At 37.8% G+C, this 141,718-nt stretch overlaps 1 protein-coding gene across 2 annotated transcripts; it reads left to right on the top strand.

Moving 5' to 3' along the window:
• The first annotated feature begins 856 nt into the window (after window positions 1-856).
• On the top strand, window positions 857-94,232 carry LOC126961196 (A disintegrin and metallopeptidase domain 3-like). 2 transcript variants are annotated; one of them, XM_050801317.1, is made up of 21 exons: window positions 857-1,106; window positions 1,618-1,700; window positions 10,259-10,314; window positions 11,689-11,767; window positions 24,441-24,517; window positions 24,795-24,972; window positions 26,041-26,106; window positions 28,744-28,815; window positions 29,073-29,239; window positions 30,307-30,388; window positions 49,167-49,303; window positions 50,414-50,597; window positions 66,562-66,660; window positions 67,378-67,573; window positions 68,062-68,149; window positions 68,423-68,603; window positions 74,385-74,462; window positions 76,323-76,437; window positions 89,761-89,926; window positions 91,173-91,223; window positions 94,118-94,232. In XM_050801317.1, the coding sequence occupies exons 1-20, from the start codon at window positions 1,049-1,051 to the stop codon at window positions 91,219-91,221; spliced, it is 2,211 nt and encodes a 736-aa protein (XP_050657274.1). In that variant the 5' UTR covers window positions 857-1,048; the 3' UTR covers window positions 91,222-91,223; window positions 94,118-94,232. The 2 variants fall into 2 exon arrangements, with proteins under 2 accessions (XP_050657274.1, XP_050657275.1); XM_050801318.1 differs by lacking the exon at window positions 94,118-94,232 and having other exon boundaries at window positions 91,173-91,253.
• The last annotated feature ends 47,486 nt before the right edge of the window (window positions 94,233-141,718 follow it).

Consider the following 141,718-nt stretch of genomic DNA (forward strand, 5'->3'; position numbering starts at 1 on the left):
GGCGAAATCCAAAGTTTTGGATATGAATGATAGTGATGGCTGCCCAGCAATATGGATGTATTTAATTCCACTGAAAAGTAGGCTTAAAAAGCATTAAGATAGTAATTTTTATACTGTGTATTTTACTACAATACAAATGTTACAATAAATAATAAATTGTAAAAAAAAAAAAAAAAAAAAACCTGAAATTAGGCAAACCACCTACCTATGTAGTAAGAGATAAAATAAAATTATTTCCACTTAACTATATTATCATTCCTTGTGTGAACTCCATATTGATGGGGTAAAATATGTCTGGCTTTTCATTTAGTCTCCCTAAGCCATAAAGCTTTTCTAAGAAACAAAAGTGTGGAAAAGTCAATAAATAAATGGATTTTGATTGTTTTTATGAAGTAATTTTATAGGTGTGATTTTTTTTGCCTGATACTTATAAATCGTACTAAAATAATAAAATACATCCATATATTCATATTTCGCATTTTATTTAAACTCCTTAGACAGTTTTCTAAGAAACTGATTTTTTAGTTTTCAGTATGTGTTTGTGTTTTCACCTGAGTCTTAAGAGAAGAAAACTAGAACTAGATATTACTAAAATTGGCAATTGGCTGCTGCTAAACATACTGTGATTCCTTTTTTTTTTTTTTTTTTCCTGTTTTCCTTCACTACAATAATTCAACCGTCTTCCCAGAAGGCTATGATGTGGAACAGTCATCTTGCCAAGACTTCATCAGCAAAAGGTCTAGAGTACAAATGTGCTTTATAACCCTATATTACCCCTGAATGCATTGTAAATGTCAACTTTTTAGAAAAAAAAAAGAGCCCACGTGCCCAGAAATGCCGGCTCCCACGTGCCTCCTCCGATGCAGCCCACTGTGGGCGGGAGCGCGGGGCTGTAGGATCCACCCGCCTCGGGATCCACGGAGCTGGGTCCCGCAGCACTCGCAGACCCCACGGCCCTTCCGCTCCGCTCGGCCTCCACCACCCTGGCCTCGAGCTGCAGCCGTTCCAAGGGCAACGGCCGTCCTGTGGCTGGGCCGCTGGCTAGGCAATGCTGTCTCTCTTGCTGATCCTCTCAGGCCTGGGCCGGCTGACCTCCGCGGGCCCGCGTAAGTAAAGAGCCCTGCAGGAGAGGACGCCGCCTTTCCCCTTTCGCCTTTCGCAGGGCAGAGAAGCGCAGGCCAGGCTGGGGAGGGGGCCTCAGAACCGCTCACAAGTGTGGACCACAGGCTGCAGCGGGAAGCGGGGATGCCGGATGGGACCTGTAGCCCACACTTCTACCACGCAGGGCTGAGGTCACCAAGCCCTGAAGTGTCCTTGGGCAGAGCTAGGATAAACCTCCCATACCTGGAGGAGCCGTTTCCTGGAACTGGACAGTGTGTGTGTGTGTGTGCGTGCGTGTGTGTGTGTGTGTGCGTGCGTGTGTGTGTGTGTGTGTGCGTGCGTGCGTGTGTGTGTGTGTGCGCGCGCGCGTGTGTGTGTGTGTGCGCGCGTGTGCGTGCATGTGCGTGTGCGTGCGTGTGCGTGTGCGTGTATGCGATGGAAGTATAAAGAGTGATGAGAAAGGACGCTGTGACATGAATACACTGGGAATGTTCACATATGCTTTTCCTCATGCAGATTCTGAAACACCAGTTCTGCAAATTACAGTACCACGGAAGATCCAGACAAACACCAATGATGGCGATGTTTCAGAAACGCATGTAATTAAGAGATCACCTTTTAAAATTATGGTGTTTTGTTTTTTCTGGACTACATGGCCCCAATGAATTCATACATATCCCTTTGTGAAATTTTGTGTTCTAATTTACCGTGCTAAGGAGTCTTTTGGTCTGAATGACAGCAGGAGTTTGATATTTTTTCATTTCTCAAGTAATATATGAATGTTAGATAACTGTTTTAGGCCGGGCGCGGTGGCTCAAGCCTGTAATCCCAGCACTTTGGGAGGCCGAGACGGGCGGATCACGAGGTCAGGAGATCGAGACCATCCTGGCTAAGACAGTGAAACCCCGTCTGTACTAAAAATACAAAAAACTAGCCAGGCGTGGTGGCGGCGCCTGTAGTCCCAGCTACAAGGGAGGCTGAGGCAGGAGAATGGCGGGAACCCGGGAGGCGGAGCTTGCAGTGAGCCGAGATCGCGACACTGCACTCCAGCCTGGGCGACAGAGCGAGACTCCGCCTCAAAAAAAAAAAAAAAAAAAAAAAAGATAACTGTTTTAAAATAGAGATTCAGAAAAAGAATCCCCAGATTCCTATGACACAAAGGAACCATATTCAGTCTACTGGGTTCTTTTAGAAAATATGTACATTTAAATCTGTGTTATTATATAGTTGAGGTCATACTAATATTTACCAAGCAATATGTTTTTAACATGATAATATATAAAGACTATCTTCATGCCTATACATGTGTATATAAATCCTTTGTAAAAATGAAAGTAATGTCATCTTTCATCTGATTAGAGTAGGAAAGTAGGTATGTTGTAAAATTAAATTGAGGTAATACAGAGAATGCTGAATAAAATGAATGTCCACACCAGTCTCTAAAAATAATAAATTTGTACTAAATGAATATTTAGAAACACATGTAAACATTGAAAAATATCTTCCAGAAAAGTTACTTTACATTTGACTGTTATTAACAAACAATAATGATACATATATTTTTGAACTGTCACCAGGCTTTGTTCAATTTTCTCATCTCCACTAACTCACACAAACACACACATGTACACACCACTGTGAGAGATAAACATTATGTTTTAGTGATGAAATATTCAGCTCACTAGGAACATTTAACAATTCTGAAGTTGTATAAATTTAATAAAATGCATTCAGCACCTATAGAGTGAAAATTCATAGCTCTAGAGGAAGAAACTGTGAAAGCCATTTCCATAGTGAGATCTTAAAATGTTTTCCTCAAATGTTGGTTGACAAATCATAAGAAAATTCATAAAGGTAAAGAAAATTTGAACAACAAAAATATTTTTATCCAATGGACATATATAGAACATGAACCCAGTGAAGTGAATGTATTGTTTTCTCCAGTTCTGATATGTTTTAGGACTCACTAGACTCTACAGTTTATCACACAAGAATCCAAGAAACATTCACTGTGAGCTCCCTGTTTAGAAACACAGTCTCTGTGTTCCTGAAGCATACTGAGTCTACCAACAAAAGAACTACAGGAGAAATGTTGGCTTTCAGAGATCTCAGCTGAAATCTTTCAGTGACTCTTTAAATAGTCAAGCAGGGCTTGTCAAAATAATTAGGCAAACACTGAGGAGGCTCCCTTGGCCAGGGACGTTTTGAGCCATGAAAGCCCATTATAAATATCACTGCCTTTGTTTTGGACAAGAATCTGAAATATCCAGATGTGTAGGGATTCCCAGATCTAAAGATAGAGCTTTTCCAATCCAGCTGTAATTTAGCTCTATGCCACTGTAAGTAATGTACATTCTTCTGAAGAATATATAGGACGGTCAACAAAATTGATGATAGTAAAGAAAGAAAATTAAAAATCAAATACTGGTAGCATAAAACTAATTATATGGTAACAATCAATTAGGATAAAACTTAACAAGAAACTCAAAAATGCATTTAGCAATTTGTAGACGTACTTCTATATATTTCACAGGGTGAAGAAGAAATAAGTGATAATGGATATTACACAATGCATAATGGGCAAGAGTAAATAAATTACATACATAAATTTGATATACACTTGAAAATTGCATAGGAATATAACTAAAAATATATAAATAGCCAATATTTTACCTGACAACCCTGTCATTCAGAAATGAAGGATAAAAAATATCCTGTACAAACAAAGGCTGAGGAAGTTTATTACCACCAGGCTTGCCTAATAAATGCTAAAAGGAGTTATTTAAGCTAAAACGAAAGGAGGCTAAATTATAACAGGAGCACATATGAAAGTGTAATACCCACAGGCAAAGGTAAATATAAGTCAATTTCAGAATGCTATAATACTGTAATAGTGGTGTATGAATCACTTATAACTCTAACGTAAAGGTTAAAAGTCAAAAGTGTTAAAATAACTATCACTACCATAGTTAATGGATACAAAACATAAAAAGATGGAAAATTTGACATAGATAACATAAAATTATGCATATGTGTAGAAGTAATAATGCATAGTTTTTGTATGTGATTGAAGTTAAATTTCTAGTATCTTAAAATAACCTGATATAACTATATGTTTATGTAAGCCTCGTGGTAAACCATGAAACAAAAATCTGTAGTAAATACACAAAAATTAAAGAGAAAATAATCAATAGATACCACTGCAGGATAACATCAAATCACAGAGGAACACAGGAAGAGAAGAAAAATGCACAAAACAACATATAAAGCAGCCAGAAAACAATTATCAAAATGGCAATAGTAAGTCTTCATGTCAATAATTACTCTAAATTTAAACGGACTATAAACTCTCCAATCAAAAGACATAGAGTGGCTGAATGGGTTAAAAGTATCCAAAGATATGCTGCCTGAGAGAGACACATTTCAGCTTTAAGAACATGCAGGGGCTGAAAGTGAAGGGAAAGGAAAAGATATTGCATGGAAATCAAAATCCAAAGAGGAAAGGAGTCTCTGTGCTTTTATGAGACAAAAATAGACTTTAAGTCAAAAACTGTAGCAAAAGGCAAAAAAGTCATACTGTAATCATAAAGGGGCCAGTTAATCAAGAAGATACAACAATTTAAAGTGTATATGCACCCAACACAGAGCCCCCTAAATGTATAAAGCAAATTTAAACAGAACTGAAATGAGAAATAATATTGACAAAGGACTTCAATACCCCAATTTCAACCATGGATAGATTTATACAGCAGAAAATTAATGAGAAACATTTAGACTTAAACTGCACTTTAGACCAAATGGACCTAAAAGACCTCTATAGAACGTTCCATCAAATAGAAACAGGGAAAAATAGAAAACTCCTAAATAAGTGGAAATTAAACAGCACCTTCTTAAACAACCAATTGGTCAAAGAAGAAAACAAAGGGTGAAAAAGAAGAGAGTAGAATAACCATAGATAGAGGGACAAAACTAAGAGTTATATTTTTAAAAATATAAATAAAATTAATAAACCTTTAACAATATTAGGAAAAGCAGAGGACTCAAATATGCAATACCAGAAATAAAGGAGGAGACATTACAATTGACATCACCAAGTAAAAGCATCATGCTATGAACAATTTTATGCCGACCAACTGCATAACCTGGAAGAAATGGACAGCATCCTAGAAACAATCTATGAAGACTGAATAATGAAAAATAGAAAATCTGAGGAGATCTATAACAAGTAAGACTGAATCAACAATCAAAAATCTCCTATAAAGAAAAGTCCAAGACCAGATGACTTAACTGGTGATTTCTACCAAACATTTTTTTTATAAAAAAAAGAGTAAATAACAATTATTCTCAGAGTTTTCCAAAAAGTGGAAGAGGAAGGAGCACTTCCAAACTTATTTCATGAAGCCAGTATTACAATATTACTCTAATACCAAAGTTGGACTGAGATACTCCAAGATAAAAACATGAGCCAATATCCCTGGACAAAGATGAAAGTATCCTCAATAAAATATTACCAAATTCAACAGCACAATAAAAGGACTGTATATCATGATCAACTGGGATTTATTCCTGGGATTCAAGGATTGTTAAACATATGCAAATGAGTACATGTGTATGCCACATTAAGAGAATAAAGGATAACAAACATATCATCATCTCAATAGATAAAGTAAAGGCTTTGGACAAAATCCAGCATTCTTTTATGATAAAAATTCTCAACTAATTGGGTATAGAAAGAATTTACTACAAAATAATAAAGGCCATAAATGACAGGCCTACATCTGACATCATACTCAATATGGAAAAGATGAAATCTTTTCCTCTAATATCATGAAAACTACACTGGTGCCCAGTCTCACCACTACTGTTAAACATTGAACTCCATCTTAAAAAAAAAAAAAAAAAATTACCTGCTTGTAACAAAGGCCAAGCGGACCACTCCCAAAGACCACTTGGAAGTGCATCCCCAACAGCAGTCCTCACTTCAATTCAAGTTAAGTCTTTAAAATTGTATTTTGTGTCTCAGCTTCTTCCTGTAGGTCTTTTGACCCCTGCTGGCCAGGGGCACTCAGTGTAGGCCCAGTGGAAGCCAGAATTCACATCCTCACCCAGGGACCCAGGAAGCCCCCCTTGCAAGTCCCTCTCACGGCTGGGCTAGGCCACCTGTTTGTGCATTCCCGTAGTCCCCTGTGCATTTCCACCAGGAGACTGGGTTATTGTAATCTTCAATATCCTTGTCTGCCACCCACACTGCACCCAGCAGGGCTGAGCCTTGTTCTCTCTGCTATCTCCAGTACCCACTGCTTAGGGGGCCTTTGTGAGCATATTCTGAAGGAAGAAAGGGAAGGTGAGGGGAGAACAGCCTGGAAATGATAAAGAGATCAGGTTGGGCACAGTGGCCATGCCTGTAATCCCAGCAATTTGGGAGACCAAAGCGGGCAAATAACTTGAGGTCAGGAGTTTGAGACCAGCCTGGCCAACATGATGAAACCCCATCTCTACTTAAAAAAAAAAAAAAAATTCGCTGGGCGTGGTGGCAAGCACCTGTAGTGTCAGCTACTAGGGAGGCTGAGGCAGGAAAATCGCTTGAACCCCAGAAGCGGAGGTTGCAGTGAGGCGAGGTAGCACCCTTGCACTCCAGCCTGGGCAAAAGAGTGAGAGTTTGTCTCAAAAAAGTAAATAAATAAAATAAAATCGGTGTATATGTGGCTGCATTTCTTACATAACACCTCACATTTATTCAAAGAAATCTGAGACCTGCTGCTGCCTTGCTCTCAGGAAACAAGCACAGGAAAACTAAATTGTTGTATGCCATCAGTGGCAGAGTGTGCAAGTGACAGGAGATGTGGTGCTTCCAATGAAGAGACCAAAGGATGGGGACACTTGGAAAATCCCAAGCCAAGCTTGAGTTGCCAACTACAGCCAAATGGAGTACTGCCTTCTCCAAACACAGATAGGACTTAGATGGCGGCCACTGGTCTTAAGCAGGGAAGACCTAAGTCACCTCAAGTGTCCTGTGAGAGACCACAGTCTTTGCCAAGAGAGAGGAAGTGCCCATGCAGGCCCTGACATAAAGCCTCTTGGTCAGGAAGTCCTTCTGACCTTCTTTTCTTGGATAGCCCTTCCTTGACAATTAGATGAGAGAAACTTGCCTCTTTGCAAGATAAGACTAACATTATCTTTGGACTTCACCATAGGTGGAAGTTGCACCAGAAGGATTATTCAAGAAGAGAAAATAAAATGCCTCCAAGTCAAATTGTCTATTATCAGAAGACATGATCTTATACATAGAAAATCCTAAACATTCTATATGAAGAAAAGGTTAGAACAAAGACATGAATTCAGTCAAGTTGCAGTATGCAAAAACCAACATAAAACCGATCAGCTGTGTTTCCACACACTGATAGTAAACTAGCTGAGGAATAAATTTTTTAAAAAAATTACTTATAGTAGCATCAAAAAGAATAAAATATTTAGCAATATATTTACCTATGGTGGTGAGAGATCTGTACATTGAAAACTACAAGCTATAAATTGATAAGAAAAATTGAAGAAGACAGAAACAAATGGAAAGATATCCCTTACTCATGGATTAGAAGAATTAATATTGTTAAAATGTGCATATTACCCAAAGCAGCCTCCAGATTCAATGCAATGATGCAATGCCCATGAACATTCTGATGGCATTTTTCACCAAAACAGAAAAAAAACAAATCTAAAATTCTCATGGAACCACAAAAGACTCAAAATAGTTAAAACAATTCTGAGCAAAAACCCTGATGCACCATCACATTTCTTCATTTCCAATTATATTACAATGAAATCACTACCTCATAAAGATATTTGCACTCTCATGTTCATTGCAGCATTATTCCCAACAGTCAAGATATGAAAGTAACCAAAATGTCCATATACAGATGAACGGATAGAGAAATTGTGGTATGTATGTATTTATATATGAAATAGAATATTATTCTGTCTTTAAAAAGAAGTAGATTCTACCATTGTGATGACATGAAATAAGGGAAAGGACATTATGCTACGTGGCATAAGCTAGACACAGAATGAAAAATTCTGCCTGATCTTACCTATATGTGGAATTTCAAAAATTTTCATACATAGAATTGTGGAGAAAACAATGGTTACCAGGGACTCTGTGTGAGGAGGAGGGTGCAGGGGCAAATGTGAAAATGTAGGTAAAAAGGTACAGAGTCGTAGTTACATAGGATGAAACATCTAAGAAATCTAATGTACAAAAGAACTGTAGTTAACAATAAGATGTTTTATACCAGTAATTTGTCAATAAAGTAGATTTTAGGTACTCTTACCACCAAAACAACAACAAGGAAAATATAAAAGAAAGTAACTATATTGGAATGCTATATATTTTAATTTGCTTGACTGCCAGAATCACTTATCTATTTCTAAATCAAGATAAGACTATCAAAAACTTATGTTGTATACTTTAAATATATACAATATACTAAAAGTAAATTATATTATGTATCTATCATAATCAAAATAGTATGGCATTCATCTCTGGGTATATGGGTAAAGAAAATGTAGATTGATAGATGATCGATCAATTGATCAATAAATAGACAAACAATGGAAAGTATTCAGTTTTTAAAAAGAAGGAAATCCTGCCATCCATCATTTGTAACGACCTGGTTGTACTTGGAGGACATTATGCTAAGTGAAATAAGCCAGACACACAAAGACAAATGCTGCATTATCTCACTTATACATAGTATCTTAAAAATAAAGTCAAACACATAGTAACAGAAATTAGACGGTAGCACCAGAGGTTGGAGGCAAGGGTGAAAAGAGAAGACATTGGTCAAATATGTTAAAAATTTATTAATTTCGGCCGGGCGCGGTGGCTCAAGCCTGTAATCCCAGCACTTTGGGAGGCCGAGACGGGCGGATCACAAGGTCAGGAGATCGAGACCATCCTGGCTAACACGGCGAAACCCCGTCTCTACTAAAAACACAAAAAATTAGCCGGGCGAGGTGGCGGCGCCTGTGGTCCCAGCTACTCGGGAGGCTGAGGCAGGAGAATGGCGTAAACCCGGGAGGCGGAGCTTGCAGTGAGCTGAGATCCGGCCACTGCACTCCAGCCTGGGCGACAGAGCGAGACTCCGTCTCAAAAAAAAAAAAAAAAAAAAAAAAAAAAAAAAATTTATTAATTTCTTATATAATCTTATATAATGTTATAACTTTCAGTTATAAGATTAATAAATTCAGAAGATCTAATGCACATCATGGTCCCTATAGTTAATAATAATGTTTAGTTTACTTAAAATTTGCTAAGAATAGACCTCAAATGTTCTCACCACATATGATAAAATGGTAACTATGTGAGGTGATGGATATAGTAATTCGATTGTTTTAATCATTTCACAATGTATATGTATATTAAAACATCATATACATCTTTTACACACTTTAAATAAATACAAAACTTGTTTTTCAGTCGTAGCTCAATAAAGTTGAAAAAATAAAATTGCCTTAAAAGGTTGTGGAAACGAAAGGAATTTTTATTATTGATACAAATAACAATTTATCATGAAGATATCACCATATTTAATCTGTTTGGAACACCATACTAAATCTATCTGAACCAGAAACCTCCATTAAATGGAGGAGCTTCTAATGAGATGTGGGCTGTCCCAGAAAGCGTGACTTTGTGTAAGATGACTCTCTTGAGCTAAGGCAAGAGCCAAAGGGGGTAGGGAGATGAGGACTGCCTGTGGGTAGTACCTCTGGCAGCTGAGCAGTAAGTCTTTTATTCTTAACTGGGAACCTGTGCTGCATTATTTCATTTTCAATTTATTTGTGCTGAGAGCTGCAAAATGGAACAAAGATAACAAAATTCAAGTTTCTTCAACTGTTTCTCAGCATTTCTAAACATTATCCCCATTTTAAATTCAAATCTCATAATAATATATGCTAATGATTAATGATCTGAGTTTTGAAATTTAGACTCCTTGTGTTTATTTAAATTACAATTAATTCTGTTATACGTTCCAATTTTGATACGTGCAGGATATAATCTACATTTGTATGAATGAATATATGTTTCAAGGAACTGTGACGTTTAACTTTTGAGAAGTTAGAATCTCTACCAATTACTTTCTCTCTGAATATTTTGCTACAGGCCACTTATTCCATCAAAATTGAGGGGAAACCATATACTTTCCTGCTTGAAAAACAGTAAGTTACCACTTTTTTATTCATTATTTTTAGTGTCTCAAATTTTTACAATCACTACCTTAAATTGAGCTTAAATAAGAGACTGAATATTAGATTCATTTAACATTTTATATCTTCTCTGTGATTCATTTTAGTCATCAATTTCAGGTTGTCATTTTGAGACTGTTTCAGGGAGGCACTCTGCCTTTTCCTAGGTTCCAGAAGGAAGGCAGGATGGAGCTGAATTTTTAGTAAACTTGTGAAGGACACTCATTGCTGTTTTATGACACTAAGAATTTTGGGGTTGTTTTTACCAACATCATGAAAACATCATGTAAACTAACATCATCTAAAGTAACATCATGAAAACTAATGTAAATATATAAAATCTATTGTTACTTGTTAACAAATACTAACTAAGGTGTATGAGCCATAAAATTACAGTTGAATCTGAAAGAAAATCTCTTTTGAAATCTGGCAGACCTACCTATTACTGTACATACATCTGTGTGTCAGTTATTTTATTTATTTATTTATTTATTTTTATTTATTTATTTATTTTGAGACAGAGTCTCGTTCTGTCACCAGGCTGGAGCACAGTGGCATGATCTTGGCTCACTGCAACCTCTGCCTCCTGGGTTTAAGCGATTCTCCTGCCTCAGTCTCCCAAGTAACTGGGATTACAGGCACACGCCACCACACCCAGATAATTTTTGTATTTTTAATAGAGTCGGGATTTCACCAGGATGTTCTCGATTTCCAGACCTCATGATCTGCCTGCCTCGGCCTCCTAAAGTGCTGGGATTACAGGCATGAGCCACCGCACCTGGCCTATTTTATTTTATTTCATTTTATTTTATTTTTGAGACAGGGTCTCACTCAGTTGCCCAGGCTGGAGTGCAGTGGTGCAATCGTAACTCACTGCAGCCTAGATTTCTTTAGCTCAAGCCATCCTCTCGCCTTGGCCTCCCAAGTAGCTAAGATTACAGGCACACACCACCATGACCCACCAATTCATTTTTATTTTTATTTTTAGTAGAGATAAGTGGTCTCCATATGTTGCCCCAGCTGGTCTTGAACTCCTTAGCTCAAGCAATCCTCCAGGTTTGGCCTTCCAAAGTGCTGGTATAACAGGTGTGAGCCCCTACACCTGGCCCTAGCTGATTATTTTAAATTCATTAAAGCATCCACACATTTTTCTGATTATACTGGTTATTATTCTTTCTTATATTCACAATATGGTATCAAAAAGCAGCAAGTTAATATAGAGATAAGTCCATTTCATTTTTAGATGTTTGTATTGAAAGTAAATTTTGTTTAATTTTATTATTCTGGAAGTTATTTTTTAATCAATGATATAATTACAATGAAGTGTCATCATTTTTATTGAATTAGGTCATTTTTACACCCACATTTCCTGGTGTATTTATACAATGAATCAGGAACATTGTATGTAGATTCTTCATTTTCAAAGGTAAGTTTTGGTTTCTGCCAAGTAAATTTGCATTTTTGTATGTGGTTAAGGTGCCATTGTTGGGGAGGAAATGAATGCTTCATGGCCCATATAATTATTGAGAAAACAGATTACAAAATTAAATATAATGTGGCAATTATTATGAAAGCATATTGAATAGAACTACGTTTTTAAAAATCTGGAACTTAGGAATCATTTCTCCAAAAAGGACATTTAAAGTATGTCTGGAAGTATTAGTAGGAGTTTTAGGGGGGGAAAAAGTGTCTGAAGAAGCGAAGACACACTGAGAAGTTTCAATCGATATATGAGAGGGCCTGGGCAGTGGAGAAAATGGTAGACATTACCTTACAGAAAGACCCCAGGGAACTGATGAGAGTGAGGATGCGATAAAGTAGTGTACCGAACCTTAATAGGTCCAAATGTGAAACCGCGGGATTCGAGTTGTATCAGAAAAACTTTTTTCTTTTTGGTTTTGTTTTTTTGTTTTTTGAGACGAGGGCTCACTGTCACCCCAGTGCAATCTTGGCTCACTGCATCCTGTGCCTCCCAGGCTCAGGTGATCCCCCTCCCTTAGCCTCCCGAGTAGCTGGGACTATAGGTACGCGACACCATCACCCAGATAATTTTTGTATTTTTAGTAGAGTCGGGATTTCACTATGTTGCCCAGGCTGGTCTCAAGCTCCTGGGTTCAAGTAATCTGCCTACCTTGGCCTCCTAAAGTGCTGGGATTACAGGCTGAAAGACATTAAAGAGTCAAGAAAGTTTTGAAATTATGTGAGAAAGCTCATTTTACCCTGTAAGATATTTATTACACCCTGTAAGGTATTTATTACTCTGTAAGACATTTATTCACGCGACTGGGAGGAAATGAAAGGCAATGACTGGTCACACTCTATTGCTGAATTGGAACTGAGAGATGACGAAATCTACAATATGGTAACTGGTAAAGGATTTTCCCTCCCTACCAAATTACAATTCGAAGTCAGAAAAAAAAAAAAAAATACATGAGACACCTGTTTTGAGCCATGTGACAATAGGCCAATTAGGAATTTTGTACCTGAGAGAATGTAAGCACAGGAGATGAATTTCATGTTTAAGTTTGCCCCCTACTGTAGATAGTCTGAACCATAGCATCCAGACATGGAACCAAGCAAAAATCTGAGAGTTTGGAGTTTAAAGTTGCTGATTACTGTTGATTTTTAAGTTTTCTATATTTTGAATATGTCCTTTGTCAAACATGTGCTTTGCAAATATTTTGTCCCTGTTTGTGATTTGTCTTACTTTTCAAATGGTCTCCACTGATCAAAGAGTTTTATTTTTGATGAGGGCTAATTTATCAACAATTTCTTGTTATGATTGGCTGTTTTCATGTCATACCTACGGATTCTACGTAACAGTAGTTTCTGAAGACTTTCTGGGGTTTTTTTAAGTTTATACTTTACATTTAATTCTTTATCTATGTTGAGGTAATGTTGTATAAGGTGTGGAATTTGGATCAAAATTCAGTCTTGACTAGATGTATAATAGTTACAACACTATATTTTTAAAAGGCTATATTTCTGCTTTGAATTGCTCTTTTAACTACTTTGTCAAAAAAATCCGTGGATCTAGTGTGGATATATGTCTGGGTTGTTAACTAGAGTGGTTTTTCCCACTTTATTATTCTTTCTTATACTTTTTAAACTCTTCTATTCTAGATATTTTGCTTTTTTATGTAAGATTTAGATAAAGCTACTCCATGTGCAAAAAAAAAAAAAAAATTGCTAGGACTATGATAGAAATTGTGTTAAATCCATAGATCAATTTGGGGAGAACTGACATCTTTACTATGTTAAGTTTTCCAATTCAAAAACACAGTAAGTCTCTCAATTTATTTGGTCATTTACGTATGTCTTTCACTAGTGTTTTTGTTATTTCAGCTTTCAGATCCTATACATTTTTTAGGTTTATACCTAAGTATTTCATTTTATTGCAGCAATTGTAAATGATCTTGTGTTTTAATTTTAGTTTCCACGTGTATACTGTTCTAGTGATGCAATTCATTTTCTGGGTTTCATCTACTATTCTAGAATCTTGCTAAATTCACAAATTAGTTCTAAAAGGGCTTTTTAATAGATGCCTTGAGATTTCCTACATAGACACGTCTTTAACAAATATAGACAATTTTCTGTCTTCATTTTCAACCAATATGTCAGTCTGCTTTTCATTTCTTTGCCTTGCCTCACTGTAATTTGCTAAAATGTCCAGAACCATGCTGAATAACCATAGCGAGGGCATTCTTCGATTATTCTCAATTTCATGGAAAACATATTCAGTCTTTCATTGTGAAAAAATAATTTTAGCTTTAGGTTTTCTTATAGTCTCTGTATGAAGTTGAGAAAATTCTCCTCTATTTCTAGCCTGCTAAAAGTTTATTTTGTTCTTTTTGTTCATTAATGGCTATTTAGTTACAGAAAATGCTTTTTCTACATCAGTTGATAGGACTACAAGTTTTTCTTTTCTTTTTTGGTCTTTGGGCATGCTGGATCAAATTGATTTATTTTTAAATCTTGAAATAGTTTTGCATACCTAAAAAATTACAACCAAGTCCTGACATGATTAATTATAATTCTTTTTACACATGACTTATTATCTTGAGGTTTCTCTCATCAGTATTCATGAGAGATATTGATCTGCAAGTTTTGTTTTGTACTGACTTTGTTTGATTTTTGAATTAGGGTCATAATAATGTATGTATAAGGTCCTATAAAGGAAGCTGAGATTTGCTTTTTCTGCATCTATTAATTTCATCCTGTAAATTGTATTATTTATTATATAATATAGTGTATCACATTAATTGATTGTCTTATGTTGAACCACTATTACATTCCAGAGATAAATCCCACCTGGTCATAGTGTAGGACACTTTTAATATTCTGTTGCATTCAGATGTTTTTGAGACTTTTTCCATCTATGTGCATCAGGGATATTGGCTTGTAGTTTTCTTTTCCTGTAATGATTTATGTGGCTTTGATGTCTGGCCTCGTAGGGTAAATTTGGAAGTGTTTCCTTTTTCAGTTTTTTGCAAGAGTTTAAGAATGGTTGTTGTGGCATTAATTATTCTTTAAATGTTTGGTAGAGTTCAACAGTAAAGTTCTCTGATCCTGCTCTTTTGTTTGTTGGTAGGTTTTGATTACTGATCTAATCATTCTAGTTGTGAGTCCTTTTAAATTTTGTACTTCGTTATGATTCAATCTTGGCAGTTTCTATGTTTCTAGATATTTATCAGTTTCTTCTGGATTATCCAGTTTGCTAACAGAAAATTGTTCATACTAGTCTCTTATATGATCTTTTTCTGTTTCCGCGGGATTAGTTATAAAGTCTCTGTTTTATTTCTGATTTTATTTATTCGCATCCTTTCTATTTTCTTAGCATAGCTAAGTTTAGTTGTCAATTTTGTTTCTTTTCGAAACACGAACTTCTTTGTTTCTATATTGGTTTTCTATTTTTCTTTTATTTCTGTTCTAATCTTTGTTTTTTTAATTTTTTCTGCTAATTTGGGGCTTAGTTTTATCGTGTTTTTCTAGATCCTTCAGATAAACATATTTGAGATATGCCTTTTTTTAATGTAGGCATATATTGCTATGAACTTTTCTCATAGTATTGCTTTTCCTGCATCCATTTGTTTTAATATTTTTTGTTTACTTTTATTTTTTTTTTATTTTTTTTAAATTTATTTATTATTATTATACTTTAAGTTGTAGGGTACATGTGCATAACGTGCAGGTTTGTTACATATGTATACTTGTGCCATGTTGGTGTGCTGCACCCATCAAATCGTCATTTACATCAGGTATAACTCCCAATGCAATCCCTCCCCCCTCCCCCCTCCCCATGATAGGCCCCTGTGTGTGATGTTCCCCTTCCTGAGTCCAAATGATCTCGTTGTTCAGTTCCCACCTATGAGTGAGAACATGCGGTGTTTGCTTTTCTGTTCTTGTGATAGTTTGCTAAGAATGATGGTTTCCAGCTGCATCCATGTCCCTACAAAGGACACAAACTCACCCTTTTTGATGGCTGCATAGTATTCCATGGTGTATATGTGCCACGTTTTCTTAATCCAGTCTGTCACTGATGGACATTTGGGTTGATTCCAAGTCTTTGCTATTGTGAATAGTGCTGCAATAAACATACGTGTGCATGTGTCTTTATAGCAGCATAATTTATAATCCTTTGGGTATACACCCGTAATGGGATGGCTGGGTCGTATGGTACATCTAGTTCTAGATCCTTGAGGAATCGCCATACTGTTTTCCATAATGGTTGAACTAGTTTACAATCCCACCAACAGTGTAAAAGTGTTCCTATTTCTCCACATCCTCTCCAGCACCTGTTGTTTCCTGACTTTTTAATGATCGCCATTCTAACTGGTGTGAGATGGTATCTCATTGTGGTTTTGATTTGCATTTCTCTGATGGCCAGTGATGATGAGCATTTTTTCATGTGTCTGTTGGCTGTATGAATGTCTTCTTTTGAGAACTGTCTGTGCATATCCTTTGCCCACTTTTTGATGGGGTTGTTTTTTTCTTGTAAATTTGTTTGAGTTCTTTGTAGGTTCTGGATATTAGCCCTTTGTCAGATGAGTAGATTGCAAAAATTTTCTCCCATTCTGTAGGTTGCCTGTTCACTCTGATGGTAGTTTCTTTTGCTGTGCAGAAGCTCTTTAGTTTAATGAGATCCCATTTCAATTTTGGCTTTTGCTGCCGTTGCTTTTGGTGTTTTAGACATGAAGTCTTTGCCCAAGCCTATGTCCTGAATGGTACTGCCTAGGTTTTCCTCTAGGATTTTTATGGTATTAGGTCTAACATTTAAGTCTCTAATCCATCTTGAATTAATTTTCGTATAAGCAGTAAGGAAAGGATCGAGTTTCAGCTTTCTACTTATGGCTAGCCAATTTTCCCAGCACCATTTATTAAATAGGGAATCCTTTCCCCATTTCTTGTTTCTCTCAGGTTTGTCAAAGATCAGATGGCTGTAGATGTGTGGTATTATTTCTGAGGACTCTGTTCTGTTCCATTGGTCTATATCTCTGTTTTGGTACCAGTACCATGCTGTTTTGGTTACTGTAGCCTTGTAGTATAGTTTGAAGTCAGGTAGTGTGATGCCTCTAGCTTTGTCCTTTTGACTTAGGATTGTCTTGGAGATGTGGGCTCTTTTTTGGTTCCATATGAACTTTAAAGCAGTTTTTTCCAATTCTGTGAAGAAAGTCATTGGTAGCTTGATGGGGATGGCATTGAATCTATAAATTACCTTGGGCAGTATGGCCATTTTCACGATATTGATTCTTCCTATCCATGAGCATGGTATGTTCTTCCATTTGTTTGTGTCCTCTTTGATTTCACTGAGCAGTGGTTTGTAGTTCTCCTTGAAGAGGTCCTTTACATCCCTTGTAAGTTGGATTCCTAGGTATTTTATTCTCTTTGAAGCAATTGTGAATGGAAGTTCATTCCTGATTTGGCTCTCTGTTTGTCTGTTACTGATGTATAAGAATGCTTGTGATTTTTGCACATAATTTTGTATCCTGAGACTTTGCTGAAGTTGCTTATCAGCTTAAGGAGATTTTGGGCTGAGACAATGGGTTTTTCTAAATATACAATCATGTCATCTGCAAACAGGGACAGTTTGACTTCTTCTTTTCCTAACTGAATACCCTTGATTTCTTTCTCTTGCCTAATTGCCCTAGCCAGAACTTCCAGCACTATGTTGAATAGGAGTGGTGAGAGAGGGCATCCCTGTCTTGTGCCAGTTTTCAAAGGGAATTTTTCCAGTTTTTGCCCATTCAATACGATATTGGCTGTGGGTTTGTCATAAATAGCTCTTATTATTTTGAGGTACGTTCCATCAATACCGAATTTATTGAGCGTTTTTAGCATGAAGGGCTGTTGAATTTTGTCAAAAGCCTTTTCTGCATCTATTGAGATAATCATGTGGTTCTTGTCTTTGGTTCTGTTTATATGCTGGATTATGTTTATTGATTTGCGAATGTTGAACCAGCCTTGCATCCCAGGGATGAAGCCCACTTGATCATGGTGGATAAGCTTTTTGATGTGTTGCTGAATCCGGTTTGCCAGTATTTTACTGAGGATTTTTGCATCGATGTTCATCAGGGATATTGGTCTAAAATTCTCTTTTTTTGTTGTGTCTCTGCCAGGTTTTGGTATCAGGATGATGTGGGCCTCATAAAATGAGTTAGGGATTCCTGAGATCATTTGGACTCAGGAAGGGGAACATCACACACAGGGGCCTATCATGGGGAGGGGGGAGGGGGGAGGGATTGCATTGGGAGTTATACCTGATGTAAATGACGATTTGATGGGTGCAGCACACCAACATGGCACAAGTATACATATGTAACAAACCTGCACGTTATGCACATGTACCCTACAACTTAAAGTATAATAATAATAAATAAATTTAAAATTCCCTCTTTTTCTATTGATTGGAATAGTTTCAGAAGGAATGGTACCAACTCCTCCTTGTACCTCTGGTAGAATTCAGCTGAGAATCCATCTGGTCCTGGACTTTTTTTGGTTGGTAGGCTATTAATTATTGCCTCAATTTCAGAGCCTACTATTGGTCTATTCAGGGATTCAACTTCTTCCTGGTTTAGTCTTGGAAGAGTGTAAGTGTCCAGGAAATTATCCATTTCTTCTAGATTTTCTAGTTTATTTGCGTAGAGGTGTTTATAGTATTCTCTGATGCTAGTTTGTATTTCTGTGGGGTCGGTGGTGATATCCCCTTTATCATTTTTAATTGCGTCAATTTGATTCTTCTCTCTTTTCTTCTTTATTAGTCTTGCTAGTGGTCTGTCAATTTTGTTGATCTTTTCAAAAAACCAATTCCTGGATTCATTGATTTTTTGGAGAGTTTTTTGTGTCTCTATCTCCTTCAGTTCTGCTCTGATCTTAGTTATTTCTTGCCTTCTGCTAGCTTTCGAATGTGTTTGCTCTTGCTTCTCTAGTTCTTTTAATTGCGATGTTAGAGTGTCAATTTTAGATCTTTCCTGCTTTCTCTTGTGGGCATTTAGTGCTATAAATTTCCCTCTACACACTGCTTTAAATGTGTCCCAGAGATTCTGGTATGTTTTATCTTTGTTCTCATTGGTTTCAAAGAACATCTTTATTTCTGCCTTCATTTCGTTATGTACCCAGTAGTCATTCAGGAGCACGTTGTTCAGTTTCCATGTAGTTGAGCGGTTTTGATTGAGTTTCTTAGTCCTGAGTTCTAGTTTGATTGCACTGTGGTCTGAGAGACAGTTTGTTATAATTTCTGTTCTTGTACATTTGCTGAGGAGTGCTTTACTTCCAATTACGTGGTCGATTTTGGAGTAAGTACGATGTGGTGCTGAGAAGAATGTGTATTCTGTTGATTTGTGGTGGAGAGTTCTATAGATGTCTATTAGGTCTGCTTGCTGCAGAGATGAGTTCAATTCCTGGATATCCTTGTTAACTTTCTGTCTCGTTGATCTGTCTAATGTTGACAGTGGAGTGTTGAAGTCTCCCATTATTATTGTATGGGAGTCTAAGTCTCTTTGTAAGTCTCTAAGGACTTGCTTTATGAATCTGGGTGCTCCTGTATTGGGTGCATATATATTTAGGATAGTTAGCTCTTCCTGTTGAATTGATCCCTTTACCATCATGTAATGGCCTTCTTTGTCTCTTTTGATCTTTGATGGTTTAAAGTCTGTTTTATCAGAGACTAGTATTGCAACCCCCGCTTTTTTTTGTTCTCCATTTGCTTGGTAAATCTTCCTCCATCCCTTTATTTTGAGCCTATGTATGTCTCTGCGTGTGAGATGGGTCTCCTGAATACAGCAGACTGATGGGTCTTGAGTCTTTATCCAGTTTGCCAGTCTGTGTCTTTTAATTGGAGCATTTAGTCCATTTACATTTAAGGTTAAGATTGTTATGTGTGAACTTGATCCTGCCATTATGATGTTAACTGGTTATTTTGCTCGTTAGTTGATGCAGTTTCTTCCTAGCCTCGATGATCTTTACATTTTGGCATGTTTTTGCAATGGCTGGTACTGGTTGTTCCTTTCCATGTTTAGTGCTTCCTTCAGGGTCTCTTGTAAGGCAGGCCTACTGGTGACAAAATCTCTAAGCATTTGCTTATCTGTAAAGGATTTTATTTCTCCTTCACTTATGAAACTTAGTTTGGCTGGATATGAAATTCTGGGTTTAAAATTCTTTTCTTTAAGAATGTTGAATATTGGCCCCCACTGTCTTCTGGCTTGGAGAGTTTCTGCCGAGAGATCTGCTGTTAGTCTGATGGGCTTCCCTTTGTGGGTAACCCGACCTTTCTCTCTGGCTGCCCTTAAGATTTTTTCCTTCATTTCAACTTTGGTGAATCTGGCAATTATGTGTCTTGGAGTTGCTCTTCTCGAGGAGTATCTTTGTGGCATTCTCTTTATTTCCTGGATTTGAATGTTGGCCTGCCCTACTAAGTTGGGGAAGTTCTCCTGGATGATATCCTGAAGAGTGTTTTCCAACTTGGTTCCATTTTCCCCCTCAGTTTCAGGCACCCCAATCAGACGTAGATTTGGTCTTTCTACATAATCCCATACTTCTTGCAGGCTTTGTTCATTTCTTTTTCTTCTTTGTTCTTTTGGTTTCTCTTCTCGCTTCATTTCATTCATTTGATCCTCAATCGCTGATACTCTTTCTTCCAGTTGATCGAGTCGGTTACTGAAGCTTGTGCATTTGTCACGTATTTCTCGTGTCATGGTTTTCATCTCTTTCATTTCGTTTATGACCTTCTCTGCATTAATTACTCTAGCCATCAATTCTTCCACTTTTTTTTCAAGATTTTTAGTTTCTTTGCGCTGGGTACGTAATTCCTCCTTTAGCTCTGAGAAATTTGATGGACTGAAGCCTTCTTCTCTCATCTCGTCAAAGTCATTCTCTGTCCAGCTTTGATCCGTTGCTGGCGATGAGCTGCGCTCCTTTGCCGGGGGAGATGCACTCTTATTTTTTGAATTTCCAGCTTTTCTGCCCTGCTTTTTCCCCATCTTTGTGGTTTTATCTGTCTCTGGTCTTGATGATGGTGATGTACTGATGGGGTTTTGGTGTAGGTGTCCTTCCTGTTTGATAGTTTTCCTTCTAACAGTCAGGACCCTCAGCTGTAGGTCTGTTGGAGATTGCTTGAGGTCCACTCCAGACCCTGTTTGCCTGGGTATCAGCAGCAGAGGCTGCAGAAGATAGAATATTTCTGAACAGCGAGTGTACCTGTCTGATTCTTGCTTTGGAAGCTTCCTCTCAGGGGTGTACTCCACCCTGTGAGGTGTGGGGTGTCAGACTGCCCCTAGTGGGGGATGTCTCCCAGTTAGGCTACTCAGGGGTCAGGGACCCACTTGAGCAGGGAGTCTGTCTGTTCTCAGATCTCAACCTCCGTGTTGGGAGATCCACTGCTCTCTTCAAAGCTGTCAGACAGAGTCGTTTGCGTCTGCAGAGGTTTCGGCTGTGTTTGTTATTGCCCTGTCCCCAGAGGTGGAGTCTACAGAGACAGGCAGGTTTCCTTGAGCTGCTGTGAGCTCCACCCAGTTCGAGCTTCCCAGCAGCTTTGTTTACCTACTTAAGCCTCAGCAATGGCGGGGGCCCCTCCCCCAGCCTCGCTGCTGCCTTGCCGGTAGATCACAGACTGCTGTGCTAGCAATGAGGGAGGCTCCGTGGGTGTGGGACCCTTCCGGCCAGGTGTGGGAAATGATCTCCTGGTGTGCCTGTTTGCTTAAAGCACAGTATTGGGGTGGGAGTTACCCGATTTTCCAGGTGTTGTGTGTCTCAGTTCCCCTGGCTAGGAAAAGGGATTCCCTTCCCCCTTGCGCTTCCCAGGTGAGGCAATGCCTCGCCCTGCTTCAGCTCTCGCTGGTCGGGCTGCAGCAGCTGACCAGCACCGATCGTCCGGCACTCCCCAGTGAGATGAACCCAGTACCTCAGTTGAAAATGCAGAAATCACCGGTCTTCTGTGTCTCTCGCGCTGGGAGTTGGAGACTGGAGCTGTTCCTATTCGGCCATCTTGCTCCGCCCCTCGTTTACTTTTATTTTTATGTTTTCACTTATTTCAAGGTATTTTCTAATTTCTGTTTTGATGTTATTCTTTCAGTCAATAGTTATTCAATAGTGTGCCAATTTCAACATATATGTTAATATTTTAGTTTGCCTTATACTATTTATGTTTAGCTTCTTTCTATTGGGTTCAGAAAAGTCACTTGTTATGATTTCAATCTTTTTAAAATTTTTAGATTTGTTTTTTAGCCTAATATGTGATCTGTCTGGAAAAGATCCAAGTGTACTTCAGAAGAAAGTGTATTTCTGCTGTTCAATGAATTTCCTTACATGTTTTTTAGAACTATTTGATTTATAGTAATATTCAAATCTTCTGTTTTCTTATTAATCTTCTCTTTGGATGTTCTATTCATTATTTAAAATAAGGCATTAAGTCTCTTATTATTATAGTATTGGTGTCTCTTTCTTCCTTCAGATTTATTTATTTATATGTTCTAATATTGAGTGTGTACATATTTATAAGTAATATATCTTCTTCAGATATTGACCCTGAAAAAATGTCATTTTTTTCTCTTATGATGGTTTATGTGTTAAAATCTATTTTCTTTGATATAAGCATACAAATCTCTGCCCCCTTTTGCTTACCATTTGCATGGAATTCATTTTTCCATCTCTTTACCTTCATCCTATATGTGTACTTAAGTCTCAAGTGAGTTTCTTATAGATTTTGTAAGAAATCTGTAATGCTTTGTATAGCATTTTTTTTGGCTTAATTTTTCTTTCAGCACTTTTAAAAAATGTCTCATCCCACTCTCCTCTGGCCAGCATGGTTTCTCCTGAAAAAAAACAAAACAAAACAGTCTGTTCACAGTCCTATGGAGTTTCCTTTGTATGCGACAAGTTGCTATTCTTTTGTAGTTTACAAAATTTTCTTTGTTTTTGATCTTTTAATGTTTGATTAAAATAGATCTAGGTGCGGATATCTTTGGGTTTCCTGCGAAGAGAGTGACCCAAGTCTCTCTACCAGCTTTAGGGAGTCTAGTTTTGCATCCTCCCAGCGTGTCTGTCTCTGTATTAGTTTCTGATTACTCACAAACGTAATTTTCCCATATAATGTTGCTGAATTGGTATGCTTGTGGGGAGAAGAAGTGTCCTGGGATTCCTATTTCACAATCTGGCTGACCAAAATTTCAGTAATAATATTTTAAATATTATTTAAACCCCATTTTTTTCTTTTTAAAGTATAAATTATAGATCTTCTGCTATTGTTTTACAAGTTGTTGAGACATCATACATTTTTCAGCCACTTGTCCTCTATTTTGTAGGTTAGGTATATGCAATTGGATTCTCCTTAACCCTGGTGATCCTATCCACTGTCATCTGTACTCCAGACTATAGAGCTTATGCAGTGATTCACTTGTTTGTTTATTATATATTTCAGTTCTAATATTTTCATTTGTTCCCTTTTTGGCTTCTATTTATTTCCTAAGATTTTCTGTTATTTCACTTATTTCAAGAGAATTTGTCATTATTCATTAGTGCAATTTTTATTACTTCTTTCAAATATTTTTTAATATCCTATGACTCATCTCAACGATGTCATCAGTTGTTTTTCTTTTCTCATTCTTGTTGGGATATCCCTGGTCTTTGTTATAATGAATTATTTTGATTGTATCCTTGACATTTAGTCAAGGCTCTTGACCTTCTTTTAATATTCTATTTTAGAAGACAGTCATTCAGTTTGAGCTTTGTTTTACTGGAGTCCACTGTTCCAATAACAGTTTTTCTTTACAATATTATTGTATTGTGTTTCATTGTTCTGGCTGCATTGGATCTTCTGCTGCCTCTTAAGCAGTTAAGCTAGAGGTATAAATCGTACTTCCGTGGGCCAGGTAGTGTTTCTGTTTGAGGTGGGTAAGGAAAGATCCATAGGATGGAGAACATTCATCCTGCCTTTTCTCCACTACTAGATTTCAGTGTGCTTGATTCTATCTCTGCCAGTGACCCTGGTTGAAGATAGCTCCTATCTGAATGATCTTTTTCTACTTATAGTAGGGAGAAATGGGAAGTAACTCATGAGGATCGTTTTCTCCTGCTGGGTGCACAGCCGGAAGCTATTGAGTCTGGATTACTCTCTACTGCTGGAGAGAGGTTGGGACCTGGTTTGCCTTCTACCTCTTTGTGAGGGGCTTATAGATTCAGATCCTGCTGGCACCACTGCAAGTGCAGGTGACTGCTGCTGTTGCTTGACATGGAGCAGGGTATGGATTTCCCTGCCTGAGTTTGTTAGTCTTGATGGTGTGAGTGTAATAGGCACATTGCTGTAAATGTGTGTTTGGGTAGGATTGATTGGTCCACTTGGGCTCTGATAACTGCTACTAGGGGTAAATTTGGCCTACCAGTGTCAGCAATTGGGAATAGAAATTATGAAAATGTTTAGGAGCTAATAACATAGCAGAAAAGAACTTAGAGAAAGAGATTGTAGATTGATATGGAGATTCAATACCTGATAAATAATATTATGATAATGGTAAAATATGAATGCTTGACAATATATAGGAAGTAAAGATGAAAGCTAGGACTTTGTTTCCAAATCATTTATGAATATATCTTTCTGTATTCCTTTTTAGGGTCATTGTTTTTACCAAGGATATGTTGCAGACATTCCAAAATCAGCTGTGACACTACGCACGTGTTCTGGACTCAGGTAATGGCATATTCCAGATATGTACATTGAGATTTTATGTGAGCCTTTAATTTCCAGAAACTTCCTGAAGGGCAGAATAAACACAGAGAAATATAAACTTTATCTTCTTAAATACTTTTCTTTTTTACATATTCTTTTGATCTTTTTTTCTATTCTCTTTTTCTCTATCCCAGGCTGGCAAGCATAAAATGTATTCAGAAAAAAACTCTCACTAGCATAAAGTGTATTCAAATATATCAATAACATTTTTATTCCTTTTTTGTATTTGAATATCCAGAGGATTATTGCAGTTAGATAATATTAGTTATGGTATTGAACCATTGGAATCTTCACCTACATATGAGCATGTAGTTTATCGAATAAAAAATGATGCTATTGGTCATTTCTCCTTTCAAGAAAATTACCCTGTGGCTCAATATATAGATCAGTCCTACAGGATTCTTGTCAAATCAGATGTGAGTATTCTCATTTATGAGTTCTTCATTGGTCTTACTGTTGATAAGATTATTCACAGTGAAATTCTGAAATTTGACACATTTGGAGAAAAAATTTAAACAGATATTTATTATATTAAAAAGTTCAGTTGTAGGATATTTGTTTAAAACATGTATTTGTTTATTCAGATATTTAGAAAATGTAATCGTTATAAACACACATAATTCTAAAGCATCATAACCTGTTTCCTTAATTGCGGGGATTTTTATTGACATACAGCTATTTTTATATTGATTTTGTATCTTACTAAGAAAATTATTACCAATTTGATCAAATTGCTTTATAAGTTTTTTGGCACATGCATTTTTTTTTATTTAAAAGTGTTATTTTGATAGAAAATGTAAAAGTGAAAAGGAGGCAAGATAATACACTAGAAATTGTAGAAATTGTGTGAAACCTCATTGTTTAAAGATAGTGCTCTTAATATTTTGATGTAATTCTTCCAATTGTTCTAAATACCAATTTATAAATTGTGATGGTGTATCGTTACTCACTAATAATATAAGTTTATACTTAAAATGGACATATTTTATTGAATGTAAACCCCAATAAAGTTAACATAAAGAAGTAAAAGTACAAAAATAGTAAGAAAATAAAGGCAACGTTTGGGGAAATGTTTACGGATGTTAGTTTACTTTGAAGATTGGTGAGGGAGTGATGTGCTACAGAGTACATAGTAATGTTAAAAGGGGAAGGAAGTATGGGATTTTTTCCTCATTTCAGTGACTTTTTGACAATTCTCATTATCAATAACATAAAGTAAAATGCTTCTGATTTTCTTGTAAAATTTGTAGTTGGAATCCCACCTGCTAAGTGTGTACCCATCCTCTTGTGTTATTACTTATATCTATATTCGTGTATCTATGTCTGTATACCTATCATCCATCTGCATATAGATAGATGGGTAGCTAAACGGATGGATATTCTATATCTCACTTATGAGTGTGTGTGTATATGTATTGTGCATGACAACTGCAATGTAAAAATTTTGAAAATGTGTTATTTAATTCATGTCCTCTATTTCACAGATAAATTCAGGTGCCATGCTATCGAAAAGAACTCTGAAAATACAAATCATTATGGATAAAGCCATGGTATGCAATATCAGTATGTTTATTATATCTTTGCTTTTGTTGAAATTTAGAGAGAATATGAATAAAAAACTCTCAACGTTTTCAATTGCAGATATATTTTAATCTGTTTGAATGTGTGTCTCAGTCTAACAGGAGATAAAGAAATGTTTTCACTTGTCTTTACAGAGACATGGGGGATCAATATTTATATATTGATTTCTAAATCGATATCAATTTTCCCAGTAATGTATAAACTTCATGTGGAAGGGTTCCACTACACTCTAATCTATTGTAGCATATCTAGCTGCAGATACTTTTAGATCCACTCCAATTGTTGATTGAAATTCTTCAATCTATTTCTATTTTTAAGTGAGTTATTTTATTACTCAATTGGAAATCTTTGTTATTAAATATTATCCCTCAGAAGATTACTTTATGTTTTATAGTCGCTTACCATCTCTGATAGAAGTTCTGTATCTTAAAAATGGGAAGAATCATAGAATGTTGATTTTTTTCTCAAAAGAATTGATAACTATGGATGTAGGTTAAATAATACTTTACTATTAGTGTTCTTACATCGCATCAATTATTTGCTTATTTGTTTCTTCCTTCCTACACTTGGATCAATGGGTTATATTTAACCTTTATTTTTTTTATTTTTATTTTTATTTTTTGCTATGCTTCTCTTTCCAGTCTCCAACCTTAGTGGTTTCCCTAGGGATTCTGATTAGTATTCTTTACTTATCATGATCTAGAATTAATGTTATACCACTTCATTAATAATGTAAGAGCCTCAGAGCAGTAAAATTTCATTTAACCCTAGTAAGTCATTATGATTCTGTTTTTAAATATTTTACCTCTCTATGTGTTATAAACTGAAAAATAGATTTTTAAAAATTAAATATTCAATGATTTTAAAAAGAAATTAAGGAAATAAAAAGTATTATATATATGAATATGTATTCATAAATATTCATACATATGTATTTCATATATATTTCAAAAGTATTTCATATATATGAATATATATGAAAATATATATATATACACACACACACACACACATTTTTCACTTGCAGAGCTTTTCATATCTTCTAGTAGGTCTTAATGTATGATATTCCTCTTTAGCCTGCTGGATTCTCCTCAGTTTCTTTTCATCTGAAATTGTCTTTATTTCATCTTCACTTTTTAAACATTTCTTTTGGAAATAATTTGAAACTTTCAGAAAAGTTACAAGAATAAAATAATACAAAAAGGACCCTTATTCTCTTTTCTCACTTTATTAATATTGTATCCCATTATCACTTGTGCACTCTATGTTTACATTTGAAAGTAACTTGTAAAGCTCATCATGAAGCTTTACTCTTACATTCTTTAGTGTGTATTTAACTAGAATAAGCCTATTATCTCATATAACCACAACAGAGGTATTCATTTCATTAAAAATAGCATTTTTAAAATATTTTTATCAAGTCCACTATAACTTAGTTGCATTGTATTCAGATAATGTGATTTAAGTGACACTCTGTTTCTTATTCAAAGATGTGTTCTATGGCCTGATATTGGTTAATATGAATCAATGTGCATAAAACTTTTACTTGTATTTGAAAAAAAATACATATTCTCATTGTGGTATATAAGCTTCTATGTATGTATATTTTATCCAACATTCCTTTGGGTTTTTAAAGTCTTGGGTATCTTTCCTATTAATTTGTCCTCTTAATCTATTTGTTATTAAGAGACCTATGTAAAATATCTCAGTATGGTAGTCAACTTCTATTTTTAATTGTGTTAAATCTTGTTTTATATATTTTGCAGCCACGTTTTTAGTTATAAGCAAATTTTAAAAGTCTCCATCTCCCTGATGAATTATTTTGTTAATACGTTGCAATAAGCATGTCCATTTTTTGCCCTTAAGTTTTGTTCTTATCAATGTATTGTTAGTTAATATAATTATCACATAACATATTTTTTCTTTTGTAGTATTTTCCTGATGTTAGATGATGTGTTTTTATCCTTTGATTTTTAATATTTCTATGTACTTATATTTTATGGGTCCTTTAAATTTTTAATTTGTATATAGTTGTTTTTTCATTGTCTTTGTCATCTAGTGTTTGGTCTGTTGATATCTTGTGATTATTGATATATAAACACAACTGATATACTGATATGTAATTGATATATAGTCACAAAATTGATATTTTGATATACAATTGATTGATATATAATCACAAAATATCAACAGACTAAACAGTAAATAAATGACAAAGACAATAAAAAACAACAATATACAAATTGAAATTTTAAATTAATTAATTAATTAAATTTTTTAAAAGCTAGCTACTTGGATTACAGGCGCCGGCCACCACACCGGGCTAACCAGTAGGTTATTCACTCTTCATACCTTAATACTTTGACTTTGAATTTCTTTATCTGTAAAGAGGAAGATAATCACAATTACCTCATTTTAATATCATTGATTAATTTATAAAATACTAGGCCGATGTTTAAAACCTGGTAAGCTGTGATATATTTTAATTCTATTTAGGGCCTCTTCAATTGACCACTGAGTTACCTTTACGTTTATATTTAAATCCACTTAAAATGTGATAGTTAGTTGTTTTTACTAATGATTAAGAAACAAAATTTGTCTTTCAGTATGATTATATGGGCTCTGCAGTGGCAGTTGCAGTTGAGAAAGTTTTCCAAATCTTTGGTCTTATCAATACTGTAAGTATTTATATTTTATATTTAAGTAAGTAATATAGCAATTAATGAAGTAAAATTGTTTGTGTTTGTGTACATATATATAGCATTTACGTTTTAACAAAAAGTAAAAATGTAAATGTAGCCCAACCACTAGTTTTATCCACCAATGATTTTATCTTCAAAAAATAGTAAATTAAATATATTAGCATTAGATATTGAGAAGTAATGTCATATTTATGGTTACCCAAAATTGTAAAACACATAATTTCTGTTCTCAGATGTTTTCCCAGCTTAATATAACAGTTATGCTGTCTTCCTTGGAGATCTGGTCAGATCAAAATAAGATTTCAACAAGTGGTCATGCTGATGAAATACTGCAGCGATTTTTGCTTTGGAAACAAAAACTTTTGTTTCAAAGGTCTCATGATATGACATACTTATTAATGTAAGTACTTTATTCATATTTAGAAAGGTTTGATCAAATTATCTTAGCTATCATAATTATATATAAATTTTATATAACAAAAATTATTAAAAAGCTATCTCAAGACTGTGTTGGCAAACTGTAAAATATTAAGATTCTAATAACCATGTAAGACACTAATTAAATCATAGTAGCTCATAGTAGACTGTTTACTTATAGAAATGTAATAAGCTGAAAAATGGAAAGTCTTGTGATAAAAACATGATACCTCTCTGTAAAGACCTTCTCACTGGTAAATAATTGAAACGATCACTTTAACATTACATAAATATAAGTTAATTCATTGAATGCAATAATTGCATAAAATGCTTCTTACAATATGAAATATTAATAAAAAACTAAAACAGACTACTTTATTCTCCCTGTGGTTTCATTCTGGTATTTCTATACTGACCTAAGATATAGCTATTTACCTACTTGGTCTGTATCTTTCAAAAGTCTTTACATATTTTTATTTTACTAACTTGATTATTTCAAGTGCAAAAATCAAAAACCCAATTTAAAGACCTTAAGCAATATGTGTAATATATTTATCAATGTATTGGAATAAAGAGTCTCTAGGATTGCAGAGAAATATTACAATATAAATATGTAAGGATAGTTTCTACACCCTACTTCTCTTTCTCTTCGTACATCTGATGCATATTTTATCTCTATCGCTTACAGTCCTACCTTACTTCACACTTTTGGAGTTAGTTTACTATATACAAATTACAGCAATAAACACTTTTGACTTTTATATCATGGAATTAATTATATCCTTCCAGTGATGATTAATTTTTTGAAAGAATCAGGCACTGCTAGGTTTTGGGCTGTGTATTAGATAATGTTAAACAACTTTTAGGACTTAACTTTGTATGAACTATAGGGGATACCCAAATCTTAATGACTGAAAGCATAAGACATTATATGTAATTTCTGTGTTTTGGAGAAAGCATACCTTTATATAGAAATCCAACTCATAAAATGTGAGTAAGTTACTGCTATTTTGAAATACACATATCCACAAGAAAAATTTCATTATTCAGTTATAGGAACCATTCTACTTATGTGGGAGCAACATATCATGGAATGGCATGCGATCCAAAGTTTGCAACAGGAATTGCTCTGGTAATCTCTCACACTGTTTTGATAAATCTTTGAAAACTGTATTTTTAGATTTGGGAAATCAAATGTAATTTTTCAAGAGGTTTCTTGCTGGGAGTGAAAACAGGTAACATAAAACGTATAACTCTAGCCATTTTCAAAAGTACAGTTTAGTAGTGTTAAGTATATTCCCACTGTTGTGAAACAAATCTCTGGAACATTTTTTTTAAAAAAAAACTGAAACTCTATACCCATTAACCACCTGGAAACCACCATTTAACTTTCTGTTTCCATCAATTCGACAACTTCATATTCCTCATATAAGTGCAGTCATACAGTATGTTCTTTCTGTGACTGGTTTATTTCACTTAACATAATCTCTTCAATGTTAATCTATGTTGTAGCACGTGACAGAATTTCCATTGTTTTGATGACTGAAATGTATTTAATTGTAAGTATATACCACATTTTCTTTATCCTGTCATCTGACAATGGATGTCTAGGTTATTTCCATATCTTGGGTACTGTATATAATGCTGCAATAAACACGGAAGCACATATATCTCCTGGATATTCTGATTCTATTACTTTTGGATAAATACTGTCTTAATCAATTTTCTATCGCTTATTACAGAATACCTTAAACTGTGTAATTTTAGAGAAATTTATTCCTTATAGTTGTGGAAGTTGCAAAGTCTAAGGTAAAGGGGCCACATCTGGTGAGTGCTTGTGGCTGATGAAAATGCTGCAAGGTGACACAGGGCATCACGTGGCAAGGGACCTGAGCATGCCAGCTCAGGTCTCTCTTCCTCTTCTTATAAAGCCACCAGTCTCATTCTTAGGATAGCCTGTTTATACTTTAATCCATGAACGGATTCATCCTTTCATGAATTTCTCTAATTTCTCTAAATTTTTTAGTAGTTAAATAGTTTGAGGTTTTAGATTTAAGACTTTAATTCATTTTTATTTGAATTTTGTGTATGGTGGGAGATAGGAGTCTAGTTTAATTTTTCTGCCCATGGATATCCAGTTTTCCTAGCACCATTTATTGAAGAGACTGTTTTCTCCCCAGTGTATGTTCTTGGCACCTTTGTCAAAAATGAGTTCACTGTAGCTGTGTGGATTTGTTTCTGGGTCCTCTATTCTGTTCGATTGATCTAAATATCTGCTTTTATGCCAGTACCATGCTATTTTGGTTACTGTAGCTATGTAGCATAATTTGTAGTCAGGTAATGTAATTCCCCCAACTTTGTTATTTTGGCTTTGCCTATTCTGGGACTTCTGTGGTTCCATATATATTGTCGGATTTTTTTTTCTATTTCTGTGAATCATGTCATCGGTATTTTGAGAGGGTTTGCATTGAATCTGGAGATTGTTTTGGGTAGTATGGGCATTTTAGCAATATGGATTATTCCAAGCCATAAACATGGAATACCTTTTCATTTTTTTGTTTCCACTTCAATTTCTTTTCTTTTTTCTTTTTTTTTTTTTTTTTGAGACTGAGTCTCGCTTTGTAGTCCAGGCTGGAGTGCATTGGCCTGATCTCAGCTCACTGCAAGCTCCACCTCCCAGGTTCACGCCATTCTCCTGCCTCAGCCTCCCGAGTAGCTGGGACTACAGGCGCTCCCACCTCACCCGGCTAGTTTTTTGTATTTTTTAGTAGAGACGGGGTTTCACCGTGTTAGGCAGGATGGTCTCGATCTCCTGACCTCGTGATCCACCTGCCTCGGCCTCCCAAAGTGCTGGCGTGAGCCACTGCGCCTGGCCCATTATAAATGACTATTGGCTTTTGTGGCATGGCTGCCTGAGACCTCCTTGTCTTTTTTATTTTTATTTTTTTATTTTTTTTGAGACGGAGTCTCGCTTTGTCGCCCAGGCTGGAGTGTGGTGGCGCGATCTCGGCTCACTGCAAGCTCCGCCTCCCGGGTTCACGCCATTCTCCTGCCTCAGCCTCCCAGTATGTGGGACTACAGGCGCCCGCCACCCCGCCCGGCTAATTTTTTTGTATTTTTAGTAGAGATGGGGTTTCACGTGTTAGCCAGGATGGTCTTGATCTCCTGACCTCGTAATCCGCCGGCCTCAGCCTCCCGAAGTGCTGGGATTACAGGTGTGAGCCACCGCGCCCAACCTTCAATTGCTTACATCAGCGTTTTATACTTTGTAGTTTCCGTTACTGAGATCTTTCACTTCTTTGGTTAATTTCTAGGTATTTAATTTTATTGGTGGCTATTGAAAATGTTATCACATTTAAAATGTTCTTTTCCAGATTATTTTCTGTTGGTACATAGAAATGCTACTGATTTTTGTTTGTCGATTTTGTATCCTACAAATTTACTGAATTTGTTTATCAATTCTAATAGTTTTTTCATGGAATCTTTAGGTTTTCTCAAATATAAGATTATATCATCTTCAAACATGGATAATTTGACTTTTCATTTTTCAATTTGGATGCCCTTTATTTCTTGTCTGATTGCTTTAGCCAGGACTTTCAGTACTATGTTGAATAATTGTGGAGAAAGTGAGTGTCCTTTTCATATTCCAGATCACAGAGGAAAGGCTTTCAGTTTTTCCTCAGTGAGCATGGTACTAACTGTGGGTCTGTCATATATGGCTTTTATCATTTTGAGGCCTGCTTCTTCTATACCAGCTTTTGAGTATTTTTTTATTATTATTATACTTTAAGTTCTAGGGTACATGTGCACAACGTGCAGGTATGTTACATATGTATACATGTGCCATGTTGGTGTGCTGCACCCGTTAATTCATCATTTACATTAGGTTTATCTCCTAATGCTCCCCCCGACCCACTCCCCACAATAGGACTCAGTGTGTGATGCTTCCCTTCCTGTGTCCAAGTGTTCTCATTGCTCAATTCCCACCTATGAGTGAGAACATGCGGTATTTGGTTTTCTGTTCTTGGCATAGCTTGCTGAGAATGATGGTTTCCAGCTGCATCCATATCCCTACAAGGGACACGAACTCATCCTTTTTAATGGCTGCATAGTATTTCATGGTGTATATGTGCCCCATTTTCTTAATCCAGTCTGTTACTGATGGACATTTGGGTTGACTCAAAGTCCTTGCTGTTGTGAATAGTGCCACAATAAACATACATGTGCATGTGTCTTTATAGCAGCATGACTTATAATCCTTTGAGTATATACCCAGTAACGGGATGGATGGGTCAAATGGTATTTCTAGTTCTAGATCCTTGAGGAATCACCACACTGTTTTCCACAATGGTTGAACTAGTTTACAGTCCCACCAGCAGTGTAAAAGTGTTCCTATTTCTCCACATCCTCTCCAGCACCTGTTGTTTCCTGACTTTTTAATGATTGCCATTCTAACTGGTGTGAGATGGTATCTCATTGTGGTTTTGATTTGCATTTCTCTGATGGCCAGTGATGATGAGCATTTTTTCATGTGTCTGTTGGCTGTATGAATGTCTTCTTTTGGGAAATGTCTGTTCATATCCTTTGCCCACTTTTTGATGGGGTTGTTTGTTTTTTTCTTGTAAATTTGTTTGAGTTCTTTGTAGGTTCTGGATATTAGTCCTTTGTCAGATGAGTAGATTGCAAAAATTTTCTCCCATTCTGTAGGTTGCCTGTTCACTCTGATGGTAGTTTCTTTTGCTGTGCAGAAGCTCTTTAGTTTAATGAGATCCCATTTGTCAATTTTGGCTTTTGTTGCCATTGCTTTTGGTGTTTTAGACATGAAGTCCTTGCCCATGCCTATGTCCTGAATGATATTACCTAGGTTTTCTTCTAGGGTTTTTATGGTTTTAGGTCTAACATTTAAGTCTCTAGTCAATCTTGAATTAATTTTCATATAACAAGTAAGGAAAGGATCCAATTTCAACTTTCTACTTATGGCTAGCCACTTTTCCCAGCATCATTTATTAAATAGGGAATCCTTTCCCCATTTCTTGTTTTTGTCAGGATTATCAAAGATCAGATGGCTGTAGATGTGTGGTATTATTTCTGAGGACTCTGTTCTGTTCCATTGGTCTATATCTCTGTTTTGGTACCAGTACCATGCTGTTGTGGTTACTGTAACCTTGTAGTATAGTTTGAAGTCAGGTAGCGTGATGCCTCTAGCTTTGTTCTTTTGGTTTAGGATAGTCTTGGCAATGCGGGGTCTTTTCTGGTTCCATATGAACTTTATTTTTTTTTTTTTTTTTTTTAATTTATTTATTATTATTATACTTTAAGTTGTAGGGTACATGTGCATAACGTGCAGGTTTGTTACATATGTATACTTGTGCCATGTTGGTGTGCTGCACCCATCAACTCGTCATTTACATCAGGTATAACTCCCAATGCAATCCCTCCCCCCTCCCCCCCCCCCCATGATAGCCCCAGTGTGTGATGTTCCCCTTCCTGAGTCCGAGTGATCTCATTGTTCAGTTCCCACCTATGAGTGAGAACATGCGGTGTTTGGTTTTCTGTTCTTGTGATAGTTTGCTAAGAATGATGGATTCCAGCTGCATCCAAGTCCCTACAAAGGACTCAAACTCATCCTTTTTTATGGCTGCATAGTATTCCATGGTGTATATGTGCCACATTTTCTTAATCCAATCTGTCACTGATGGACATTTGGGTTGATTCCAAGTCTTTGCTATTGTGAATAGTGCTGCAATAAACATACGTGTGCATGTGTCTTTATAGCAGCATAATTTATAATCCTTTGGGTATATACCCAGTAATGGGATGGCTGGGTCATATGGTACATCTAGTTCTAGATCCTTGAGGAATCGCCATACTGTTTTCCATAATGGTTGAACTAGTTTACAATCCCACCAACAGTGTAAAAGTGTTCCTATTTCTCCACATCCTCTCCAGCACCTGTTGTTTCCTGACTTTTTAATGATTGCCATTCTAACTGGTGTGAGATGGTATCTCATTGTGGTTTTGATTTGCATTTCTCTGATGGCCAGTGATGATGAGCATTTTTTCATGTGTCTGTTGGCTGTATGAATGTCTTCTTTTGAGAAATGTCTGTTCATGTCCTTTGCCCACTTTTTGATGGGGTTGTTTGTTTTTTTCTTGTAAATTTGTTTGAGTTCTTTGTAGGTTCTGGATATTAGCCCTTTGTCAGATGAGTAGATTGCAAAAATTTTCTCCCATTCTGTAGGTTGCCTGTTCACTCTGATGGTAGTGTCTTTTGCTGTGCAGAAGCTCTTTAGTTTAATGAGATCCCATTTGTCAATTTTGGCTTTTGCTGCCGTTGCTTTTGGTGTTTTAGACATGAAATCTTTGCCCATGCCTATGTCCTGAATGGTACTACCTAGGTTTTCCTCTAGGATTTTTATGGTATTAGGTCTAACATTTAAGTCTCTGATCCATCTTGAATTAATTTTCGTATAAGGAGTAAGGAAAGGATCCAGTTTCAGCTTTCTACTTATGGCTAGCCAATTTTCCCAGCACCATTTATTAAATAGGGAATCCTTTCCCCATTTCTTGTTTCTCTCAGGTTTGTCAAAGATCAGATGGCTGTAGATGTGTGGTATTATTTCTGAGGACTCTGTTCTGTTCCATTGGTCTATATCTCTGTTTTGGTACCAGTACCATGCTGTTTTGGTTACTGTAGCCTTGTAGTATAGTTTGAAGTCAGGTAGCGTGATGCCTCCAGCTTTGTTCTTTTGACTTAGGATTGTCTTGGAGATGCGGGCTCTTTTTTGGTTCCATATGAACTTTAAAGCAGTTTTTTTTTCCAATTCTGTGAAGAAAGTCATTGGTAGCTTGATGGGGATGGCATTGAATCTATAAATTACCTTGGGCAGTATGGCCATTTTCACAATATTGATTCTTCCTATCCATGAGCATGGTATGTTCTTCCATTTGTTTGTGTCCTCTTTGATTTCACTGAGCAGTGGTTTGTAGTTCTCCTTGAAGAGGTCCTTTACATCCCTTGTAAGTTGGATTCCTAGGTATTTTATTCTCTTTGAAGCAATTGTGAATGGAAGTTCATTCCTGATTTGGCTCTCTGTTTGTCTGTTACTGGTGTATAAGAATGCTTGTGATTTTTGCACATTAATTTTGTATCCTGAGACTTTGCTGAAGTTGCTTATCAGCTTAAGGAGATTTTGGGCTGAGACAATGGGGTTTTCTAAATATACAATCATGTCATCTGCAAACAGGGACAATTTGACTTCTTCTTTTCCTAACTGAATACCCTTGATTTCTTTCTCTTGCCTGATTGCCCTAGCCAGAACTTCCAACACTATGTTGAATAGGAGTGGTGAGAGAGGGCATCCCTGTCTTGTGCCAGTTTTCAAAGGGAATTTTTCCAGTTTTTGCCCATTCAGTATGATATTGGCTGTGGGTTTGTCATAAATAGCTCTTATTATTTTGAGGTACGTTCCATCAATACCGAATTTATTGAGCGTTTTTAGCATGAAGGGCTGTTGAATTTTGTCAAAAGCCTTTTCTGCATCAATTGAGATAATCATGTGGTTCTTGTCTTTGGTTCTGTTTATATGCTGGATTATGTTTATTGATTTGCGAATGTTGAACCAGCCTTGCATCCCAGGGATGAAGCCCACTTGATCATGGTGGATAAGCTTTTTGATGTGTTGCTGAATCCGGTTTGCCAGTATTTTATTGAGGATTTTTGCATCGATGTTCATCAGGGATATTGGTCTAAAATTCTCTTTTTTTGTTGTGTCTCTGCCAGGCTTTGGTATCAGGATGATGTTGGCCTCATAAAATGAGTTAGGGAGGATTCCCTCTTTTTCTATTGATTGGAATAGTTTCAGAAGGAATGGTACCAACTCCTCTTTGTATCTCTGGTAGAATTCACTGTGAATCCATCTGGTCCTGGACTTTTTTTGGTTGGTAGGCTATTAATTGTTGCCTCAATTTCAGAGCCTGCTATTGGTCTATTCAGGGATTCAACTTCTTCCTGGTTTAGTCTTGGAAGAGTGTAAGTGTCCAGGAAATTATCCATTTCTTCTAGATTTTCCAGTTTATTTGCGTAGAGGTGTTTATAGTATTCTCTGATGGTAGTTTGTATTTCTGTGGGGTCGGTGGTGATATCCCCTTGATCATTTTTAATTGCGTCGATTTGATTCTTCTCTCTTTTCTTCTTTATTAGTCTGGCTAGTGGTCTGTCAATTTTGTTGATCTTTTCAAAAAAACAACTCCTGGATTCATTGATTTTTTGGAGGGTTTTTTGTGTCTCTATCTCCTTCAGTTCTGCTCTGATCTTAGTTATTTCTTGCCTTCTGCTAGCTTTCGAATGTGTTTGCTCTTGCTTCTCTAGTTCTTTTAATTGCGATGTTAGAGTGTCAATTTTAGATCTTTCCTGCTTTCTCTTGTGGGCATTTAGTGCTATAAATTTCCCTCTACACACTGCTTTAAATGTGTCCCAGAGATTCTGGTATGTTGTATCTTTGTTCTCATTGGTTTCAAAGAACATCTTTATTTCTGCCTTCATTTCGTTATGTACCCAGTAGTCATTCAGGAGCAGGTTGTTCAGTTTCCATGTAGTTGAGCGGTTTTGATTGAGTTTCTTAGTCCTGAGTTCTAGTTTGATTGCACTGTGGTCTGAGAGACAGTTTGTTATCATTTCTGTTCTTTTACATTTGCTGAGGAGTGCTTTACTTCCAATTACGTGGTCAATTTTGGAGTAAGTATGATGTGGTGCTGAGAAGAATGTATATTCTGTTGATTTGGGGTGGAGAGTTCTATAGATGTCTATTAGGTCTGCTTGCTGCAGAGATGAGTTCAATTCCTGGATATCCTTGTTAACTTTCTGTCTCGTTGATCTGTCTAATGTTGACAGTGGAGTGTTGAAGTCTCTCCCATTATTATTGTATGGGAGTCTAAGTCTCTTTGTAAGTCTCTAAGGACTTGCTTTATGAATCTGGGTGCTCCTGTATTGGGTGCATATATATTTAGGATAGTTAGCTCTTCCTGTTGAATTGATCCCTTTACCATTATGTAATGGCCTTCTTTGTCTCTTTTCATCTTTGATGGTTTAAAGTCTGTTTTATCAGAGACTAGTATTGCAACCCCCGCTTTTTTTTGTTCTCCATTTGCTTGGTAAATCTTCCTCCATCCCTTTATTTTGAGCCTATGTATGTCTCTGCGTGTGAGATGGGTCTCCTGAATACAGCAGACTGATGGGTCTTGACTCTTTATCCAGTTTGCCAGTCTGTGTCTTTTAATTGGAGCATTTAGTCCATTTACATTTAAGGTTAATATTGTTATGTGTGAACTTGATCCTGCCATTATGATATTAACTGGTTATTTTGCTCATTAGTTGATGCAGTTTCTTCCTAGCCTCAATGGTCTTTACATTTTGGCATGTTTTTGCAATGGCTGGTACCGGTTGTTCCTTTCCATGTTTAGTGCTTCCTTCAGGATCTCTTGTAAGGCAGGCCTAGTGGTGACAAAATCTCTAAGCATTTGCTTATCTGTAAAGGATTTTATTTCTCCTTCACTTATGAAACTTAGTTTGGCTGGATATGAAATTCTGGGTTTAAAATTCTTTTCTTTAAGAACGTTGAATATTGGCCCCCAGTCTCTTCTGGCTTGTAGAGTTTCTGCTGAGAGATCTGCTGTTAGTCTGATGGGCTTCCCTTTGTGGGTAACCCGACCTTTCTCTCTGGCTGCCCTTAAGATTTTTTTCCTTCATTTCAACTTTGGTGAATCTGGCAATTATGTGTCTTGGAGTTGCTCTTCTCGAGGAGTATCTTTGTGGCGTTCTCTGTATTTCCTGGATTTGAATGTTGGCCTGCCCTACTAGGTTGGGGAAGTTCTCCTGGATGATATCCTGAAGAGTGTTTTCCAACCATTTTCCCCCTCACTTTCAGGCACCCCAATCAGACGTAGATTTGGTCTTTTTACATAATCCCATACTTCTTGCAGGCTTTGTTCATTTCTTTTTCTTCTTTTTCTTTTGGTTTCTCTTCTCGCTTCATTTCATTCATTTGATCCTCAATCGCTGATACTCTTTCTTCCAGTTGATCGAGTCGGTTACTGAAGCTTGTGCATTTGTCACGTATTTCTCGTGTCATGGTTTTCATCTCTTTCATTTCGTTTAGGACCTTCTCTGCATTAATTACTCTAGCCATCAATTCTTCCACTTTTTTTTCAAGATTTTTAGTTTCTTTGCGCTGGGTACGTAATTCCTCCTTTAGCTCTGAGAAATTTGATGGACTGAAGCCTTCTTCTCTCATCTCGTCAAAGTCATTCTCCGTCCAGCTTTGATCCGTTGCTGGCGATGAGCTGCGCTCCTTTGCCGGGGGAGATGCGCTCTTATTTTTTGAATTTCCAGCTTTTCTGCCCTGCTTTTTCCCCATCTTTGTGGTTTTATCTGCCTCTGGTCTTTGATGATGGTGATGTACTGATGGGGTTTTGGTGTAGGTGTCCTTCCTGTTTGATAGTTTTCCTTCTAACAGTCAGGACCCTCAGCTGTAGGTCTGTTGGAGATTGCTTGAGGTCCACTCCAGACCCTGTTTGCCTGGGTATCAGCAGCAGAGGCTGCAGAAGATAGAATATTTCTGAACAGCGAGTGTACCTGTCTGATTCTTGCTTTGGAAGCTTCCTCTCAGGGGTGTACTCCTCCCTGTGAGGTGTGGGGTGTCAGACTGCCCCTAGTGGGGGATGTCTCCCAGTTAGGCTACTCAGGGGTCAGGGACCCGCTTGAGCAGGGAGTCTGTCCCTTCTCAGATCTCAACCTCCATGTTGGGAGATCCACTGCTCTCTTCAAAGCTGTCAGACAGAGTCGTTTGCGTCTGTGCAGAGGTGTCTGTGTGTCTTAGTTTACTGTGCCCTGTCCCCAGAGGTGGAGTCTACAGAGACAGGCAGGTTTCCTTGAGCTGCTGTGAGCTCCACCCAGTTCGAGCTTCCCAGCAGCTTTGTTTACCTACTTAAGCCTCAGCAATGGCGGGCGCCCCTCCCCCAGCCTCGCTGCTGCCTTGCCGGTAGATCACAGACTGCTGCGCTAGCAACGAGGGAGGCTCCGTGGGTGTGGGACCCTCCCGGCCAGGTGTGGGATATGATCTCCTGGTGTGCCTGTTTCCTAAAGCGCAGTATTGGGGTGGGAGTTACCCGATTTTCCAGGTGTTGTGTGTCTCAGTTCCCCTGGCTAGGAAAAGGGACTCCCTTCCCCTTTGCGCTTCCCAGGTGAGGCAGTGCCTCGCCCTGCTTCAGCTCTCGCTGGTCGGGCTGCAGCAGCTGACCAGCACCGATCGTCCGGCACTCCCCAGTGAGATGAACCCAGAACCTCAGTTGAAAATGCAGAAATCACCGGTCTTCTGTGTCGCTGGCGCTGGGAGTTGGAGACTGGAGCTGCTCCTATTCGGCCATCTTGCTCCGCCCCCTCCATATGAACTTTAAAGCAGTTTTCTCCAATTCTGTGAAGAAAGTCATTGGTAGCTTAATGGGGATGGCGTTGAATCTATAAATTGCCTTGGGTGGTATGGCCATTTTCACGATATTGATTCTTCCTATCCATGAGCACGGTATGTTCTTCCATTTATTTGTGTCCTCTTTCCTTTCACTGAGCAGTGGTTTGTAGTTCTCCTTGAAGAGGTCCTTCACATCCCTTGTAAATTGGATTCCTAGGTATTTTATTCTCTTTGAAGCTATTGGGAATGGAAGTTCATTCATGATTTGGCTCTCTGTTTTCTGTTACTGGTATGTAAGATGCTTATGATTTTTGCACATTGATTTTGTATCCTGAGAGTTTGCTGAAGTTTCTTATCAACTTAAGGAGATTTTGGACCGAGATGATGGGGTTTTCTAAATATACAATCATGTCATCTGCAAACAGGGACAATTTGACTTCTTTTCCTAAGTGAATACCCTTTATTTCTTTCTCTTGCCTGATTGCCCTAGCCAGAACTTCCAACACTATGTCGAATAGGAGTGGTGAGAGAGGGCATCCCTGTCTTGTGCCAGTTTTCAAAGGGAATGCTTCCAGTTTTTGCTCCTTCAGTATGATATTGGCTGTGGGTTTGTCATAAATAGCTCTTATTATTTTGAGATACATTCTATCAATACCAAATTTATTGAGAGTTTTTAGCATGAAGGGCATCTATTGAGATAATCATGTGGTTTTTGTCTTTGGTTCTGTTTATATGCTGGATGACGTTTATTGATTTGCGTATGTTGAACCAGCCTTGCATCCCAGGGATGAAGCCCACTTGATCATGGTGGATAAGCTTTTTGATGTGCTGCTGGATTCTGTTTGCCAGTATTTTATTGAGGATTTTTGCAGTGACATTCATCAGGGATATTGGTCTAAAAATCTCTTTTTTGTGTTGTATCTCTGTCAGGCTTTGGTATCAGGATGATGTTGGCCTCGTAAAATGAGTTAAGGAGGATTCCCTCTTTTTCTATTGATTGGAATAGTTTCAGAAGGAATGGTACCAACTCTTCCTTGTACCTCTGTAGAATTCGGCTGTGAATCCATCTGGTCCTCGACTTTTTTTGGTTGGTAGGCTATTGATTATTGCCTCAATTTCAGAGCCTGCTATTGGTCTATTCAGGGATTCAACTTCTTCCTGGTTTAGTCTTGGGAGAGTGTAAGCGTCCAGGAAATTACCCATTTCTTCTAGGTTTTCTAGTTTATTTGCATAGATGTGTTTATAGTATTCTCTGATGGTAGTTTGTATTTCTGTGGGGTCGGTGGTGATATCCCCTTTATCATTTTTTATTGCGTCTATTTGATTCTCTTCTCTTTTCTTCTTCATTAGTCTTGCTAATGGTCTATCAATTTTGTTGATCTTTTCAAAAAACCAACTCCTGGATTCATTGATTTTTTTGAGGGTTTTTTGGGTCTCTATCTCCTTCAGTTCTGCTCTGATCATAGTTATTTCTCACCTTCTGCTAGCTTGTGAATGTGTTTGCTCTTGCTTCTCTAGTTCTTTTAATTGCGATGCTAGGGTGTCAATTTTAGATCTTTCCTGCTTTCTCTGGTGGGCACTTAGTGCTATAAATTTCTCTCTGCACACTGCTTTAAATGTGTCCCAGAGATTCTGGTATGTTGTATCTTTGTTCTCATTGGTTTCAAAGAACATCTTTATTTCTGCCTTCATTTCGTTATGTACCCAGTAGTCATTCAGGAGCAGGTTATTCAGTTTCCATGTAGTTGAGCGGTTTTGATTGAGTTTCTTAGTCCTGAGTTCTAGTTTTATTGTACTGTGGTCTGAGGGACAGTTTGTTATCATTTCTGTTCTTTTACATTTGCTGAGGAGTGCTTTACTTCCAACGATGTGGTCAATTTTGGAATAAGTGTGATGTGGTGCTGAGAAGAATGTATATTCTGTTGATTTGGGGTGGAGAGTTCTGTAGATGTCTATTAGGTCCGCTTGGTGCAGAGTTGAGTTCAATTCCTGGATATCCTTGTTAACTTTCTGTCTCATTGATCTGTCTAATGTTGACAGTGGGGTGTTAAAGTCTCCCGTTATTATTGTATGGGAGTCTAAGTCTCTTTGTAAGTCTCTAAGGACTTGCTTTATGAATCTGGGTGCTCCTGTATTGGATGCATATATATTTAGGATAGTTAGCTCTTCATGTTGAATTGATCCCTTTACCATTATGTAATGGCCTTCTTTGTCTCTTTTGATCTTTGATGGTTTAAAGTCTGTTTTATCAGAGACTAGGAATGCAACCCTGCTATTTTTGTTTTCCATTTGCTTGGTAGATCTTCCTGCATCCCTTTATTCTGAGCCTATGTGTGTCTCTGCATGTGAGATGGGTCTCCTGAATACAGCAAACTGATGGGTCTTGACTCTTTATCCACTTTGCTAGTCTGTGTCTTTTAATTGGAGCATTTAGTCCATTTACATTTACAGTTAATATTGTTATGTGTGAACTTGATCCTGTCATTATGATATTAGCTAGTTATTTTGCTTGCTAGTTGATGCAGTTTTTTCCTAGCATTGATGGACTTTACATTTTGACATGTTTTTGCAATGGTTAGTACCTGTTGTTCCTTTCCATGCTTAGTGCTTCCTTCAGGATCTCTTGTAGGGCAGGCCTGGTGGTGACAAAATCTCTAAGCATTTGCTGGTCTGTGAAGGATGTTATTTCTCCTTCACTTATGAAACTTAGTTTGGCTGGATATGAAATTCTGGGTTGAAAATTCTTTTTTTTAAGAATGTTGAATATTGGCCCCCACTCTCTTCTGGCTTAGAGAGTTTCTGCCGAGAAATATGCTGTTAGTCTGATGGGCTTCCCTTTGTGGGTAACCCGACCTTTCTCTCTGGCTGCCCTTAACATTTTTTCCTTCATTTCAACTTTGGTGAATCTGACAGTTATGTGTCTTGGAGTTGCTCTTCTCGAGGAGTATCTTTGTGGCATTGTCTGTATTTCGTGAATTTGGATGTTGGCCTGCCTTACTAGGTTGGGGAAGTTCTCCTGGATGATATCCTGAAGAGTGTTTTCCAACTTGGTTCCATTTTCCCCCTCACTTTCAGGCACACCAATCAGACATAGATTTGGTCTTTTCACATAATCCCATACTTCTTGGAGGCTTTATTCATTTCTTTTTACTCTTTTTTCTCCACACTTCTCTTCTCGCTTCATTTCATTCATTTGATCTTCAATCGTTGATACTCTTTCTTTCAGTTGATCGAGTCGGTTACTGAAGCTTGTGCATTTGTCACGTACTTCTCCTGTTATGGTTTTCATCTCTATCAGTTCTTTTAAGGTCTTCTCTGCATTGATTATTCTAGTTATCTGTTCATCCATTCTTTTTTCAAGGTTTTTAGTTTCTTTGTGCTGGTTATGTAGTTCCTCCTTTAGCTCTGAGAAGTTTGATCGACTGAAGCCTTCTTCTCTCAGCTCGTCAAAGTCATTCTCTGTCCAGCTTTGTTCCATTGCTGGCGATGAGCTGCGTTCCTTTGAGGGGGAGATGCGCTCTGAGTTTTTGAATTTCCAGCTTTTCTGCCCTGCTTTTTCCCCATCTTTGTGGTTTTATCTGCCTCTAGTCTTTGATGATGATGATGTACTGATGGGGTTTTGGTGTGGGTGTCCTTTCTGTTTGTTAGTTTTCCTTCTAACAGTCAGGACCCTCAGCTGTAGGTCTGTTGGAATTTGCCTGTTGTCCACTCTAGACCCTGTTTGCCTGGGAATCAGCAGCAGAGGCTGCAGAAGATAGAATATTACTGAACAGTGAGTGTTGCTGTCTGATTTTTGCTCTGGAAGTTTTTTCTCAGGGGTGTACCCCACTGTGTGAGGTGTGAGGTGTCAGTCTGCACCTAGTGGGGGATGTCTCCCAGTTAGGCTACTCAGGAGTCAGGGACCCACTTTAGCAGACAGTCTGTCTGTTCTCAGATCTCAACCTCCATGCTGGGAGATCCAAAGTGTCAGACAGGGGCATTTACCTCTTCCGAGGTTTCTGCTGCTTTTTGTTTAGCTATGCCCTGTCCCCAGAGGACGAGTCTACAGAGGCAGGCCGGCCTCCTTGAGCTGCAGTGGGCTCCACCCAATTCAAACTTCCCAGTGGCTTTGTTTACCCACTTAAACCTCAGCAATGGCTGCCACCCCTTCCCCAGCCTCACTGCCGCCTTGCAGTTAAATCTCAGACTGCTGTGCTAGCAATGAGGGAGGCTCTGTTGTTGTGGGACCCTCCGGGCCAGCTGTGGGATATTATATCCTGGTGTGCCATTTGCTAAGACCCTTGGTAAAGCGCAGTATCAGGGTGGGAGTTACCCGATTTTCCAGGTGTTGTGTGTCTCAGTTTCCCTTGGCTAGGAAAACGGATTCTCTTCCCCCTTGCACTTCCCAGGTGAGGCAATGCCTCGCCCTGCTTCAGCTCTCACTGTTCGGGCTGCACCAGCTGACCAGCACCGATTGTCTGGCACTCCCCAGTGAGATGATCCCGGTACCTCAGTTGAAAATGCAGAAATCACCTGTCTTCTGTGTCACTAACTCTGGGAGCTGGAGGCTGGAGCTGTTCCTATTTAGCCATCTTGGGTGCACCCCCGCTTTTGAGTATTTTTATCACGAAGAGATTTTGAAGTTGATCAAAGGCTTTTTCAACATCAGTTGAAATAATCACATGGTTTTTGTCCTTGATTTCCATTGATAAGATGTAGCACATTGATTGATTTGCATCTGTTCAACCATCCTTGCATCCCAGGGATAAACCACACTTGGACAGGAAGAATTATCTTTTTAATGCACTGTTTAATCTGGTTTGCTAGTATTTTGTTGAGAAATTTTGGGTTAATATTCATCAGAGATATTGGCCTGTAGGTTTCTTTTTTCAATGTGTCTTTGGTTTTGGTATCAAGGTAGTACTAGCCTTATAGAATGAGTTTGGTAGTATTCCTTTCTACTCTGGTTTTCAGAATTGTTTGAGTAAGATTGGTATTAGTTCTACGTAAATGTTTTGTAGAATTCAGCAGTGCAGCGATCAAGTCCTGGCCTTTTCTCTCCAGGAAGGCATTTTATTATCACTTCGATCTGTTACTTGTTATTGGTCTGTTCAGGATTTGGATTTCTTCATGGTCCAATCTTGGTAGGTTGTATGTTTCTAGGAATATGTCCATTTCTTCTAGATTTTCATTTTATTGGCATATAGTTGCTCATAGTAGCCACTAATGATCCTTTGAATTTCTGTGGTATCAGTGGTAATGTCTCCTTTTTCATCTCTGATTTTATTTATTTGGATCTTCTCTCTCTTTTTTTTTTTCTTAGTCTGGCTAAAGGTCTGTCAATTTAGTTTAACTTTTCAAAAGACCACTTTTTGTTTCTTTGATCTTTTATATTATTTTCTTCATTTCAATTTCATTTGTTTCTGCTCTGATCTTTAGTATTTCTTTTCTTCTACTAATTATGGATTTGGTTTGCTCTTGCTTTTCTGGTTCTTTAAGACACAAATTAGGTTGTTTACTTGAAGTTTTACTTCTTTTTTGGTGTGCATACTTATAAATTTCCCTCTTCATACTGCTTTTACTATATCCCACAGGTTTTGGTATGTCATTTTTCCATTATTATTTGTTTAAAGAAATTTTTCAATATCCATCTTAATTTCTTCATTGACCCACTGGTTATTCAGGAGCATATTGTTTGTCATGTATGGACAAACTGGGTGAGGAGCCTCACCCCATTGCTGTCACCAACACAGGCCCATGGAGAGCACTGCCAGACTACTGCTAATGTTCCCTTAATGCCCAAAGGCTCTTCAGTCAGCTGGTGGTGAATGCTGCCTGACCTGGGACTCATCCTTCAGGGCACTCGGCTTTCCTCTGGCCTTGGGCAGGTCCAGAAATGAATCAGGGACCCGGAGAGCCTGCTTGGTGGTCTGCTGCCCTGTGGCTGAGGTGCTACATAACGTGCAAGACAAAGTTCCCTTTACTTTTCCCTCCACTTTTCTCAAGCAAAGGAGTCTTGCCCTGTTGCCACCACAGCTGAGAATGTAGAGTCTCACCCAAAGCCAGCAAGTCTCACAGGCTCACCCAACACCCATGGCACACTCCCTGGGTATCACTGCTGGTTATTCAGGTCTCAAAGACTCTTCAGTTAGCAGGTGATGATGTTTTTCAGGACTGGGTCCATCCCTTCAAGGCAGTGGTTCCTTCTGGAAATGATATCCAGGAACTAAGGCCTAAAAAGTGGTCCTCAGGACTCTGACTGGTGCCCTATCCTGCTGTGGCTGAGCTGGCATCCAAAATGCAAGACAAAGCCTTCCCTACTCTTTCCGTTCCCCTCCTCAAGCAGAGGGAAGGGGTCTCTTTTGGAGCTGTGAGCTCTGCAGCCTGGGGTTAGGGATGAGGTGATGCCAGCACTCCCTTAGTCACACCAGCTGGTATCTCAATAGGCCATGTGCCCCCAGTCTACTGGCTCTGGACCCAGTTCAGCACTAGGATTCACCTAGAATTGCAGTCCTTGTGGCCTAGACTGCCTTTCAAGTTTATTTAGGGCCCTAGAGCACTTTAGCCCATGGTGGTGAGTCTTGTAGGAACTCAAGTTCCAACCACTGAGATCAGCGATTCCTCTCTGGCTAGGGCTGGTTTGAATACTCCTTCCATAGGTGGGCATCAGCTGAGTTTGGCCCAGTTTTGTTTTCTGCTATAACAGTGCAGCACTGAGTTCAATGCCTCACAATTGCTGCACTCTCCTCTCACCAGCACAAAGAAATGCTCTTTGCACCATGCCACTGCTGCCACAGGATTGACGAGGAATTGTGTCAGTGGTTTTTCTACTTCAGTACCTCTTTCAGCTATGTGAAATTAAAACCAGAGCCGGGTGCAGTGGCTCACGTCTGTAATCCAAGCCCTTTGGGAGGCCGAGGTGGGTGGATCACCTGAGGTCAGGAGTTCAAAACCAGCCTGGCCAACATGATGAAACCTCATCTCTACTAAAATTTAAAAAAGTTAGCCGGGCATAGTGGCATAGTGGTGCATGCCTATAATCCCAGCTACTCGGGAGGCTGAGGCAGGAGAATCGCTTAAATCCAGAAGGCAGAGGCTATGGTGAGCCGAGATCGCGCCATTGCACTTCAGCCCTGGGCGACAAAAGTGTGTGTATAATGTATGTAACATACATATATATAATAATAATGTACATATATATGTGATTTATCCCAGATATGCATGGTTGGTTTATCATATGAATATAAAATAATGTCCTCCATTATATTAATAGACTAAAAAAGAAAAATTATATGATTCTAGTAGTAGATTCAGAAAAAACAAATCTGAGACTATTTATAATAAACACTCAGCAAACTAAAAATACAGGGGAACTTATTTAACTTAAAGAGAGCATCCAAAAAAAAAAAAAACCAGGAAACAACCTATTTTGAGTAAATAACACGTTACTACTTAGATCAGGAAAAAGACAAGAAAGTAGCTTACCAGTCACAGTCAACATTAAAAATGGGAAGCACCAAATTCTGTGAGACCAACAGGAACTGTCATTTATTGTTGACAGAAATGTGAATGATATCCACTGTGGATAACAGTTTCACAGTTTCTTACAATACTCAACTTACCCTTGCTATATGATCCAGCAATCATCCTCCTTAGTATTTACCTAAATGAGTTAAAAACTTTTATCCACCAAAAAAAATTCACATATGTGTTTTTAGCTTTATTTATAATTGTCACAGATTGGAAGTAGCTTAGATATCCTTTAACAGGTGAATGGATGAGCAAACTTTAGAACATCCATACAACGGAATACTACCCAGTGATTTAAATAATAAACCACAGTAAGATGTGGAAAATCCTTAAATTTGTGGTGAGAGAAACCCTTACTAGAAGACTATATGTGGTATTATTTTCACTATATGATGTTCAGAAATAGGAAAAAATATAGAGGTAATGACAAAGTTTCTGGAAGTTTGTAGAAATGCTACTTGTAAGATATTATATTATTCTACTTTAAAAAATTAATTGACTCTTCGCAAATTGTTTCTGAGGTCAAAACTGATTGCCAGTTCAACTCTCCAAAATCTGTATATCTTTTCCAAGTGTTCTCTTAAGAAATATTGTAGTTGCTAAAATAATCTTCCTACTTCTCAGAATGTTTTCTGAAATTTGCTGAAATTAAATTGAATAGTACGTCATAAAAATATATGATTGAATTATTCTTATTTTAGGTCAATGCCATTTTGATTAAACATATTGTCACTCAAAAGGAATAAAAAATTGTACGTATTTTTATTTCTAAGTAAATAGTTAGAAATAATTTATTTCTAAGTAAATAAATAGCAGTGTTTAAAATTTGCACTTGCATTTATGCAGTGTGGCCAGAAACATTTGACAAGATCAAAGGAATGAACAAAAAAATCTTAGGCAATAAATCTGAGTTTTTGTTTGTTTGTTTCTATTTAGTATCCAAAGAAAATCACTGTAGAGGCCTTTTCAGTTGTTATGGCACAGTTGCTTGGAATTAATCTGGGATTGACATATGATGATATCTACAATTGTTACTGTCCAGGACCTACATGCATAATGAATCCTGATGCGATGTAAGGAGTTGTTTTTATCAACTCTATGTTTTCTCTTAAGAAATATTTCTAGTATTCCTTGATGTAGAACCCCTTGCAATATAATTTAAGAAATTTTTTTAGATACAAATATGCTTATTTAAGACATTAAAGAAAGTATAGAATGTTGTAGAAAATGTGCTTAATAGTTCTACATTCAATGATATTATTTAGAGAAAAAGTGGATGCTAATGATTACCTTACAACAGTCTACTTGCATTAATTGAAAAACTGTTCAGCGTCATCAGATGAAATAGTACCTAGGTAGTAAGCAGTTTGAAAAGTAACTAAACTAAGGAGATGTGAGAACTAAGAAGACATGAGAATTTTGCAATGCTTGATTCTGAACTGGATTCTTTTGCTATAAAATGCTAGGACTGTGATGTTTGGGAAAATCTGAATGGAGTTCAAGGATTAGATATTAATAATACATCTTTATTTTATGATTTTGAAGGGTCTAGAGTGCTGAGGTAGAATAACCCATTTCTATGTAAGAACTATATAGATGTATCTAGTGTTCTCAGAACACATTGTTGGCCTCTTATCTGTTTCAGAAAACAAAATTTATTTTGGGGGCTATATTTGCATTATTTCTTTTAAGTTTGAGATTATTACAAAATTACACAAAATTACACATTAAGCAGTATACTTAAATGTGTAGAAATACAAAAATTAAAACAAAGTAAAAGGAATCTAGAATTTGTACAATTTACATACCTAAGTATTGGAATAACTTTTTTGATTAATTTTAACAAAGAACAAGTAACTATGATTTTTCATTAGTGCAATCAACCAAATTTTGTTTCTTAATGTTGACAATAATAGGATATACCCAAATGGAGCTTATTGTGTACCAAATATTATTAAGTGCATTACCATTTTAACTTTCTTTACTCTCTCAGTGTCTATCATATCAAATTACAATACAAAATAATTTATTTTTTGCTTATCACCTACATTAAAAATAAAAGCACCCTCTTCTCCTTTTGGCTCTTCTCTAATTGAAGTAGTTCAGAATTCGTAGTACTTTGTTGAGGAGTATTACTTTGATTCTTTTAGTACATTTATCTAAGAAGTACAATTTAATTTTAGACGATCCCATGGTATGAAGTTTTTTAGCAGTTGCAGCATGGATGAATTTAAACAGATAGTTCTGCAGCCTGAACTTAAATGTTTTCAGGATAAAACAATTTCAGAAATGACTTACCAAAAATCTGCAACTTGTGGCAATGGAATTTTGGAACCTACAGAGCAGTGTGATTGTGGCTATAGAAAGGTTAGTGGCAAAGCTTACAGGTTATCCAAAGATTTGTTCTTTCATTATGTTTTGTGTTTATTTTTTATGGAGTCTATAGATATAGATATATATAAGGAGGAAATTTTTAAAAAATATTTACTATTTTTTCAAATATAAGATAGAGAGATATGGGGCATGCAATAACTGACTCATCCTAAATTTGAAATGTTTAGAGTCTAAGCCCCGGGTAAGTGTGACATCAATTTAAAAAACAGATTTTTATCATTTTAGAAGCAATGGTAGCAATATCGCTTTTTAGTACCTCACACATCAGTAGCATCGATAATATCATCATCTAATCATCCCTTACATTCCACCAAAGTGACTACATTGGTGGCTAAGTTGTTACATGTGTGTTTTCATTTATTTTCTTACCTCCTAATTTTAGTACTTGCATCTGTAGCAACTTCATTTATGTTAACTTGCTTCCAAAGAATTAAACTAATTATAGTCTTTGGTTCATTGTCATTTATGATAATATACATGATATAATAATGATACATCCATGGCCCAACTATCCCTAATTTTTCACCCTTTTCTCTATCCAAAAAGTAAATTCTATCCATATTTTTAATTTAACAATATCATTTTATAATTTGAGCATAGTTTTTATTAGCTTTGAATTTTAGACCATTTAAAAAATGTAGCCTAATATTCTGGGACTGTTTTCTTCATCCCCTATATTACTAACAATATCCATGTAATTTTGTGTGACACAACTAATTTATTCACTTTTTGTGTAATAATCCAGTATGTATGGAAATATACAATTACTGATTTTTTCTATTTATGAGCAGTTGGAGTGCTCATAGGTTTTTTTCCCCCTCGCATTCTGAAGAGTTTTATTATGTCTTGTATTTAACTCTTGATGTACATAAGCATCTTCTGGCTACACACTTAGATGTAGAATTTCTGGGTGATCAAGTGGGTGGATGATCCCTTGGCAATGGGAAATTTATTTCAAAAATAAATGTGCTAATTAACACATCCAATGGCTGTTTACTGTATAACAGGTTGTTTATTTTATACCCTATTTAGCACATAATATTGCCAGACTTTGTCATTTTTGCCAGTGTATTTGTGTAAAATATTATCTCTTTGTGGTTTCAATTAGACTTTCCTTAATTGCTAGTAACATTGATTATATCTTCAAAGTTTTACTAACCCTGTAAGTTTTCTTTGCTGTGAAATGTCTGTCCTTTCCTGTGAAAGGTTTATTTTATTTGTATTTTCTCCTTTTTTTTTTTTTTTTTTTTTTGGAGTCGGAGTTTCGCTCTTGTCGCCCAGGCTTGAGTGCAGTGGTGTGATCTCAGCTCACTATAACCTCCGGCTCCTGGGTTCAAGCGATTCTCCTGCCTCAGCCTCTGGAGTAGCTGGGATTACAGGTACCTGCCACCACACCAGCTAATTTTGTATTTTTAGTAGAGACAGGATTTCACCATGTTCGCCAGGCTAGTCTCAAACTTCTGACCTCAGGTTATCCACCTGCCTCGGCCTCTCAAAGTGCTGGGATTACAAACATGAGCCACCATGCCCCACCTTTTTCCTTTCTATTTATTTATATATTCTCATGCTGATTGATATATGTTAAATGTCTTTCATATTCTTACACTTTCTTCAATATAATTTTTATGTAAACAATTTACTTAAAACATTAATGTGTTTCCATTGAAAACTGCATTATTTCAGCTTCGTAATATGTTTTTGTTTGACTAGTGAAAGTTTTGCACTTTCTTCATGGAAGCTCTTTTTTTTTTCTCTTCAGTTTTCACTCCATGCTTTGATATGGATATATTTGACTATTATATTTCAAGACCACTAATATTTCCTTTTATTAAGAGATCCAGTTAATTTTTCATTGCAATATTTGATATCTTTAAAATTTCCATTTGGTTCTTTTTTTAGAGATATCTTCCATTTGTGAAAAGAAAAACTTTAGAGAAATATAGCAGTTTATTGAAGCACAGTATAATTCATGAATTAAACAGCACTCAGAACCAGGAGAGCTTCATCTTAACAATACTGTGTGGGAGATCTTAAGCCATAATTGGCCATGTAAGCCACACCTGCATTCCTGACCCAAAGAAAACATAAAATAATAAATGACCCATTGTTTTAAGCCTCTAAGTATTTGCCATGCAGCAAATACTTACAGATAACACATAGGACTTAATGTGTGTTGCTCTGTTTTTCTCAAGATATTTGGCATACCTTTTATCATTTTCATTTAGATATGCAATCAGTTTGTAGTTTATGTGTGTGTGTGTATACACACATATATACACATACAGTTATTAAATTAAATATTCACAATTTATTTGAAGACTGTCCTTTCTTTATTACACTGAATCATACCCTTGATCATCAATCAAGTGAACATATGTGCATGTTTCTGCTTTTGCTCCTCTTGTACCAATAGTACACTATCTTGATAAATACACATTTCTTTTTTTTATTATTATACTTTAAGTTCTAGGGTACATGTTCACAATGTGCAGATTTGTTACATATGTATACATGTGCCATGTTGCTGTGCTGCACCCATTAACTCGGCATTTACATTAGGTGTATCTCCTAATGCTGTCCCTCCCCCACCCCCACCCCACAACAAGCCCCAGTGTGTGATGTTCACCATCATTCTGAGCAAACTATCTCAAGGACAGAAAACCAAACACCGCATGTTCTCACTCACAGGTGGGAATTGAACAATGAGAACACTTGGACACAGGACAAATACACATTTCTTATTAACTTTTAGATATTTTATTGTATATTCTTCACACTGTTTTTCTGGTTCATAGTTGTCTTGAGTATTTTGGGCCCTTTGAATTTTATTGTAAATTTCTGACTTTTTTTCAATTGGTACCAAAAACAAAGTAGACTGATCTCCTGAAAGATATTGCATCGAATCTTTAGATATGTTTGAGGTGTACACCTTCATTTATTTATGTCTGATTTTTTTTTCTCAGCAGCATTTTGTAGTGGGGGGAAATTATTATTTCCTGTGAGAGGAAATCTATTTCTAAAGTGTTCAGAGTAATAACTAATGGTTTTTGCCAGGACGATTACTGAGTTGACAGGTCCAGCAAGCCATATAATTCAGAGGCGTAGCTATGGGCTTGAGCAAAATACACAAGAGAGTCTTTCTTTTCCTTGACAGTAATGGAGACATTCATATTTAACAAGATGTGGCTAAAGGAAACTATATTAGTGTGCAGGACTTTATCTTGGGTAGCAGCTGCCTACCTGGGCATGGAGAGTGGAACAGTAGGCACTGGAGACTTGGAAAGGTGGGAAGGTGGGAGGAGCATAAGGGACAAGAAAACACCTTTTGGGTACAATGTACTCTATTTGGGTCATGGGTAAACTAAAAGCCCAGAAGTGACCAAAACTGCACTTGTACCCCCTAAATCTATAGAAATAAAAAATAAGATCCTTAAATTAAAAAAGAGAAAGGTCTCAGGTTAAGGTTTTCTTAAGAAAAGTTTCCTTAATAGGGGTGGGTATCCAGTACTAGGTTAAGAACAGTGGTGATAGCCCGGAACAAGATGATCACCAACGTATGGTGAGTCGACAGGGTCAGCCCAACTGTCCCACAAATGAGAGCTGAGACTTTAATTTTTGCTCCTTCTACTCTTGACTCCCCAGGGTCTAAGGTGTTCGTTATCCACCTGCCATAGCTGCTCTTGTTTCATGGCCACATGATCAGATAACCAGTGTCTGTAGCAACCACTTTACCCTTTCTCCTTGCTCATCACACAAAACCAAACCAAATAGCTGGATTCATTCCTAGGTGGTTTGGCAGTTTGTTGCTTGTATACCTTATGCCATCTTAAAACATCTCCTATCCACTGATGTGTGGGCCGAAGTCTCATCTATGATCTATGAACAAAAGACTGTGAGGTCCACAGAGGAAAGAAAGGATACTTTACTTTAGAGAGAGAAGCAATCCACAGCTTGGGAAATGCCCTTTCAGGGAAAATCAAAAGTGCATGTTCCGCAGAAGGAAGGGGGAGCTGATACATATCTTACAGAGTCAGCCTTACCTGCATATTAAGCAGGGTTGGGGAAAATCTGTGAATATTTGTGAAGGAAGTCAAGTGCCTGCACAGTGTGCGAAAATATATGTAACATGCACTCAATGTTCACTTTGGTGTAGGGTTTTAGTATTAAAATGAGGCAGAATTTGGCTTTTTACATCAAAAAGAACCAATAGGACACAAAGATAGTCTGTGCATAGTCTCTGTAAACTGCTTAAAACTGACTTGAGATTTGTGGCTGTTTATCAATAAATGACCAGTCGTCTGTTCAACTGGAGGTATGGCAGGACTGCAAGGCGCAGGCATCGGGGGTGTTGGGGGTGTTGACTAGCATTAGCAGCCTGTCAGGGTCAGCTGGGAAATTTCCCAGCTGCAGTTGTTTCAGGAATGCTTTTCAGGGGTTTATTTCTGCTTAATTACCAGAGAGAAATCTTATGGCAATTAATGACACTGGGATATGTGACTGATCCTCCATCCTGCTACGGATGAGATTCTATTTTTTGCTAAATCTCATTTTAGCCACAGGGAGTCCATTTTGGCTGCCTGTTGGAATATTTATATTCATTGTTTTCCCTGTTAGTTGAAACCTGCTGTAGGCAGCCTTGATGACCAATTTACACTGTGTCCCATATTGGTGCCAGGGTGGCATGGCTACCTGTTCTGAGTATATCAAGTCCCTTGAAGAGACTCATGTGGCAGAGAGACTTAGAGCTAACTGTATAACTTAGGCCAGGCAGGGGAAAAGGGTAGACAGGTTAAAAATATTTTGTTGGAGATGGGAGAAAACTGCAGTCTGGCAGGAAGATTATTAAAATGTTTTACGGAGACTAAGTAAACAAGCTTGTGGCTGGTACCTGTCAGTGAAATACTTCACAGACTCCAGTGACACAGGGAAGTCATAGGCATCAGGGTTACAGTGGGAGATTGTAACACTTGTTTTTAACTAGCACAGCTGTCTTCATACATATACACATTCCTGCACCAGAACAGCACTGTAGGGATGAGACTGTAGCTAGGTTTGTAGGTTTATTTTATCTATCAGTTGAATACCTTATGCTGCCATAATTCTGATTTTAACAGTAGATTTACAGCAGTTGCTTAAGTAATTTAACTATTAGGAAGAAAAATATGATGAAGACTGTGATTATAACAAGCACTTGAATGTCAGCGTGAAAAGAATGTTCCAGTCTGACAGGAAGCCTACTAAATAGATGGAGAGGATCAGTAGTTTGTATATCTCATAACGATTTCGCTTGTTTGGAAATTCTTTTTATAGGAACCTCTACTTTATCTGAGGTGTTGATGTAAGTGTAACCAGTTACATGGGCCACTGTGCAGACTCTTCTCTGTTTGGTTAGGAGAAAATTTAAGGCAATCGTATTATTTAGTATTACTTGAGCAAGGGAGTTCAGAAACTTTTTGTTGCGCTCTAAGGCTTTCTACAGTGTCATTAGCTATCTAACCAATGGTAGTGGATAGGTTTTTGAATTATATCTCTAGTAACATAAACCCAAGCACTTAGAAGTAATAGTTCTAGGATGTTTTTACCTATATTATCTTTACATCCTGTTAGCATAGACCTTTTAGTTTTATAATAAAGAGAGAGCAGGGGTCTTTTCATAAGCAAGTCTGAACCTTTTATGTGTAACCTGTTGAGGCAATGGTGTGCCCATCCCTATCCAGGCAGATCAGACCCTATGTCCCATATAAACACAAAGCCTGGTGAAGGCACAAGCGATGCCCTCAAGGGTGTGTTCACTAATTAATTTATTCCTGGTAAATGTTGACAGTATTGAATTGAATCATGAATCATTTGAATAGTAGGGACATACCTTTCTTTATTCAATCTAGACTATATTTATCTATCCAGTAGTTTAAAGATCGAGGAGGTCTACTGGTATAGAATGGATTTCTAACATTAATAACATGGGACAAATTAAACCAAGAAGTGGTAATATTTGAGTCTTGAGGCGATTGGACTCAGAGTCAACAGGGAAAGCAGTTGGTCCAGATAAGTGGTGATGTTAAGGATACATGAGAAGTCAGTGACAAGTATTGTCAATGTCACATGTTTACCATGAATGAATGTGGGAAGTTATTGGTGAATCTAACCATCTGATAGGTTTCTTTTTGTAACAACACTTTAGGGCAGCTTAGCCAAAGTGTTACCGTGTCAGTCTGTGCAGTGAGACCAAGGCGCAGTTATAAAGAAGAGAGTAAAATGTATTTTGAACTGGACTAATCAACATAACCATTCACAAAGCTCTGGAACAAAGAGTTTAGCCAGGCAAAAAGTCTTCTAGTTTTGCAAAGGCTTATGGGTGTCTAAGTATTGGAATACACAGAACTATCCCAGCATGGTGTAAGATATCCAGGATAGATAAGATTGCTAATGTTATAATAATGGAAACAGTTATAAAGTAATCATAAAGACTGGGCACGTTAGTTTAGAATAAGTAAAGCAAAGATAAGTGTTCTATTTTACAGTGGATAGTAACAATCATGAAAACTCCTAAAGTGATAAGAACAATGAATATTATAAGGTAAATATAAACATTGATTCATCCAGACCATATAGGCCTGGAGTTTTGTAAGAGGGCAGTCTACCTCAGTTGTCATCCTTTTCTTGTCTTGGCATTGAAGCTTTAGTCAACCTGAGCTTAGTGTCAGATATTGATGCTGAAGTCCAGTTCTCAGCAGAGTCTGGTGTTGTTTTTAGGTGAGATATATGTACTCAGGAGTTAATGACCTGTATCTTAGCAGCACAATGGGTTAATTAAGTGTACTTGAAATGCACCTTTCTAGTGGGATTGGAGGGAGTCATTCAGCAATATCTCTTCTAATACATAAAGTCTTTAGGCTGGACATTATGATATTGGGGTTCATCTCCTGGTTGATGACTGTAAAGGGACTCACAACCAGCTGTTAGTCTTTAGAGCCTTAACAAGTCCTCCAGGACTTGGCAGCAGGTCAGGAGATCTCCTTGTATCTGAGTAGGGGAAAATATTTCTTCGGTTAAATATATGGATTGACCTGTGACCACCTCAAAAGGGGAAAAGCAACTCTGGTGGGGATAGACTTCACAATTACCAAAACCAGAGGAAGAGCTTCGGGCCCGGGCAGATTGAAGCTGGTTGTAATTTTAGCCAATTGAGTTTAATATTCTCTTGGTTCATTTTACACGCCCAAAAGATTGGGTGTGGTAAGCACCACTGAAATGTCATAGAATAGGCCAAACATTAGCAACTCATTTTAATGCTTGGCCAGTAAAATGAGTTCCCTGATCACTATGGAACTTGGTGGAACTCCATAGGTAATTTTCTCATGAAGTACTTTGGCTACTGGCAGCACTGTGGCTTGTCTGCAGGAGAAAGCTTTCCCGCTGTAAAACTACATATCTATCATGACAAGTACATATTTGTATCACTGAGAAAGGGAATATTGGATAAAGTCAGTAGTCAGTTTTAGAAAGGCCCTTTTCGCAATGGGAATTTGCCTGAGGTAGCCCTTAAGGACTTCCCTGCATTGTATAAGAGTGAATTTTGCCTAATATATTAACTTGAGAAGCAATCACCAGGGAGAATCCCCAACAGCACTGTTTACACCATTGGATCCTTTGGTCAGAACTCTAATGGTGGGGTTATATACAAAAGTAAGAGTGACCCTTGGTAAATTTTCTAGAAGGACTGAATGTCTGTTAGGGTTAGCCCATAGTTGGGATCTGGGATTATAGATACAGCCTCGTTTTGTCTAATTTTCCTTTTCAAGTTCTGAGCACTTTTTTGAGATGTTGTTTCAAGAGGTTTTTAGAACAGGATGTAAGGATGGAGTCTGGATTAAGACAGTCATAACAGAAGAGGTGTGGTTTAAGGCTGCAGACTTAGCTGCACTCTCAGCTAGATGTTTGTCTTTGCTGTTTTCGGTATGTCAAAAGGAATTGCCTTGAATTTTAATATGACCAGAGCCCTAGGAACTTGAATGGCATCAAGAAATAACAAAATGTGGTCTCTATTTCTGATGAGCAGTCCAGAAGAGGTTAGAAATCCTCTGTTTCCAGAGAATTCCAAAATCATGAGCAACCCAAAAAGCATACCTGCTATCTGTGTAAATGTTTGCAGTTTTATCTTTGGCCAACAGGTAAACTCGGGTAAGAGCATTGAATTCTGCCTGTTGGGCAGAAGGCCTGATTCAATAGTTTGCAGGGAAACAACTGCAAACCTAGCTTAATAGAAGCCAGTAGGGTCTCTGAAAAAAGGCCCATCAATCTACCAGACAAAATCAGAATTGGGTAAGGGCATTTCCTTTAAATTCATATGGGGTGAAAGAAGAGTGTAAAGGTAATGCAGTCATAGAGAATCTTCTGGTGAAGGTAAAAGAGGAACAGAGTTGAGGAGATTAAAACAGAAAATAGGTTGGGAAAGAGAAGTATTTCATAGGCAGTCAGTAGCCTGGCTGAAAGATACTGGATTTGGCGAGAAGTGAGAAGGGCTTTAATTGAGTGAGCATAAACAGTGAGAGGAAATCCCACTACTATTTTCTCGGTGGCTTTTATAAGGATGGTGGTTGTGACAACTGCCTTGAAACATGGTGGTAGCCCCGGATAAACACAATCTAGTTTGGCATTCTAGTAACCAGTTGGGTAAATTATTACCTCCATGTGGTTGAGTTCAAACTCCCTCTTGCTCATGAACAAAAAGGGGGAAAAGGGAGGTCATAAATAGGGAGTCCCAAATTGGGGGGCGGAGGATGTTGGGCAGAGGACAGCTTATCTTTCAGAGACTTAAAGTCCTGTTCACCATCGGTAGTCCAGGTAAGGAGGTCAGGAGAAGAGGCCTTAATCAGGATATATAAAGGTTGTGCCAGTAAAGCAAAATTAGTGTTCTAAGCTCTGCAATAGTTCATGTTTCCTAGAAAGTAGCCCTAAGTTTTGTCTTTTCATAGTGGGAATGGGGAAGTAAAATATGCCTTGAAGACAGAAAGGGTTGACGTTGAGTCCCAAGGGGTCAGCAAATGTCCAAGAGATTTAATTGTCATCAAAACTGTAGTTTATCTTTAGAATCTTTATGGCCCTTAAGACATAGCTGGTGAAGTAAATGGAGAGTGTGTCAGTGAGACAGGTATTTCATAAGGGAGAACACAAAAGCAAATCACCAATGTATTGCAATAGAGTTGGGCTATGTGAGAAGGTTATGCCTTTTTTTTTTTTTTTAATTATACTTTAAGTTCTGGGATACATTTGCAGAACATGCAGATTTGTTACATAGGTATATATATGCCATGGTGGTTTGCTGCACTCATCAACCCATCATCTACATTAGGTATGGCTCCTAATGCTATCCCTCCCCTAGCCCCCCATCTCCCCAACAGGCCCTGGTGTATAATATTCCCCTTCCTGTGTCCGTATGTTCTCATTGTTAAACTCCCCCTTATGAGTGAGAATATGCAGTGTTTGGTTTTCTGTTCCTGTGTTAGTTTGCTGAGAATGATGGTTTCCAGCTTCATCCATTTCCCTGCAAAGGACATGAACTCATCCTTTTTTTATGGCTGCTTAGTATTCCATGGGATATATGTGCCACATTTTCTCTATCCAGTCTATCCAGTCTATCTATTGGTGGGCATTTGGGTTGGTTCCAAGTCTTTGCTATTGTGAACAATGCTGTAATAAATATACATGTGCATGTGTCTTTATAGTAGAATGATTTATAATCCTTTGGGTATATACTCAGTAATGGGATTGCTGGGTCAAATGGTATTTCTAGTTCTAGATCCTTGAGGAATAGCCACACTGTCTTCCACAATGGTTAAACTAATTTACACTCCCATCAACAGTGTAAAAGCATTCTTATTTCTCCACATCCTCTCCAGCATCTGTTGTTTCTTGACTTTCTAATGATCACCATTCTAACTGGTGTGAGATGGTATCTTAATGTGGTTTTGATTTGCATTTCTCTAATGACCAGTGATGATGAGCTTTTTTTTCATGTTTGGTGGCCGCATAAATGTCTTCTTTTGAGAAGTGTCTGTTCATGTCGAGAAGGTTATGTCTTTTAAGTCAGCCTGTAAGATCTGGGAAAAGTAGGTAAGGCTTTCAGTGCATCCTGGAGGGTGCACTGTTCAGGTGAACTGATGGCCCTTCCATGTGAAGGCAAAAAGAAACGGACTTTCGGGGTCGACAGGGATGGTGAAAAAAAGTACTACAGAGATCAACAGCAGAAAAATATTGGGTGTTAGAAGGTATATTGGTTAAGAGGGTATGTGGAACAAGCACAACAGGATGCAAGGGAATAAAATGTTATGAATGGCTCTAAGATCCTGGGCAAGTCTCCATTCCTTTCTATTAGCTTAGAAACAGGTAGAAGGGGTATGTTACAGGGACTGGTATAAGGGACTATAAGTTCCTTGAAAATGAAATTATTGACAATGGGTTCTATACCAGCTAAAGCCTCATGGTGGAGGGGATATTATTTTATGTTCAGTAGAGGTTTGTTAGGATCTATTTGTGTAGAAATGGGTGGTGCTGACTGGATCAGGCTGACATTGGTATTGATTTATTCCCAAAGGATTTCAAACAGTTTCTTTAGAGCTGGATGCCCAGGATCAACTGGATGACTGGAGACTACTAAGGGGAATACATGGCTGAGGTCAGAGGCTGAAGTCTCAGGCAAGGAGACCTTTAAAACAATGTCTCCCTTATAGGTGAAAAAAAACAAGCTTGGTATTTTTCAAGAAAGTCCCTTCCTATTAGGTGTATTGGGGCAAAAGGAAGAAGTAAAAAGCTGCAATGCCAGTAAGAGGCCCTAGTTGGTAAGCAACTAGTTCAGACTTGAAGATAGTCTTAGATTGGTTAGTGACTCAGCCATATGAATAGCTTGGTCACTCTGGGTGGTTGGATTTTAAAAGGAGTCAAGGTTAAGCATAGATGCAGTGTCTGTTACAACTTGGACTATTCTGTTGTTAATTTTTAAGATAAACCTCTCCCAACCGATTGACTGAAAGGAGAGGAAAAATCTCCCATGTCTCCCTGGAGTACCCCTAGTTCTGATCAATAAATATTTCTCTTACTGTTTCCAAGAAGGGAGCTTCTTTATCTTATTGGTGTCCTTCTGAAGCCCTCATTTATATTTTTTACAGTCTCATTTCAAATGCCAGAAAAAGCAAATTATACCTCTTGCAGCAGATGAAACTAATTTCTAACTATTAAATGGAGTTTGCTGATATGGGAGAGACTTTACGAGTTGTTGAATATGCAAGGCCATGAGTTTATCTGTCTTTCTTGCCATTCTAGTGCCTTGGTGGCTTTAGCCTCTTTTTTCTTTTCTCGGATTTTAGAGAGGTGATTGGCCAAAGAAGCTATATCATAGGGTCTCTTAGAAGGCCAGTTGGGATCATATTGCTTAGCCAGGGTGCTAAGGGCTTTAACTTACTTGAGGGAAAGTGAGTTTAAAAAGATTTATAATATCATCAGTTAGATCTTTGATACCAGAATTTTGTAGAAAGCCTTTTGAATCGGCCAGGCACAGTCGCTCACGCCTATAATCCCAGCACTTTGGGAGGCCGAGGTAGGTGGATCACCTGAGGTCAGGAGTTTGAGAGCAGCCAGACCAACATGGTGAAACCCCTTCTCTACTAAATACAAAAAATTTACAAAAAAATAGCCAGTTGTGGTGGTATGCGCCTGTAATCCCAGCTATCCAGGAGGCTGAGGCTGGAGAATCACTTGAATCCAGGAGGTGGAGGTTGCAGTGAGCCGAGATCGTGCCACTCCACTCCAGCCTTGGCAACAGAGTGAGACTCTGTCTCAAAAAAAAAAAAAAGAGAAAGAAAGAAAAAAGAAAGTGTTTTGAATCAGTCAAAGGAATCAATGACAGATTTGTCTTTTTTCTGAGTCAATGGCGTTCCAATTAGTTTGTCAAGAAAGAGTGCCGAGATGGCTTTAATCAATTCAACAATTGTTTTTCTCACCACTTCAAAGGCTATTTCCTTAGTAGGCTGAAAATCATCTTGGGGCTTAGTCCAGTCATCTAAACACATCCATCCTTGGGTTAAGACATTTTCCACTAACATTTGAATCAACTAGTGAACATCAAGAGGTCCTGGCTGGTAAACATTTATAATCAAACTAAAAGCAGCATTCAAACTCAAGCAAGTCTATTTTAGGATTAGAAAAATCTTTGACTAATGCTGGAAAGCTCAGACTTTGTCCCAGGACAGTAAGAGGTAATCTGCAAGCCTGGTTAGCAATCCTTTTAAAAGGTGTGATCAGAGGGGTTGCAGAATTAGCAGCTGGAGGGGGTTGCTCATGAGTAGAAGGTGAAGGAAAGAAAGGCAGCTCAGAGAGAAGTGATTGGCAGCAAGGGGCTAATGCATATGGGGGTGACATTGGTGGAGTTCAAGGAGAAAGGCAAGAATGCACAGTGTCCTTTTTAGTTTTGGATTTAGGGTCCGATTTAAAAGGATTTTCAATTTTTTTAAGATCTTGATTAAGTTTTGATTTAGTCTCATTTAAAGGGGCAACTAGAGATCCTTGATTTCACTTAGAGCTTTCCTTTTAGCAAATGAAAAAGACCTCACATTGCTTTTGAGAGGTGTGGAATCTTCTGTTCTTTATTGCGCATGTAGATAAACTGATTGAGACATGTTAAAAGTTCCCCATTGTGGCCAAGAAAGCTTTAAGTTATATCGACTTATTTTTATCCAGGATACCAAATATTAACAAGAATTTTTCCTATAGTTTTTAAACATGTGTAAACCCGAGAGTCTCTGATAGTAGTTGGTCCAAAACCATTTCCATACTGGGTAAGTTACACACAGCACTCACCTAAAGAAGGTGGCCTTCCCAGTGCAACCTTGGTGCAGGCATCCCTGCTAGACTGCAGGTGGACTGCAGGCCACAGCTGAATGGGCAGACTTTTCTTAAAGAAAACAGTTCCCTAGATTTCAATCTAAAAGCATGAACTCTTAGATTCAATAGCGCTTACCCAGTTCTTGCCCAGTGTAACCAGGAAGCAATTGAACTTAGGAATTTTTCAAGGCAGTGCCAAGAAAGAAATCAGGGGCCACTGTGGATCCCATCCCATGTTGCCAGAATTGTTAAAAAAAGACTTTGATATCCATGAAGGAAGAAAAGGAAAAGACTATTTTCAGAGGGAGAAGCAATCTGTAGACTGGGGAACATAGCTTCCAGTGAAAGCTAGAAGTTCATTCTCTGCAGAAGGGAAGAGGGAGGTGGTATATATGTCTTACAGAGTCAGCTTTACACACATACTGCGCAAGATTGGGAGAAATCTATGAATATTCATAAAGGAAGTCAGGCGCATGTACAGTGAGTAAACATTCATGTAACATATGTTCTACATTCATTTCACTTTTAACTAGCACTAAAATGAGGTGGAATTTGGCTCTTTATGTCAAAAGGGGACTGTAGGGCACAAAGACAGTTTGTGTGCAATCTCTATAAGTTGCCTGAAACTGGCTTGAAGTTCATGAGTGTTTATCAATAAAGAATGTTTATAAGACCAATCTTCTGTCCAGTTGGAGTTGTGGCAGGACCACAAGGTACGGGAGAGGGTTATCAGCTGGCACAGAATTAACTATACCAGAATACATGACTACCCCTTCATTTTGCTAGCCATGATATTCTGGTTTCTGGTGTGTCTCATTTTAGCCACAAGGAGTCCACTGGGGAGAACTGCCAATATGTCTGTTAGAGATACTTTAAGAACCTGTAAAATCAACACAAGTTATTTACTTACAAGCACAGCACACACAACCCCATTTTGAAAAGGAGAAATAGACAAGAAGAAATGGGTAACAGGCCTCAAGCAAGTCTGAAACCCAAGAGAGCCAATGATGGGCTTTCAGACTCCAGAATAATTTCCTTTGACGACATGTCCTGCATCTTCTATAAACAGGTACAGGGGGCTCCAGGCATTGGGTCGCCCCATCCCTATGGTTTGGCTGGGCTCAATCAACCCAACACCACCAGGCTGGCATTGCATGCTGGTTGCTGTATAGTTCTGGGGTCTCTGTGTTAGTTCCACTCTCACAGTTCCACTAGGCAGTGCTCTGGGGAGACTCTGTGGTGGCTTTGCCCTTGCAACAAGTCTCTGCCGGGCCTCCAGGCTTTCAAGGACATCCTTTGAAATCTGAGTGGGAGCTGCCATGCTTCCACAGTTCTTACTTTCTGCAAGCCTGCAAAATTAGCACCATGTGGATTCCACCAAGGTTAATGACTTGTACCATCTGGAGCTGTGATAGGAGCTATACCTATGGCTGTTGCAACTGAGGCCATGGTAGCTGCAGGGCATTGTGCAGCAGGGCCGGGAGCAGTATCCTGAGGTGGAATTGGTCAGTGAGCTCATGGAGAGTGCCCTGGACTTGTCCTCTGAAGCCATTCAGCCCTCCTAGGCATCTGTGCCTCAAAGGTATCTGAAATGCCTTTGGGGACTTTCTTTCATTGCTTGAGGAATAGCAATTGGCTTTTGTATTAGTTCATTTTCTCAATGCTATAAGGAAATACTTGGTACTGGGTAGCTTATAAAGAAAGAAAAAAGTTTGATTGGTTTATCGTTCTGCTGGCTCTACAGGAAGCACAGCTGGGGGAGGCCTCAGGAAACTTACAATCATGTCAGAAGATGAAGGGGAAGTAGGCGTATTTCACATGGCCTGAGGAGGAGGAAGAGAGAGAGAAGGAAGAGGTGCTACACACTTTTAAACAACCAAATCTTGTGAGAACTCTGTCACGAGAACAGTTCCACAGTGGGGTGGTGTTAAACCATGAGAAACTACCCCTATGATTCAGCCACCTCCCACTAGACCCCACCTCCAACACTGGGGGTTACAATTGACATTGTAGGGAGAATTGGGTAGGAACACCAATCCTAACCGTATCAGCCTTCTTCTATCTTTGTTAATCTCTTAAGCAAAGGTGTCCCTGTGCTACATCCTTGGTTTTCTCTCCTGTAAATGTGCTTTCTTTCCTCACTATACTGCCAAACTATGAATTTTTCAAGTTTTTCTGCTCTATCCCCCTTTTCTCTAGCAGTTTACAATAAGAAATTAGAAGCAACCACACAACATTCTGAGAACTTTGCTACATAAAATTTCTTCTGCCAATTATCCTAGTTCATCACTCTTACGTTTGGTCTTCTGCAAACCCCTCAGGCATGGTCATAGTTCAGCCAAGTTCTTGACCAGTTTATAGCAAGGATGGCCCTTGCTTCCAAAACCTTGTTCTTCAGTTTCATCTTAACCTGATGAGAATGATCTTTGCTATCCATATTTCTATCAACATTCTGGTCATGAGCATTTATCTAATCTCTAAGAAGTTTAAAACTCCCTCATCTTCTTGTCCTTTAATTCTTAACAAGAATCTGTGCTTTTTATTCGTATTTATTTATTGATATACAATCTTGCTCTGTCACCCAAGCTAAAGTGCAGCGGCCCGATCTCGGCTCATTGCAACCTCTACCCTGACTGGGTGATCACAGGTGAGCCACTGCACCTGGCCAAATGTAGGCTTTTTCTATCCTGCTCCTCCAAACTCTTCCAGCGACTCCCCTTGAGAGGATTTGATAATACGGAAAAGTACTTATGGCAGAGTAAGTAAAAAAATATAAAAACTTGCATGCATGCTTTCATAAACAAAAATAATTTTTTTTAAAGTTGCACTAAATTTTTAATAGATCAATTTCTTCAGAATGAAATTGTATTTTCATTGTCATCTCTTTTTTTTCTTATAAGGAAAGTATATTAAGTTTAAGTGAAGTGGTGTAAAAATACAGAATCCAAAAGTCATGGTATGATTAGAATCAAGTTGGAGAGATACTTTATTTTGAAAATAAAACTATTTATTTGACTAAAATTTGATGTAAAACATTTAAATTTATTGTATTTGCTTTTAGGCATGCACTTTTAAAAAATGCTGTAATCCTGCAGATTGTACTCTAATTGGATTTGCAGAATGTGGCAGTGGACCATGCTGTAACAATAAAACTTGTACGGTAAGTTTTATTACCTATTTCTTTTTCTTTCTTCCCCTCCCCGCCCCCACCAAGATGGAGTTTTACTCTTGTTGCCCAGGCTGGAGTGCAATGATGCAGTCTCAGCTCACTGCAACCTCCACCTCCCAGGTTCAAGTGATTCTTTTACCTCAGCCTTCAAGTAGCTGGGACTACAGAGCATGCCACCACACCCAGCACATTTTTGTATTTTTAGTATAGACAGAGTTTCACCATGTTGGCCAGGCTGATCTTGAACACCTAACCTCAGGTGATCTGCCTGCCTCGGCCTCCCAAAGTGCTGGGATTACAGGCGTGAGCCACCACACCTGGCCTTTATTACCTGTTTCTAATGAGTGCTTAGATATTCCTACAGGTAATTTTTAAATAAAAACATTAATATTGATTATGTATTGGTCAGTTGTAACTGGATGATGAATGTCCAAGCAAAGAAAAATAAACACAAACTTAGGTTAAAATTGAAGATAGGTCTGGCTTCATGCTCTAGTGAGTGTTTGTTTCAAACAGGAATTTGATTCGATGCATCTCTTGGATATCCTTGCTTTTAAGCTGACAATTCTCAAGCAAGCATTCTCAATATATAGTATAGATAGGTCATTGGAGCCCCTTGTTTGATTTAGTCCATTTCAATTCTTGGTAGTGGAGGTAAACCGGATTGAGCCTGAAAAATAAATGTATTTGTTTTTCTTTCTCTCACAGATCTATGCAAGAGGCCATGTCTGCAGAAAAAGCATAGATATGTGTGATTTTCCAGAATATTGCAATGGAACATCTGAGTTTTGTGTACCTGATGTGAAAGCTGCTGATTTAGAATACTGCAGTAATAAGACTAGCTATTGCTTTAAAGGAATATGCAGAGACAGGGATAGACAGTGTTCACAGTTATTTGGAAAATGTAATTGTTTTACCTTTTTTTTGAGGTTTATATTTAAACTGTAGCTATTCTAAAGTCAGTAACCCACCCAAGAGCCATCCCTGAAAGTGTTGTTTTACATTCAAATTTGGAAATAAAATTGCAAATCAAAGCAACTTTGAATGATGTCAAGAGTTAAAATAGACCTGATAGCTACAGGACGCAATAGTAGGACATTAGTCCAGCTGAAAGTGATTGTTGCAAAGGGAGTAGACTATTAGAATAGTAGATAAGAGAGCAGGTGACTGATTTCTTAATTATCTCTACATTATAACATGAATTTTTCTCTTCTCATGTGTGTAGTTTTCAGTAAGTGCTTCTCCTTGTAAAGCCAGTAGAGGACATCAAAAATTTATAGCAGATTACACTGACTGGACATTGTTGTGATCTAGATAGCTCTCTATTGACTTGCCACACTTTTACCTTTTAATATTTTTAATATAAGTAACTATAACTTCGTATTTTTTCAGTTTCTAAGTCTGCTAATCTTCTGTGTACAGAAGAAGTGAATTTTCAAAATGACAAATTTGGAAACTGTGGTCAACGCTGTCCTTTTTTGTACGTATTTAGAAAAGTATACATCTTCCAAGTGCATATGTTGTGTTTTGTGTATGTACTGCAAAGAGTGACTTGAAATAAATAAGAGACAGTATCTAGTATATGCAGATAGATTTATTTGTTGCATTTAATAGGGCATTGTGTACTGTGAAAAGCTTCGCTGTTATGATCTGAGTAATATTTTGAATTATCCTCACTTCTGAATTGTTATTAACCTAATAATTGTGTACCTGGGTGACAAATTGGTAACGTTTTTCTGTCTTATGTTGCTAGTGATATCCTTTGTGGAAAGATTGTTTGTCACTGGATACATTCAGAACTAGTACCAATGACAGACTTAGATATACAATATACTTACCTTGGAGGTCATGTATGTTTGTCGGCACATGCAAGAAATGCTTCAAAACAATTGGGGACCTATACAGAAGATATAACTGCGTGTGGTCAGCAAAAGGTAAATAAAATTTTTATTGATACTATATATGGTGGATTTGTCTGTGAGTGTCTGAAGTGTGTGTATGAGAGAGAGAAAGAAAGAGAGATTGAGAGGATGCTTAAATTTTCATTTATAATTAATGCTACAAATTTCGGTTACCATATCAGGATCTTAAGATACACTGATCAGAATTTCAGCTGTTTAAAGAAATTCTTGCTTTACTATCCGTTATTTTTATTAAATTTTTACTACCGATATTTAAACTTGTTTCCTCTTGCTTGAGAATCTAAGACTCCTTATTAGGCCAGGATCTGATCTGTGATGATTTGTGTAAACCAAGAACAAAAAAGAATAAAATAATGTAAAAAATGTCACGACAACCTGAATAACAAGAACTTTAAAGAAAACAAAACCCAAAAAGCCAAGTATTTTGTCTTGTAGTGATTGACAAAAAATTAATTTGGTTACAATTGAAGTAAAGCAATTATTTTCTTATTAACTTGCTCTCCTATTACTTCTTCCATAAGCATATTTTGTCTAAAATGTGGCCTTCACATAAAACAGGACAATAAAACATAGCATTTAAGCTTTTTAAATTTTTGTTCTTCTTAAGCATTTTGAGATACCTAATAAAGTCTTTTCAAACTAGTAGCACTGAAAAATAAGTTGACTAATTTAAAAAGTATACAATTATCACACATTTTTATAAAAATAATTTACATATAAAATATACTTTTAAAATAAAAGACAAATTTAAGTGAAAAGTATACTTATCTCAGAATGGGAAAAGATAGTCACACATAAAAGTAATGAATGAATCAAAGGAACATACTGATGCTGACTATATCATAAAGTAATATGTCATCCCTTCAAAGACCATATAAAACAAACTGAAAAAAATATTTACTATAAATACAGAAGCATAAATACTTAAATATATTAACTAATTGCATCTTTTATATATAAAAAGTATACTAATTTTATCTTTTTTATATATATAATATATATAGCATAACGCAGAACATGTTTGGTTTCTGTCTCTGACTCTTGACACACAGCTTCTAATAACACCCTTGGAATTTCCTAAGCGATGGGAGTGTTTTTTGTTCTTGAGAATGAATAAACACATTTCAGTCACACCTGAAATTGTACTTATTTCCATCAGGTGATTTAGGGTGGGACCCCCAGCTGGCCCTAGAACAGGGCTGGTTATCAGGATGACCAAGTGATTAGAGGGTTGGGGCTTTCAGCTTGACTCACTGGACTTTTGGAAGAAGAGAGGCAGGGCTGGAAATTGATCTCTATTAAAACCCTTGAAAAAAGAGATTCAGTGATCTTCTGGGTTTATTACATGTCAATTTGCTGGGAGTGTGGTGCAGCTGGAGAAAGCATGGAAATTCTTCTCGTCTCCTCCAATACCTTGCCCTAAATATATCATCCATGTAGCTGTTCTTGAGTTGTATCTTATATAATAAACCATTAAATATAAGTAAAGTATTTTCCTGAGTTCTGTGAGCCATTCTAACATTGTTACACTGTGGAGGGTATCATGAGAACCCCCAATGTATATCTGGTCTGTCAGAAGTATGGCTTACCTAATACTTGCACCTGATATGGGGCCAGTCTTGAGGGACGAAGCCCCTTAGCTTGTGAGATTAATTAATGCGTCTTAGTCAGTTGTTGTGTTGCTATGAAGGAATACTAACACTAGGTAACTTATAAAAGAAATAGGTTTATTTGGCTCACAGTTCTGCAGACTGAACAAGAAGCACAGTGCCAGCATCTGCTTCTGGTGAGGGCTTCAGGCTGCTTCCTCTTGGTGGAAAGAGAAGGGGAACTGGAATGTGCAGAGATCACATGGTGAGATAAGAAGCAAGAGAGAGAGGAGGGAAGTTCTAGACTCCTCTGGAAAAAAAAAAAAAAAAACCAGCTCTCATGAGAACTAACAGAGTGAGATGAGAGGTCCATCATTACTAAACAGATAGCAAACAAAACAAACCCAATGGATCAACAGGACAAAAAGTTTGTTCTTCAAAAAGATAAAATTGATACACTACTGAAGCAGGATATTTCCCCAACCCTTTCGCGGGATTCACGACAGGGGTGCCCTGTTTACTCAGCCTGTTGCTCTCAGCTCCTCGCGGGAGGGAGCACAGGAGCAAAGGAGGCGGGAACTGGAGTACAGGAGCCCAGAAACCAGCCAGCCACTGCGGTGCTGGCAGGAGTGAACTCCACTCGCTGGGACCTGCTGCATTCCACCCCTCGCAGGAGGGAGCGTACAGGTGAGCGGGTAAAGGAGCCGGAGCAAGTGCTTTTGGGTGTGGCAGAAACAAACTCCTTGAGGGCCCCACAGCAGTATCTAAGGGGGGTGCCTGCGACCCTTGAAGCTCCAGAGGACATGTTTCAGTGCTCTTTTAGCTCTGCAGTCTGCAGATGGCTTAAGTGTTAACAGCTCAATGGGCCGGCAGATGTCGTCTGCCAGCGAGGGCAAAGGGCCAGTGTGGCAGCCTTTTGTATCCACACTCGTGGCTCCTGAGCTCTTGCCTGGCATTCAGAAAAAAATGAGGTCGCTCAAGCGAATTGAAGGTTGGTAAATGCGAGAGATTTTATTGCCAGGGAAAATGGCTCTCAGTGGAAAGGGCAGCTGGAAAGGGGACGGGCAGGTAATCATCCCCTCAAGTCAGGCCATCTCCAGCTGGACTCTTCTCCAAAGTTACACCGTCAAGCTGCCCCTCTGAAGTCAAACCACTTATCTCCAATGTCCGGCTGTAGTCCCCAGTGTCCAGCTGCTTCTCTCTGCTGGCTGAGTCTGGGGGTCTTTATAGGCACAGGGTGAGGGAGTGGGGTGGGCCTTGGATGTTTAGGAAAAGGCAGCATTTGAGCGGGAAAACAGGGTTATGAGTTCTCACTTTGGGCTGCGGTCTCAGGCTTTTCGGCTTGAGGGTGGGGCTTTGCCAGGGACCCACCCTCTTCTGCCTATGATTTCTCTGCCCCCCGTCCCTATCACTATCAGCTAGACTAAAGAAGAAGAAAAGATAGAAGATCTAAACAAACAAAATGAGGAATAAAAAAGCAGGCATTGTAACTCACCACAGAAATACAAAAGATTATTAGCAACTATTATGAACAACTTTATGCTCGCAAGCTAGAAAAGCTAGAGGAAATAGATAAATTCCTGAAAACATAAAACCTACCAAGATTGAACCAGGAAGAAATACAACTCCCAAAGAGACCAATAATGACTAGTGAGAATTGAATCAGTAATTAAAAATTATCCCAAGAACAAGAAAAAGGTTAGGACCATATGGATTCACTGCCCAATTCTACCTCCAGAATAGAATAACTAATAATTAGACTAATATAATAATAATTAGAATAATACCAATCTTTTTGAAACAATTTTTAAAAATCAAGGAAGAGGAAAGTCTCTCTAACTCATACTACAAGGCCAGTATCATCTGATACCAAAACCAAACAAAGGCATAAAAAAAAGTAAAGACCAATATCTCTGGAAAACATCAATGCAAAAGTCCTCAAAAAATACTAGCAAATCAAATCCAACAGCACATCAAAAACATAATACATCGTGATTATGTGGGATGCATCCCAGGGATCCAAAGATGGTTCAACACATGCAAATCAAAAATTCAATCCATCACATCAATAGAATGAAAGAAAAAAAAACATATGATAATCTCAATTGATGCAGAGAAATCACTGTATAAATTTCAGCATCTCTTCGGATAAAAATTTGCAATAAACTCAGCATACAAGGAACATTCTTCAACATCATAAAGGCAATCTACAACAAACATACAGCCAACTTACAACCAACATTATACTTAACAAGGAAAAATTGAAAGCATTTCCTGTAAGAACTAAAGCAAGGTAAAGATGCCCACTTTTATCACTCTTACTTAACTGGAAGTCCTCACCAAAACAATAAGGCAAGAGAAAATAATAAAGTCATCCAGACTGGAAAAGAGAAAGTAAAATTATTCCTGATGATTGAGCTTTTGTCTAGAAAACCCTAATGACTCCACCAAAAAAAAACTTTTAGATTTGATAAATGAGTTTAATAAAGTTTCATGATACAAAATTAATGGACACGTTAGTAGTGTTTCTATATACCAATAATGATCTGGCCAAGGACAAAATCAAGAAGACAGTCTCATTTACAATAGCTACCAAAAAATAAAATTAAATACCTAGGAATATATTTAACCAAGGAGGAGAAGGATCTCTACAAGAACTACAAAACACTGAATTAAATAAATAAAATAAATTACAGATGATGCAGACAAGTGGGAAAACATCCTGTGCTCATGGCTCATGGATTGGGAGAATCAATATCATCAAAATGACCATACTTGTCAAAACAATCTACAGGATAAGGATTCAATGCAATCCTTATCAAAATAAAAATGTCATTTTTCACAGAAATAAAAAATGTGAAATTTATATGACACAAAAACAGCTTGATTAGTCAAAGTAATCCTAACCAAAAAGAACAATGCTGGAAGCATCACATTACTTAGCTTTAAGTTACACTACAATCCAATGGTGACCAAAACAGCAAGATATAATTATAAAAATAGACACATAGATCAATGGAACAGAAAAGAGATCCCAGAAATCCACATATTTACATCAAGTTGATCTTCAATAAAGCCAGCAAGAACATACATTGGGGAAAGGACTATCTTCAAAAAGGTGCTGGGAAAACTGAATAGCATATGCAGAAGAATGACATTGGACCCGTTCCTCTCAGCATATACATGAACTAACTCAAGGTGGATTAAAGACCTAAACGTAAGATCTGAAACCATAAACATCCTAGAAGAAAACCTACAAAAAACTCTTGGACATTGGCCCAGGCAAAGAATACATGACCAAGTCCTCAAAAGCAAACACAATGAAAACAAAAGCAGACAAATGGGACTTAATTAGACTAAAAAGCTTCTACACAGCAAAGGAAACAACAGAGTAAACAGATAACCTACAGAATGGGAAAAAATATTTGCAAATTATAAATCCAACAAAGGACTAATATCCAGAATCTGCAAGGAACTCAAACAACGCAACAGCAACAAAATAACCAAGTAACCCCATCAACAAGTGGGCAAAGGACATGAATAGACACTTCTGAAACTAAGACAAACAAGTGGCCAAAAAACATGGGAAAAAATGCCCAACATCACCAACTATCAGAGTAAAACCTTAATGAGATACCGTCTTACACAAGTCAGAATGTCTGTTATTAAAAAGTCAAAAAACAATAGATGTCAAGAATGTGGAGAAAAAGGAAAGTTTATACACTGATGTTGGGAATGTAAATTAGTACAACCTCTTTGAGAAACAGTATGGAGATTTCTCAAAGTACTAAATATAGACCCACCATTTGACACAGCCACCGTACTACTCAAATACAAAATGAGCATAAAAATATCTCCTTCTAAGGGTCTATATGAGTAAATAAAAGAAAGGTGCATAAAAAGTGTTAAAAGAGGTCCTATAAATTAAAAATTGCTAGTACAAGCTGGCTACTTTTTTCTTGTACCAGTTTGCAATAAAAATGTATATTTCTGCTTTCTGAAAATATCTCATTTGTAATATTTCTTATTAAGTAATAACATACCATTTAGGAATTGTTCCTATGGTTTTTATTAAAATGTTATGAAATTCAGATTCATCTGTTCTGTATATCTCCTGTGCATATAATATTTGTACGAATATGATTCCTTATCTCTTGACTTTACATTTAGTATTTTTGTTGTTGTTTGCTTTGTAACATTTTAGGTATGTCGTTCTCGTGGATGCAGATATCTTAGTGAACTAAATATAACAAAATGTACTACAAATTGTGGAGAGAATGGGGTATGTAACAGTTACTATTTTTCTCAGTATAATTATTTTAATCTATGTCAATAACATGTTCTATGATAATAACAAAGTTCACAAGTATTAGATGTGAAAATTTCTTTTTGAAAATTGTCATTAAATAAGGAAAGTAGATCCACTATTTTATATATGCATATTATTTATGCATATAATCAGATTTTTATAGGCCTCATGAGCAAATAAGTTTACACTTTGTAAAAAATGCACCATGAAACAGAATCCATTATTATGATATTAGATTAAGATTATTATATTTTGGAAATGGATTTATTAAGGACTATACTTATACTTTTATGCATATATATACATATTGTTTATAATTGAGTGTATGTGTACTTATATAATATTTATGAACATCCACACACTGTTATGCACATTGATTTATGATATCAGAGTTTTCAATCCATTAAGATATGTTTCATTACCCAACAGCTTCAACTTATTTCACTATATGGCTCATCCATACTATATTTGAAATGCCATTCACTGATGGCCTTTCAATTAATGTTAAATTTTAGCTTAATTATTACAAATAGTGGTACAACAGATATGATTGTAAATTTACCTTTGCACATTGATATGCTTTCTTAAATTATTAGCAAATAAAATTTGTTTGGGCTGAACATATGCACAATTTGAATTTTTCTAATTAATATACTGTCATCAAGAAACATTATACCAGTTTTTTCTCCCACCTATCAAGTATGAAAATGTGCATTTCCTCATATTCTGGCCAGATTAGTTGTATTAATATTTTTAGTCTCTTTTAACATGCTAAGTCCATTGTTAATTTGCGTTTATTTGATAATTAATAACACAGTTCCTAAGTATGTATGGTCATATCTGCCACTCACATTTCTGTCTGCTCATCTGTTGTAAACTTATCTACTGGCTTATAGAAATGTTGTAAACTTTATAAGTCATTCTGAGCATGCCTTTGTCTCCTTGCGGTCAGTGTCTTCTGCCATATTGATGATTCTTTTTTTTATAGTAATTCAGGAAAAAAGTGGCCTGCCTGTGTGGTTTACATCAATTTTTCCCCAAAATTACTTACACATCTATTATTTACAGTTTCTTTTCTTTCTTACATAGTTTTAATTGACTTTCATAATGAATTTTGCATGCATTTATTTCTGAATTCTCTACTGGCCCTTTTTCCATTTGTCTGCCAGATCACATTTTGACATTTTTTTCTAGCTTTCTATATAAATTTTTTGTGTCTGTATCTGATTGAGCAAGCATCTTAAGATTTTGGCTTTCCCACCTATTTTTTTAAATAAAATTTGGTTCTCATCACAACTATTTTTTTAAGTCCAACACAATTTATAATAAATTTTTACTCACACCATTCTATGGTTTCTAGCATTTGCAAATTATAAATCCAACAAAGGACTAATACCCAGAATCTGCAAGGAACTCAAACAACGCAACAGCAACAAAATAACCAAGTAACCCCATTAACAAGTGGGCAAAGGACTTGAATAGACACTTCTGAAACTAAGACATACAAGTGGCCAAAAAACATGGGAAAATAATAATTTTCTGTGTAATCTGTATGCCCTTCCAATAAAAAGCATTTAAATTGTATCAAGAATGGTATTCACTTTATTAGAAATGTAAGAGACAAACAAGAAGATACTTCTATGATGTTTGAAAATATATTGCATGAACATTTATTATACTACCTCTTATTTTTAAAATTATTTTTCATATTAAATTTAAAACTCCTTATATTAAATGGTAGTATTTTTAAAATTTACATTGACTAACAATCACATATAAGGCAGTTAATTTTTGGTTGTATATAAATGCTTTTTTTGTTTGTTTTGGTTTTAGATTTGCAATGACCGTTTCCATTGTCAATGTGATCCTGGTTATGCTCCTCCAGATTGTGATCCATCAATGTCATCACCAGGAGGAAGTATTGATGATGGATTTTGGCTTTCAGTAGGTTAGTCTCTAGATCTGTGTTTCAATACAGCTTTCTGCTCTCATAGAAATGATCTACATCTTTGCTGTCCTGTATAACTATCAAACACCCAACATGTGGATAATGCAACTAAGGAACTGAAATTTCAACTGTATTTTACCTTATTTAATTTAAATTTAAATGACCACTGTGACTAGTGGCTACTAAATTGGATCTAGAGCCAGACAGCTCAAAAATCTTTCTGCCAAAAAAATTTCTGCCAACAAATTTCTATACAAAATTTTCTGTATAGTTTTAATTCTCACCTAGAAACAAACATTTTAAAAGCCCTCCCCTTCACTTTAAGCAGGGTTCCCAGAATATTTCTATTCATACACAGAGTTTTCTATGTAAGTGTAGTTAAATTATAGAAAACATTGTAGTTTTATTATATAGTCTGTGTATTCCAAGGACGTCACCTACTGTGATATCCCAATTCACAATCAAATTCAATCTTTAAAGTTAACTGTAATATCGAAAGAGAAAAATCATTAAGTTGTTCATGCCTACAGCATATGAATAGTCTGTAGCAATGAATATTTTTAAATTGATTTGATGAAAGTCATGAATAAATATATTTGTTTTTACTAAACCTTTCTTTTACTATTAGAATTTTATACCTGAATAAATACTTGAGGAATGGATTCATATGTCAAATATGCTGAAGTGGCATATAACTAGATGTATGAATATCTTAATATGGCAACTTAAGAGCATAGGAGTTAAAGACAATAGGAGTTAAAGATCAAGAAAAAATATATGCCAAGAGGTTGTTAAGAATGAGTTTCCTTGTTCCCACAACTTAGAATTTGGGGTACTTTATTGATAGATGATACTGAAGAAAGTAGTTTCAGTTAATTTAGGAAGAAAAAAGTAGTTGAAATAAATATATACATAAGTAAATTAAAAGAAGAATAAATTAACCTATGCTCATCTTTCACCAATGTTAAAATGTTACAAATCTGTCCTACAATGTCAAAACTGGGAAATGAACATTGGTAAAATACAGAGACCTTAATCAGATTTCTCCAGTATATTTACACTAATTTGTGTGTCTGTGTGTGTGTGTGTGTGTGTGTGTGTTCTATGCAATTTTATCACAGTTTAGATTTATGTACAACTATCACAATGACAGTGCATAGCTGTATCATCACTACATGGTTGTCTAACATGACCCCGTGGTAGCTACATTTTTTTCTTTTCCCTCATCTCTAACTCTCCTTCCAACCACTAAATGGTTCTCCATCTCTCTAATTATGTAGTTTTATGAATGTTATATAAACAAAATCATATGGTTTTTATATTTGTGCAATTGAATTTTTTTCTTTAGCATAGGATCCAAGTTCTTGCATGTACCAATACTTAATTCCTTTTTATTGATGACTAGTTTTCATTTGTATGGATATGCCATAATTTTTTAACCTTTGATCCACTGAAGGACATTTGGGTGGTTTCCAGTTTTAGTTATTATGAATAACTCTGAGGTGAACATTCATGTGGAAGATTCTATGTGAAAATAATATTATAGTTGTCTTGGATACATGCACAAGACTGAAATAGCTGAGACATGTTGTAAACTACTTATAGTTTTAAAAGCCATTGCTAAATAATTTTTCAGAATAGCTGTACTGTTTGACAATCCCACCAACAATGTATGAATTACCCACGTTTTTGCACCCTCACCAACATTGGATTGTACCACTGTTTTTTCTTTAATTTTAATCATTCTATTAGCTGTTTATTAATATCTCATTTGCACCTCCCCATGGATAATGATTTTGAATATCTTTAATATGCTTATCTGGTTGTATATTCTATTTAGTGAAAAGTCTGTTCATACATTTTACCATTTACTAATTGGATTGTTTGTGTTTTTTAAATGTTCAGTGTTGAGAGATTTTATGTTTTTTAATTTTTATTTTTCATTATTATGGGTACATAATAGTTGTATATGTTCATGGGGTACATGTGCTGTTTGTTAGACATACAGTGTGTAATGATCAAATCATAGTAATGGGGTATCCATCATCTCAAGCCTTTATTATTTATTGGTATTAGGAACATTCTAATCACACTCTTTCAGTTATTTTAAAATATACAATAAATCATTGTTAACTATAGTCTCTCTATTGTGCTACTGAACACCAGACCTTATTACTTCTGACTGTATTTTTGTAACTGTTAACCATTCCCTTTTTATCTCCCCATCCCCACTACCCTTCCCAGGCTCTGGCAACTATGACTCCACTCTCTATGAGTTCAATTGTTTTGTTGTTTTTAGTTCCCACATATGAATGAAAACAGACAGGCACCATCTGTCTTTCTGTGCCTGGCTTATTTCACTTAACATAATAGCCTCCAATTCCATTCATGTTGTTGCAAATGACAGGATTTTATCCTTTTTGTGGCTGAATAGCACTCGGTTGTGTATATGTACCACATTTTTAATCCATTCATCCACTGATGGACACTTAGGTTGATTCCATATCTTGGCTATTGTGAATAGTGCTGCTTTAAATAAACACAGGAGAGTAGGTATCTCTTCGATATACTGATTTCCTTTCTTTTAGATATATACTCAACAATGGGATTGCTGGATCCCGTGGTAATTCTATTTTAGTTTTTTTGAGGAATCTCCATACTGTTCTCTGTAGTGGCTATACTAATTTACATTCCCACCAACAGTATGTACCAAGTGCTCCCCTTTCTCCACATTCTCACATTATTGCCTTTGTTTTGGATAAAAACCATTTTAACAGGGATAAGATGGTATTTCACTGTGGTTTTTAGTGGCATTTCTTTGATGATCAGTGATGTTGAACCCCTTTACATATAGCTGCTTGCCATTTGTATGCCTTCTTTTGAGAAATGTCTATTCAGATCTTTTGCCCATTTTAAAATTAATATTTTATTGAGTTGTTTGGGCTCCTTACATATTCTGGTTATTAATCCCTTGTCAGATGGGTAGTTTGCAAATATTTTTTTCTGTTCTGTAGGTTGTCCCTTCACTTGGTTGATTGTTTCCTTTTCTATGTAGAAGCTTCTTAGCTTGATGTGAGTGGATTTGTCAATTTTTGCTGTGATTGCCTGAGCTTCTGAGGTCTTACTCAAGAAATCTGTGCCCAAATCAATGTTCTGGAGAGGTTTCCCCATATTTTGTTCTAGTTGTTTTACAGTTTAGGGTCTTAGATTGAAGTCTTTAATCCATTTTTATTTGATTTTTGTATATGGCAAGAGATAGGGATTTAGTGTCATTCTTCTGCTTATGGCTATCTAGTTTTCCCAGCACTATTTATTGAAGAGACTGTTCTTTCCCCAATATATGTTCTTGACACCTTTATTGAAAATAAATTGACTTTAAGTGGATTAATTTGTGCATTCTTTATTCTGTTCCATTTTTCTGTGTATCCGTTTTATTCCAACATCAGGCTATTTTGGTTACTATAGCTTTGTATAGTGTAAGGTCAGGTAACATGATTCCTCCAGTTTTGTTCTTTTTGCTCAGGATTACTTTGACTACTCTGTGTCTTTTGTCATTCTATATGCATTTTAGGATTATTTTTTCTATTTCTGTGAACAATTGCATTGAATCTGTAGATTGCTTTGTGTGGTAAAGGCATTTTAACATTGTAGAGCTGTTAAATTCAGTAAAGGTGCAGAATACAAAATGCCAACAGCCAACAATCTGAAAAACAAATGAAGAAAGAAAGTCCATTTACAATAGCTACAAATAAGATGAACTACCTAGGAATAAACTAAAAGAAGTGAAAGATCTCTACAATAAAAATTATAAAACATTGATGAAAGAAATTGAGGAAAAAAGAAAAAAATGCCATGTTTATGAAAGATTTTATGTTTTACAGATACATGTATTTTGTTGGATGTGTGATTTGTGTATATTTTCTCCAAGTCTATAATTTGTTTTTTCTCAGAACAAAATTTCTCTTTATATGACTTTTACTTGATAAGGTCCACTTTTTTAGTTACTGGATTGTGATTCTGGTGTCAAGTATATGACCTCTCTATGAGTATTAGGACCTGAAGATTTAAAAGTATAGCCTTATGGTTTCCATTGAAGCCCATAATATATTTTAAAGTAATTTTATATAGGATGAGAGGTATAAGTCAAGATTAAATTTTTGATAAATGGGTGTTCAGTTACTCTAGATTATTTTTTAATTTTTTATTTCCATAGCTTTTTGGGGAAACAGGTGGTATTTGGTTACATGAATAAGTTTTTCAGTGGTTATTTGTGAGATTTTGGTGCACCCATCACCTGAGCAGTATACACTGAACCCAATTTGTAGTCTCTTATTCCTCACCCCCTTCCCATCCTTTTCCCCTGAGTCCCCAAAGTCCGTTGCATCTTTCTGATGCCTTCGCATCCTCATAGTTTAGCTCCCATTTATGAGTGAGAACATGTGATGTTTGGTTTTCCATCCTGGAGTTACTTCACTTAGAATAATAGTCTTCGATCCCATCCAGGTTGCTGCAAATGCCATTAATTCATTCCTTTTAATGGCTGAGTAGTGTTTCATCATAAATGTATGTATCATCACACAGTTTCTTTATCTTACAGTTTCTTTATCCACTTATTGATTGATGTGCATTTGGATTGGTTCCACATTTTTGCAATTCCAAATTGTGCTGTTATAAACATGTGTGTGCAAGTATCTTTTTCATATAATGAGTTCTTTTTAATGTACACAAATCAGTAGCTCTCCTATATGCCAACAGTGACCAAGATGAAAATAAAATCAAGAATTCAACTCCTTTACAATAGCTGCAAAAAATAAAATAAAATATTAGGAATATACCTAACCAAGGAGTTGAAAGACCTGTACAAGGAAAACTATAAAACACTGCTGAAAGAAATCCTAGAGGATACAAATAAATGGAAACAGATCCCATGCTCATGAATGGGTAGAATCAATATTGTCAAAATGACCATACTGCCAAAAGCAATCTACAAATTCAACACAATTTCCATCAAAATACCACCATCATTCTTCACAGAAAATAATCCTAAAGTTCATATGGAACCAAAAGAGAGCCCGCATAGCCAAAGCAAGACTAAGCAAAAAGAACAAATCTGGAGGCATCACATTACCTGATTTCAAATTATACTATAAGGCCATAGTCACTGACACAGCATGGTACTGGTATAAAAATAGACATATAGACCAGTGAAATAGAATAGAGAAACCAAAAATAAACCCAAATACCTACAGCCAACTGGTCTTTGACAAAGCAAACAAAAACATAAAGTGGGGAAAGGACACCCTGTTCAACAAATGGTGCTGAGAAAATTGGCAAGCCACACGTAGAAGAATAAAACTGGGTCCTCATCTCTCACCTTATACAAAAATCAACTCAAGATGGATTAAGGCCTTAAATCCAAGACCTGAAACTACAAAAATTCTAGCATAATTTTTTAGAAACATTATCTTTCATCTATTGAATTGTTTTGCACCTTTGTCAAAAATTAAATAAACATATTTTCATTGGTATTTTACTAGATCTCTGTTTGGTTCCATTGATTTGTCTTATTCCATACACTAGTACCACATTCTTTAACATCAGGGAAAAAAGGAATTTCTGTCACTTTATTCTTTTTTTTTCAAAATTGCTGCAGCTGTTCTCAGAGCTCTTCTTTGTCTATATGCATACATAGTAGCATAAGTTCATCTATCTTTTTTTTTATTATTATTATACTTTAAGTTCTAGGGTACATGTGCATACCTGATGTAAATGACGAGTTCATCTATGTTTATTTAAAAATCTTGCTGTGATTTTTACAAATCAATTTAGGAAGAATTTACATCTTCATTATTATTGGATCTTTCAGTCTATGAACACAGTATATCTCTCCATTTGAAAGGAATCAAAGAAATCTGCTTTCATGAGGCTATTGTAATTTTTACCATGTCCTGTGCATTTATTATTTCATTTTTATTTCGTTATCTTCAGAGCAATTTTAGGTGATGTTGGATGTTTTTTATATTTTGATTTCCCCTTGTTCCTTGTTAATATGCAAATACACCATTGATTTTTGCACATCAATTCTGTATTTCCCAATATAATTGAATTCGGTTTTCTGAGATTTTTTTTTTGTTTTTGCAAGTTCTTTGGGATTTCTACATAGGTGATTATGCCATCTTCAAATAGGTTTGAAGATAACAGCTTTCTTTCTTCCTTTCCAGTATGTATAACTTTTATTATTTTATTGCACTTCCTAGACTTTCTAGGCCTATGTTGAATAAGAGTTGTAAACAACTCACCTTAATAATTATTTTAGCAGAAAAGAATTCATTATTTCACCATTAAGTATGATGGTAGCTGTAGGGCTTTTGTAGATATTATTTATTAGTTTGAGGAACTTCCTTTAATATGTATTCATTGAGATGTTTTGTATTAATTTTTCAAATGCTTTTTAGTATCAGATGATAGGAACGTATGAACTTTGTACTTCACTGATATGATCAATTACATTGATTTTTAATTTTGAATCAATTTTGAAAATATAGAATAAATTCTTCATCATGATTTATTAATTTGTGTACTTTACTAAATTTGATTTGTTAATATTCTGTTGAGGATTTTTGTGTCTAGGTTGGTGAGAGATATTGCCTGTCTCTCTCTCTCTCTCTGTCTCTCTCTCTCTCTTTCTTTCTCTGTCTCTCTCTTCCTTGTATTTGTTTTATCTTGTTTTGTTGTCGGCTAAAACTGACATCATAAAATGAATTGGGAAGTGTTTACTCCTTTTGTGTATTCTAGAAGTGATTGCTTAAAATTAGCATTAAAAAAAATTTAGTAATAATGTCCAGTGAACTCATATGGGTCTGAAGATTTATTCTGTGGGAAGCTTTTAAAATTAAGATATTTCTTAAATAAATATTTTCTTAATAAATATGTAGACAATAATATTATCTGTTTTATATTAGATGAGTTAAGTAGGTTACACTTTCTCATGGAACTGACCAACTGATTTCTTTTTACTTCTATCAATTACTAAGAGAGGGTTTTTTCAAAATTCTAATCATAATTATGTATTTATTTTTTTCATTTTATCAGTTAGTTTGTATTTCATTTTATTTTGATTTTTCTTCATTATTGCATGTGTAGTTTAGATTTATTTCTGGTGCATTGTTGCTTTTACTATTTCTGTAATGTTTATCTTTGTCTTGAATTCTATTTTGCCTGAAATTAACCCTTATTAGTTACCTATAACTTGTAGGCCCAAAACTGTTTTTTTAATTTAAAAAACATATTACAAGAAATATATAAAAGTAGAAATAAAAATAGTGAAATCAGCTTTATGAAAAATTTCAACAAAAAATTTTATGTGTAGAAAACTCAATATTTTACTCTAGTCTTTGAAGGGTATATAACTAAAGTGCTCTATGTGTTTTGAATACAGTTCCTGCTGTCAAACATGGATCTAGATCATATCCTTTCTATGACTGTGAGGAACATTTGAAGTATATCTCTAGTAGGTTAGAGGTGACTATGCTTTGTGATTCTTTTTTTGTGTGTGCATTTATATCTTCAAAAGACAACTTTGATGGTCACAGTTTTCCTGATGTTATCCTCTTTGTACTATAATCAAAATATTTTCAGTTCATTTTAATAAACATCTAAAATAATTACTAAGTTTTTAAACTCCTACATTGACTCCATTCAATCAACTCTGCATAAATATTCAACTTCACTATGTGTCCACTTGTGAACAATATCCAATAAATGTTCATGTACATCTTCCATAGAAGCTGGAATACTATTTATTCTAAATCTTATTTACAGTGCAAGAAATCTCAGGTATTTATGAAAAATATTGCTTGCTGAAGTCCTTCCTATTACATGAGTACTGGATGAGAATTCTATGTATCCATTTTGTCTTTTGAAATATATCATTGACTCACTGATTCTTCACTTGAAAAAAATTAGGATATCATCATCTAAAGACTTGTAGTCTGACATTTCATTTATATGGTCAATTGCAACATTTTTGTAGACTAAATGTTTGCATTCCTCAACATTTTTATTATGTAACCTAGTTCATAATGTGATGGTACTTGGAGGTGGAGTTTTTGGTATCTAATTAGGTCATGAAGGCAGAGCCCTCTTGAATGGGATTAGTGTTCTAATAAAAGAAAGCAAGAGAGATCCTTCATCCCTTCCACTATGTAAGGTTAGAATGAGAAGATGGTTATGAACCAGAAAATAGGCCCAGAGAATAAATCTGCCAGTGCCTCTATTTTGGAATTCCCTGCCTCCAGAATGATGAAAGATATATTTCTGTTGTTTGTAAGCCGCCCAGTTTATGATATTTTTGTTACAACAGCCTGAACAGACTGTTAATAACAGATTATTAATAAGATAATCATTACAAGCTAAACTGTTGCTTTATGTTTCTTTACGTCTGTCAGATTAATAATTGTATAATATTTTCCTTCATCAGTAGTCTTCCTCATATTATTACAAGCAGTAAAAAAAGGCTGAATTCTCAAATGTGTTCAACAAAAGCTATGACAGAAAGACAGAAGTCTCCAGGACTTTGTTGTACTTTCTTGATAGTTGATATATCACATTGGACAAAAATACAAGAAAGCTGAAGTTTTCCAGAGGAATAAAAAATGGATCCCAGAAATAAATCTTCACATGTATGGTCTAATGATTTTCAAGAATGCCTAGACCATTTATTGAGAGAAATTTCAGTCTTTTCAATGCACCATGTTGAGATACCTAGGTATTTGCATGCAAGAGAATGAGGTAGGGCCCTTAGTGATACCATATACAAAAATTAACTCAAAATGGATCAACAATCTAAATGTAAGAACTAATATTATAAACCCTTAAAACAGAAGACATAACAGGAAATTGTAATAGCATGGAATTGGGCAATGATTTCTCTGATATGACTCCAAAAGCACCGTCAGTAAATGAAAAAACAGATAAATTAGGATCCATCATGATTACAAACTGTTGTGCATCAAAGGATATTATCAAGAGTGAAAAGATAATCCTTAGAATGGCCAAAAATATTTAAAATAATCTATCTAATGAGGGATTAATATTAGGAATATATAAAGAACTCTTACAAGTCAGTAACAACAACAAAACAAATAATTTCATTTAAAAATGGGCAAAGTAGTTGAATATTTTTAATACATCTTTGAGGAAATGTAAAGCTGGGGAGCAGGCTAGTAAGCACAAGAAAATGTGTGTTTTTCACATATTAACGTTACTATATCCTTGGGGAAATACAAGTAAAAACCATAATGAAATACCAATTTGTACCTATTAGGATGGCTATTACAAAGAAAATTCAAAGCATATCGAGTGTTGACCAGGATATGAAAAAACTGGAACTCTTTGCATTACTGGTGAAAATGTAAAATAATGTGGTCTTTGTGGAAAACATCATGCTGGTTCTAAAAATATTAAACACAGAATTAGCATATCATCCAGGAATTCCACATCTACGTATATGCCCAAAAATAGTAAAAGCAGAGACTCAAGCAGATATTTCTTTTTTTATATATATATATATATACTTTAAGTTCTAGGGCACAACGTGCAGGTTTGTTACATATGTATACATGTGCCATGTTGCTGTGCTGCACCCATTAACTGGTCATTTACATTAGGTATATCTTCTAATGCTATCCCTACCCCCTACCCCCACCCCACAATAGGCCCTAGTGTGTGATGTTCCACTTCCTGTGTCCAAGTGTTGTCATTGTTCAATTCCCACCTATGAGTGAAAACATGTGGTGTTTGGTTTTCTGTTCTTGTGATAGCTTGCTGAGAATGATGGTTTCCAGCTGCATCCATGTCCCTACAAAGGACACGAACTCATCCTTTTTTATGGCTGTATAGTATTCCATGATGTATATGTGCCACATTTTCTTTTTTTTTTTTTTGAGACGGAGTCTTGCTCAGTCGCCCAGGATGGAGTGCAGTGACGCGATCTCAGCTCACTGCAAGCTCCGATGCCCGGGTTCACGCCATTCTCCTGCCTCAGCCCCCTAAGCAGCTGGGGCTGCAGGCACCCGCCACTATGCCCAGCTAATTTTTTTTTTTTTTTTGTATTTTTAGTAGAGACGGGATTTCACCATGTTAGCCAAGATGGTCTCGATCTCCTGACTTCATGATCCACCTGTATCGGCCTTCCAAATTGCTGGGATTACAGGCATGAGCCACTGTGACTGACCGTGCCACATTTTCTTAATCCAGTCTGTCACTGATGGACATTTGGGTTGATTCCAAGTCTTTGCTATTGTGAATAGTACTGCAATAAACATCCGTGTGCATGTGTCTTTATAGCAGCATGATTTATAATCCTTTGGGTATATACCCAGTGATGGGATGACCAGGTCAAATGATATTTCTAGTTCTAGATCCTTGAGGAATCGCCACACTGTTTTCCACAATGGTTGAACTAGTTTACAGTCCCACCAGCAGTATAAAAGTGTTCCTATTTCTCCACATCCTCTCCAGCACCTGTTGTTTCCTGACTTTTTAATGATCGCCATTCTAACTGGTGTGAGATGGTATCTCATTGTGGTTTTGATTTGCATTTCTCTGATGGCCAGTGATGATGAGCATTTTTTCATGTGTCTGTTGGCTGTATGAATGTCTTCTTTTGAGAAATGTCTGTTCATATCCTTTGCCCACTTTTTGATGGGGTTGTTTGTTTTTTTCTTGTAAATTTGTTTGGGTTCTTTGTAGGTTCTGGATATTAGCCCTTTGTCTGATGAGTAGATTGCAAAAATTTTCTCCCATTCTGTAGGTTGCCTGTTCACTCAGATGGTAGTTTCTTTTGCTGTGCAGAAGCTCTTTAGTTTAATTAGATCCCATTTGTCAATTTTGGCTTTTGCTGCCGTTGTTTTAGGTGTTTTAGACATGAAGTTCTTGCCCATGCCTATGTCCTGAATGGTATGACCTAGGTTTTTTTCTAGGGTTTTTATGGTTTTAGGTCTAACATTTAAGTCTCTAATCCATTTTGATTTAATTTTTGTATAAGGAGTAAGGAAAGGATCCAATTTCAGCTTTCTACTTATGGCTAGCCAATTTCCTGGCACCATTTATTAAATAGGGAATCCTTTCCCCATTTCTTGTTTTTGTCAGGTTTATCAAAGATCAGATGGCTGTAGATGTGTGGTATTATTTCTGAGGACTCTGTTCTGTTCCATTGGTCTATATCTCTGTTTTGGTACCAGTACCATGCTGTTTTGGTTACTGTAGCCTTGTAATATAGTTTGAAGTCAGGTAGCATGATGCCTCCAGCTTTGTTCTTTTGGCTTAGGATTGTCTTGGCAATGCAGGCTCTCTTTTGGTTCCATATGAACTCTAAAGCAGTTTTTTCCAATTCTGTGAAAAAGCCATTGGTAGCTCAATGGAGATGGCATTGAATCTATAAATTACCTTGGGCAGTATGGCCATTTTCACAATATTGATTCTTCTTATCCATGAGCATGGTATGTTCTTCCATTTGTTTGTGTCCTCTTTCATTTCACTGAGCAGTGGTTTGTAGTTCTCCTTGAAGAGGGCCTTTACATCCCTTGTAAATTGGATTCCTAGGTATTTTATTCTCTTTGAAGCAATTGTGAATGGGAGTTCATTCATGATTTGGCTCTCTGTTTGTTACTGGTGTATAAGAATGCTTGTGATTTTTGCACACTGATTTTGTATCCTGAGACTTTGCTGAAGTTTCTTACCAGCTTAAGGAGATTTTGGGCTGAGACAATGGGGTTTTCTAAATAGACAATCATGTCATCTGCAAACAGGGACAATTTGACTTCTTTTCCTAACTGAATACCCTTGATTTCTTTCTCTTGCCTGATTGCCCTAGCCAGAACTTCCAACACTATGTTGAATAGGAGTGGTGAGAGAGGGCATCCCTGTCTTGTGCCAGTTTTCAAAGGGAATGCTTCCAGTTTTTGCCCATTCAGTATGATATTGGCTCCGAGTTTGTCATAAATAGCTCTTATTATTTTGAGATACGTTCCATCAATACCGAATTTATTTAGAGTTTTTAGCATGAAGCACTGTGGAATTTTGTCAAAGGCCTTTTCTGTATCTATTGAGATAATCATGTGGTTTTTGTCTTTGTTTCTGTTTATATGCTGGATTATGTTTATTGATTTGCATATGTTGAACCAGCCTTGCATCCCAGGGATGAAGCCCACTTGATCATGGTGGATAAGCTTTTTGATGTGCTGCTGCATTCTGTTTGCTAGTATTTTATTGAGGATTTTTGCATCTATGTTCATCAGGGATATTGGTCTAAAATTCCCTTTTTTTTGTTGTGTCTCTGCCAGGCTTTGGTATCAGGATGATGGTGGCCTCATAAAATGAGTTAGGGAGGATTCTCTCTTTTTCTATTGATTGGAGTAGTTTCAGAAGGAATGGTAGCAGCTCCTCCTTGTACTCAAGCAGATGTTTCTATACCCATGCTTATAGCAGCATTATTCACAATAGCCAAAACATGGAAAACCCAAAAGTTTATTGACAAGTAAATGGATAACCATAATAAGGTGTAGAGATACAATGGAAGATTATTCACCCTTGAAATGAACAATCCTGTCGCACCCTATAATGTAGATATAAACTGAAGACCTTATGATCAGTGAAATAAGCCTGTCACAACATGACAAATATTATACGATTCTGCTTCTATCATGTACCTAGAGTAGTCAAACTCAGAGTCAAAGTAGAATGGTGGTTACCAGGGGCTGAGTTCTGCTTCCATTAGTACCTAGGTTAGTTAGATTCATGGAGTCAAAGCAGAATAATGGTGGTTCCCCTGGGGAGAGGGAAAAATGGTGGATTAATATTGAGTGGGTAAAAAATTTCAGTTTTGCAGAATGAGAAAGTTCTGAAGCAGGGTGGTGGTGATGGTTGCACATCAATGTGTATGTACTTAATGCAGTTCACAAAAAGAAATATGATACACTAAAATAGATTATGTTATATAAGTAAATATTAAGTATACCTGAAGGGATTATAAGTAAATTTATGTCAATAAATATGTATTTTTATGTCAATAAAATAAGTACATTTATGACAATATTACATATTGTCAATGATAGTGTATTGTCAATTATATGTATAAGTGTATTGACTTGACATACAAAATGTGTAATGCACTTTGGGGCCCAGTCAGAGAAGGCTAAAAACACTTTTAAATTCAAATATAGTCATTCTTTAACTGTGTTGAGTTCTAAATTTCTATAATTCAAATTCTGGTATGATTTGATCATTTTTCAAATAGTTAAAAAGGTACTCTCATGTTTTCAGATAAAAGTGTACCCTTGTTTCCAAAACAACGTGCTGCTCCTAAAAACAATGGTCTTTTGATCAGTTTCTACATTTTTTCACCTTTGCTCATTTTAATTGCTATTGTTAGTCTTAAATGGAATAAAATGAAGAGATTTTGGAGCAAAGTGGGAACAGTAAGCAGCAGGTAAGTAAATGTATTATTTTTAATTTGATATTAAAATTGATTATGGGAAGAATTCAGTGCAATTCAGAATCCAAGAAGGGACTCTGGGGTGGATTGGATTAATGTTTCGAAATATTGAGTAAGCTCGCCTGTAATCCTAGCACTTTGGGAGGCCGAGGCAGGCAGATTGCCTGAGCTCAGGAATGTGAGACCAGCCTGGGCAACACGGTGAAACCCCATCTCTACTAAAATACACAAAATTAGCCGGGCGTGCTGGCATGCACCTGTAGTCCCAGCTGTCCCAGGTACTTGGGAGGCTGAGGCAGGAGAATTGCTTGAACCCAGAAACCGGAGGTTGCAGTGAGCCAAGATCATGCCACTGCACTCCAGCCGGGGCAACAGAGTAAGACAAGAAATATTGAGTAAGTTCTCAGCATATAACAGTTTTTTGTTTGTTTTTTGTTTTGTTGTGTTGTGTTTTTATTTCAGTCATCTGAGTATCCTGCATGTTCTTACAGGGCCAAGAACAATTAAAGCTATTCAGTAAAGCCTCATTGCCTTTCACATAGAAATTCAAGTTCTCTGCAATTGTTTAGGAAGTTCTGTTGACTTCCCAAGGAACCCCATTTCTCTTGCATTGACAACCAGTTGTGCCAAAAGGTCCACAGAAATAGTCAGGGAAGAAAATTTTGTGAATAGAATATGTAGAAGGTAAGAAAAATAGGATATGGTACAGAATGAGGGAGAGAACTCAGATAGGATACTTTGTATTTTGTGCATAATTAATATGGCTCATGTTTTTCGGAAATTATAGGTAAGGTAACTTGTACAGCTTTTTTTTTTTTTTACTCTAACACCACATCAAACCATAATTTGCTTTATGAATATGTAGGGATTTGAGAATTCAAAAGGAAGAACAAGTGGGATCATTGATTAAAACTGACAAAATCTGATCACAACAGCCTAAGTTTTACAACAGTAAGTGGTTTCAGGGCCGCCAGGGTAAGAAATGAAGTAGGGCTGAAGCAAAAAAGGATAACAATGAACCAGATGATCAGGTACTAGGTCATTCTCTTTAGCAGTTGAAGGCTTTATAATTGACGTCACCCCTTCTTGTCTATGTCCGTTGTTTCCAAATCGACTCCTCTGCTTGCACTTGGCCACTTGATACATATTAATTGATTAATTAGTGCCAATCTAGCTTTTTAAACTTTTCTTGATTTCGCTCAAGATTACAGTGTTTCCTAATGTTATCTCTTTTATACAGATCTATCTCAGAAGACAGCAGTAGTAACAACAGCCAGTCACAGAGTTAAAGGTGATGTGAAATAATCAAATTGTTAAGAAAATAACTCATGGAGTATTTTTTTACTTTTAGCAATACCTCAGTATGAAAAAACTATTATTCCCATATTTCATCATCTCGACTCCCATTTATTAATACCATATAGTAAAACAAAGATAAGAGAATATATTTGATGTTAATCATGTTTTATACTTATTTAGAAATATTTAATGTTAACTAATATTAGCCAGAGATGTATTGAACAACATTTTTGTAATAAGGAATGATGTTACAGAGATTATAAATATTTTTGTAAAATATTCATAAACAATCATACCTCCTCTGGCCTTATTTAAGGTTATCATTGGGCGATTTACACAGATTGTCTCTCCACATTTACGATGATTGATCCTTACTAAAATGCCATAGATATTGTTACCGGTATTTTAGAGATGAGGAAATGGATAAAAGGAAATAAATTGATTCCCCAGGAAAATAGAGTTTTAGTGAGTATTGTAGTGGAGTTTAACTTAAGACAATCGGACTTCAGAATTTAAACTCTTAAGATTGCCACAATCTTGAACAAATATAGCCTGATATATGACTGGGGATTGCGAATGGAATTTACATCGATTGAGACACATGAGATGCCAGGCAAAATGTTAAATGCACCTTTCTTCAAAGGCAGAAAGATACTTTTTAAAAAATTTTTAACATGGGATAAAATAGGCATTCATATATATTGTTCAAAGTTCTAATTCATATGTGTAAAGAAATAATTATATTTGATGTGTTAGGCCTATCACTGGGAGTAAATGGAAAATTCAGAACTTCAACCATGAGTGAGATCAAGAGTTCATCTAATTACTTAGCTGCCATTCCCTCATATCTGACTTTGTTGACAGTTAAGTCAATGGATCTCTGTTTCCTTATCTGCCACTAAGCATTGGGAATTAGAGAGACACTAGGGCCCAAGCTTTCTTATTTTAAATTGTAAGTGGATCATCATAAATACTACTCCCCTTATCCTAGGAAAAAGTCAAAACCAGACATCCAGGCTTTCCCAGAGGTAAAGATAGAGCTTTTCCATTCCAGCTGCACATCAAATCTACCCCACACAGGCATACATTGGCATTATCCATGCAAATATCTTCACAGCAGCTTTCAAAACATATATATGTTATACGATGCTAAAATAAGTCAGGAATGTTGGAGAAATATCAGGGATGTCATTCTATCTGGAGAAGAGTTATCAAGAGGGTTGCAGTTGTGATGAGGTCAGAGAAGTAACACCCATGGAGGGTCTTGGCGCTCTTGGAGGCCATCTGTCTTACTTTGAGTGAAAAGGAGGAATCACTGGATGGTGCATGTGACTTACACTTTAAAAAGCTGCTTTGTTGAAAACAAACAGCTATATGATGGCAAGAGTAGATGTGGAGAAACTACTGCAGTAATCCAGGAGAGAAAAGATGGCACTTCAGACCGGGGTGGTAAGGATGGTCTTATGGATACATTTTGAAGGTAATGCAACAGAATGTACTGACAGTTTGGATGCAGAATGTAAGAAAAAAAGTGCTTAAATAATATGGCTATTGATATACAGCAGGAAAATAGCAAGGCTAAAAAGTAAAACCACCCCTCTTTATTTACAAAATTTTGGCTTTTTTGTTTTTGTTTTTGTTTTTGTTTTGAGATGGAGTCTCACTCTGTTGCCCAGGCTGGAGTGCAATGGCGCAATATTGACTCACTGCAACCTCTGCCACCTGGGTTCCGGTGATTCTCCTGCCTCAGCCTCCTGAGTAGCTGAGAGTACAGGCACACACCACCACACTCAGCTAATTTTTGTATTTTTAGTACAGACAGGGTTTCACCATGTTGGCCAGGATGGTCCCGATATCCTGACCTCGTGATCTGCCCGCCTCGGCCTCCCAAAGTGCTGGGAATTTGCAAGTTTATGAATGCTGAGATGTAAAATCCATGTAGGTAACCATGAGCCAAAATAAGTATCTTGTATGTCACAATGAGGAGTTTAAATATTCTTCTATATGACCAAGAACATAGGTAAAGTACTTTTCAAGATGGTAAGAAACGGATTTGGTACTATATGTCTTGCAGTTTACAAATTTCACTGGGATAAAATAGGGAAAGTAGATTCAGTCACAAATGGAAAGTAGTGAAGCTGTTAAGAGACTGTTGAATGCACAGGAAAGGTGTGATGAGGACAGGATTGGAGAGGAGGAAAAGCACAAAAATGTTTTCAGAGGTATGACAGAGGCCCGATCTGTTAGAGTAGTGACTGGATGGATGTTTTTGGGTTAGAATAAAAGAGAGAACTAAAAAAACCTCCACTCTTCTGACAGAATGGATAGTGACACCTTTTACCAGTGACACATTTTATAGTAGAGAAATAACTGGTTTTGTTTGGGGTGAGGAAGTGGAGAGGATTGAAGAGTTAGTTTGTCTTTGAACAAGTGTATGTTAGAACCCACTGGAAATGCACAGAGGGTTTTTGAAAGTTCTTTTCCTCTTCAGATACATAGAGAAAAATTTATAGTAATTCTTTCCTATTTTTTTCACATATTTCTATTGCTGTTTTTTCTGTTTCCTTTTTGTGGTTTTCCTTTATAATTTTCTTCTGTTTCTTTGTTGATGATTTTCATTTATCCATGTAAAGTTTAGAGACTGTGTAAATTTAAAATATAAATATCAATTTATAATATTCCCTTTTAATGTAGCTATTATAATCCATTTATGAAACATAAATTTAGATTTATAAATTTCCTGAATCACAGACATAGACTGCACCAGTGTAATCAGTGTCTCTTTATACTAATTAAGTGCTCTACCAATAGCTGAATAGTAAATAACAGCTTTTATTAACAATGGAGATTTAACATTTTTATTTTTTTGTATTTTCTCTGCAACAGTAACCAAGTGATAAAATCAAAGCCATCAGATGAAGAAAGGATATTACCAAGAAACTCACCATTAACTTAAAACTTTCAATTTCACAAAACAAAATAAATCATATGACTAAAAGCATACAAGCTTGTGTCTATTGATTCTTCTACCCTCCATGATCCTTTAGCAGGAGATGAGCAGCTTTGTCTCTTTGTAACTTAGGAAGTTGTTACATCATAAGCTTTAAAGCCTTCTGAAACAGGAGAGTTCAGTGATCTCCTTCACAGGACATGTGGCAGGGGAGTGGCTCACCTGTTCGGATGCCCCTGCTCAAAGCCCTCGTTTGCTCATCTGCTTGTCTTGCCACATCTGTAGCAGTTAACAGGTACACCCTAGGAATTCTGGGGTTTGTGGGCTTGCTTGGTAGACATTAAAGCCCTGTCTCTTTCCTGTATTTCCTCTCTCTTTCCTGGACCTCCCTGTCTCTATTACAAAAGACTGAAGTGGCCACTTTCAGGAAGTTCTATAAAGTACTATCTGGTCCCAGGACCTGTTTTTTGCAGCTTCCTCCTGATATCAGGGGCTGCCTGAATAATAAACTTGTCCTTTAGGATTAGTTGTTCCTCAACTGAATCAGGAGATAGACAGGGACTTTACCAAGGCCTCACTAAGTCCTTCCAAGAAGGCAGTGGAATTTTCATCAACTCCCTGGTCAATCATGGATAACTTAGTATAATTGAGAGGCTTGGTCCTGGTCCTACACAAGTCCTCCATTATGCACACCTGAAAGTGTCTCCTCTTCCAGTCTCCCATCTCACCATTGGGATCCCATCCAGGGTTATTCTTTAGTACTGTCTCTCTTCCAGTTGGATAATGTTCACCTTCTTCCCTGATGCCATACGTGCTACAAAGCTCATCCCCAAATCTCTCTGCTGCTTGAAGAGCAACCTGCTTCTCTGTGTCTGTCAGGGTCTGATTCAAAAGTAACACCATGTCTCTCCAGGAGAGTTCAAATACTTGGATGAAATTCTGGAAAGCCTCTATATATTGGACAGGGCCATCTGAAAACTTGCCAAGAGCCCCCTTAATTTGCTTTAACTCCTGTAGTGAGAAGGGGATCTGGACTTTACAGGGGTCAAACTCACCAGGCATCTGAAGCATCTGTTGAAAGGGCAAGGGTGAGACGGGGGCTTGTCTCAGGTGAAGATTTCTAGGAGGGGGTAAGTGAGAGGCTGAAGTTGGATAGAGAGATTGAGGTGGACCTGGAGGAGCAGGGCTGGAGGGAACTGGCTCCTCTGCTGGGGGTGCCTCTAGGATTTGTATCTTTAGTTCCCTTAGCTCACCCCTTGCAGCCTTTCCTAAGACAACAAACAGTAGGGCTGGATCTCTCCTACACTGTTAGCAAAGGTCTGGATGGCCTTTCAAGGTATAGAAAGCCTGCCCATATGGGGCCTCACACCATCTGTCCTCACATCTACAGAAAAGGTCCAACTGCCTGATGGTACTGAAATGAATGGTCTTCCAGTCCATAATTTGGCCAAAAATTTATGCAGAGGGCTATGAGGCATTCTTCCTTCACATTCTGAGTGTCAAAGCAGTTCCAGTGGTTCAGAATACACTTCAGAGGAGTATAAGCTGGGGATGGTAAAGACAGCTGATCGCCCATTCTGAAAGATAGGGAATAGAGGCATCCCTCAACTCTCTTCTTTCTTTCAGTGAAAACTCGGGGTGTGAGAGAGAAAGTGAACATCCTCCCTTTCTCTTCCATCTTTTTGTCCCCAAGTCCTGGCAACCTTAGCAGGTGCCATGCATGGGTGCTAATGCAGCATGCACCCATGAAGCAGGGAAGGCCTAGAGAATAGGAATTATCCACTCTCACCTATGCCTCCATCTTCCCAACTGTTGGCAAACTTTGAGTTCCCTGGGCCTCATTATGCCATGGAACATAGCCACCTTTCATGAGGTGGGGATGTTTAGTTGGCAGGAATTGGTCCTGCCCATCTACATTGTGCCTGTTGCCTGGCTTTGGATCCCTCAAATCTGACTTTCCTTACTAGGACTTCAGCCTGATGCTTGGAATCGAGTTTCAGACAAAGAATTTCAGGGGCTGTGTCTGTTTAGATTGTCTCAAATGAGCTCTGCTGAATTTTCAGTTATCAGTAGGGGGTCACTCTTCCATTATTTTCTCTATTATAAGCAGAGTGCTGGGGGTAGGAACCCTCTCTAAGAAAATGTAAAAAAAAAAAAACAGCTTACAAGGCAAAAGGGGAAGGTCCTGGGGGAAGAACCCCTTGCTCAGTGCAAATGGGTCCCTTTAATCCTTGTATTCTTCCTCTGGTTCAGATCTGGCTAAATTCCTTGGCTGGGGAGGAAAAGTTCTGTTGGCACAATGGGCAGGTAGCTGGCTGTGCTAGGTCCCTGTGGCAGCCACAGTCTTTTCCTGTTCCTCTTGTGCATGCTGTGGACACCTCTAGGTGCCTAAGCCAGGACAGGAGGGGGTAACGAGAGGACATGCTGGGGGCCACACGTGCCTGTGGCTGTCAGGCTGGGGATGGTACATTTAAGAACAAACGAAAAGTATTTGTTCTGATTTGCATCTTTGATGGCTGAGCCAAGTGCTCATTCTATTTAATATTATTGCCACAACATGTAGCAAAACCTTTGACATTATAAAGGAAGAGATAAGAGCCGTTTTAAACTGTGAGAGAAGAAAAGACACCAATGGAAGTCTGAAGTCTTGGCCTACAGAATTCAGTCCTGGGGACTTTCAGCAAAAAAAAAAAAAAAAAAAAAAAAAAAAAAAAAAAAAAAAAAAAAAAAAAAGGTGCTTTTGGTTGCCCCATGGCTTTACTCCAGTCGCATGTGATGGCTAGACCTCCCTGGAGGGAAACAGAGCAGGAAGGAGAGAGAGAGGTGGCAGAGTCTCAGAGAAGAGGCAGATCTGACAGTTTTGCTTTTTTTTTTGTTTTGTTTTTTTGTTTTTTTTTTGAGACGGAGTCTCACGCTGTTGCCCAGGCTGGAGTGCAGTGGCGCGATCTCGGCTCACTGCAAGCTCCGCCTCCCGGGTTCCCGCCATTCTCCTGCCTCAGCCTCCTGAGTAGCTGGGACTACAGGCGCCCGCCACCGCACCCGGCTAATTTTTTGTATTTTTAGTAGAGACGGGGTTTCACTGTGGTCTCGATCTCCTGACCTTGTGATCCGCCTGCCTCGGCCTCCCAAAGTGCTGGAATTACAGGCTTGAGCCACCGCGCCCGGCCGACAGTTTTGCTTTTTAACTCACCTTTCTTTGTATCCTGGACAGGACCCCAGGTGAAACAGGAGAGTTCCTGGATCTCTTCACAGGAGGTATGACAGGGGTGTGGCTTGCCCATTCAGTGCCAACACTGCTCAAACCCTTAACGTGATGGGGAGCACACAGACAGGGAGGTGCAGGAACCAGATTGAGTGCTTTGGGTTCCAGACCCATGGTAGTGTCTAGGAGATGGGTGCCTGCAACCCCAGTATTACAGAGCTCTTTCCACTTTGCCGTTCACATAAGGCTTATGTTAACCAGTTCAGTGGACCCTCTGCCCTTTTGCAAGGGCAGAGGGCCAATGTGACAGCTTTCTGTATTCCAGCTCCTGCCCGGAAGAATTGGGTCACACATGGGCTTGAAGAATTTGTAAGAGTTAAAGAAAGAGGAAAGAAACACAAAAAGTGGCCCAACAGTCAAAGACTGGTTTATTTTGGAGAATGAACCTGAGAGGGCCTTCTGGATGATTTTTTTTTTTTTTTTTTTTTTTTTTTTTTTTTTTTTTTTGGTCAGGAGCTCTGTCTCTTACAGACTAAGAGTATTTATTGTTTTTTTAGGGTGAGAGAGCTTATCACAAGCTTGGAATGTTTCTGTGTGGGGGAGAAGTTTATGGCAGAGTTGGAATGTCTCTGATCAGAGAGGAGGTTATCTTGAGGCTGACATCCCTCCAGCGAGAGGGGAGGTTATCTTGGGGCTGGTATGTTTCTGGTCAGGGAGGGGTTTGGAATGTTTCTGGTTGGAGATGTTATTTGTGGTTTATGGTCATGCTGACCTTACCCATTAGGCTGATGCCCTTTGGATTTAGGCAGTTTTTGATCAAGGTGAACTTTAAAATGACTGTGCTTGTCCAAGACCATGATGTTCCTGCTCTGTCAGGATGAATGTGAGGTTTTATTGAGTGATGGAGGTAGCTCTCAGTGGGATGGATGAGGAGCTAGAAGAGGGGAATGGAGTGGGAAGATGACCTTCCCCTGGAGTTGAGCATCAAGTGGCCAGACTCCTCTCCAGCTGACCCCTGCCAAACTCTTCTCAGTGTTCAGACTTCCCTTCTCTTCTCTTTTTCTCTGCCATGTCACTCTGCTGTCCATCTGCTTGTTTTGTCTCCTCGTCTGCTTGTCTGCTTCTGGATGCTAGAGTTCAAGGTTTATGTGCGTACAAGATAGGGGTCATGGTGGGCCAAAAGGCAACTTTTGGGGCATGAAAACGGGAATGCCTGTTCTGTTAGGCCATGATATCCAGGCTTGAATGTGGGCCTTTTCTGGGGAACCACCCTCTTCTACGATGTGTTTCCCTTTCTCCAATCCATATCACTTCCATTGTCTACTGCTCCTGCCCACTCTCAGATTCCCATGGCATGCTGACTGCTCTCATCCCAAGACAGGACACCTGCAGCCCACCCCCCTCTAATAGTTAATTATCCCCTTGTCCTATTCATTCTAGGTTTTGGAATATTGAGAGAGGAAGTATTCATGAGTAAGGTCAGCTCCACAGTCACATTAGTCATTAGCCTAAATCCTACCTTAAATGAATTGCTCAATCTGAGCTCTGGGTCATAGACACCTCTACCACCAGGTATTATGCTTCCTTGGCCCTGTATAAACTGCTCTAGAATATTTCTCTGTCCTTTGGGAAAACCCAAACTTGCCACTCTGTCTTCCCTGAAGCTGGGCTTTTCTGGGTAAGATTTTCTTGTCTTGGTCTCCCCTCCCCTCGACCTCTTGCTGAGATGGGGGCACTTCTACACATTGCAGAGCATTACACATGGATTAGGGATCCACCAGCCCACCTGGAGCCCAATTAGGACCTACAGAGTCTCCATCACAAACCAAGATGCTCCTGGGACAGGGGTAGAGGAGCCTCATCACAGAGGTCCAGAGTTTCCTATTCCAAATATCCATCAACTGAAGAATGGATGAACAAAAGGTGGTATATCCACTCTTACTCAACATGGTTGATCCTTGAAACCATTATATTAAGTAAATAAAGCCAGTCACCAACACTAGATATTTACATGTGTATTTATTTGTATGGTATGTCTAGAACAGGAACAGCTCTTAGTTTAATGGTTTTTTTAGGGAGTAGAGGTGTGGGATAAAGAACTCGTGTATGGGAGGGTGATGGCTAAAGGGTATAGGGTTTCTTCATAATAAGATGAAACTTAACTCAAATTGATTATGCTGATGGTCACACATACCAGTGAACATACTAACAATCATTTAGTCTTATGCTTTAAGTGGGTGATTTTTGTGGTATGTGAATTATATCTTAATAATGCAAATTGGGATTGTTCTACTAGATTTTTCTCAACCTCATGGCAATGAGGGCAATTTTGGGCCTTTATGCTCACTGTCCTGCCTCTATCTTATGATTTCTATTGCCCAGATGTACCAGTCTCTAGTAGGCCTGAGTTTTAGCCCTGACCAGAGTTTTATTTTGAAACTGTCAACACAGTTCATCCCTGTAACATGGTGTACTGGGGTTTTAGGTAAGGAATGGGATAAAAGATGAGTTAAGGCTGGGCTCTGTGGCTTATGCCTGTTATCCCAGCAGGTTGGGAGCCAAGGTGGGTGGATCACAAGGTCAGGAGTTCGAGACCAGCGTGGCCAACATAGTGAAACCCTATCTGTACTAAAAATACAAAAAAAAATTAGCCAGGAGTGGTGGCGGGCACCTGTAATCCCAGTTACTTGGGAGGCTGAGGCAGGAGAATTGCTTGAACCTAGGAAGCAGAGGTTTCAGTGAGCCAAGATTGTGCCACTGCACCCCAGCCCAGGCAACAGTGCAAGACTTCATCTCAAAAAAAAAAAAAAAAGAATTAGTTCTGGACATGTGCAGTTTAAGATATTTGTCAAAGTTCAGGAAGGCAGATACATACTCTTCCTTTTACAGTGGTGTCACTTTTCCTCTCTCCCCTTGCCTTGCTGCCCTTCTGATCTCCACAGGTTCTTCAGTAGTGCTTAGAATCACCATTTACACAACACAGTCAGGTTGCATTTTAAAGCTTTTCTTTCCCTTTCTCTACTGATTGTAATCTAGTATTTTTTAAAAGATGCATAGTTGAGAAAAAGTGCTTTTTGATGGAATTATCAGGATAAAGTATCATTTTCTTGATTTGTTTTCATTTGCAAACATATTAAACATTTAAGTCGGCAGTGTATGTAAGAAGTTGTTAGTAGTAGTTGCTAGTAATGGTAATTAATATTTCTATTTTCCTGTTTCTCCATAATAAATAAATCCTACCAGAAAAAAAAAAACTGTGATGCAGAGACAGTTTCAAGAACTTCACTATGAGTCCAAATGATGCTTATTTGCCTTTACATCACTACTAAAGGGTTTAAAGAATTTAAGCTTCCCCACAACAAAGCAGTTGTGCTCCATTGTGTGTGTTTGTGTCTGGTGTTTCCTCTCCTTGCCCTGCTGAAGCTTCCCAGGCCCTTGGATTCCATAATGCTGAGCCAACTCAGGCAGAAAGCAACCTCAGTTGTCACCTTAAGGGCTCTGGGACAGCACACGATACTCTGAAGTGGCCCTTTGGCCCAGTGACCAAGAGCTTCCATGAGCCTCAGGGGGCCTTTGTCCTTGGCTGTGCTTCCTGCACTCGCCAAGCCATGTTCTTTCCCTTTACGTTCCTTGCTGAGCATGGAAGGCTTCAAGCCCACCTAAGTCCATAGTAGCCTAAAATTTATTTTCCTTTTGCTCAGAAAAGGGTTGGACTATTCCTGGAGAACAATTTCCCGTACCTCTGAGATCCTCTACAGCCCCTTTCCCGGATCCCATGCTGGTGCCTCTCATGTGTCACACCTTCTCAGTTCAGGCCAGGTGAGCCAAGGACATTAGCAGAGGAGATATCTGAGCTCTGCGTCAGGGCCCAGGGTCTTAGCTACCCACACGCAGCAGGACTTTCAGGGTCTCCCCACTCTGTGATGGAGAATAGAGATGGGGATGCACTGCCTTCAATCTGAGGAGAAATGGGCTCCAGTGTGATTCAGAAGAGAAACTGGACTATGCTGTGGAACTGCAGAGACTGATTTTTTTTTGTTTGATATTTGGTATCTCAATCATTTTCAATGTGCCATTGATAATGTCGTGAAAGTGTATATCACACTGGAGAATGGACACTCATAAATAACTTTTCCTACATTTTGACCCCACCATCGACTCAGGATTAATAAGTATTGTTTGACTGAGGTGATTGTTGATACAAACAACATAAAATCAAAAAACATTTTTCAACTGCAGATTCTGAAGGAATATTCTTGCATACCCCAGTTCCACAGAAGATAGGGCAAAATGAGGATGAAATTTCAGAGAAGGTAAATGACCAATAATATTGATTTTACAAGTTGTAATTTTGAAGCATTTTTACTTCTTGTGTTTATTTTCATTTTTATTTTATTTATATTTGTACAAATGTATAGGGTACATGATTTTTTTTTTTTTTTTTGAAATTTCAGGCCATGTGTATAATACACGGTTATCAAGTGAGGGTATTTAGGGTACCCATCACCTGATTACATAACATTTCATTAAATATAGTCATCCTACTCTGCTATCAAGCATTTAATTTATTCCCTCTACTTATTGTATGTTTGTACCCTTTAACGATAAGATATTATTTTTTCTTCAAGCTTAGATTTTCCTTTTTAAAGTTTTTGTACAATATTTAAATTCACAAATGCAGTAAAATGTACAGTTTTATTGATCTATTTTTCACTTAGGATTCATCAGGTCTTGTATATTAGATCTGTGAGAATTTTGCGTTTTAAAGAAATAAGCTACATATTTATAAATCTCCAACTGAGTATAAGCCATTAAAATAAAGAACAACAAGTTATATATTATGTCTAATGTGAAATTGAATATAGTTATACAAGCAGTTATTGGTGGGAAATTAATCTAGTTGCATACTTATTAATATTTATAATGTATAAATCATATATGTGTTTATTTTTTAAAAGACTTTATTTAGTATATTGTATATATAATAAAATTCACTGACATGTAAAATTCAATTTTTTAAATAACTTTATGCAGTTTTGCAGCCATCAACCATGTATCAGTTTTAGAACATTTTATTTTCCAAATGAGAGCTTTCATGTCATTTCAGTTAATCTCTGTTCTCACCCACAGCTCCAGGCAACAATAAATCTCTGCTTTCTCTTTCCTGGTTTGCTTTTTGTTTCCAAAATTTCATACAAATGAAATCAAACAGCCTCTTCTCTGCCTGCATCTTTTAAAATACATATTTATAACAACTGCCCCTTGTCTGCCTGCCTTCAACCATGTACTTGAACAAGGCTGGAGAAAATTATTCTCACTTAATTCATGACTACCACCCTAATTAATGAAGGCTTACAAACGTCATGTTGGCCTTTCATGACTCTACATCTGCAATAAAAATGTTTATTTTTAAGAGATCATCGATGGTCCCTGTATTTTTTAATGACAATGGCTGTTTTTTAATCTTCACTTTTCTTGATCCTGTTTGCAGCATTTGGCATAGCTGGTAAGTGTCTACTCCATGAATTATTTTCTTCATTTAGTTTAAAGAGTTTTCCAGTCTCATGATTTAACTCTTGCCATTGCAGTTATTCTCTCTCTTTTTCTCTCTCTCTCAACTCTCTCAAAGATTTGCTAATAACAATAATGTCAGTCATACAGAATTATTAATACACATTTACAGGAAGACAAAAGTTGTGAAAACTCTCTATACTCTTGACCACCTATGACCCAACAAGTATTCTCTTGTGCCTGGGTTTTATCACTGTCACGTGCACTGGCTGTCTACGACAGTCAAATTGAAGCAGTGGTCAAATAAATGCAATAAAATATTTGAACTAAATACTCAACCTGGAAAAAAATATCAATCTTGAGTAACATGTTTAGCTCAAGAGAGAAGCATGTGAAAATAAATGTCAAAGACAGCTCAGTCTTGCTTTAAATGTGAAGAATCAGAATACAAACAGCTGATTTCTTATTATATGCACAAAACAAATACTTCAGGAATAATAATTATCAAAGACAAATAGAGATAATGTTTGAGTTATGAATTTAATATTATATATGTTTATAAACAATAAAATTAACGTGAATGTATAGGATTCATATAACAGCATTTTTTGATGATGGTAATTTCACTATGTCTTAGCAATTAAGTAATTGTGAAATTCATAGAAATGGCGTATCAGAGAGTTCAGACTTTCTTAACACTGGAACAGACTCTGTGACTCCTTTGGATCAGATATTAACATGTGTGGCTGTGTATGTGTTCATTCAACAAATACTTAGTGTCTACTATCTGACAGGACCTCTTCTAGGCACTGGGATAGAGCAGTAAACAAAAGACAAAATTCTTAGTTTTCTAGTGTTTTAGATAACACTAAATTAAGCCTAGGTGGGAAAGACTGGTGGTAACAAAATGTAAATTGGATGACATGGAAAATTTTATTGAAGAGGTAAATAAAGACGTAAAGTAGAAGTAACATGTATTTTCTTTTTTTTTTAAGTTTCTGTATTTATTATTATTATTATACTTTAAGTTCTAGGGTACATGTGCATAACGTGCAGGTTTGTTACATATGTATACTTGTGCCATGTTGGTGTGCTGCACCCATCAACTCGTCAGCACCCATCAACTCGTCATTTACATCAGGTATAATTTCGAATGCAATCCCTCCCTCCTCCCCCCTCCCCCCTCCCCATGATAGGCCCCAGTGTATGATGTTCCCCTTCCCGAGTCCAAGTGATCTCATTGTTCAGTGCCCACCTATGAGTGAGAACATGTGGTGTTTGGTTTTCTGTTCTTGTGATAGTTTGCTAAGAATGATGGTTTCCAGCTGCTTCCATGTCCCTACAAAGGACACAAACTCATCCTTTTTTATGGCTGCATAGTATTCCATGGTGTATATGTGCCACATTTTCTTAATCCAGTCTGTCACTGATGGACATTTGGGTTGATTCCAAGTCTTTGCTATTGTGAATAGTGCCACAATAAACATATGTGTGCATGTGTCTTTATAGCAGCATGATTTATAATCCTTTGGGTATATACCCAGTAATGGGATGGCTGGGTCATATGGTACATCTAGTTCTAGATCTGTGAGGAATCGCCATACTGTTTTCCATAATGGTTGAACTAGTTTACAATCCCACCAACAGTGTAAAAGTGTTCCTATTTCTCCACATCCTCTCCAGCACCTGTTGTTTCCTGACTTTTTAATGATCGCCATTCTAACTGGTGTGAGATGGTATCTCATTGTGGTTTTGATTTGCATTTCTCTGATGGCCAGTGATGATGAGCATTTTTTCATGTGTCTGTTGGCTGTATGAATGTCTTCTTTTGAGAAATGTCTGTTCATATCCTTTGCCCACTTTTTGATGGGGTTGTTTGTTTTTTCCTTGTAAATTTGTTTGAGTTCTTTCTAGGATCTGGATATTAGCCCTTTGTCACATGAGTAGATTGCAAAACTTTTCTCCCATTCTGTAGGTTGCCTGTTCACTCTGATGCTAGTTTCTTTTGCTGTGCAGAAGCTGTGTAGTTTAATTAGATACCATTTGTCAATTTTGGCTTTTGCTGCTGTTGCTTTTGGTGTTTTAGACGTGAAGTCTTTGCCCATGCCTATGTCCTGAACGGTACTACCTAGGTTTTCTTCTAGGGTTTTTATGGTATTAGGTCTAACATTTAAGTCTCTAATCCATCTTGACTTAATTTTCGTATACGGAGTAAGGAAAGGATCCAGTTTCAGCTTTCTACTTATGGCTAGCCAATTTTCCCAGCACCATTTATTAAATAGGGAATCTTTTCCCCATTTCTTGTTTCTCTCAGGATTGTCAAAGATCAGATGGCTGTAGATGTGTGGTATTATTTCTGAAGACTCTGTTCTGTTCCATTGGTCTATATCTCTGTTTTGGTACCAGTACCATGCTGTTCTGGTTACGGTAGCCTTATAGTATAGTTTGAAGCCAGGTAGCGTGATGCCTCCAGCTTTGTTCTTTTGACTTAGGATTGTCTTGGCAATGCGGGCTCTTTTTTGGTTCCATATGAACTTTAAAGCAGTTTTTTCCAATTCTGTGAAGAAAGTCATTGGTAGCTTGATGGGGATGGCATTGAATCTATAAATTACCTTGGGCAGTATGGCCATTTTCACAATATTGATTCTTCCTATCCATGAGCATGGTATGTTCTTCCATTTGTTTGTGTCCTCTTTTATTTCACTGAGCAGTGGTTTGTAGTTCTCCTTGAAGAGGTCCTTTACATCCCTTGTAAGTTGGATTCCTAGGTATTTTATTCTCTTTGAAGCAATTGTGAATGGAAGTTCATTCATGACTTGGCTCCCTGTTTGTTACTGGTGTATAAGAATGCTTGTGATTTTTGCACATTAATTTTGTATCCTGAGACTTTGCTGAAGTTGCTTATCAGCTTAAGGAGATTTTGGGCTGAGACAATGGGGTTTTCTAAATAGACAATCATGTCATCTGCAAACAGGGACAATTTGACTTCTTCTTTTCCTAATTGAATACCCTTCATTTCTTTCTCTTGCCTGATTGCCCTAGCCAGAACTTCCAACACTATGTTGAATAGGAGTGGTGAGAGAGGGCATCCCTGTCTTGTGCCAGTTTTCAAAGGGAATTTTTCCAGTTTTTGCCCATTCAGTATGATATTGGCTGTGGTTTGTCATAAATAGCTCTTATTATTTTGAGGTACATTCCATCAATACTAAATTTATTGAGCATTTTTAGCATGAAGGGCTGTTGAATTTTGTCAAAAGCCTTTTCTGCATCTATTGAGATAATCATGTGGTTTTTGTCTTTGGTTCTGTTTATATGCTGGATTATCTTTATTGATTTGTGAATGTTGAACCAGCCTTGCATCCCAGGGATGAAGCCCACTTGATCATGGTGGATAAGCTTTTTGATATGCTGCTGAATCCGGTTTGCCAGTATTTTATTGAGGATTTTTGCATCTATGTTCATCAGGGATATTGGTCTAAAATTCTCTTTTTTTGTTGTGTCTCTGCCAGGCTTTGCTATCAGGATGATGTTGGCCTCATGAAATGAGTTAGGGAGGATTCCCTCTTTTTCTATTGATTGGAATAGTTTCAGAAGGAATGGTACCAACTCCTCCTCATACCTCTGGTAGAATTCAGCTGTGAATCCATCTGGTCCTGGACTTTTTTTGGTTGGTAGGCTATGAATTATTGCCTCAATTTCAGAGCCTGATATTGGTCTATTCAGGGATTGAACTTCTTCCTGGTTTAGTCTTGGGAAGAGTGTAAGTGTCCAGGAAATTATCCATTTCTTCTAGATTTTCTAGTTTATTTGCATAGAGGTGTTTATAGTATTCTCTGATGGTAGTTTGTATTTCTGTGGGGTGGGTGGTGATATCCCCTTTATCATTTTTTATTGCGTCTATTTGATTCTTCTCTCTTTTCTTCTGTATTAGTCTTGCTAGCGGTCTGTCAATTTTGTTGATCTTTTCAAAAAACCAACTCCTGGATTCATTGATTTTTTGGAGGGTTTTTTGTGTCTCTATCTCCTTCAGTTCTGCTCTGATCTTAGTTATTTCTTGCCTTCTGCTAGCTTTTGAATGTGTTTGCTCTTGCTTCTCTAGTTTTTTTAATTGTGATGTTAGGGTGTCAATTTTAGATCTTTCCTGCTTTCTCTTGTGGGCATTTAGTGCTATAAATTTCCCTCTACACACTGCTTTAAATGTGTCCCAGAGATTCTGGTATGTTGTATCTTTGTTCTCATTAGCTTCAAAGAACATCTTTATTTCTGCCTTCATTTCGTTATGTACCCAGTAGTCATTCAGGAGCACGTTGTTCAGTTTCCATGTAGTTGAGCGGTTTTGATTGAGTTTCTTAGTCCTGAGTTCTAGTTTGATTGCACTGTGGTCTGAGAGACAGTTTGTTATAATTTCTGTTCTTGTACGTTTGCTGAGGAGTGCTTTACTTCCAATTATGTGGTCAATTTTGGAATAAGTGCGATGTGGTGCTGAGAAGAATGTATATTCTGTTGATTTGGGGTGGAGAGTTCTATAGATGTCTATTAGGTCTGCTTGCTGCAGAGATGAGTTCAATTCCTGGATATCCTTGTTAACTTTCTGTCTCGTTGATCTGTCTAATGTTGACACTGGAGTGTTGAAGTCTCCCATTATTATTGTATGGGAGTCTAAGTCTCTTTGTAAGTCTCTAAGGACTTGCTTTATGAATCTGGGTGCTCCTGTATTGGGTGCATATATATTTAGGATAGTTAGCTCTTCCTGTTGAATTGATCCCTTTACCATTATGTAATGGCCTTCTTTGTCTCTTTTGATCTTTGATGGTTTAAAGTCTGTTTTATCAGAGACTACTATTGCAACCCCTGCTTTTTTTTGTTCTCCATTTGCTTGGTAGATCTTCCTCCATCCCTTTATTTTGAGCCAATGTATGTCTTTGCATGTAAGATGGGTCTCCTGAATACAGCAGACTGATGGGTCTTGACTCTTTATCCAGTTTGCCATTCTGTGTCTTTTAATTGGAGCATTTAGTCCATTTACATTTAAGGTTAATATTGTTATGTGTGAACTTGATCCTGCCGTTATGATATTGACTGGTTATTTTGCTCATTAGTTGATGCAGTTTCTTCCTAGCCTCGATGGTCTTTACATTTTGGCATGTTTTTGCAATGGCTGGTACCGCTTGTTCCTTTCCATGTTTAGTGCTTCCTTCAGGGTCTCTTGTAAGACAGGCCTAGTGGTGACAAAATCTTTAAGCATTTGCTTATCTGTAAAGGATTTTATTTCTCCTTCACTTATGAAACTTAGTTTGGCTGGATATGAAATTCTGGGTTTAAAATTCTTTTCTTTAAGAGTGTTGAATATTGGCCCCCACTCTCTTCTGGCTTGTAGAGTTCCTGCCGACAGATCTGCTGTTAGTCTGATGGACTTCCCTTTGTGGGTAACCCGACCTTTCTCTCTGGCTGCCCTTAACATTTTTTCCTTCATTTCAACTTTGGTGAATCTGGCAATTATATGTCTTGGAGTTGCGCTTCTCGAGGAGTATCTTTGTGGCATTCTCTGTATTTCCTGGATTTGAATGTTGGCCTGCCCTACTAGGTTGGGGAAGTTCTCCTGGATGATATCCTGAAGAGTGTTTTCCAACTTGGTTCCATTTTCCCCCTCACTTTCAGGCACCCCAATCAGACATAGATTTGGTCTTTTTACATAATCCCATACTTCTTGCAGGCTTTGTTCATTTCTTTTTCTTCTTTTTTCTTACAGTTTCTCTTCTCGCTTCATTTCATTCATTTGATCCTTACTCACTGATACTCTTTCTTCCAGTTGATCGAGTCGGTTACTGAAGCTTGTGCATTTGTCATGTATTTCTCGTGTCATGGTTTTCATCTCTTTCATTTCGTTTATGACCTTCTCTGCATTAATTACTCTAGCTATCAATTCTTCCACTTTTTTTTCAAGATTTTTAGTTTCTTTGCACTAGGTACGTAATTCCTCCTTTAGCTCTGAGAAGTTTGATGGACTGAAGCCTTCTTCTCTCATCTCGTCAAAGTCATTCTCCGTCCAGCTTTGATCTGTTGCTCGCGGTGAGCTGCGCTCCTTTGCCGGGGGAGATGCGCTCTTATTTTTTGATTTTCCAGCTTTTCTGCCCTGCTTTTTCCCCATCTTTGTGGTTTTATCTGCCTCTGGTCTTTGATGATGATGACGTACTGATGGGGTTTTGGTGTAGGTGTCCTTCCTATTTGATAGTTTTCTTTCTAACATTCAGGACCTTCAGCTGTAGGTCTGTTGGAGATTGCTTGAGGTCCACTCCAGACCCTGTTTGCCTGGGTATCAGCAGCAGAGGCTGCAGAAGATAGAATACTGCTGAACAGCGAGTGTACCTGTCTGAATCTTGCTTTGGAAGCTTCCTCTCAGGGGTGTACTCCACCCTGTGAGGTGTGGGGTGTCAGACTGCCCCTAGTGGGGGATGTCTCCCAGTTAGGCTACTCAGGGGTCAGGGACCCACTTGAGCAGGCAGTCTGTCCGTTCTCAGATCTCAAGCTCCGTGTTGGGAGATCCACTGCTCACTTCAAAGCTGTCAGACAGAGTCATTTGCATCTGCAGAGGTTTCTGCTGCTTTTGTTGTGGTTTAGCTGTGCCCTGTCCCCAGGGGTGGAGTCCACAGAGACAGGCAGGTTTCCTTGAGCTGCTGTGAGCTCCACCCAGTTCGAGGTTCCCAGCAGCTTTGTTTACCTACTTAAGTCTCAGCAATGGTGGGCGCCCCTCCCCCAGCCTCGCTGCTGCCTTGTGGTTAGATGGCAGACTGCTGTGCTAGCAATGAGGGAGGCTCCGTGGGCGTGGGACCCTCTCGGCCAGGTTTGGGATATAATCTCCTGGTGTGCGGGTTTGCTTAAAGCACAGTATTGCGGTGGGAGTTACCCCATTTTCCAGGTGTTGTGTGTCTCAGTTCCCCTGGCTAGGTAAAGGGATTCCCTTCCCCCTTGCACTTCCCAGGTGAGGCAATGCCTCGCCCTGCTTCAGCTCTCGCTGGTCGGGCTGCAGCAGCTGACCAGCACAGATTGTCCGGCACTCCCTAGTGAGATGAACCCAGTACCTCAGTTGAAAATGCAGATATCACCGGTCTTCTGTGTTGCTCGCACTGGGAGTTGGAGACTGGAGCTATTCCTTCGGCCATCTTGCTCCACACCCCCGTAACATGTATTTTCACATAAATGTTATTCCAGATAGAGTTAGGAAAAAATGCAGAGACCTTGAGACCAAAGTATCCTTTGTTTATACAAAGAACAGCTGGGGAGCAATGTGCCTGGAGTGAGCATGAATGTAGTTACAGATGGTGTCATAGAAATGAGACATCATCAGAGAGTTTGAACAAATAAGTGACAGCATCAGACCAATATTTTCATAGAATAATCTGCAAGGCAAATAAGCAGAAGTAAAAAGACCAGTTAGAAGACTATTACAGCCATCCACACAACATGATGATGGTTTTAAATAGAATAGTAGCAGGGGTCGAGGTGCAATTCTGGATGTACTTTAAAGAGAAAACATGAGATTTAATAATTCACTGAATTTGAGGGGAAAACAAAGTAACAAAAAAAGATGGCAAAATGACTCCTAGGTTTTGTTCTGGAAAACTAGAAGAATGCAGATGGTATTGGCAATGTGATCAGAAGTCCATTAGGGTCCTGTTAAATAGGAGAATTCTAATAAGTATTTTCATGTGGAACTATCAAGTAGGTAGTGAAATAATTGAATCTGGAGTTCACTGAAGAAGTATAAAGCAGAGATAGATACTGGGAGTAATTAACACATATATGATTGTTATGTTACTATTTTTACTTTTAACAAATATAACTGTATCTATATATAGGGTACAATGTAATGTTTTGATACATGCATACGTTGTGGAATGATCAAATCTAGGTTAATTAACATATCCATCAACTCAAATATTTATTTCTTTTCACAAGAACATTTAAAATTATCTCTTTTAGCTATTTTTAAAGATATAATAATAAACCATAAGACTAGATGAAATAGGCAATAATGTATCTAGAAAAACAAAATTCAAAGACAGCACCATAGAGTACTAACTTCTAGAGACAAATAAGGAGGTATTGGGAAAAAAAAAACTGAGAAGCAGTAACTACATTAGCAAGAGTTAAAGAAAGAGCCTGTGGTATCCTGCAGCCAAATGAGGAAGTATTTTATACAGGAGACACTGATCAGCTATGCCAAATGCTGCTGATTAATCAGAAAAAAATAAAGACTGAGAAATAACCATTGCTTCTCTTCAGCAAGAAGATGTAACTGCCCTAAATTTATACATACCTGACATTGGAGCACCTAGATGCATAAAAAAGAGTTTTTCTAGATCTACAAAAAGGTTTAGAAAGCCATACAAGAATAGTGAGGGACTTCAACATCCCCCTGACAGCATTTCACAGAATATTAAGGCAGAAAACTAACAAAGAAGTTCTGAACTTAAACTCAGCACTGGATCCATTGGAACTAAAAGACATCGACAGAATACACCACCCAACAGCAACAGAATATACACTCTTCTCATCTGCACAGAACTTACTCTAAGATCAATCACATGCTTGGTCGTAAAGTAAGTCTCAAATAATTCACAAAAATTGAAATCATACTAAGCAATAAAAATATAAATCAATACCAAGAAGATCTCTCAAAATCAAACAATTACGTAGAAATTAAACAATTTACTCCTGAATGACTTTTGGGCAAACAACAAAATTAATGCAGAAATTTTTTGAAATATTTGAAATAAATGAAGACAGAGACACAATGTACTTGGTATCTTTGGGACACAGCTTAAGTAATGTTAAGCAAAGAGCTTATAGTGTTAAACACCTAGCATCAAGAAGTTAGAAGGATTTCAAATTAACAACCTAACATCACAGTTGAAGGAACTCGAAAAACAAGAACAATCTGCCCCCAAAGCTAGCAGAAAAAAAAAGAAGTATCGAAAATCAGAGCAGAACTGAACAAAATTGAAAATGAGAACTTACATCCAAAAAAAAAAAAAAAAAATCAATGAAAGTCCAGATTCGGTTGCTCAGGCCTGTAGCCCCAGCACTTTGGGAGGCTAAGACAGGCAGATTACTTGAGGCCAGGAATTTGAGACCATCCTGGCAAACCTGGAGAAACTTTGTCTCTACAAAAATGAGCCCGGTGTCGTGATGTGTGCTTGTAATCCCAGCTACTCAGAAAGCTGGGGCATGAGAATTGCTTGAAGGAGGGAGGCAGAGGTTGCAGTGAACCAAGATCATGCCACTGCACTACATCCAGCCTGAATAACAGGGTAATACTCTGAGAAAAAGGGCAGGGCAGGGCAGGGCAGGGCAGGGCAGGGCAGGGAAGGGAAGGGAAGGGAAGGGAAGGGAAGGGAAGGGAAGGGAAGGGAAGGGAAGGGAAAATAGAATCATTGAAACCCAGAGTTGTTTTTTTAAAGACTAAACATGATTGAGACATTGCTAGCTAGTTTAACAAAGAGAATTAAAAAAAGAGAAGATCTAAATAATGCAATCAGAAATGACAAAGGTAGTTTTACAATCAACGCTACAGAAACACAAAATATCCTGAGAGACCATTATCAACACCTCTATGGAAAGCAGAAAATATGTAAGAAATGGATAAATTACTGGAAATGCACAACTTCCCAAGACTGAAAAAGGAAGAAATTGAAACCCTCAACAAAACAATAATGAGCTTTTTTCTTTCTTTTTCACTGTTTTTGTTTTGTTTTTATTTTAAGTTCCAGAATACAAGTGTAGAAGGTGCAGGTTTGCTACAGAGGTATATGTGTGACATGGTGGTATGCTGCACCTATCAACCCATCACCTAGGTTTTAAGCCTTGCACACATTAGCTATTTGTCCTGATGCTCTCCCTTCCTTTACCTCCCATCAAAGGCCCCTGTGTGTGTTGTTCCCCTCCCTGCGTCCATGTGTTCTCATTATTCAACTCTCACTTATGAATGAGAACATGTGGTGACTGATTTTCTATTCCTGTGTTAGTTTGCTGTGGATGATGGCTTTTAGCTTCATCCATGTCCCTGTAAAAAACATAATCTCATTCTTTTTGTGGCTGCATAGTATTCCATGTTGTATATGTACCATATTTTCTTTATCCAGTCTGTCACTAACGGGCATTTGGGCTGGTTCCATGTCTTTGCTATTGTGAATAGTGCTGCAATAAACATATGTGTGCATGTATTTTTATAATACAATGAATTATATTCCTTTGGGTATATACCCAGTAGTGGAATTGCTGGGTCAAATGGTATTTCTGGTTCTAGATCCTTGAGGAATTCCCACACAGTCTTCCATAATGATTGAACTAATTCACATTCCCACCAACAATGTAAAAGCATTTCTATTTCTCCACAGCCACAGCAGCATCTGTTGTTTCTTGACTTTTTAATAATCACCATTTGACTGGCATGAGATAGTATCCCATTGTGGTTTTGATTTGCATTTCTCTAATGATCAGTGATGTTGAGCTTTTTTTCATATGTTTGTTGGCCACATAAATGTCTTCTTTTGAGAAGGGTCTATTCATATCCTTTAACCAGTTTTTCATGGGATTGTTTCTTTCTTGTAAATTTGTTTAAATTCCTTATACATTCTGAATATTAGACCTTTGTCAGATGGGTGGACTGCAAAAATTTTCTCCCATTCTATGGATTGCCTTTTTGCTCTGATGATAGTTTCTTCTGTTATGCAGTAGTTCTTTAGTTTAATTAGATACTATTTATCAATTTTAGCTTTTGTTGCAATTCCTCTTGGCAATTTCAGCATAAAATCTTTGCCTATGCCTATGTCCTGACAGGTATTATCTAGGTTTTCCTCAGGGGTTCTTATGGTTTTGCATTTTACGTTTAAGTCTTTAATCCATCTTGAGTATATTTTTGTATAAGGTGTAAGGAAGGGGTCCAGTTTCAGTTTTCTGCATATGGCTAGCCAGTTTTCCCAGCTCCATGTAATAAATAGGGAATCCTTTCCCCATTCCTGGTTTTTTGTTTTGTTTTGTTTTGTTTTGCTTTTTGCCAGGTTTGTCAAAAATCAGATGATTGTAGATGTGTGGTTTTATTTCTGAGGTCTCTATTGTGTTCCATTGGTCTATATGTTTGTTTTCGTACCAGTACCATGCTGTTTTGGTTACTGTAGCCTTGTAGTATAGTTTGAAGTCAGGTAGCATGATACCTCCAGCTTTGTTCTTTTTGCTTAGTATTGTCTTGGCTATGTGGGCTCTTTTTTTGGTTCCATATGAATTTTAAAGTAGTTTTTTCTAATTCTGTGAAGAATGTCATGGTAGTTTGATGGAAATACCATTGAATCTATAAATTACTTTGGGCTATATGGCCATTTTCACAATATTGATCCTTCCTATCCATGAGGATGGAATATTTTTCCATTTGTTTGTGTCCTCTCTTATTTCCTTGAGCAGTGGTTAGTAGTTCTCCTTGAAGAGGTCCTTCACATCCCCTGCTAGCTGTATTCCTAGGTACTTTATTCTCTTTGTAGCAGTTGTGAATGGGAGTTCATTCATAATTTGACTCTCTGCTTTTCAATTGTTTGTGTATAGGAATGCTTGTGATTTTTGCACACTGATTTTGTATCCTGAGATTTTGCTGAAGTTGCTTATCAGCTTAGGGAGTTTTGGGGCTGAGATGATGGGGTATTCTAAATATAGGATCATGTTGTCTGCAAACAGAGACAATTTTACTTTCTATCTTCCTATTGAATACCTTTATTTCTTTCTCTTGCCTGATGGCCTTGGCCAGAACTTCCAATACTATGTTGAATAGGATGCAGGATTTCAAAGGGAACGCTTCCAGCTTTTGCCCATTAAGTATGATATTGACTGTGGGTTTGTCATATATGACTCATTATTTTTAGGTTTGTTCCTTCAATACCTAGTTTATTGAGAGTTTTTAACATGAAGAGATGTTGAATATTATTGAAGGTATTTCCTGCACCTGTTGAGATAATCATGGGATTTTTGTCATTGGTTCTGTTTATGTAATGAATTATGTTGATTGATTTGCATATGTTGAACCAACCTTGCATCCCAGAGAGGAAGCCAACTTGATCGTGGTGGATAAGCTTTTTGATATGCTGCTGGATTCGGTTTCCCAGTATTTTATCAAGGATGTTTGCATCAATATTCATCAATGATATTGGCCTGAAGTTTTCTTTTTTTGTTGTATCTCTGTCAAGTTTTGGTATCAAGATGATGCTGGCCTCATAAAATGAATTAGGGAGGAGTCCCACCTTTTCAATTATTTGGAATCATTTCTGAAGGAATGGTACCAGCTCCTCTTTGTACCTCTGGTACAATTTGGGTTTGAATCTGTCTGGTCCCAGGTTTTTTGGTTTTTTTGTTTGTTTGTTTGTTTGTTTGTTTGTTTGTTTGTTTTGGTTGGTAGGCTATTTATTACTGCTTCAATTTCAGAACTTGTTACTGGTCTAATCAGGGACTGGACTTCTTCCTGGTTTAGTCTTGGAAGGGTGTATGTGTCCAGGAATGTATTCATTTCCTCTAGATTTTCTAATTTATTTGAATAGAGTAGTGTATAGTATTCTCTGATGGTAGTTTGTATTTCTATGGGGTCAACAGTGATATTCACTTTATCATTTTTTATTGTGTCTATTTGATTCTTCTCTCTTTTCTTCTTTTTTAACCTACCTACCAGTCTATCTATTTTATTAATTTTTTCAAAAAAAAAAAGCAGCTCCTGGATCAATTGATTGTTTGAAGGGTTTTTTTCATCTCTCTCCCTCTCTCCTTCAGTTCAGCTCTGATCTTATTTATTTCTTGTCTTCTGCTAGCCTTTTGATTTGTTTGCTCCTGCTTCTCTAATTCTTTAATTGTGGTGTCAATTTGAGATCTTTCTAGTTTTCTGGTGTGGGCATTTAGTGCTATACATTTCCCTCTTAAAACTGCTTTAGCTGTGTCCAACGGATTCCAGTATATTGTCTCTTGGTTCTCATTGGTTTCAAATAACTTCTTGATTTCTGCCTTAATTTCATTATTTTACCTGGAGTCATTTAGGAACAGGTTGTTCAATTTACATGTAGTTGTGTGGTTGTGAGTGTCTTACTCCTGAGTTCTAATTTGATTGCACTGTCATCTGAGAAACTGTTATAAGTTCAGTCATTTGCATTTGCAGAATCTTTCAATTCTGTGGTAGATTTTAGAATAAGTGCCATGTGACACCAAGAAGAATGTATATTCTGTTGTTTTGGGGTGAAGAGTTCTGTAGATATCTATTAGGTCCACTTGATTCGGAGCTGAGTTAAACTCCTACATATCCTTGTTTACTTTCTGTCTTATTGATCTGTCTAATATTGAGAGTGGGGTGTTAAAATCTCCCACTATTCTTGCATGGGAGTCTAAGTCTTTTTGTAGGTCTCTAAGAACTTGTTTTATGAATCTGGATGCTCCTGCATTGGGTGCATACATATTTAGGGTAGTTAGCTCTTCTTGTTGAATTGATCCCTTTGCCATTATGTAATGCCCTTCTTTGTCTCTAACTTTGTTGATTTAAAGTCTGTTTTGTCAGAGAGTAAGATTGCAACCCCTGCTTTTTTCTGCTTTCCATTTGCTTGGTAAATATTCCTTCATCTCTTTATTTTGACCCTGTGTGTGTCTTTGCATGTGAGATGGGTCTCTTGAATACAGAACACCAATGGGTCTTGACTCTTTATCCAGTTTTCGAGTCTGTCTTTTAATTGGGGCATTTAGCTCATTTACATTTAAGATTAATATTGCTATGTGTGAATTTGATCGTGTCATCATGAAGCTAGCTGGTTATTTTGCATACTAGTTGATGTCATTTCTTCATAGTATCACTGGTTTTTGTATCTTCATGTGTTTTGCAATGGCTGATATGAGATTTTCCTTTCCATATTTAGTTCCTCCTTCAGGAGTTCTTGCAAGGAAGAGTTTGTGGTGATGAATTCCCTCAATATTTGCTTGTCTGAAAAGGATTTCATTTCTCTTTCACTTATGAAGCTTGGTTTGGCTGGATATGAAATTCTGGGTTGAAAATTCTTTCCTTTAAAAACGTTGAATATTAGTCCCCACTTTCTTTTTATTATTATTATTATTATTATTATTATACTTTAAGTTCTAGGGTACATGTGCATAATGTGCAGGTTTGTTACATATGTATACTTGTCCCATGTTGCTGTGCTGCACCCATCAACTCGTCAGCACCCATCAACTCGTCATTTACATCAGGTATAACTCCCAATGCAATCCCTCCCTCCTCCCCATGATAGGCCCCAGTGTGTGATGTTCCTCTTCCCGAGTCCAGGTGATCTCATTGTTCAGTTCCCACCTATGAGTGAGAACATGTGGTGTTTGGTTTTCTGTTCTTGTGATAGTTTGCTAAGAATGATGGTTTCCAGCTGCATCCATGTCCCTACAAAGGACACAAACTCATCCTTTTTTATGGCTGCATACTATTCCATGGTGTATATGTGCCACATTTTCTTAATCCAGTCTGTCACTGATGGACATTTGGGTTGATTCCAAGTCTTTGCTATTGTGAATAGTGCCGCAATAAACATACGTGTGCATGTGTCTTTATAGCAGCATGATTTATAATCCTTTGGGTATACACCCAGTAATGGGATGGCTGGGTCATATGGTACATCTAGTTCTAGATCCTTGAGGAATCGCCATACTGTTTTCCATAATGGTTGAACTAGTTTACAATCCCACCAACAGTGTAAAAGTGTTCCTATTTCTCCACATCCTCTCCAGCACCTGTTGTTTCCTGACTTTTTAATGATCGCCATTCTAACTGGTGTGAGATGGTATCTCATTGTGGTTTTGATTTGCATTTCTCTGATGGCCAGTGATGATGAGCATTTTTTCATGTGTCTGTTGTGGTCCCCACTTTCTTTCTTCTGGTTTGTAAGGTTCCTGCTGAGAGATCCACTGTTAGTCTGATGGGCTTCCCTTCATATGTGACCCGGCCTTTCTCTCAGGCTGCCCTTAATATTTTTCCCTTCATTTTGACATTGGAAAACCTGATAATTATATGTCGTGGGCTTGATTTTCTTGTAGAGTGTCTTAATGGGGTTCTCTGTTTTTCCTGAATTTGAATGTTGGCCTTTCTTTCTAGGTTGGAAGTGCTTCTGGTTAATATCTTAAAGTGTGCTTTACAGCTTGGTTCCATTATACCTGTCTCTTTCAGGTACCCCAATCAGTCATAGGTTTGGTCTTTTTACATAGTCCCACCTTTCTTGAAGGTTTTCTTCATTCCTTTTTATTCTTCCCTAATCTTTTCTACCTGCCTTATTTCAGCAAGATAGTCTTCTATCTCTGTTATTCTTTCTTCTGCTTGCTTGATTTGGCTATTGATACTTGTGTATGCTTCATGAAGTGCTCATGCTGTGTTTTTCAGCTCCATCAGGCCATTTATGTTTCTCTCTAAACTAGTTATTCTAGTTAACAGCTTCTCTAACTTTTATCAAGGTTCTTAGTTTCTTTGAATTGGGTTGAAGCATTTTCCATAACCTCAGTAAAGTTTGTTATTACCCACCTTCTGAAATCTACTTCTGTCAATTAGTCCATCTCATCCTCTGTCCAGTTCTGGAGCCTTGCTGGAGAGGTGCTGCTATCATCTGGAGGAGACGAGCCACTCTGACCTTTAGGTTTTCAATGTTCTTTTATTGATTCTTCCTTATCTTCATGAATTTGTCTAGTTTCAATCTTTGAGGCTGCCTTCAGATGACCCTTGGATGAGGTTTTTGCAGAGACGTTTTTTGTTGATGCTGCTGTTGTTGCTTTGTGTTGTTTTTGTTTTTGTTGTTGTTTCTTTCAATAGTCACGTCTCTCTTCTCTAAGGCTTTTGCAGTTTGCTGGGGTTTCACTTCAGGCCCTATTCATCTGGTTTGCTCCCGTACCTGGAGATGTCACTCAAGGAGGCTGGAGAACAGCAAAAAGGGTTACCTGCTCCTTTCTCTGGGATCCCTGACCTCGAGGGGCACTGTCCTAATGCCAGTAGAAGCACCCCTGTATAGGTTGCCTGACAATCCCTGTTGAGGGGGTCTCACCCAGTTCAGTGGCATGGGAAGCAAGGCCCATTAATGAGGCACTTTGGCTGTCTCTTGGTGGAAAGAGTGTGCTGCGTTGGGGGGAAACCCAGTCATCTGGGCTGCCCAGATTCCTCAGATCTAGCAGGAGAAAAGACTAACTCTGCTGGTCCATGGAGCATATAGCCACCTTTCCCCCTAGGGAGCTCAGGCCCAGGGAAATCATGTTCTGTCCCTGAGCCCCTGATTGGAGTTGGAGTTCCTGCAGAGAGGCCCTGCAGCCATAGTTTTGGCTCCCACCCCTCCCCCAAGGAGCTCAGATGGCTTAGACTGCAGGCAGTCATAGCAGTGGTGATGGCCACCCCTGCCCATGGGAACTCAGGCTTAGGCTGATCCTAGCCTAGAAGGTGTTGAGAATCTGCATGGCTCCATGGTTGGGACCCAAGGCTCCAGTGGCATGGGCTCCCAAGTGGGATTTTCCAATTCATGGATTGCACATTTCCCTGGAAAGAGCATGGTTTCCCAGGCTGGGTATCATGCTCACTCACTGCCTCCCTTGGCTGGGGGTGGGAACTCCCCTGCCCCATGTGGCTCTCTGGTGGGCTGCTGCACCACACTGTTCTTCCTTTTTCTCCATGGGTCACACCAGTCGCCTAGTCTGTCCTAATAACAGGACTTGGATACCTCAGTTACCAGTGCAGGATTTACATGCTCTTTTGGATCTTTTCAATGAGAGCCTCTGATTGCCACTGCTTCTAGTCAGCCATCTTGGCACCAACCCTTACCCTCCAATAACAAGCTTTGAAATTGAATCACTAATAAAAAACCTACCTACCAGTAAAAGACCTGGACCAAACAGATTCACAGCTGAATTCTACCAGACATATGAAGATGAGGCAGTCCAAATCCTACTGAAATTATTAGAGACAACTGAGGAGGAGGAGCACCTCTCTAAGTTATTCTATGAAGCCAGCATTATTCTGATACCAAAACCTGGCAGAGACACAACAAAAAAGAAAATTTCAGGCCAGTATCTCTGAGGAACATAGATGCAAGACTCCTCAATAAAATACTAGCCAAGGAAATCCACCAGCAAAACAAAAAGTTAATTCACCACAATTGAGTAGGCTTTATTCCAGGGATGCAAGTTTGGTTCAACATAATACTAGGCAGCCATAAAAAAGGATGAGTTTGTGTCCTTTGTAGGGACATGGATGCAGCTGGAAACCATCATTCTCAGCAAACTATCGCAAGAACAGAAAACCAAACACCGCATGTTCTCACTCATAGGTGGGAAATGAACAATGAGATCACTTGGACTCGAGAAGGGGAACATCGTGCACCGGGGCCTATCATGGGAAGGGGAGAGGGGGGAGGGATTGCACTGGGAGTTATACCTGATGTAAATGACGAGTTGATGGGTGCTGACGAGTTGATGGGTGCAGCACGCCAACATGGCACAAGTATACATATGTAACAAACCTGCACATTATGCACATGTACCCTAGAACATAAAGTATAATAATAAAAAAAAGTTACCATCTTAATAGACACAGAAAAGGATTTCAATAAAATTCAACCATTCTTCTATGTCAAAAACTTCCAACAAATTACGCATTAAAGGAAAATACCTCAAAATAGTAAGAGCCATCTATGACAAACCCACAGCCAACATCACACTGAAGTGGCAAAAGCTGGAAGCATTCCTTTTAATTACTGGAACAAGTCAGGGATACCCACTCCCACCACTCTTATTCAACACAGTACTAGAAATCCTAGTCAGAGCAACCAGGTAAGAGAAAGAAATTAAAGGCATCCAAACAGGAATAGAGAAAGTTCAACTCTCTCTTTGCTGGCAACATGATTCTATACCTACAAAACCCTAAAGACTCCACCAAAGCCTCCTAGAACAGATAAACAACTTAAGTAAAATTTTAAGATACAAAATTAATGTACAAAAATCAGTAGTATTTTGATGTGCCAATAGTATTCAAGCTGAGAGCCAACTCAAGAATGCAATCTCATTTACAATACTCACAAAGAGAAAAATATATCTCTAGGACTACAGCTAACTAGAATGGACAAAGTTCTCTACAATAAGAACTACAAAACATTACAAAAAGAAATCAGAGATGGCACAAATGGAAAAACTTTCCATGATCATGGATAGGAATAATCAATATTGTTAAAATGGTCATACTGCCCAAAACGATTTGCACATTCAGTGGTATTCCTGTCAAACTACCAGTGTTATGTTTCACAGAATTAGAAAGAAACTATTCTAAAATTAATGTGGAACCGAAGAAAACAAAGCCTGAATAGCCAAAGCAATCCTAAGCAAAAGGAACAAAGCCAGAAGTATCACAGTACCCAACTTCAAACTATACTGCTAGGCTACAGTAATCAAAACATCATGGTACGAGTACAAAAACAGACACATGGACCAATGGAAAAGGTTAGAGGATCCAGAAATAAAGCCACAAACCTATAACTATCTGATATTTGACAAAGTCAACAATAACAGACAATGGTGCAAGGACTCCCTATTCAATAAACAGTGCTGAGATACCCGATTAGACATATGCACAATATTGAAACTGGTCCCCTTCCATTTACCATATACAAAAATTAATTCAAGATGGGTTAAATATTAAATTTAGGACCTAAAACCACAAAAATGTGAGAATAAAACCTAGGAAATACTATTGTAGACATCAGCTTTGATAAATAATTTATGACTAAGTCCTCAAAAGCAATTGAAACAAAAACCAAAAATTGACAAGTGGGACCTAATTAAACTAAAGAGCTTCTGCATAGCTAAAGAAACTATCTAAAGAGTAAACAATCTACATAATGGGAGAAAATATTCACAAATTATGCACCTGACAATGGTGTAATATACATAATCTGTAAGGAACCTAAACAATTCACAAGCGAAAAATAACCCCATTTAAAATGGGCAAAGGGTATGAACAGACACTTCTCAAAATAAGACATGCATGTGGCCAATAAATATATACAAAATGCTTAACATCACTAATCATTAAAGAAATGCTACTCAAAACCACAATGAAATACTATTCCCCACCAGTCAGAATGGTTATTATTCAAACGTCAAAAGATAACAAATGTTGGTAAGGTTACAGAGAATAGGGAACACTCATACACTGTTTTGGGAATTTAAATTAGTTCAGCCACTGTGGAAAGCAATTTAAAAATCTTTCAAAGAACTGAGAGCTACCATTCGACCCAGCAATCCCATTGCTAGATATATACCCAAAGAGAAATAAAGCATTCTACCAAAAAGACACATGTACTTATACGTTAATTGCAACATAGCAATGACATGGAATCACAATAGCAAAGAAATGGAATCAACCTAGATGCCCATCAATGGTGGATTGAATAAAGAAAATGTGTACATATACACCATGGAATGCTACGCAGCCATAAAAGAAAAATGAATGCATGGATGCAGCTGGAGGCCATTATCTTAGTGAATTAATGCAGGAACAGAAAACCAAATACCACATGTTCTCATTTATAAGTAGGAACTAAATTTTGGGTACATGAAGACATAAGGATGGGCACAACACAAAGTGGGGACTATTAGAGGAGGGATGTCAGGAAGTAGGAGAAGATTGAAAAACTATCAGGTACTATGTTCACTCCCTGTATGATGGGATCATTTATACACCAAACATCAGTGGCACATTATTTTACCAACATAACCAAACCAGCACATGTGCCCCCCTTGAACCTGAAATAATAGATAAAAAGAAATAACCATTGCATTTAGAAACATGAAAGTTACCAAAAATTTAACAAAGAGAATTTCTAATGGAATTGTAGAGGCATTAAGGCCAATGCAAGTGTAGTGAGCTGGAATTAAGTGGAGACGTTAATGAATTATGTGAGATTAATTTTCTCCAGCGTTGTTCAACTCTAAAAACTCAGGCAGAAATAAGGGATTTTGATTCCACTTGTATGAAACATAGTGAAAATGCAAGTTTATAGAGACAGAACATAGATTAATTGTTGCCTGGGGCTATGGTTGGAAACAGGGATTATCTGTAAATTGACAAGAAAGATTTTATGGGGTGATGGATGAAAATGGTCGAATGTGATTTATGATGATAGCCACAGCACAAGTTATTAAAAATATTGAATTGTACAGTTGAAGTAGGTAAATTTTAGGATATGTAAAACATATCTCAATAATGTTATTTAAAACCCCATAGAATTATTACACCCATAAAAACATATGCCAGAAGTTGCATTTTCCACCACCAACCCCTTGTTTTGTAGCCAAGTTAGATTTCACATCAAATGTACTTAATACAGAACTTCAAGTCCTTGGATTCAATTGCTTATGCTCAACTCAAAATTTATAAGGGTGTAGCTTATTTGTTAGCTTCAAAATAACAAACTAGAAAACTAAAATGCAAGGGTTTCATGGATCTAGAACTCTAGATCGAATGAATCTTATATTGAAAAATGGATTTATACAACACATCTACATTTTACTACATTTCTGATTTTAGGTAATATAAAGGATTTTTTAAAAAAGATGTATCTAAACTTTAAGGGAAAATTGTATCTAACTATTTGTTATAAATTAGCCCCTAATACCTACAGCACATTCTGAACAGCCCTCCTGCTCAGGTCTCACATGGCCTGACTCCATGCCTTAATGGGTGTGTAATCAAACCTTTATCGTGAAGTGCTTGCACCATGAATTGTCATACTTTTCTCATGTCAGGGTTGCACAGGTCCATTCATAGTTACAGTGGAATAATCCCAAACAGATCATTTGGGTGCCACCTCTATTCTCTGCTGCCTCCACTGGGTAAAACACCCTTACCTCCTCCTGCTGATTAAAGCCAATTTTCCTTAACAGTACAGTGATTGTTCTTTGTTTTGTTTGTTTGTTCATTTGTTTGCTATTTGATCTCCGGACACAGGATTCTAACATGCTCTGCAGCATCTACAATAAATGTGGAAATGCAAAACTGGGTCACTCTGCAAACCCAATGAGCCAGTAGAAGTGGGTTTTGTGAAGTCAATATCTTCAGAGACTTACATCCAGAAGTCCTCTTTCTAATTCTCAGGATCCCAAATTTTCTCTACAATGTCAAAACCTCAGCACAACAAAGCTCTTTTGGCTGAGTATTTAGATTCTCTAAAGCTTGCTGCTGCAACAAACAGAACTCCCACCTGCCATTCTCCTATCTGCTAACTATGACTGATAAAGGCTTCTTTGTAAGTTACCACTGAGATTCTCTGGGTCTCAATCATAGCCAGTAATCGCTTGTTAACAGCCTTCAATATCTCATTATCCTTCTGCATGGCATCAATAATCAATAAAACTTAGCAGCAATCAGCTAACGCCACTGACTTATTTATTTATTTATGAAACAGAGTCTCCCTCTGTCATCCAGGCTGGAGGTGTGATCTCGGCTGACTGCAACCTTCACTTCCCGGGTTCAAGCAATTCTCATGCCTCAGCCTCCTGAGTAGCTGGGAATACAGGCACGCGCAATCACGCCCAGCTCATTTTTGTATTTTTAGTAGTGATAGGGTTTCACTATGTTGGACAGGCTATTCTTGAACTCCTGGCCTCAGGTGATCCCACCTCGGCCTCCCAAAGTGCTTCGATTACAGGAGTGAGCCACTGCACCTGGCCAAACTCCACTGACTAAATGTCTGCTTTATTGCACCTGCCAAATTTGTCTCTATTGGAACATTTTTCTCAGTTACCAAAAATTTTTTAGAATTTTACTGTCACCTCGTGACAGGGACTATCTCTGCCCCACCTCCCAACCAGGATCATGTCCTCTGTCAGTTGCAAGGTTAGTTAAGCCAAGACAAATTCACATCTTACCCCTTGTGTACTTATAATAGTCTCATTATCACTTCTTTTAGTTTGGATTTTCAGTTACTGGTTGGGAGGACACCATGGGAAGTGAGGACTTCACAAAAATGCACTGATGCATTTCAGCCTGCAGCTGCTCAGACCGTTTATTGTTTATGCTCCTGGTAGTGGGAGATCTGCAAGTGGCATTCCCATGTGCCACCCATACCATTCAGATTATGCAAAAGCAGGCATCTTTATCTTGCTTCTGATCTTAGAGAAAAACTTTACAAACTTTCACCATTGATGATTATGTTAACTATGGGTTTTTCATCTATGGCTTGTATTATATTAAGGCATTTTTCTTTTATTCCCAGTTTGTTTCGTGTTTGTGAATGTTTTTCTGCATCAATTGATATGCATACCTCCTTTCAGAATTTCCAGGCTTTAAAAATGGCTCTAGGCTTTGTCAGCACAGCGACAACGCTGTTCCAACATTGATGTAACTCAGAGATTTATTTGACATCCAACCTGAAAACCAGCAAACTGATTATACAGGAACTTGTCTCACCCATCCTAGATAACAAGAGTACTCCAATAAGGGAGGAAGGAACTGGAATGCATTTGCCAGACAAATGATCACCGTCCTGTCACAGAGTGATTTAGAAGATGTTCCAATAAGGGAACTACGGCATGCCCGTAACTAGTCACAGGCGGTACAACCTTCATAGTTTCTCTTTCACAGTGTGAGAGGGAAGTAGCACTCACCAAATATTCTATAGGTTATCTTGATGTTTCCCAGCCTCCTCTGCAGCTAGGACTGTGTGACTACATTGGGTCAATGGACCATGAGAATAAATTACTTGTTGTATCACTGCTGGTTACAGGCAGTTAGTGAGCAGGTATGAGTTTTTCACACTTCCTTCAATTTTGTTGGCAACTGTGGCACCATGCGGTGAGAATACGGAGCCACAAGACTGAAGAAGCCTGGATGTCTAGTTATCACATAGAGGACAGACTCTGCTGCCCAGGAAAATTGCTGGACCTGCCTAAGATGATATATGATAACCAGCATCAGATGGATTTTAAATTGTTAGAAATTCTAAAATGTTAGGATGGATCATCTCAAGCATCATGGGTAAGAGCATCCTCTGAAACTTGTCTTTGTTCTTAACTATAATTCTGGTAAAGAAAGCAAGATTTACAGGTTTTCTTGGTGGTTCACAGAGGTGTCCTTCATGATCTGTGCTATATCTGTTTAAGTAGGCTTCTTCCTTGGCCCTGGAATTCAAAAAGTAAATTTGCTCATGGAATCACCTACGTGTCCATCAATGGCTGACTGAATGCATACGCACACACCATGGAATACTTTACAGTCAAAAAATGAAATCATGTCCTTTGTAGCAACTTGGATGGAGCTTGAGGCCATTATCCTAAGTGAAATAACTCAGAAATAGATAATGAAATACTGCATGTTCTTACCTATAAGTGAGACCTACACCATGGATACACATGAACACAAAAACAGAAATAATAAACCCTGAGGACTCCAAAAGCAAGGAGACTGGAGGTGAACGAGGGTTGAAAAATTATTTGTTGGGTACAATGTTCACTATTTAGGTGGTGGGTTCACTAGAAGCCCAAACCTCACCATTACACAATGTATGCATGTAACAAACCTGCACATCTGCACGCTGAATCTAAAAGGAAAAAAATATATAAAGTTGCATAAAATACTCATGGAGAATTGGTCGTCTGATGTTCAGTTCATCATGAACCTACTCTCAAGTTCACTAGGCATAAGAATTCAGTTAAAATATTGAGCTTTATATATGTATATTTGAATCATTAGCAATACAAATATTTGTGCCCAAAGAATAACTGATAGTATCAGAGAAATGTCCTACTGAATAAGAATCTTTAGAATTGGTGCTATGTAATGAGTATTTGGAAAATCTCCCCAAGTGGAATAATCTACACACTTAGTTATAAACTACTAGTATGAAGTGAAAAGAGATAGAAATCAAGAGTGAGTAAACATTAATAAACAAATAAGTTGATTGTAATAAAGCAAAGTGAGAAAAAATTCTTGGAGAGATTAGACGCAGGGCTAAAAATCAAAACAGATAAAAAAAATTTTAGAAATGAAAGGAGCAAGTTTAAAAAAAGACAATCAAATACCAATTTAAAAAGCCAAAAAAAAAAAAAAGGAGGAGGAATAGGAATTCATAAATTTAACACCGTAGAGATAAGTGATGATTTTTCCAGAGTAATTTCCCAAAAAAATAAGGAACCAAAATCATCACCAGCCTTTGACACAGTTTGTATGGAGTTCTGAGTAACAAGAAAGTTTTTTTCCAGGAAGCAAAATATTTTCTTTTTGCAGCACCTTCAAACTTGTAGCACTTACCTCTCTCTTCAGATATAAAAGCAAGTCACTTTTTTTCCAAGAAATTTCTACTCCATCTTCAAATATTTTTCTCCCCTTCACTTCTTTCTACAATTTCAGGGTAGATGTCAGTAAAAGTAGAAATCCTATTTTATAAGATGTCCCAAACTCACACTGGCCCAGAGCCATGAGAGTATTTCACTTACCTTAGGTTTTCGTAAACTTGGTACATTTAATCATAGCAATTGGTAAATGTTTGCCTTACATACTGCTCCTCTTCTCAGACCTCCCAGCTCATCAGTATTTGAATAGCTCTAAGGGTAAAGTCCTTGGACCACAGACTTGGTAGCCTTGTTATTTTTGGTGGTGCAACTCTAGTTATCTCTTAGCAGCTTCTACACCCTCCATAACAGAGAGCAGGTCTGAAATGTACCTTTTGGAACTCTGACAGATGTTGCTGTTAAGCTCACTCCAAACCATGTCAAATGTCCTAAGGACCCAGAAAATTGAGTATTCTTTTTTGTATTATTCATTTTTATTATTTATAACCTATACACAATAATTGTACATGTTTATGGGGCACGGTGTGATTCTTCAATGCATGTAAACATTGAATGAAATGACTAAATCGGGGTAATTACTGTACCCATCACTTTAAATGTTTATCACTTGTTGTGGTGGTAACATTCAAAGTCTTCTCTTCCAGCTATCTTGAAATACATGTTTTTATTTTCTATAGTCACCTTACAGCGTAGTAGAACACTATAGCTTCCTGTCTAACTGTAACATTGTACTCATTGACCAATGTATCTTGGTACCTGATATGGTTTGGCTGTGTCCCACCCAAATCTCAACTTGAATTGCATCTCAGAATTCTCATGTGTTGTGGGAGGGACCCAGTGGAGAGGTAATTGAATCATGGGAGCAGATATTTCCCATGCTATTCTCATGACAGTGAATAAGTCTCATGAGGTCTGATGGGTTTATCAGGGGTTTCTACTTTTGCTTCTTCCTCATTTTCTCTTGCCACCACCATGTAAGAAGTGCCTTTCATCTTCTGCCATGCTTCTGAGGCCTTCCCAGCCATATGGAACTGTAAGTCCAGTTAAACCTCTTTTTCTTCCCAGTCTCAGGTATGTCTTTATCAACAGTGTGTAAATAGACTAATACAGTAAATTGGTATCAGGAGTGGGGTGTTGCTGAAAAGATACCTGAAAATCTGGAAGCAGCTTTAGAACTGAGTAACAGGCAGAGGTTGGAACACTTTGGAAAGCTCAGAAGAAGATAGGAAAATGTGGGAAAGTTTGGAACCTCCTAGAGACTTGTTGAATGACTTGACAAAAATGCTGATAGTGATATGGACAATAAGGTCCAGGTTGAGGTGATCTCGGATGGCGATGAGAAACTTGTTGGGAACTGGAGCAAAGATGACTTTTGTTATGTTTTAGCAAAGAGACTGGTAGCATTTTTTCCCTACCCTTGAGATTTGTGGAACTTTGAACTTGAGAGAGATGATTTGGGATATCTAGTGGAAGAAATTTCTAAGCAGCAAAGTATTCTAAAGATGACTTGACTCTTGTTAAAAGCGTTCTGTTTTAAAAAGGAAATAACATAAAAGTTCAGAAAATTTGCAGCCTGACAATGCAGTAGAAAAGAAAAACTCATTTTTTGAAGAGAAATTCAAGCCGACTGCAGAAATTTGCATTAGCAAGAAGCCTAATGTTAATTCCCAAGCCATGATAAAAATGTCTCCAGGCCATGTCGGAGACCTTCACAGCAGCCCCTCCCATCACAGGCCGAGGCCCAGGAAGAAAAAGTGGTTTCATGGGCTGCACCCAGAGTCACTGTGCTGTGTGCAGCCTAGGGACTTGGTGCCCTGTGTCCCAGCTCCTCTAGCTGTGGCTGAAAGGGACCAACATAGAGCTCGGGCTATGGCTTCAGAGGGTGGAAGCACCAAGTATTGGCAGCTTCCATGTGGTGTTGAGCCTGTGGATGCACAGAAGTCAATAATTGAGGTTTGGGAACCTCCACTTAGATTTCAGAAGACGTAGGGAGACACATGGATGCCCAGGAAAAAGTTTGCTGCAGGGCTGGGGAACCTCTGCTAGGACAGTGTGGAAGGGAAATGTGGGGTCAGAGCCCATACACAGAGGCCCTACTGGGGCACTGCCTAGTGGCGCTATGAGAAGAGGTCCACCATTCTCCAGACCCCAGAATGGTAGATCCACCAACAGCTTGTTCTGTGCACCTGGAAAAGCCACAGGCACTCAATGCCAGCCCATGAAAGTAGCCAGGAGGGAGGCTATACCCTGCAAAGCCACAAGGGTGGAGCTGCCCAAGACCATGGGAGCCCACCTCTTGCAACAGTGTGACCTGGATGTGAGACCTGGGGTCAAACAGATCATTTTGGAGCTCTAAAATTTGACTGCCCTGCTGGATTTTGAAATTACATGGGCCCTGTAACCCCTTTGTTTTGGCCAATTTTTCTCATTTGGAATGGCTGTATTTACCCAATGCCTGTACCCCCATTGTATCTAGGAAGTAACTGGCTTGCCTTTGATTTTACAGGCTCATAGGCAGAAGGGACTGGCCTTGTCTCAAATGAGACTTTGAACTGTGGACTTTTGAATTAATGCTGAAATGAGTTAAGACTTTGGGGGATTGTTGGGAAGGCATGATTGGTTTTGAAATGTGGGGATATGAGATTTGGGAGGGGCCAGGGGTGGAATGATATGGTTTGGCTGTGTCCCCACTCAAATCTCAACTTGAATTGTATCACCCAGAGTTCCCACATGTTGTGGGAGGGACCCAGGGAAAGGTAATTGAATCCTGGAGGCTGATCTTTCCCGTGCTATTCTCGTGATAGTGAATAAGTCTCCCAAGATCTGATGGGTTTATCAGGGGTTTCTACTTTTGTTTCTTCCTCATTTTCTCTTGCTGCCACCATGTAAGAAGTGCCTTTTGCCTCCTGCCATAATTCTGAAGCCTCCCCAGCCATGTGGAACTGTAAGTCCAATTAAAACTCTTTTTATTCCCAGTCTTGGGTATGTCTTTATCAGCAACATGAAAATGGACTAATACAGTATCCTCACCTCAAACCTCTAGTAACTACCATTCTATGCTTAACTTCTATGAAATCAACTTTGTTGATCCCATGTAAGTTGAGATCATTTGTGTCTCTGCCTGGTTTATTTCAATTAACATAATGCCCTTCAGCTTCATCCAAGTTGCTGCAAATGACAGAATTTCATTGTTTAATATGGCTGAAGAATATTTTGTTTTGTATATATATCACATTTTTAAATACATTAATTAGTAGATAGGCTTTTATGTTGATTTCATATCTTGGCTATTGTTAACAATGCTACAATAAACAAGGGATGGCATATATCTCTTCAACATAGTTTCATTTCCTTTGGATATATACCTAATAATGGGATTTCAGGCTCACATGGTAGTTCCAAAAACTAACATGTGAGTTTTTAGCCCCTTACTGTTTTCCATAATGGCTGTACTAATTTACATCCCCATTAACAGTGCAAAAGAGCTCCCCTTTCTCTACATCCTCATCAACATTCATTATTTTTTGTATTTTTTATCATAGCCATGAAGCCAATCCAAGAGTCCCATGGGCAGTTTTGTTTTTGTTTGTTTTTGATAAACATAGAAATTGACCCTTCTGGTGTTAAAGCTTAAAACTTATATTCATTTTATCTGAGTTCCTTCCTCAGAAAAGGACTCCCAGGTCTCTCAGAAAGTATTTAAAAACTGAAACTCACCAGATCATCACATCCAGACAATAATTCATTGTCTCATTTGTCATGATTGCTTCTTTTATTTATTTGAGTTTTTTTGTTTTATTTTGTTTTTGTTTTGTTTTGTTTTGTTTTTCAGAGGAGTCTCTATCACCCAGGCTGGAGTGCAGTGGCACAATCTCAGCTCACTGCAACCTCCCCCTCCTGGGTTCAAGTGATTCTCCTGCCTGAATCTCCTGAGTAGCTGGGACTACAGGCACCCACCACCAATCCTGGCTAAGTTTAGTATCTTTAGTAAGATGGGGTTTTTCCGTGATGGTCAGGCTGGTCTTCAACTCTTGACCTCAGGTGATTCACCCACCTTGGCCTCCCAAATTGCTGGGATTACAAGCATGAGCCACCACACCCAGCCCATGATTGCTTCTTTACCCCTCCTGAGTTCCTGTTTTCCCACATCTAGTTACATATTTCTTCCCTGCTATATAAATCTCCAATTTGGTCAGGGAGATGAATTTGGACTGATTCTTGGCTGCAGCACCCGATTAAAGCATCTTCCCTGGCAATACTCATTGTCTCAGTCATTGGCTTTCTGTGCAGTGAGCAGCAGAACCAAGACCAAACCCCTGGTGTTTTGATAAGAGCCATTCTAAGGTGAAATAGTATTTCATTATGACTTCGAATTGAATTTTGCTGACAATTAGTGATGTTGACCATTTTTTCATGTATATCTTGGCCATTTTATTTTTATTTTTAATTCTTGTGGATACATAGTAGGTGTAGATATTTATGAAATACATGAGATATTTTGATACAACTATGCAATGAGTAATAATCACATCATGCAGAATGAGGTATCTATTCCCTCAATTTTTCCTTTGTGTTACAAAGAATCCAATTGTACTTTTAGTTATTTAAAAATGTACAAGTATGTTCTTATAGTCACCTTGTTGTGCTAGCAATTAGTAGGTCTTATTCATTCTTTCTATGAATGAATAAAATTCTATGAATGAATAAGAATATCTCCCTTCTAAAACCCTCACCCTCATTGCCACTACCATTCCGAGCCTCTGGTAACCATCCTTCTACTCCCTATCTCCATGAGTTCAATTGTTTTGATATTTAGATACCACAAATAAGTGACAATATTTGATGTCTGCCTTTCTGTGCCTGGCTTATTTCACTTAACTTAATGATGAGCAGTTCGACCTCCTTGCAAATGACAGAATCTCATTCTTTTTATGGCTGAAAGTACTCCATTCTGTATGTGTACCACATTTTCTGTATCCATTAATCTGTTGATAGATGCTTAGGTTGTTTCCAATTTTTGGCTATTGTGAACAGTGCTGCAACAAACATAGGAGTGCATATATCTCTTCAACATTCTCAACTTTTTCTTTCTTTTCCTTTTCCTTTTTTTTTTTTTTTTTTTAGACACAGTTTCACTCTTGTTGCCCAGGCTGAAGTGCAGTGGTGCAATCTTGGCTTAGGGCAACCTCCGCCTCCCGGGTTCAAGCAATTCTCCTGCCTCAGCCCCCCAAGTAGCTGGGATTATAGGTGCCCACTACCACGCCTGGCTAATTTTTGTATTTTTAGTAGAGACAGGGTTTCACCATGTTGGCCAGGCCGGTCTCGAACTCCTGACTTCCAACTGCTTCAGCCTCCCAAAGTGCTGGGATTACAGGCATAAGCCACAGTGCCTGGCCTGATTTTCTTTCTTTTGGGTATATGTTCAGCAGTGGGACTGCTAGATCATATGATACCCCAAGTTTTAGATTTTGAGGAACCTCCAAACTGTTCTCCATAGTGGTTGTACTAATTTATGTTCCCACTAATAGTGTACAAGGGTTTTTTTTTTTCTCCACTTTCTCACCAGCATGTATTATTCCTTATCTTTTTGATATAAGCTATTTTAACTGGGGCGAGATGATATATCATGGTAATTTCTATTCATTTTTATGACAATTGATTATGTTGAGCACCTTGTCATATGCCTATGTATCTCTTGGCCATACTTCTTCTTTTGAGAAATGTTTATTCAAGTCTTTTGCCCATTTTAAAATTGGATTATTTGTTTTGTTTTGCTACTGAGTTGTTTCAGTTCCTTATATACTCTGGGTATTAATCCCTTGTCAGATGCATATTTTGCAAATACTTTTTCTTAATCTATAGGTTGTCTTTTCACACTGTTGATTTCCTTTGCTATGCAGAAGCATTTTAGTTTGATGTAATCCCATTTGTCTATTTTTGCTTTTATTGCCTGTTCTTCTGAGGTCTTATTGAAAAAAATCCTTGCCCAGTCCAATTTTATAAAGTGTTTTCCCTATAGTCTTCTAGTAGTTTCATAGTTTGAGGTCTTAAATTTAAGTCTTTAATTTATTTTGAGTTAATTTTATGTATATGGTGAGAGATGCTGGCCTAGTTTTACTATTCTATATGTGGATAGCCAGTTTTGCCAGCACCACTTACTGAGGAGAGTTGGGAGCAGGCCCCCCAAAATCTGGCCATAAACGGGCACCAGAACTGGCCATAAACAAAATCTCTGCAGCACTGTAACATGTTCATAATGGCTCTAAAGCCCACACTGGAAGGCTGTGGGTTTACCAGAATGAGGGCAAGGAACACCTCACCCACCCAGGGCAGAAAATTGCTTAAAGGCGTTCTTTTTTTTTTTTTTTTTTTTTTTTTTTTTTATTTATTTATTATTATTATACTTTAAGTTGTAGGGTACATGTGCATAACGTGCAGGTTTGTTACATATGTATACTTGTGCCATGGTGGTGTGCTGCACCCATCAACTCGTCATTTACATCAGGTATAACTCCCAATGCGATCCCTCCCCCCCCCCCCCTCCCCATGATAGGCCCCTGTGTGTGATGTTCCCCTTCCTGAGTCCAAGTGATCTCATTGTTCAGTTCCCACCTATGAGTGAGAACATGCGGTGTTTGGTTTTCTGTTCTTGTGATAGTTTGCTAAGAATGATGGTTTCCAGCTGCATCCATGTCCCTACAAAGGACGCAAACTCATCCTTTTTGATGGCTGCATAGTATTCCATGGTGTATATGTGCCACATTTTCTTAATCCAATCTGTCACTGATGGACATTTGGGTTGATTCCAAGTCTTTGCTATTGTGAATAGTGCTGCAATAAACATACGTGTGCATGTGTCTTTATAGCAGCATAATTTATAATCCTTTGGGTATATACCCAGTAATGGGATGGCTGGGTCATATGGTACATCTAGTTCTAGATCCTTGAGGAATCGCCATACTGTTTTCCATAATGGTTGAACTAGTTTACAATCCCACTAACAGTGTAAAAGTGTTCCTATTTCTCCACATCCTCTCCAGCACCTGTTGTTTCCTGACTTTTTAATGATCGCCATTCTAACTGGTGTGAGATGGTATCTCATTGTGGTTTTGATTTGCATTTCTCTGATGGCCAGTGATGATGAGCATTTTTTCATGTGTCCGTTGGCTGTATGAATATCTTCTTTTGAGAAATGTCTGTTCATATCCTTTGCCCACTTTTTGATGGGGTTGTTTGTTTTTTTCTTGTAAATTTGTTTGAGTTCTTTGTAGGTTCTGGATATTAGCCCTTTGTCAGATGAGTAGATTGCAAAAATTTTCTCCCATTCTGTAGGTTGCCTGTTCACTCTGATGGTAGTGTCTTTTGCTGTGCAGAAGCTCTTTAGTTTAATGAGATCCCATTTGTCAATTTTGGCTTTTGCTGCCATTGCTTTTGGTGTTTTAGACATGAAGTCTTTGCCCATGCCTATGTCCTGAATGGTACTACCTAGGTTTTCCTCTAGGATTTTTATGGTATTAGGTCTAACGTTTAAGTCTCTAATCCATCTTGAATTAATTTTCATATAAGGAGTAAGGAAGGGATCCAGTTTCAGCTTTCTACTTATGGCTAGCCAATTTTCCCAGCACCATTTATTAAATAGGGAATCCTTTCCCCATTTCTTGTTTCTCTCAGGTTTGTCAAAGATCAGATGGCTGTAGATGTGTGGTATTATTTCTGAGGACTCTGTTCTGTTCCATTGGTCTATATCTCTGTTTTGGTACCAGTACCATGCTGTTGTGGTTACTGTAGCCTTGTAGTATAGTTTGAAGTCAGGTAGCGTGATGCCTCCAGCTTTGTTCTTTTGACTTAGGATTGTCTTGGAGATGCGGGCTCTTTTTTGGTTCCATATGAACTTTAAAGCAGTTTTTTCCAATTCTGTGAAGAAACTCATTTGGTAGCTTGATGGGGAAGGCATTGAATCTATAAATTACCTTGGGCAGTATGGCCATTTTCACAATATTGATTCTTCCTATCCATGAGCATGGTATGTTCTTCCATTTGTTTGTGTCCTCTTTTATTTCACTGAGCAGTGGTTTGTAGTTCTCCTTGAAGAGGTCCTTTACATCCCTTGTAAGTTGGATTCCTAGGTATTTTATTCTCTTTGAAGCAATTGTGAATGGAAGTTCATTCCTGATTTGGCTCTCTGTTTGTCTGTTACTGGTGTATAAGAATGCTTGTGATTTTTGCACATTGATTTTGTATCCTGAGACTTTGCTGAAGTTGCTTATCAGCTTAAGGAGATTTTGGGCTGAGACAATGGGGTTTTCTAAATATACAATCATGTCATCTGCAAAGAGGGACAGTTTGACTTCTTCTTTTCCTAACTGAATACCCTTCATTTCTTTCTCTTGCCTGATTACCCTAGCCAGAACTTCCAACACTATGTTGAATAGGAGTGGTGAGAGAGGGCATCCCTGTCTTGTGCCAGTTTTCAAAGGGAATTTTTCCAGTTTTTGCCCATTCAGTATGATATTGGCTGTGGGTTTGTCATAAATAGCTCTTATTATTTTGAGGTACGTTGCATCAATACCGAATTTATTGAGCATTTTTAGCATGAAGGGCTGTTGAATTTTGTCAAAAGCCTTTTCTGCATCTATTGAGATAATCATGTGGTTCTTGTCTTTGGTTCGGTTTATATGCTGGATTATGTTTATTGATTTGCAAATGTTGAACCAGCCTTGCATCCCAGGGATGAAGCCCACTTGATCATGGTGGATAAGCTTTTTGATGTGTTGCTGAATCCGGTTTGCCAGTATTTTATTGAGGATTTTTGCATCGACGTTCATCAGGGATATTGGTCTAAAATTCTCTTTTTTTGTTGTGTCTCTGCCAGGCTTTGGTATCAGGATGATGTGGGCCTCATAAAATGAGTTAGGGAGGATTCCCTCTTTTTCTATTGATTGGAATAGTTTCAGAAGGAATGGTACCAACTCCTCCTTGTACCTCTGGTAGAATTCAGCTGTGAATCCATCTGGTCCTGGACTTTTTTTGGTTGGTAAGCTATTAATTATTGCCTCAATTTCAGAGCCTGCTATTGGTCTATTCAGGGATTCAACTTCTTCCTGGTTTAGTCTTGGGAGAGTGTAAGTGTCCAGGAAATTATCCATTTCTTCTAGATTTTCCAGTTTATTTGAGTAGAGGTGTTTATAGTATTCTCTGATGGTAGTTTGTATTTCTGTGGGGTCGGTGGTGATAGCCCCTTTATCATTTTTTATTGCGTCTATTTGATTCTTCTCTCTTTTCTTCTTTATTAGTCTTGCTAGTGGTCTGTCAATTTTGTTGATCTTTTCAAAAAACCAACTCCTGGATTCATTGATTTTTTGGAGGGTTTTTTGTGTCTCTATCTCCTTCAGTTCTGCTCTGATCTTAGTTATTTCTAGCCTTCTGCTAGCTTTCGAATGTGTTTGCTCTTGCTTCTCTAGTTCTTTTAATTGCGATGTTAGAGTGTCAATTTCAGATCTTTCCAGCTTTCTGTTGTGGGTATTTAGTGCTATAAATTTCCCTCTACACACTGCTTCAAATGTGTCCCAGAGATTCTGGTATGTTGTATCTTTGTTCTCATTGGTTTCAAAGAACATCTTTATTTCTGCCTTCATTTCGTTATATACCCAGTAGTCATTCAGGAGCAGGTTGTTCAGTTTCCAGGTAGTTGAGCGGTTTTGATTGAGTTTCTTAGTCCTGAGTTCTAGTTTGATTGCACTGTGGTCTGACAGACAGTTTGTTATAATTTCTGTTCTTGTACATTTGCTGAGGAGTGCTTTACTTCCAATTACGTGGTCCATTTTGGAGTAAGTACGATGTGGTGCTGAGAAGAATGTATATTCTGTTGATTTGGGGTGGAGAGTTCTATAGATGTCTATTAGGTCTGCTTGCTGCAGAGATGAGTTCAATTCCTGGATATCCTTGTTAACTTTCTGTCTCATTGATCTGTCTAATGTTGACAGTGGAGTGTTGAAGTCTCCCATTATTATTGCATGGGAGTCTAAGTCTCTTTGTAAGTCTCTAAGGACTTGCTTTATGAATCTGCGTGCTCCTGTATTGGGTGCATATATATTTAGGATAGTCAGCTCTTCTTGTTGAATTGATCCCTTTACCATTATGTAATGGCCTTCTTTGTCTCTTTTGATCTTTGATGGTTTAAAGTCTGTTTTATCAGAGACTAGGATTGCAACCCCTGCTTTTTTTTGTTTTCCATTTGCTTGGTACATCTTCCTCCATCCCTTTATTTTGAGCCTATGTATGTCTCTGCGTGTGAGATGGGTCTCCTGAATACAGCAGACTGATGGGTCTTGACTCTTTATCCAGTTTGCCAGTCTGTGTCTTTTAATTGGAGCATTTAGTCCATTTACATTTAAGATTAAGATTGTTATGTGTGAACTTGATCCTGCCATTGTGATATTAGCTGGTTATTTTGCTCGTTAGTTGATGCAGTTTCTTCCTAGCCACGATTGTCTTTACATTTTGGCATGTTTTTGCAATGGCTGGTACCGGTTTTTCCTTTCCATGTTGAGTGCTTCCTTCAGGGTCTCTTGTAAGGCAGGCCTGGTGGTGACAAAATCTCTAAGCATTTGCTTATCTGTAAAGGATTTTATTTCTCCTTCACTTATGAAACTTAGTTTGGCTGGATATGAAATTCTGGGTTTAAAATTCTTTTCTTTAAGAATGTTGAATATTGGCCCCCACTCTCTTCTGGCTTGGAGAGTTTCTGCCGAGAGATCTGCTGTTAGTCTGATGGGCTTCCCTTTGTGGGTAACCCGACCTTTCTCTCTGGCTGCCCTTAAGATTTTTTCCTTCATTTCAACTTTGGTGAATCTGGCAATTATGTGTCTTGGAGTTGCTCTTCTCGAGGAGTATCTTTGTGGCGTTCTCTGTATTTCCTGGATTTGAATGTTGGCCTGCCCTACTAGGTTGGGGAAGTTCTCCTGGATGATATCCTGAAGAGTGTTTTCCAACTTGGTTCCATCTTCCCCCTCACTTTCAGGCACCCCAATCAGACGTAGATTTGGTCTTTTTACATAATCCCATACTTCTTGCAGGCTTTGTTCATTTCTTTTTCTTCTTCTTTCTTTTGGTTTCTCTTCTCGCTTCATTTCATTCATTTGATCCTCAATCGCAGATACTCTTTCTTCCAGTTGATCGAGTCGTTTACTGAAGCTTGTGCATTTGTCACATATTTCTCGTGTCATGGTTTTCATCTCTTTCATTTCGTTTTTGACCTTCTCTGCATTAATTACTCTAGCCATCAATTCTTCCACTTTCTTTTCAAGATTTTTAGTTTCTTTGCACTGGGTACATAATTCCTCCTTTAGCTCTGAGAAATTTGATGGACTGAAGCCTTCTTCTCTCATCTCGTCAAAGTCATTCTCCGTCCAGCTTTGATCCGTTGCTGGCGATGAGCTGCGCTCCTTTGCCGGGGGAGATGCGCTCTTATTTTTTGAATTTCCAGCTTTTCTGCCCTGCTTTTTCCCCATCTTTGTGGTCTTATCTGCCTCTGGTCTTTGATGATGGTGATGTACTGATGGGGTTTTGGTGTAGGTGTCATTCCTGTTTGATAGTTTTCCTTCTAACAGTCAGGACACTCAGCTGTAGGTCTGTTGGAGATTGCTTGAGGTCCACTCCAGATCCTGTTTGCCTGGGTATCAGCAGCAGAGGCTGCAGAAGATAGAATATTGCTGAAAAGCGAGTGTACCTGTCTGATTCTTGCTTTGGAAGCTTCCTCTCAGGGGTGTACTCCACCCTGTGAGGTGTGGGGTGTCAGACTGCCCCTAGTGGGGGATGTCTCCCAGGTAGGCTACTCAGGGGTCAGGGACCCACTTGAGCAGGGAGTCTGTCCCTTCTCAGATCTCAACCTCCGTGTTGGGAGATCCACTGCTCTCTTCTAAGCTGTCAGACAGAGTCGTCTGCATCTGCAGAGGTTTCGGCTGTGTTTGTTATTGTTTACTGTGCCCTGTCCCCAGAGGTGGAGTCTACAGAGACAGGCAGGTTTCCTTGAGCTGCTGTGAGCTCCACCTAGTTCGAGCTTCCCAGCAGCTTTGTTTACCTACTTAAGCCTCAGCAATGGCGGGCGCCCCTCCCCCAGCCTCGCTGCTGCCTTGGCGGTAGATCACAGACTGCTGTGCTAGCAATGAGGGAGGCTCCGTGGGTGTGGGACCCTCCCGGCCAGGTGTGGGATATGATCTCCTGGTGTGCCTGTTTGCTTAAAGCGCAGTATTGGGGTGGGAGTTACCCGATTTTCCAGGTGTTGTGTGTCTCAGTTCCCCTGGCTAGGAAAAGGGATTCCCTTCCCCCTTGCGCTTCCCAGGTGAGGCAATGCCTCGCCCTGCTTCAGCTCTCGCTGGTCGGGCTGCAGCAGCTGACCAGCACCGATCGTCCGGCACTCCCCAGTGAGATGAACCCAGTACCTCAGTTGAAAATGCAGAAATCACTGGTCTTCTGTGTCGCTCACGCTGGGAGTTGGAGACTGGAGCTGTTCCTATTCGGCCATCTTGCTCCGCCCCCCCAGTACTCATCGCTTAAAGGCATTCTTAAGCCACAAACAATAGCATGAGCAATCTGTACCTTAAGGACATGCTCCTGCTGCAGTTAACTAGCCCAACCCATTTCTTTAATTCGGCCCATCCCTTGATACTTTTAGTTAATCGAATATCTATAGAAACAATGCTAATGACTGGCTTGCTGTTTATAAATATGTGGGTAAATCTCTGTTTGGGGCTCTCAGCTCTGAAGGCTGTGAGACCCCTGATTTCCCACATCACACCTCTATATTTCTGTGTGTGTGTCTTTAATTCCTCTAGTGCCACTGGGTTAGGGTCTCCCCGACCAAGCTGGTCTCGGCAAAGGAGACAGTACTTCTCCCAATATGTGTTTTGCTACCTTTGATGAAAATTAGCTGGCCCTGAACATGGATTTATTTCTCTATTTGATTCCATTGTTCTATGTGACTTTTTTTATGCCAGTGCCATGCTGTTTTCATTACTATATTTTGTAGCATATTTTGAAGTGGGTACTGTGATGCCTCCAGCTTTGTTCTTTTTGCAAGATTGCTTTGGCTACTAGAGTCTTTTCCATTTCCATATGGATTTTAAGATTGTTTTTTCTATTTCTGGGAAGAATTTCACTAGTATTTTCATAGAGATTTCTGAAGAATCTGAAGATTGCTTTGGATAAATATGGACATTTTGACAATATTAATTCTTCTGATCTATAAACATGGAATTTTTTACTTGTGTTCTCTTCAGCTTCTTCTATCAATCTTTTATATTTTTCATGTAGAGTTCTTTCACCTTCTTGATTTATTCCTAGATATTTAAAATGTTGTAGCTATTGTAAATTAACTTGATTCTTGATTTCTTTTTCAGATAGTTCACTATTGGTATATAGAAATGCTACCGATTTTTGTATGTTAATTTTGCATTCTGCAACTTTACTATCTTGATTTATTTTTTCTAACTTTTTTTTTTTTTGGTGCAGTCTTCAGTATTTTCTAAATATATGATTATGTAATCTGCAAACAGGGATACTTTGACTTCTTCCTTTCCTATTTATATGCCTTTTATTTTCTTTCTCTTACCTAATTGCTCTGGCTAGTACTTCCAATAGTATGTTGAATTAAAGCAGTAGAAGTGGGAAACTTGCCTTCTTCCAGATCTTACAAGAAAAGCTTTCAGCTTTTCCCCATTCAGTACGATGTTAGCTGTGGGGTTTAATTTTTAACACATGGCCTTTATTGTCTTTAGTTATATTCTTTCTATACCTAATTTTTTTGAGACCAATTGGGTATTCATATTCAGAAAGAGTTGGAGATAGATTTGAGCAATGAGAGAAAAGTACCTTCAACAAGCTATTAAAAACAAAAACAGAAAAAAGGTGAACTATCCCCAGGAACAGTGATTTGCTAGCAACTATTATACAGCTATTTCTGTGATGTGAGGGAGAGGAAGTCCACAACGATAGGTTTATCAGTCTCAGCAAAGGCTAATTTCAAGCTACCATTTGATATTTCTGGAAGAGTTGGTAATACATGCAAGTCACACATTACCATAGTATAGTAGTTCAACCATAAAGATGCAATAGTCATAACCTAAAAAGCAAAGATAAATATAAAAAATAATGAATAAATGGTGTTATTTGAATGTTGGTTTTTAATGTATTTAGATTTAAGTAATATTTTTTATAATGGCTGTTTAACAACTGACTTGCAAATATTCTGAAACTTTAACTGGTGAGCTCTGGTGAGATGATATGAGCTGTCTCTAGCACACCACTGCCAAAGGAATGTGTGAAGAGAAGACATGATTCAGGTTCAATGGGGCCTGAACCATATATAATTTGATAAACTCTAAGAATACAAAGTTAGGTTCATGACTTTAAAGAGAATCTGTGCAACTAAGTTGTTCTTAAGTTTTTGCTTCCTTAGCTT

The sequence above is a fragment of the Macaca thibetana genome, chromosome 8 (assembly GCF_024542745.1).
Source record: "Macaca thibetana thibetana isolate TM-01 chromosome 8, ASM2454274v1, whole genome shotgun sequence".
Lineage (NCBI taxonomy): Eukaryota > Metazoa > Chordata > Mammalia > Primates > Cercopithecidae > Macaca > Macaca thibetana.

Coding starts and splice junctions, on each gene's coding strand:
- LOC126961196 (XM_050801317.1), top strand. CDS start 1,049: ATGCTGTCTCTCTTGCTGATCCTCTCAGGCCTGGGCCGGCTGACCTCC. Junction 50,598..66,561: donor GTGATTGTGGCTATAGAAAG/GTTAGTGGCAAA, acceptor ATTTGCTTTTAG/GCATGCACTTTTAAAAAATG. Junction 68,604..74,384: donor CTGCGTGTGGTCAGCAAAAG/GTAAATAAAATT, acceptor GTAACATTTTAG/GTATGTCGTTCTCGTGGATG.